This window comes from Antedon bifida, chromosome 11 (genome assembly GCF_963402885.1).
Source record: "Antedon bifida chromosome 11, ecAntBifi1.1, whole genome shotgun sequence".
NCBI classification, from domain to species: domain Eukaryota; kingdom Metazoa; phylum Echinodermata; class Crinoidea; order Comatulida; family Antedonidae; genus Antedon; species Antedon bifida.
In genome coordinates this window covers 6,640,350-6,784,528 of record NC_136236.1, presented here as the reverse complement: position 1 = coordinate 6,784,528, position 144,179 = coordinate 6,640,350, and the positions used below count along the sequence as shown (strand labels likewise).

Sequence of the window (144,179 nt, the reverse complement as noted above, 5' to 3'; positions counted from 1 at the left end):
ATCCAATTCCAGAAGTACTTTACCATTCCCTAAGGTACTCCTTTATTCAACTCAATATAAACTTTTCAGATATAAAGTATGAACGATATCATTTGTATTACTGAAATGGTATGTTTGAAAACAATATAATTGATTAGTATCCTGAAGTTACTATTTACGAAGAAGAACATAATTTGGTGTTAATTGATTTAATTTGAGACGAATATAGATATGTTTTGAAGATTGGAGTGTATCACAAAGACATTCATTGTTTAGTTTGCATGTGGTTATAGGCCTACGGGAAGCAGGAAAGACAGGCGGTTTTGTTATTCCTTCCTTAGCTCCATGTTTCTTCCATTTACCTTTTCAAACTTCCTGTTTAACAGGTGAATATACTACACAGGTGAGAAGCTACACTATCATATTCTTAATAGGCGCAGTGGGATACAGATTTAAATGATTTAAACAAAACTTTTCATAAATCAATTGGAATATATATATTTATATATATAAAACAAAATTATAAAAAATGGATGAAATACTGACAGATAATAATTATGCATAATAAAAAGAGGATCAAAACACAAATCACGTCAAATTTTTATTTTATAATAATTTTTTTAAATATTATTTTATTCAATCGAAACCAACAGCGATAATTACCGCCACTAACAGGTTTGATACAAACAAAGCCAGGACTGTTTAAAGCACCTTGATTGGTTCTAACATTTTAGCTTAACAGGATTGGTCAAACTAGTTGTTTTGTTTATATTGGTAAATGGTATACAGTACTAGTACGTTATCTCACAGTAAACAATTCAGACTATTAACACGTCTGAAATAAAATAGTATTAGTTTAATTTTATTGATAGGTGTATTATTGTCTAAAACACCAATTAGATAAATAATATCTTATATTATTTGTAAATTGTTTTGTGATGATAGACAATAATGGATACAAAATAGATACAAAATCAACTTATTTCTCCGTGGTCACAATTTACTTACTGTTAGAACATGTAGAAGTCAACGAAATCTGACTTAAACAATGAAATAAACATAAAAAAATACGGCGATTAGAAATACATTAGTACTGCGAAGCGAAAGTGCCTTTGGCATGCTAATCCACTAATTGAAATCTAGCTGTCAATATTAACGTAAAGAGTATCTACTTCTGAAGAAAAACTAGTTATTTGACTGCAGTGAAGTAACCTGCAGGGTGTTCAAACACATCGTTTTTAAGTTCATTGTCAGAGATAGAAAATCCAACCGTTCCATCAACTAAACATCATCTTCAAAACCTTCTTTTTTACAAATTGATCGAAATATGACTCTGTATCTAGAACATTACTCCCCCTAGCGCATACAGAAATTGAAACAGATTTTTGTTGTTGAACAGGAATGTGTAAAACTTGATATTGTCTGCCATATAATTTGATACGTTGTAATTATTACGGCATACAATGTTTCAATTATAAGTTTTCTTGTCTTGTAATGCAATATTACAGAAAGTTTGTATATCGTATGTAAACAACATATTCCAATGATGTAATGATTTCGTAGACCTTAGGTTTGTGTTTGTCAAATAATTTAGTATAACTAGAGGGTGAGTGTACCGAAGTTTTTGCATTGTGCTCGCCTATGCCAGAATTAACCATAATTTATATATAGATAATAACAGTTTTAATATATAGCCATCAGCATTCCATCAGCATCGTGGGTATACTTATCCTGAACCTCATCTTTCTTCGCATAATTTATTCATCACTGCATCAATTAATCACCTTTGTCGTCATCATAAGACATGTTAATCAATTATTATAGTATAACACCTAAATAAATTCCTGTCATTTGATTGGACGATTGTGGTTCTCCTGGCATGCAATAGTACGCACTATTATACGATCGTTTAATCAACACCATCATCAATGTGTGCGAACATTCGGTTCATGTAACTTGTGTATTTGGGCTCTCTTGAAAATACCTTTTTTCTCACTATAGGATATTATAGTTATTCACATGTTTGTATAAATAAGGCCGATATGAATAAAACAGTAAAATATCGGAACAAATTATTTTATTATCGTGTATGAACAGATCAAAGGATAAATTAATGAATAAAAGTGAACAAACACATTCTCACAGGAGATGTTATAAAAAAAAATAAAGACAACGCGTGGAACACAGATGAAAAAAGAACATAAGAATCCTAGTTGCATACATGTTGCATTACCTTCATAATCAATATCTCCTTCATCGTCATTAATATTACTGTGTGTTCAGACGCATGACTTAAAGGTAGCGTTATGTGCGCGGAGTACTCATTTTCCCCCTCAGATTAGCGTAAGGCACTTTTCAGGAGACTAACGAACGCTTGCTTCAGTGACTTTGACGCCAGCCAATGAGCAATTGCTGATGACGCTTAGTCGGACATGTAATTAGTTTGTCGACCGAACAAATTTGACTTTCAACGCCGTAGATTAGAATACACATTGCGTTAGATTAGAAACATTTAGGCCTAGCCCACGAGCCTTTAATATATATTGCATTGTCGCTTTATCTGTAAAATTAACTATTTATTCTGTAAAACTAACTCAATAATTCGAATTTATTAGTCTATCGTGTTTACCAATTAACATACACATAAGTTCATCGACGGATAGACTCAATGTCTAATGGAAAATAATGTTTTCATATTAAAGTAAATCAAGCCAAACTGATTTTAATTATTAAGTATTTTACATGTTTAAAAAGTGTGGGTTTAACCAATAACACTAATAATATTGTCCACACATTAATCGTACTGATGGTAAACGCGTTCTTTAATAGGGATAAATTAATATGTAAGGCGGTCAGTGTTTTGTGGTCAGTTATCACTCTTCAGTTATACCTCCAATAAGCCTATAACTCCGAAGTACCTCTGATCGTCACGTGGACTCTTGCCTTGTCTGTTTTGACGTTCACACAGTTCTTACGCGCCAAGCTGTTATTTATTCGGAAATAAAATACTTGAAATCAGAGTTCCATCGGAGGTATATCCGTACCGCGACTCTACAGCTCACTATGTCGGTCGGTCGGTTGGTCGATCGGTTTGTCGGTCCGTCGGTAAACAAATGTTTGCACACGACTGCAGCCATGTATATGACCTTGTTTACGTTTAAAAAACAAGCGATAGACCACAATTTACCTTCCATTACCCTATGTGTTCTACTTTTCGCGCGCCCACTTAATTATAATTATTTTACATCTACACCAATTAAAATATTTTCTCCTTCATAACGATACGATATGTATGTCTTAATGAGTGATTGTTTGCCCACACTCTATTATAATCCTTGCATGCATCGATCCATAAAATCTTAATCATTTATTCAAAATATAATGCGCGCGGATTTATAAACGACGCGGGGCGCGCAAAGTAATTATTAAAATAGGTTTATTGTACTATTGTAAACACATTAAAGTGGTGATTAAAATTAATTATGCGCTAAAACACAGTCGTCTGCACACATATTCTTTTTATTGCTGTTCACAAATAGATACATAGTCACTCTCATAACACTCAATAAACTGCACCCACAGCAGTTTCTTATGAATCTTTTTCCCGCATGGGTTCTTACTGTTCGTAAGCAATGTGGCTGGGCCTCTTTGTGTTAATAATAATAATAATAATATCCTGGATTTATATAGCGAATAATGTTGTGAAACCTCAAAGCGCTGAACATTATTACCCCAGTCATTTTTCCCGATCAAACACGTATGGAAACATACTCCCATAATGCAGCTAGTAATCAGCGCAAAGTTGTGTCTTGATCTAACCGGGTTCCCAATTATAGCCTACACCTGGGTGGAGAGAGGCAAACGTAAGTAAAGTATCTTGCCTAAAGTATCAGTTCAACACTGCGCCACACGCGATGAGACGCAAACATAAATGCGTTTTCAAAACGTGTATTGTTTGTTCGTTCAGAATATACCATCTCTCTGACCTAACCTCTTAATCTCTGATACAGCTACCACATGTGATAATGTATTATGGAATTTGCCTATGATACTGGGCAGATATTGTTATAATGTCGAGATACAACATTGAGAATCGTGTGCAGGGAAAGAAAAAAATCATATATGTTTTCAGAAACATTCAATTATTTTTCCTATTAACTATTCTTATAATTTCGAGATACACCATTGAGAATCGAGTGCAGAGAAAGAAAAAAAAACATTTATGTTATCCAGAAACATTCAATTATTTTTCCTACAAACATATTCTAATATAAAAATATCCTTTGGGAGAAATAGAGTGTGAGGGGGTAGTTCAAAAGGTATAATTACGTTTCCAATGATATTGCTTTAGGAGACATGGGGATCGAACCCGGGATTAACGATTCACAACCTCTGCCCCCATAATCCCAACGCTCATTTAAACACTTTGATCTTTCCGCTTCTGTTATAGATTGTAATGCAAAGGTGCATAACCTATTCGTAGTCACTTTAACATCTGTAAATAGATGATAAAATATTACTAAAAGTGTCATCAACGTAGGCCTAAGCATTAGAAAACAGTAGACTCGCCTATAGTTATCGGGGACGGACAAGTGTCCCCTTGGTAAGGATTTGATGTGGCGGGAACCCATAATTCGTTTTTGAATAGTTCTTAGGTGGTGTGTCCCCTGAATAAGTGTGTCCCCTGATTAAGTGTTTTCCCTGAATAGGCTTGTCCCCTGAATAGGCGTGTCCCCTGAATAGGCGTGTCCCCTGAATAGGCGTGTCCCCTGAATAGGCGTGTCCCAAATTAGAGTAATATTGTAGTATGCCTCTTGTTTAGTATTATTAAAGCAGAAATGATGTTGTTTTCTGGTTTTACGAGTTAAAAGGGGAAATAATTAATTATTGATATATTTCATATGTCAAAAATGTTACCGTATTTGGTTACCATTAAACACTGTGTATACCGTACGTATATATTAATTATAAGTAAACTAATTATAGTGTGATGACTGCATACTTGTTGTGTAGGCGCGCTTGTGTATTTTTAACATTGTTGATAAATATGATTTAAACAATTCATTGCCATGTCTCCAATGTTATGCACATGCTTTGTTTTTAAAAGCATTATATTAAAAATGTAGATGTTTGTTTTTATACTGGTACCATGCGTCTGTACTATTTTAAATATATATTTTAACAGATAATGAATAATTGAAAGTACTTTAAGTACAACAAAAGGTCAGGTAGATTAAAATAATTATAAGAAACGTTCGAAGATTTTCCTATAGTTACATCTTCCGCAAACACACTATTCCCAAGTTGCTATAATTAGTCGGTTTCATGTTTCCCGACAATCAACACATTTTTAAATGAATATGGGCCCCCGGGGGGTTGTATGAAAGCATAAATTATTAGCCGTGTTATCAAGATGTTCGTTAGATCAGACAATAGAACTAAAAATATGAAAATACAAAGGCAATCAGGAAGTCCATCAGGAACAACGAACAAAAGAATAACCTCAATGAGCTTAATATAGTCTGTGAAAATAATCATTAAAATATTCAGTGTGTAGGTATGTGCCTTTGAATTGTAAACAACACAGATAGGCATTCAAGGTTTTTGGATGGATGTTTAGTAATAATAATATAATAATAATAATAATAATTCTTACAGGGTTTGTTCCCATATGACGCAACGCAAGGACTTACGCGCAACGCTAGTGATTTGACCAATCACAAGCGATGGATTATACGAACTGTTTGCATTTGCGTTTACCTGCTTGCGTTGCGTTATAGTGTGAAGCTAGCCTACCCTTAAATTCTAGATCTCTGTCTACACTATTAAATTATTTTGACAAAAAAAAGTTTGGTAGTGATATAAAGTAATCGTATCCATTATGGGCACATCACATTTGTTTTTGTAACATAAAGTTTGATTGTGTAAACAGAACTTTAGAGAAGGTTAAGTGATAAGGAAGAATGAGTTGAGGATAGGTACGCTTGAGGTAGCGAGATAACAGAGTAAAACTGATTTTGATCAACAAAGATCCATTGGACCAATTGTAATTTACATATTAGAACCAACCTGATCACTTTTAATTCTGTGAATCTGTCAGTATAGGTCTAAATCTATAAATTCTTCCCTGGTCAGTCTAAAGCTCTGTCTACACTATCACACTTTATGTGACAAAATGTGATATGCCCATGTATGGACATGATGATGAAATATCATTACCATTGGGTATATCACTACCATATTTGGGCACATCACATTTTTTGATAGTGTAGACAGAGCTTAAGTATTACCATCAACTTCGTAAAAATTATAATTATAATTGACAATGTAAGCATATCTACTTATTTATCCACACCTTTTCTGTTTTACCCCATTATGCAGCCGTCAGTAAATACATCTTAACCGATTATCGCAAGTCATTGAGATACAAATCTAGGTGTATTAAGCAAACTTCATATGACAAACAAATGTAATATACCCATGGAAATTATGCTGTTATATCACTACCATATTTGGGCATATTACTGCCATATTTGGGAACATCACACTTTTTTTGTCAAACTAGTTTGAGTGTAGACAGACCATGGCAGTGATATCAACGTCTTGAAACTTACAGAAGGAAGACAACAAAACGTAAAACATAACAAATCAATAATAAATATCATGTGTTTTGAACGTCATCGAATTCCTAAATGTTCTATGCATGCACTGACAAAACAAAATGACATAAAGATGAGCAAATTTTAAGCTGTGGTTTTCTTCACAATCATTTGTACTTTCACAGTTAAACTAATATTTTTCCGGCTACACTGGGAATTAAATAGAAACGACTTGATATGATACCTAGGGATTTATTTAATCAGTCTATGTGTATTTTACTTAGGCAATGCCGACAGAGGTAATCAAACTGTGCATTTTATCTTGTCAAGACTTCGTAAAAACAGCTGCCGATATTTTATGCTTGATGTTTAATTAAGATTTTGAGCGCTATCTACACAGCATTATCTGTTGACATTTGTAATTTAGTTTCTTCAACTCCTCATTGACAATCGTTAGTAAAAGAAAACAAATATATAAAAGTGTATTGAAGCTGGTTCTACCAGTCTCCAGTAAAAGTACCCCGTTATGTATATGTGATGGCGCTAGTAACTCTCCGTTATGCATGATTAACTAATGTATTGACGTATATGTGATGGCGCTAGTTACTCTCCGTTATGCATGATTGATTAAAAATGACGTAATGCACGAACGGTATTGGTACATTGCGGGTACGGGATATAAACGGTGTAGATTACGCTATTTTAACAAGCCAGATGCGTTGTAAATAATGTACATACATTTCTTATTTGTTAAAATTTTCACTCAGCTTTTGTGTTATTTTACTGTCATCAGATTTTGTAAACTCTTTTAAAATGTTAAAATGTATTTTCATGTTATTAATAATCTTAGTTATTGACTGTAAAATTAATAGGTCTAATATTTAAAGCTGAATTATAAAATAAAAAAACCCGTTGCAGTCATTGATCTCCTGAACCTACCTTGGTGGTTAGTCCCTATGGGCCTACTATTGAATGGCTACAATAAGACTATGAGCCTTCATATTACATTTGAGAAATATTTACTTGGTGAAAACGTACTGCATTACCCATTAGTATTTAAAAAAATAATTTATACATTTTAAGCCTTTTGCCGAAACGACATTCTGTGTTCTTGGAAATTCGTCTACTCAAATTTGAATAGTATCACATTTATCAATTAGTATCTAACCAATCACCTGCACCCAATACAGAGTATTTATATTTTGTATAATAAATTGAAATATTGGCTATCTTATCCTTAGATAAATATTGTTGGCCTAAAGACAGTGTTTAATCAGTCAGTTGATTGGAACATCAAGTGACTCATCATCAGAGATATAAAGGCGTCAACATTCCGTTATTGTATTAATGATATTTATATATTATATGACAAACAACTTCATGAGGGTTTTCGGATTGCACACTAGGGTGTAGTATTGTGTATTTGTTTGAAATTTTATGGGGCGCCTTCAGTGTAAAAAGTGTTTTATTTTAAAGTGTTAGGACGTGTTTTGCGTTTTGAGTATTCTCTTTTTAGTCTTTCATAGTAATGGGATATAAAGGCATTAAGTGTAAAAATATATGTATAAGTGTTTAGACGTGTTTTGCGTTTTGAGTATTTTCTTTTTAGTCTCTCAAAGTAATGGGATTCTCCATCCCCAGTGCCTTTCTAAAATCTTAAAAATGTATGGTTTCAAATCTTCTAAAATGTGAGTATGAGCGCCATTCAACATATGCCTATGACATTGTTTGATGCATCTTTCGAAAACAATAATTGGTAACTTGATGTTTTTTTTTCAATAATAGATTTAGTGTTATTTATTATTAATGAGTTAACTTGACATTTTTACCCGACTAACGTTTATTATTAATATAATTGTAATTGATATCTGTTTTCGTTTGAGAGGATGTTTTTGTCGGCAAAGGTTTTTTAATTGAACCCGAAACCTGTCCATTTGAAACAACATTGATTTTCTCGCATCAGTAACTCTGCACTATAAAAATAGTGTTTAGATCTTAAACATCTATTTTTTACCCACTTTTTCCACACATTTAGCTTTTAAACACGTGTTACATGTTTGGCGTGTTTAAAACCTAACGTGTTTATATAGCTACATGTTGTTTTCCTCCACTCGTTTAGCAGTCAACATGTCACTATTATGTTCAGTCAACATGTTAAGGTACGTGTTTAGCGTTGCCTGCATATGATTTTACTGTGGCGAAAAAAACTAAACACGTTTAAAACCTAAACGTGTCTTTATATTTCTCCACATGTTTAACAATCAACACGTCACTGATGTGTTGAGTTGGTTACAGACTACATGATTAGAATGTATTTAGAACCTAATAAACATGTTCATATCTAAACATGTTTAAGGCTAAATGTGTGAAAAAGTGGGTACAAAATATATGTTTAAGATATAAACACTATGTTTACAGTGTGGTGGCGCTGTTTCAATTATTATTATTAAACATGTATAAACGTTTAAAAGAAAGAAGAAAGCATGACAATTATTTATGGACGAATAAAATAATGTTGTATCATGCGTTATTCACTGTTTTATCAGAGTCAACGTCTTCTTTGGTTACATGTACTGTTCATTAATATTGCAATTTCGTATGCCCGAATGTAGGCCATATTGAGTCCATTAGTCAATAATTCAAGTACTTTTTGATTTGGATATATATCTCTTAATCAATTCTTTAAATTGGTTCTGACAGAGAGAAAAAATATCGTCAATTGAGCCATTTGGATTTTGTAAAAACCCTACAAACCGAACGTGAGCCATAAAGATTTTCTAAGCCCCTTCAAAGAGTATTGAGTTTATCTTGGTATATCTCCTAACCATCTAAAACTCGATTTTAATAGCTTAGAATATCTTATAAAACCATTTAATTGGAACTTGTAGCTGATGTTAAACCATGTTTGTCTTGTAAAAACGACAGAACGAGCGTCCAACTGATCGCCTACAAATCTTTAAGTCCAAGATACAAATCTTCAAGATACTCGGAATTTTGTCACAGTCAATGGACGCCAACAATTATCTAAATATACACTAGATAACATATTAATAATAGGCCTATGTAATGGAAGGAGACATTTTTAGTTGCGTGCAAACGCTACTCTACAGCCTACTATGTCGGTAGGTTGGTCGCTCGCTCGGTCAGTTGGTCGGTAAACACTAATTCAAATTTGAGCAGGCGACTTCATGTATATGGCCTTGTTTTCTCTTGTGGAGAATCATCCATATTTTTCATTTCTATTATTTACATGAAGTATCATTGCGTATCACATTATATTTATCTTTTTTTCTGATATATTATTATATTATTTGTATAGTATATTATCATAACATAACGTAGGCCTACAATAATGTCTGCTTGGACGCCAACGATTATATAAAGATACACTATATAAAATATTATAATATGCCTATATGTAATGGAGACATTTTTTCTCTTGTGTGGAGAATCAGCCATATTTTTCATTTCTATTATTTACATGAGGTATCATTGCGTATTACATTATTTATATCTTTTTTCTGATATATTCATATTTCGTAGTATATTATCATAACATAGGGTAGGCCTACATTAATGTTTGGTAATACAGAGAATGGAATGTGTTTTTTTTTTGTAATGTCAATTTTAACCGTAGAAAACTGTATTATATTTTAACATTGGTGAAAGTGTAAACTCCTTACCAAAATATTTATAGTGACCAATTCGTCATGGCCTCCATTTCTGCTGATATTAGAACCATCCAAACAGGTATTGTCTATTTGATGTATGACATTTAGAAATGTTCCCTTTTCACAAGTATCCACCAATTTGAGAAAACTATATCTCTCTGATACAATGGGTATACCACAAATACATTTATATATATAAGTATATAATATTGGCTGAGAACCAGTGAAATTCCAGAGATAATAATGACTATTTTGGAATCAACGGATTTCAGATTTTTCTGAAATCCATTATGAACACAGAAGAAGGTATCGGTTTTAAGCCTTGTCACATTTGTGACAAAAAATGCGATGTGCCCATATATGGACATGCTGATGTCATATTACTACAATATTTGGGCATATCACTACCATTTTTGGGCACATCACACTTTTTTTGTCAACGTGTTTGATAGTGTAGACAGAGCTTTATGCAAGCTTGCGAAAGATATAGTGTACAGAAAAATTCCGATTGTGAAAAATGGTAGGCCTACTATTTTATTGGTGTTGGTGCATACCCCTGGAATTTTTTTGTTCGTAGTATATGTTTAAAAGTAATACAGTAAGTTGCATACAAAGACAATTGATGCTTTCTGTAGTTTTAAATAATTATTAAGGAATTTTTGTAACCCATCATGTATTTAAAGATCAACAAAGCACATGGCTGCGTACTGGGATTTTAAACGTAATTTAAAAGACTCTTTCCAGTCTATTTGTTTTTGTTACCTTTTAAGCGATGTTGTGATTGTATTTATGAATTTGGCGTAAGTTATTAAAGGATTAGTACACTTATTCCTATACATGAGCGTCTTTATTTGTTTTCAGGTAGATTGCTGTTCACACAAGGCTACTCTCCATAACAATTCATAGTTTTGTTGAAAGAGTACAATAGTATTATTCTATTATATTAGAGAATAAAGGCCATGATTCCGTTGTGTTAAAGTGAATTTTAAAATGTGTTATTGTTGTAGTTTGTTAACAATGCTCTGTTGACGGTGATTTACTGCTTGAGTAAAGAATAGTGCTTTATTCTATTCAGCTTCTCCAATTTCGCGTATAAGTTCTCTGTCGCCAACTGAAAACAATACGTTTCTATAAGTTTTTAAGAAATGGTAATCGCTGTTAATGGAATTTCCATATATAGACCTGTTAGTAATTATGAGTTGTTTTCTTATTCGATAATTTCGTTGAAATTTTTTTTTTACTTTTATTTCTTCGTTATGGAATTGATACTGTTTAATAGTTATGAGTTTTTGCTTATAAGATAATTTCGTTGAAATGCATAACAACTTTGTTTAATAGGTCTATAGAAAAACACTTTTGCTTTTATTCCCTTTGTTTATGTTATAGCAATCGCCGTTATGGAATTACCATAGACATTTTGTTTATTATAGGCCTATTGAAAAACACTTTTTCTTTTATTACCTTTGTTTTATGTTATGGCAACCACCATTAGGAAATACCATATATAGACATTTTGTTTATTATAGGCATATTGAAAAACACTTTTACTTTTATTACCTTTGTTCTGGTGCAGTCTCGGTTTCTCGCACATTATTAATTATGGTTTTAATTTTTCTTTCATTTTCATTCAGTCGCATTTTTTCAATGTTAGTTTATGGGTTATGCAATAGCCTTACGCAACTATATTTTAATGAAACGCTTACATATTTTTACCGAACATATGTTTTCCCCTCTATTTTCTTTGGTTTCAGAGTAGGCCTATACTAAAAATAGTAATACTTTTCGAGGATTTATTGATAATTATTCGTAATGCAATTCCCGACAATGTTTGTCAGTTATTTAGAGTTGACAAACCCATGGCGTAATTATAGTGTTTGATGAACTTCTTTTGAATGTTTAAATCATGAAACACAATATGATTAGGCCTTGATATGACATCATCATGTTCATAAGGTACGTCGCACTATTTGAGCATGGAAAATAGCTCATGATTCGAATAAAAATGAAAATTATACAACTTCCTTTGATTTTGCTTTGTCAAATTAAAATAGTTTTGTTCCAGAGTCGTCTTGTTATTGCAAGCATAGTATTACCATATTTGGTATATGTGTTATTTTAATACTATTATTTGACCTAAGGTTAATTAAGCATACTCATTATAAATCTTCTTTTCCAAGTCTAATGATGTTTTTTAATTAAAGGTGTTGAATAATGACAGAATTAACCAATATAATGTCACGTACCGTAGTGTGCATTAAAAGCGCTAATTGACTTTAATCTGAAATTGGTCTCAAGTAAATCTTTATAATAACAGTTATTAACAGACGGTTACACATGGTGACAAATATTTCCATAATGTGAGATTATAGGAATGTATTTGTCCTAAAACATTACTTCCATGCATGATTACAAAGAAAATTGAAATTATATTTTAAAATAGAAAAAAATACCATAAATGAAACAAATGATTTTGATTAATTTAAATCAATAAATCAACATGCGGTTTGTTATTAATTCACTATATCCGCTAATGACTACCTTGGGTACCGTAGTTCTGGAGTGTTTCAGCCAAACATGCAGAAGGAATCCATTTCTGATTTCTGACACACAAAACCAATCCTTTCAAAATTCATGACATTTTGAACTCAATAATATCCTGACGACACGAAGGCCTAAAAAATAATTAAAATATTACTAAATTCATTTTTAATTCATTTGCAATACATATGGCTTTTTACAATATAGCATAACGTGATAGGTCTCGCGCGCGTACTCGCAATGAACCCCGAGTACAAATGTTTCTCCGTGTTTATGCAATTTATACATTACGTCACCCTATTAATTAATCATGCATAACGGAGTGTAACTAGCGCCATCACATACCTATACACAATATATTATTTTTTTTTAATACGATATTAATTAAGCTGTGTATGTTCGTAATACAGTATTATTATCATACGTCTGATTTAAGTAGCTGTCAACTCCACGGAGAGCAGTGACCCTTCGTAGGCTAATAATTCTACGGAAAGATGCCACAAGCTCCAGGTAAACTCGCACTCATTTCTACACTGACACATCCTCTCAGCTTATTGATAATGTTCGCCAGCCTAAGGCTATAACGTATTAATAAAAATGTATCTCATTAAAAACTTTGATATCAAAAATCACATTTGAATTACTTTTGACATTGAACCCATTCGTGAAAGGTCGAGAGTTTCTTAAATTACCCTTATTGTTTATTGATTAGACACAGTGCGGATTGATACAAAAAAAACACTATGACTCGAATAACCAATTTGTGTTTCTAATGAGTTCTTTCGTTTTCTCCTGAGCCTCATTTTGAATTAATTTTCAAAAAGCAGGTCACAGGTCACTGAGTGTCATACATACCTTTCGTTTGAACATCAATGTACGGTGAATAATGATTTTTATGTTGCAATTCTGATGTCTTAAACATTCAATATTTTTGATAAAAACACAGCATACCATATAATTCATCATATTTGTATTGAATGAGTAAATACAGCGTATAGCAGATTTTTACCCGATTCATCTTACTCCACATATGGCAATTGTTTACTTAGTATCATAGGACAATTCCGTCATACAGCATCTTATGTGTAGCACATGTGATGCCTGTATCATGTTAGGTTAGGTTATGATCATGATTGCACATGTGATGCCTGTATCATAGGTTAGGTTATGATCATGATAAGCGATACATATGGAACACATGTGATGCTCCTATGATACCGCAATGTGACAATCTAGATACAGACGTATCGAAAATAATTATTATTTAACCCCAAAACCTGTTCACCCTTACAACTAAATTCAAACTGATAGGCCTATACAATAATATTATATTACTCGTACTTTCGTTCGCAACCTTCGAATACTACGATAAGCAAACGTACGTAACATAAACGTAGGCCTATTCGTTTTCGTAAAGCGTGGTTCCCACTAGAACGTAAAGCGTGGTTCCCACTAGCGACGCAACGCAAGGACGTAACGCAACGTAAGTGAATTGACCAATCACAAGCGATGGCTTATTCGCTTGTGATTGCTAACTGTCTATAACTTCGCTTGTCATTGGTTAAAACGCTTGCGTTGCGTTTACGTCCTTGCGTTACGGTCTAGTGGGAACCAAGCTTTACGCAGCGACGTATCGACGCAAAGTATTGCGTAATCACAAGTGGGAACCGACGACGCAATGGTGCTGCAAACATCGCATGGTTGATTTCGCGCAGGTGGAGGCAAACACAATTATTAGAAGGGCATTTGCTTACATTGCGTAGATTGCGTCGCTAGTGGGAACCAAGCTTTAGCCGGTAAATTCCGAGTTAGACCTACGATTTTCAATTATCACAAACATTTGGAAGTACTATACTATAATACACGGCAGGGTTACAAAGGTAGGCCTATACGTATTACGTACAGACAGACACGGGATATTTTTTTTCACACGACTGCTACGTCACGTATTGGTGGTCAACCTGTCGGTGTACTATACCGGTATACGTTATTTCCGGTTTACATTTTTTTTTGTAACGAAAATTCTTTTTAAATTACAGACCGTTCTCATTATGTAGCAGATCTAAAAAATAACTATCACACTAAAAATTGAATGGTAATTTATTTAAACTCGGCTGACCTTTTATTAATTATTTATTGTAAATTGGATACACATTTATGCCTATATAGTACGAATCGTGACGCAGATTATTCACAAATGGGTCAAAGGTGAAGCGATATATTTCCCGTTAATGACAAAAATGTAGGCCTATCTGTGAATATCGAAATGGCAATTTATTAAATGCGGCGAACGCGTGCATCACCTATCGCACCCTGCTATTTCCTGATTAGCAAAATCTCCTTCAGGCCTAAAAATTACTTGGCTCATTGCATCATATACTCTGACATAGATATGTAAACTAGCATACGAACTTTTTTTCCAATTTGAATGAAGAGCGCATGCTCAGTAACGTCTACTAAATCACTTTCGTAAGTCAAGTAGAAGTCTATGTAAATATAGATTTTTATTACTCACTTGTATATGTCTTGCTGGTGTTGCTATCATTTCAAGCCATTCGAACGAAATGAAGCAGAAATCACAGAAGATGTAAATGTACATGATCCTAATTGAACGAAATAAGACGTTAACTAAAGGGGCTATGTTAAATGCCACATTTGATTTTATCGGCAAATTATAATATTGAGAATGATGAAAACCGAATACTGCACTACTACACTTACAGTATTTCTATTATCCTACTACTTCTAAAGAGTATTTCTAGGCTTACTGCTGATAAGTCCGCTACTAATATTTAACTGGCTTGTACCTTGCGTTGCTACTTATTTTTGCTACTGCTTGGAACTAAAATTACAATATTTCGGCGCTGCTTATTCTGCTATAGTGTGTAGTGCTACTATTTAATGGTATGTAACACCAACATAGATTCCTGTCATTTTGTGGGTCACATGATACAAAAATAAGTGCCTTATTTTTCATCTAATATAGCGCGGTGTGTTCCTATTTTTGTCGGCTTAAGACCGGACAGCGAGACTCATTTTACAACAGCATAACAACAATGCTTTGCGCATGCTCACATGAGAGCTCGGTGAATTATGTGTATAATGTGTAACTATTTCTGCTGAAATGACACTATGTGTTTCTATTTCTGCTGGTGCTATTCTACTACTACTATTCCTGCTGGTAAATACCTCTGCTACTCATTGCTTTTGCAACTAGTAAATACAAATGTTACTACTAAAAAAACTAATGCTAATGTTGCTATTTTACAACTTCTGTTGCTATTTTGCAACTTCTTGCAAAGACGGATCTTTACCAAATTTAAACCACAGATAGATATGTAGTCATGGTCAACTAAAAATCCTAACAAGAATCCCATTTCTGGACCACTTTTTATTATTTTACTTAGGCTGTGCCGTACGTCAAAACGACACAGGATGAATCTTGACTACATTTTAACTAATTATAGATATGTAGTCACGGACGACTTCATTTAATTTTAGATGCGATCTGGACCAGGATCCCAATTCTGGACCAATTTTTATTATTTTACTTAGGCCGTACGTCAAAACTACAGGATGGATCTTTACCACATTTTAACTACAAACAGATATGTAGTCACGGACGACTTCATTTAATTTCGAATGCAATCCGGACCAGGATCCCAATTCTGAACCATTTTATATTATTTTACTAATTTTAGGCCGTACGTCAAAACTATCAAGATGGATTATCATTATACTTGATCCTCTTTGAGTGCCGTTGTTACGTATTACAGTACTTCTAATACTATATCTATTAGGCCTAAACAGATTGATTAATATTAAAATTTGTAATATTTTCCCTTAAAAATTAACTGAAACTCTCCAGAAGAAGAGTATCGGTATTTATATGAAGCAGCCACAGGCGACCATTAAGAAATACATTCACATTATTTTAGAAACAGTATGCACGTTAATAAAGTGGATTTACTGATTTATCTTCTAACAAAGATTTATTACAAACGAATTAAATGGCACTCCGTCAAATTTACCACAAGCTGCTAAACACGGAAATTAAGCTGTAATGAAATTGTGTTTTTCATACCATCGTTGCATATTAACTGGATTGAGCGCGTCGTGGTTTGCATAATGGGTGCCAATGTCACCTGTAATTATGGCCTTGTCCGTAAAATCATTGATAGAGGATATTGAAAGCTAGGGAGTAATGAAGATGAATGTATCAAATGGATCGTCTTTATGAAGTCGACGACGATGTACATTAATACTAATGATAAATTCAAACATCTGACTTACAATTATACTGTTGTGAATGCGCCCTCAACAAAAACATTTCCCGCGTTTTACGTGCGTAAGTTACTAAACATTCTTCAAACCCTATACCAAGCCCATGTGCTTCTAATACTTCTGTGTATCAAATTAGTTTGATGTGTGATATGCCCCAATATGGTAGTGATATGATGTCATCGTGTCCATGGGCACATCACATTTTTTTTGTCACATAAAGTTTGATCGTGTAGACAAAGCTTTATAAATCATAAGCCTAGTATATTTTTTCTCCACAAGACAGGCCGTCACGTTACGTTAGGAGATATATGACGCATTATTTTAGGAGCACTCCTGCAAATTCCAAGACACAAGACAGATAATTGTAGTAGATAATTTTAGTAGAAAATAGTAGTATTGTAATGGAAAATAATAAAATAGTAGAACGATTGTGTTTTCTCTACAAGTGACGTAGAATTCGAGTGAATACACTCGCCTAGTGTAAAACAGGCTTAATGCTTCACGACTTTTCTTTGATGAATTTAAACCATGTCTGTCATTGTTATAATGTTAATGTTGCGTGTTCTGTTACGTTTCTACTTTTCGAATCTCTTTCTGTGATTTATACATCGTATCTCTGCTTTCTTACAAACACTTTAACACATAAATTATAAAGATGTATCGATGCTATCAATTCGCTGGCTATTCGTACCGATTAATTTAAGCGAATGTGCAGGGATATTTTTTGGTGAGTCCCTCGGGCAGCCGCCTTTCAAACCATACTTTCTCTCAATTACAGCGCATCAATAGGCCTAGCTCTCTGGCTAGATAGACACGCGTTAATACAATGTTACTACACCTTTGTGTATTCACTCGTGTCTCTACTACTGTACCGTCAGTTTGATTTTACAATATTTTGCATTTATGTTTTTCATTACCGGTATTTTTGTGTGTGTATGTAATAGTATTTTGAATTGAATAGTGTAATTGTAATTGTGAATAAAGAAAAAAATATTCGGTTATATGCCCATTGTATATCCGTTGAAACATCCATTTTCAATGAACATTCCTTTTAAGGAGACACTCAGTCGTGAAACGAACAAGTGAAAATAATTATAATGCGTTAACACCACGTCCAACTCAACTGAACATTTCTTTGGTCCATTTGGTGTCCCATCAATAGAGGTTTTATACTGTATTTAATTACACATACATTAAGTCTACGGTAAAAACAGTTTTGTAATGCCATTATCGAACTACTGTATATAATTCGTTCCATAAGCTCTTTGACACAATTATGTATCAATATCTAATTATCTTCTATATATCACTGTGCAGTTTTTTCTTTGTGCCTTCCATGGAGCGCAAACGTCGCAATAATTGTAATTGATATAAAGTAAAATTGTCTCTGTCTCTATTTCCAGCACCAAAACCTCTCCCCCTCCCCTATGTAAATACATTGCACAAGCGACAGTTCGAATAATCCACCGCTTGTGATTGGTCCAATGACTTGCATTGCGCTTAGTAGGAATTTTTATTGTTTCTTCAACTCTGATTTTCTAAAGCTAATAATACTGTAGGCTATGTAAGTGAATTGAACCTTGGTTGTGTTTTGTTCATTATTAGGTGATCATTTAGAATAAAATGATCACCTATTGTTATTGTATAAAATCTTTATTATTATTTTTTTTTTTATTGGTTTTCCGCAACGAAGTTGCAGGAAAACCTCTTGTGATTGTACGAAATCATCATCATTGGTTTTCCGCAACGAAGTTGCAGGAAAACCTCTTGTGATTGTACGAAATCATCATCATCATCTTTTTTTAGTTATCCGCTTAGTAGCGGATAACTCCTTGTAACTGTCCTGTTTCATCATCTTTTTTTTTTTTTTTCTGTATTCTTCTTTCTTTCTGTCATTTTTGTGTCACGCGTAACTCAAAAACGTGTAAACATAACATTTTATAACTTTGTCAACATGTGGGCGTTCACGTGAAGTTGTGCACCCGCTATTGTGAATGACGTCAGAGTTGCGCAACGTGACTTACGCGCGTTTTTATGAATTTCGCGTATTTAACATAGATCGAAAACCATATAACATTTTAATTTGAAACTTAGAAAAAGTTTAAGTTATATCTTGCGCTAACTGACTGTGAGGAAAAAATGGCATGTTTTACACGAAGTTACGCGCGCACGCGCGTTTAAAATTTCAAAATGCGAAAAATCAATTTCTAATCAACTTTCTACGCGTTTTATGTCATTTTGAGCATGTCAAAAATTCCCACACGCGCGCATATTTTTATGCGCGCTGTGCGCACGTAGCGTTAAAAACAATTTTTTCCGCATGATTTATGTTTTTCCAGCCTTTTCAAGTAATTTTACCAACTTTTAAACAATTTCGACTTAAAATTAACGTCATACCAGCACGTCGAATTGGATAATTTACGTACGTTTTTGATGAAAAAGTTCAAAAATTCCTTAAAATTTGTCAAAATTATACCTTTTTTAAAACAGTCGTAGTTTCTAAACTAAACGGTAAAAGTTATTTTTATTACGTATTCTGGAAGATGATGAGTTGTAGATATCGTATCATGCATCAATATTGCTAACAGGACATTGTGACGTCATCGTATGGCCATGCGAATATAAAATATAGGATTTTTGTATCTTTTGTCATAGAGCATCACATTTAATAGAGCGCATCTTCGCTTATCCGTTTTTCATTTTAACCCAGATTTTGATATTTTTTAGGTCAATCAACTACCTTTCGCATGGGTTAAAAATATTTTAATTTTTTTGACGTCATCATGTCTAAAAATGTAAATAACGTGGGTCACTTATTTTCATCTTTACAGTAACTTTCAATCTGTTATAGCTCGTCAGAATAAAAAGCGGTAATCATGATTAAAACGTTTTCTGGAAGCTATTGTATTGTAAATACGAATTCATATCAAAATTTTTCCAATCCGACGTTGTGACGTCATCATATGGCCAGTTGAACAAAAAAAATTGTATTTTCATCTTTTGCGTCATAGTTCATCACATTTAAAAGAGCGCGCATCTATATTTTACGTATTCAAATTTCTTCTACATGTTAATATGTTGTTGCTGAGATAATATCCTTCCGAAATTGGTATTTTAGTGTTTCATTTTGATACCGTCGCCATGTTAAAAAATGGAATAAATGGCGGGTCCCGTAATTTCACCTATTCTACACTGTATGTAATATGTATACAGATTATACTGTTTATACTGTATAATACTATATGACACAAAATTGACAGAATTCAGCACTAACAACATATCATATTCTTCAGATCAGGTCATAATGCCATAATCTTTTTCTGGGTGCAAAATTCTAACGTATGACGTGCACGTGGCGTTTGTCGTGCGGATAACTAACTCGTCAAAGTGACGAGTTTCATGTCTAGTATTTATCTTCTTTCTTTCTGTATGATTTTTGTGTATCGCTTTTCTCTGAAACTTGGAAACATAACATTTTGTGAACTATGTTAACATTTTGACATTTATGTAACGTCGTCAAGCGAAGCTTTTCATGATGTTTACAATTGCGCAACGTGACGTACGCGCGATTTAACGATTTTCTCGTATTTAACATAGGTCAAAAACCAAATAACATTTTATATTGAAACTTTGCACAAATTTAATTTATATCATGCGCTACCTTTCTGTCGAACCAAAATTGCGTGTTTTACACAAAGTTACGCGCGCACGCGCATTTAAAATTTCAAAATGCGCTAAATTATTTTCTAATCAAGTTTCTACGCGTTTCATGTCGTTTTAAGCATGTAAAAAATTCCCACGCGTGCGCAAATTTTTACGTGTGCGGTACGCACGTAGCATTAAAAACATATTTTTTTCGCGTGATTTATGTTTTTCCAGCCTTTTCTAGTAATTTTACCAACTTTTAAACAATTTCGACTTAAAGTAACGTCATACGAGCACGTGGAATTGGACAATTTGCGCGAGTTTTTGTTGAAAATGTTAAAAAAATTGTCAAAATTATGCCTTTTTTTAAACAGTCGTAATTTCTAAACTGCACGGTCAACTTTTTGTGGATGACATTTTCTGGAAGTTAATGAGTTGTAGATATCGGATCATATATTAATATGGCTAACCGGACATTGTGACGTCATCGTATGGCCACGCTAATATAAAATTTAGGATTTTTGTATCTTTCGTCATAGCTCATCACATTTAATAGAGCGCATCTCCACTTATCCGTTTTCCATTTTCACCCAAATTTTGATATTGTCTAGGTCAATCAACTGTCTTTCGCATGAATTATAAATATTTTAATTTTTTTGACGTCATCATTCCTAAAAATTTAAATTACGTGTGGCATTAATTTCATCTTTACAGTAAATTTTAATCTGTTATAGCTCGTAAGAATAAAATTTGATAATCACGATTAAAACGTTTTCTGGAAGCTATTGGATTTTAGATACGAAATCATGTGAAAATTTTGCCAATCGGATGTTGTGACGTCATCATATGGCCAGTTAAATGAAAAAAGTCGTATTTTCATCTTTTGCGTCATAATTCATTGCATTTAAAAGAGCGCGCATCAATATTTCACGTATTCAAATTTCTTTTGCACGTTAATATGTTGTTGCTGAGATAATATCCTTCCGAAATTGCTATCTTTGTATTTCATTTTGATGCCGTCGCCATGTTAAAAATTGCAATAAATAGCGGGTCCCGTAATTTCACCTATTCTACACTGTATGTGATATGGATACAGATTATACTGTGTATACTATATATGAATCAAAATAATAGAATTCAGCAATAAAAACACATCATATTCTTCAGTTCAGGTCATAATGCCAACGTGGACACTTCCTTTTGTCCTCAACCTATCCCCTTAATGTTCGGTACGGTAAGGTACGTCGTTACACGTTCATGTTGCACCACTTGCGCGGCGGAAAACCAAACTCGTCAAAGTGACGAGTTACATGTCTAGTTGGTTTTCCGCAACGAAGTTGCAGGAAAACCTCTTGTGATTGTACGAAATCAACATCTTTTTTAGTTATCCGCATTTAGCGGATAACTCCTTGTAACTGTCCTGTTTCATCATCTTTTTTTTTTTTTTTTTTAGTTATCCGCTTAGTAGCGGATAACTCCTTGTGATTGTATTGGATCAATATTTTTCTGTATTATTGGTTATCCGCAACGAAGTTGCAGGATAACCTCTTGTGATTCTACGAAATCATCTTTTTATTTGGCTTCTTTCTTTCTGTATGATTTTTGTGGAACGCTTTTCTCTAAAACTTGCAAACATAACATTTTGTAACTTTCTCAACATATCGTCATGCACATGAAGATGTGCTGCGAAGCTTTTCATGACGTTTACAATTGCGCAACGTGACTTACGCGTGATTTAACGATTTCCTCGTATTCAACTTAGGTCGAAAACCAAATAACATTTCAAATTGAAACTTTCCAAAGGTTTAATTTATATCATGCGCTAACTTTCTGTTGAAAAAAAATTGCGTGTTTTACACAAAGTTACGCGTGCACGCGCATTTAAAATTTCAAAATGCGCAAAATTAATTTCTAATCAACTTTCTACGCATTTCATGTCGTTTTAAGCATGTAAAAAATTCCCACGCGTGCGCAAATTTTTACGTGTGCGGTGCGCACGTAGCATTGAAAACGTATTTTTTTCGCGTGATTTATGTTTTTCCAGCCTTTTCTAGTAATTTTACCAAATTTTAAACAATTTCGACTTAAAGATACGTCATACGAGCACGTCGAATTGGACAATTTGCGCGCGTTTTTTATGAAAAGGTTAACAAATTCGTTTAAAATATGCCTTTTTTTAAACAGTCGTAATTTCTAAACTAGACGGTCAACTTTTTGTGGATGGCATATTCTGGAAGTAGATGAGTTGTAGATATCGTATCAGGTATTAATATGGCTAACCGGACATTGTGACGTCATCGTATGGCCACGCGAATATAAAATTTAGGATTTTTGTATCTTTCGTCATAGCTTACCACATTGAATAGAGCGCATCTCCACTTATCCGTTTTCCATTTTCACCCCGATTTTGATATTGTCTAGGTCAATCAACTATCTTTCGCAGGAGTTAAAAATATTTTAATTTTTTTGACGTCATCATGCCTAAAAATTTAAATCACGTGTGGCATTAATTTCATCTTTACAGTAAATTTTAATCTGTTATAGCTCGTAAGAATAAAATGTGATAATCACGATTAAAACTTTTTCTGGAAGCTATTGGATTGTAGATACGAAACTATGTAAAAATGTTGCCAATCGGATGTTGTGACGTCATCATATGGCCAGTTAAATAAAAAAGGTCGTATTTTCATCTTTTGCGTCATAATTCATTACATTTAAAAGAGCGCGCATCAATATTTCACGTATTCAAATTTCTTCTACACGCTAATACGTTGTTGCTGAGATAATTTCCTTTCGGAAATGCTACCTTCGCGTTTCATTTTAAAACCGTCAACATGTTAAAAATTGCAATAAATATCGGGTCCCGTAATTTCACCTATTCTACACTGTATGTGATATGGATACAGATTATACTGTGTATACTATATATGAATTTAAATAATAAAATTCAGCAATAACAACATATCATATTCTTCAGTTCAGGTCATAATGCCAACGTGAACACTTCCTTTTGTCCTCAACCTATCCCCTTAATGTTAATGTTGCACCACTTGCGCGGCGGAAAACCAAACTCGTCAAAGTGACGAGTTACATGTCTAGTTCTTCTTTCTTTCCTTCCTTTTTGTGAGGAGCGTTTCTCTAAAATGAGTAAACATAACATTTCATAACTTTGTCAACACATGGGCATTTATGTGAAGTTGTGCACCTCCTATTTTGAATGACGTCAGAGTTGCGCAACGTGACTTACGCGCGATTTTATGATTTTTTATGATTGATCATAGCTTAAAAACCAAGAGTAATTTTTTTTTTACCCTTTATGAAAATTTAAGTCATATCAAGGGCAAACTTTTAGTTAACTAAAAATGGCGTGTTTTACAAGAAGTTACGCGCGCACGCGCATTTAAAATTTTAAAATGCGCAAAATTAATTTCTAATCAACTTTTTACGCCATTCATGACATTTTGCGCATGTCAAAATTTCCCGCGCGCGTCAACAATTTTACGCGTGCAGTGCGCACGCAGCATGAAAATCATGTTTTTTTCTATTAAATTGTGATTTTCCAGCCTTTCCTAGTCATTTTTAAAAAGATTGACATCATTTCAAATTAAAATGACGTCATACGTACACGTTGATTTAGACCATTTGCATGCGTTTTAGTTGCAAAAGTTACAAAATATTGTCAAAATTATGCCTATTTTGAATCTATTATAGCTCCTCAGGATCAACCGTTACCCCCGAGTTTTTTAACTTAATATGTAAGCAGATATGTTGTAGATATGAATTCATGCAGAATTTTTTCCTTACGGATGTTGTGACGTCATCGTATGGCCACACAAATGTAAAAAATAGGATTTTTGTCTCTTTCGTTATTGCTCATCACATTCAATGGAGCGCATCACGCTTATCCGTCTTCCATTTTCTCCGAGATTTTAATATTATCTAGGTCAATCAATTTTCTTTCGCATGAGTTAAAAATATTTTAATTTTTATAACGTCATCATGCCTAAAAATTTAAATTACGTGGGTCATTAATTTTATCTTTACAGTAAATTTTAATCTGTTATAGCTCGTAAGAATAAAATGTGATAATCACGATTTAAACGTTTTCTGGAAGCTATTGGATTGTAGATACGAATTCATGTGAACATTTTGTCAATCAGATGTTGTGACGTCATCATATGACAAGTTTAATTCAAAAGGTCAAATTTTCATATTTTGCGTAATAGTTCATCACATTTAAAAGGGTGCGCATCTATATTTTATGTATTCAAATTTCTTCTACACGTTAATATGTTGTTCCTGAGATAATTTCCTTCTGAAATTGCTATCCAAGTGTTTCATTTTGATACCGTCGCCATGTTAAAAATTGGAATAAATGGCGGGTCCCGTAATTTCACCTATTCTACACTGTATGTAATATTTATACAGATTATACTGTTTGCATGTATATGCTATATGACACAAAATTGACAGAATTCAGCACTAACAGCATATCATATTCTTCAGTTCTTGTCATAATGCCATAATCTTTATCTGTGTGCAATATTTCAACGTATGATGTGAACGTGGCGTTTGTCGTGGTGCGGATAACTAACTCGTCAAAGTGACGAGTTTCATGTCTAGTTTCATCTTCTTTCTTTCTGTATGATTTTTGTGTAACGCTTTTCTCTAAAACTTGCAAACATAACATTTTTTTAACTATGTTGACATTTTGACATTTATGTAACGTCGTCAAGCGAAGCTTTTCATGATGCTTACAATTGCGCAACGTGACGTACGCGCGATTTAACGATTTTCTCGTATTTAACATAGCTCGACAACCAAATTACATTTCAACTTGAAACTTTGCAAAAGTTTAATTTATATTATGCGCTAACTTTCTGTGGAAAAAAAATTGCGTGTTTTACACAAAGTTACGCGCGCACGCGCATTTAAAATTTCAAAATGCGCAAAATTAATTTATAATCAACTTTCTACGCGTTTCATGTCGTTTTAAGCATGTCAAAAATTCCCACGCGTGCGCACATTTTTACGTGTGCGGTGCGCACGTAGCATTGAAAACGTATTTTTTTCGCGTGATTTATGTTTTTCCAGCCTTTTCTAGTAATTTTACCAAATTTTAAACAATTTCGACTTAAAGATACGTCATACGAGCACGTCGAATTGGACAATATGCGCGCGTTTTTTATGAAAAGGTTAAAAAATTCGTTTAAAATATGCCTTTTTTTAAACAGTCGTAATTTCTAAACTAAACGGTCAACTTTTTGTGGATGGCATATTCTGGAAGTAGATGAGTTGTAGATATCGTATCAGGTATTAATATGGCTAACCGGACATTGTGACGTCATCGTATGGCCACGCGAATATAAAATTTAGGATTTTTGTATCTTTCGTCATAGCTTACCACATTGAATAGAGCGCATCTCCACTTATCCGTTTTCCATTTTCACCCCGATTTTTATATTGTCTAGGTCAATCAACTATCTTTCGCAGGAGTTAAAAATATTTTAATTTTTTTGACGTCATCATGCCTAAAAATTATAAATCACGTGTGGCATTAATTTCATCTTTACAGTAAATTTTAATCTGTTATAGGTCGTAAGAATAAAATGTGATAATCACGATTAAAACTTTTTCTGGAAGCTATTGGATTGTAGATACGAAACTATGTAAAAATGTTGCCAATCGGATGTTGTGACGTCATCATATGGCCAGTTAAATAAAAAAGGTCGTATTTTCATCTTTTGCGTCATAATTCATTACATTTAAAAGAGCGCGCATCAATATTTCACGTATTCAAATTTCTTCTACACGCTAATACGTTGTTGCTGAGATAATTTCCTTTCGGAAATGCTACCTTCGCGTTTCATTTTAAAACCGTCAACATGTTAAAAATTGCAATAAATATCGGGTCCCGTAATTTCACCTATTCTACACTGTATGTGATATGGATACAGATTATACTGTGTATACTATATATGAATTTAAATAATAAAATTCAGCAATAACAACATATCATATTCTTCAGTTCAGGTCATAATGCCAACGTGAACACTTCCTTTTGTCCTCAACCTATCCCCTTAATGTTAATGTTGCACCACTTGCGCGGCGGAAAACCAAACTCGTCAAAGTGACGAGTTACATGTCTAGTCATCTTTTTTTAGTTATCCGCATTCAGCGGATAACTCCTTGTAACTGTCCTGTTTCATCATCTTTTTTTTTTTTTTTCTGTATTCTTCTTTCTTTCTGTCATTTTTGTGCAGAGCGTATCTCTAAAACGTGTTAACATAACATTTCATAACTTTGTCAACATATGAGCGTTCACGTGAAGTTGTGCACCTGCTATTGTAAATGACGTCAGAGTTGCGTAACATGACTTACGCGCGTTTTTACGAATTTCGCGTATTTAACGTAGATCAAAAACCATATAACAATTTAAATTGAAACTTAACAAAAGTTTAAGTTATATCTTGCGCTAACTGACTGTGAAAAAAAAATGGCATGTTTCACACGAAGTTACGCGCGCACGCGGGTTTAAAATTTTATAATGCGAAAAATTAATTTCTAATCAACTTTCTACGCGTTTCATGTCATTTTGAGCATGTAAAAAATTCCCAGGTGCGCGCATTTTTTTACGCGCGTGGTGCGCACGTAGCGTTGAAAACAATTTTTTTCACGTGATTTATGTTTTTCCATCCTTTTCTAGTAATTTTACCAACTTTTGAACAATTTCGACTTAAAATTACGTCATACGGGCACTTCGAATTGGATAATTTACGTGCATTTTTGATGAAAAAGTTCAAAAAATCGTCAAAATTATGCCCTTTTTTAAACATTCATAGTTCCTAAACTAAACGGTGAAAGTTATTTTTATTACACATTCTGGAAGTTGATGAGTTGTAGATTTTGGATCATGCATTAATATGGCTAACCGGACATTGTGACGTCACCGTATTGCCACGCGAATATAAAATATAGGATTTTTGTATCTTTCATCATAGCGCATGACATTTAATAGAGCGCATCTCCAATTATCTGTTTTCCATTTTTACCCCGATTTTTATATTATCTAGGTCAATCAACTATCTTCCGCATGAGTTAAAAATATTTTCATTTTTATGACGTCATCATGCCTAAAAATTTTAATTACGTGGGTCATTAATTTTATCTTTACAGGAAATTTCAATCTGTTATAGCTCGTCAGAATAAAACGTGATAATCATGATCAAAACGTTTTCTGGAAGCTATTGGATTGTAGATACGAATTCATGTAAACATTTTGCCAATCGGACGTTGTGACGTCATCATATGGCCAGTTGAATAAAAAAAGACGTATTTTCATATTTTGCGTAATAGTTCATCACATTTAAAAGGGTGCGCATCTATATTTTACGTATTCAAATTTCTTCTACACGTTAATATGTTGTTCCTGAGATAATTTTCTTCTGAAATTGCTATCTAAGTGTTTCATTTTGATACCGTCGCCATGTTAAAAATTGGAATAAATGGCGGGTCCCGTAATTTCACCTATTCTACACTGTATGTAATATGTATACAGATTATACTGTTTGCATGTATATACTATATGACACAAAATTGACAGAATTCAGCACTAACAGCATATCATATTTTTCAGTTCTTGTCATAATGCCATAATCTTTATCTGTGTGCAATATTCCAACGTATTACGTGCACATGGCGTTTGTCGTGGTGCGGATAACTAACTCGTCAAAGTGACGAGTTTCATGTCTAGTTTCATCTTCTTTCTTTCTGTATGATTTTTGTGTAACGCTTTTCTCTAAAACTTGCAAACATAACATTTTTTTAACTATGTTGACATTTTGACATTTATGTAACGTCGTCAAGCGAAGCTTTTCATGATGCTTACAATTGCGCAACGTGACGTACGCGCGATTTAACGATTTTCTCGTATTTAACATAGCTCGACAACCAAATAACATTTCAACTTGAAACTTTGCAAAAGTTTAATTTATATTATGCGCTAACTTTCTGTGGGAAAAAAATTGCGTGTTTTACACAAAGTTACGCGCGCACGCGCATTTAAAATTTCAAAATGCGCAAAATTAATTTATAATCAACTTTCTACGCGTTTCATGTCGTTTTAAGCATGTCAAAAATTCCCACGCGTGCGCACATTTTTACGTGTGCGGTGCGCACGTAGCATTGAAAACATATTTTTTTCGCGTGATTTATGTTTTTCCAGCCTTTTCTAGTAATTTTACCAAATTTTAAACAATTTCGACTTAAAGATACGTCATACGAGCACGTCGAATTGGACAATTTGCGCGCGTTTTTTATGAAAAGGTTAAAAAATTCGTTTAAAATATGCCTTTTTTTAAACAGTCGTAATTTCTAAACTAGACGGTCAACTTTTTGTGGATGGCATATTCTGGAAGTAGATGAGTTGTAGATATCGTATCAGGTATTAATATGGCTAACCGGACATTGTGACGTCATCGTATGGCCACGCGAATATAAAATTTAGGATTTTTGTATCTTTCGTCATAGCTTACCACATTGAATAGAGCGCATCTCCACTTATCCGTTTTCCATTTTCACCCCGATTTTGATATTGTCTAGGTCAATCAACTATCTTTCGCAGGAGTTAAAAATATTTTAATTTTTTTGACGTCATCATGCATAAAAATTTAAATCACGTGTGGCAATAATTTCATCTTTACAGTAAATTTTAATCTGTTATAGCTCGTAAGAATAAAATGTGATAATCACGATTAAAACTTTTTCTGGAAGCTATTGGATTGTAGATACGAAACTATGTAAAAATGTTGCCAATCGGATGTTGTGACGTCATCATATGGCCAGTTAAATAAAAAAGGTCGTATTTTCATCTTTTGCGTCATAATTCATTACATTTAAAAGAGCGCGCATCAATATTTCACGTATTCAAATTTCTTCTACACGCTAATACGTTGTTGCTGAGATAATTTCCTTTCGGAAATGCTACCTTCGCGTTTCATTTTAAAACCGTCAACATGTTAAAAATTGCAATAAATATCGGGTCCCGTAATTTCACCTATTCTACACTGTATGTGATATGGATACAGATTATACTGTGTATACTATATATGAATTTAAATAATAAAATTCAGCAATAACAACATATCATATTCTTCAGTTCAGGTCATAATGCCAACGTGAACACTTCCTTTTGTCCTCAACCTATCCCCTTAATGTTAATGTTGCACCACTTGCGCGGCGGAAAACCAAACTCGTCAAAGTGACGAGTTACATGTCTAGTTATTAGTTATCCGCATTCAGCGGATAACTCCTTGGAACTGTCCTGTTTCATCTTTTTTTTTTCTGTATTCATCTTTCTTTCCGTCATTTTTGTGCAGAGCGTATCTCTTAAACGTGTACAGTTAACATTTCATAACTTTGTCAACATATGGGCATTCACGTGAAGTTGTGCACCTCTTATTGTGAATGACGTCAGAGTTGCGCAACGTGACTTACGCGCGTTTTTACGTTTTTCGCGTATTTAACATAGATCGAAAACCATATAACAATTTCAAATGAAACTTAGCAAAAGTTTAATTTATATCATGCGCTAACTTTCTGTGGACAAAAAATGACATGTTTCACACAAAGTTACGCGCGCACGGGCGTTTAAAATTTCAAAATGCGAAAAATCAATTACTAATCAACTTTCTACGCGTTTCATGTCATTTTAAGCATGTCAAAAATTCCCAGGCGCGCGCAATTTTTTTACGCATGCGTGCGCACGTATCGCAAAAAAACTTTTTTTTTCGCGTGATTTATGTTTTTCCAGCCTTTTCTAGTAATTTTACAAACTTTTAAACAATTTCGACTTAAATTCACGTCATACGGGCACGTAGAATTGGATAATTTTCGCGAGTTTTTGATGAAAAAGTTAAAAAATTTGTCAAAATTTGTCAAAATTATACCTTTTTTTAAACAGTCGTAATTTCTAAACTGGACGGTCAACTTTTTGTGGATGACATATTCTTGAAGTTGATGAGTTGTAGATATCGGATCATGTATTAATATGGTTAATCGGACATTGTGACATCATCGTATGGCCACGCGAATATAAAATTTAGGATTTTTGTATCTTTCGTCATAGCTCATCACATTTAATAGAGCGCATCTCTACTTATCCGTTTTCCATTTTCACCCCGATTTTGATAGTGTCTAGGTCAATCAACTATCTTTCGCATGAGTTAAAAATATTTTAATTTTTATTACGTCATTATGTCTAAAAACGTCAATAACGTGGGTCACTTATTTTCATCTTTACAGTAAATTTCAATCTGTTATAGCTCGTCAGAATAAAAAGTGATAATCATGATTAAAACGTTTCCTGGAAGCTATTGGATTGTAGATACAAATTCATGTGAACATTTTTCCAATCCGACGTTGTGACGTCATTACATGGCCATTTTAATAAAAAAAGTTGTATTTTCATATTTTGCGTCATAGTTCATCACATTTAAAAGAGCGCGCATCTATATTTTACGTATCCAAATTTCTTCTTCACGTTAACATGTTGTTGCTGAGATAATATCCTTCCGAAATTGCTATCTTAGTTTTTCATTTTGATACCGTCGCCATGTTAAAAATTTGAATAAATGGTGGGTCCCGTAATTTCACCTATTCTACACTGTATGTAATATATGTATAAAGATTTTACTGGTTATACTGACTGTAACGGAATGGTATAGCCCAAATCATTTATTTCCTACCTATTTCTATAATGTAGCAGGCCAAATAAGACTAGGTTCTGATTGGTTATTTTACTATTCGTGTGAAAACTACTCACTAATTTTTGGTAAACAACTTATCCAGGGACATAGTAGGTCTCTGGCACTCTTCGTTTTGATATAAGGTAATAAATGCCATGATCTTTTTCTGTGTGCAATATTCCAACGTATGACGTGCGCGTGGCGCTTGTCGTGCGGATAACTAACTCGTCAAAGTGACGAGTTACATGTCTAGTTTTTTTTCTTTTTATTGTTTCTGTACACTATTTTGTGTAACAATTATCTCAAAAAGTTTAATGTCAATGATTACAAAAATTTCAGAATATCTTTCAAATAATACAACTTAATCCTAATAAGCTTTCCAGCGTGATCACTCATCCGTGACGACATTTATACGCCATTTTGCGAAATCACATTATCAATCATATCTCCATAATTCATTATCACATATTAATGAAATTCACTACACGTAAACTTCAGATCAAGGGTAAAAATATTAGCAAATAAAAACGCACGCGCACGTAGGTTCATGCGCGTGATATCGCGCGTTAAAAATTTAAAACGCTCAAAATTAAGTTTTGATCAATTTAGAGCATGAATTAGGCCATTTGCGTGTTTCAAAAAATTACTGCGCAAAAATGCGTTTTTGCGCGCGCGATACTTAAAAAGCGTAAAAAATATGAATTTTTTTTACAAATCTCATTCTACTCACCATCCTTAGTACATTCACCAAATTTGAGTCAGTTCCGACTTAAAATAACGCTATACGAGCACGTTAAAAATGACAAAATGCGCACATTAATTTTACAAAAGTTCTGAAAATGGTGAAAAATAGGTCTTTTTTAAAATGAAAATAATTCTTCAGAATGCAAGATGACCCCCGATTTTTTTAACTTATTCTGGAAGCCATTGAGTTGTAGATATGAATTCATGTACACATTTTACGTACAAAATGTTTTGACGTCATCAAATGGCCACTTGAATTTAAAAATTAGGATTTGTTATCTTTTTGTGTAGATTATCACATTCAACAGAGCGCATCTTGGTTATGTGTGCTCGAATTTCGCACAACTTTCAGTATGTGCTTGCTTAATTAATTATCTTTATCATGAGTTGACACTATCTTCATTTTAATGACGTCATCACGCGCAAAAACTTGAATAACGTAGGCCGTGTAATTTCACCTTCGCAGTAAATTTGAATATCTTACAGCTCTTCAGAATTGAAGGTTACCTTGATGATTATAATTTATTATGAAAGCTGATGAAATGTAGATATTAATTCATATAAAAATTAAGCCTATCGGATGTTGTGACGTTAACATATGGCCAGTTGAAGTGAAAAAGTAGTTTTTTCATATTTTTCGTCAAAGTTATACACAATTCAAAGAGCGCGCACAGCGCTTCTACGTGCCAAATTTTTTTCCAAATCTTATATTTTTTTTCTCAATTAATTATCTTTCGAAATTGTCATCTTAAAGTTTAGTTTGATAACGTCATCATGCCAAAAAATTAGAACATGTGTCCCGTAATTTCACCTATGCTACACTGTATATAGATATACAGTATATACTGTACATATTGTATATGGCATATAGGCACAACTCAGCACTATAAGCATATAATAGGATGGCATACATCAACATTTTCCGATCGTATGTTAACGTACGTGCATGTTTAAAAAAAAATTAATTTCAGTAAAATGATAAAAATGATCACCTATAATTCGTCAAAGTGACGAATTAAATTCTAGTTTATCAATTGGATTTCAATAGGTTGAAGATCTTGTTTCCTTGTTGTCAATGTTCCTGTTTTTGTATTGTTTTGGACATATTTCCTCAAGCACTGATCATTTTAGGGTTTTTCCTCAAAATTGTCGATTCGATAGTGTGTAATGTTATAATGGTATCATAGGAAAATGATTGAATACAGCGTCACACGTTTTACTCTAACTATATCCAAACTTTAGAAATAATTCCATGAAACAGTCGTAACATATGACGAGCATGTGACACTATACCACGATACTGAACATATGGACAAATACTGTATATGTAAATAAATGAAGGAATGAACGAATTTCCCACAGGGTTAGCGCATGCTCAGAGAGATATTCCATAAACGTTGAATAGCAACATTTTAACGCCTTTAACACTTTCTCAAAACCAGTTGAAGAATGATAAAATTACCTTTTAAATTATAATATTCATAAATTTAACATCGATCCTTCTCTTTTTTATTTAATCTAATAGATATTTTATAATAAATGGAGCTTATGATGACGTAATTGACGGATTTAAAGAAAAATGATGAAGACAAACCGTCGACCTTGGCAGAATAAGAAAATCCATAAATGACATTTTAAGCGATGAATCATGCCTTGTAAAAGCGGAGTACAGGTAAATTATATAATTATTTTACAAGGTAATGGATATGATCCGCGCTATAGTGTTTCTAATAATAAAAAATGTGAAAATAATAGTAAGAGCTATCAAAATCCGTACGAATTAAGGTTAATGACACAAGAGGGCGCTTTAAATAATAAAACCGTTAAAAATGGCTGAAATTTGCATTCTTCAATAACTTTTAAAATTTATCGAATGCATAACGTGACATTAGAAACGTGCATCAGTCATCGAGTAAACGGCATTCTGAGCAAGCTCAGAAATATGACCATGCGCAAAACGTCTGATTGGTCTCAATACTCGCGTCGTCTAGAGATGAGGGCTGTACGTTTTAAAAGCCATTTTTGTGAACTTTTCATTTGATATGATTATTTTTCATGAAAATGATTGTGTTCGTACGGGATTGTGTAACCACGAAAGTCTGAATAATAATAATCACACAACGTATTTGAGTTCTAAAATATAATAAACATATAGCAAACTATATTTCTGGTGATAAATTGAGTTGACCAATCAAAAGCGACAGTTTGGGGTGATCCATCGCGTCGTGATTGGTCAACTCACTTGTGATGCGCTTACGTCATTGCGTTGCGCATCCAAGTGGGAACCGAGCAATGAATGAATATTCATCAGACTGTGTTCCGTCGTTAATAAAAAAAAAATAGTAAGTACAAGTAAGCCATGAGTTGGATCATTCTGTGATTGGCATCGATCCTAATCGAAAGCACTTCAGCAAAGTGTGCCTCTCCTTCGGATGGATTACTGTCCCATGGGCCTTATTGGCTGCAAAAGTAGGATGTCTTTAGACTCTCGCGTGATTATTGCGGCTTATCTATCTTATCTTGTTGGACGTTGAAATCTGCGTTTGAATTTTGACGGAAACTATTCATGTGTCGTGTAGGTTTTGCATGGTATACTCAGAAATGGGTAAATATTTACTGGTAAAGATTGGTTAAACTGGTCCTGTTAAAAAGTACATTTTAAAGCAAAAAAAACAAACATAAACAAGCAAAATAAATAGCTTTTGATTTGATTTATTTTAGCATCACAATCATCACAATAAACAAGTACAGATAAAATACAATAAATATATACAGAAAACAAAGATCAAAACATCAAATACATACTCAACAAAAGCGATGCCTAGGATAACTCATAAAAGTCCTAAAATGACTTGTTTCCAATGGTGTCCTTTTGAAAACTCTTGCGCAGCGCACTGATCAGTTTCTACAGCTCACTCGACCAATCGATGAATCTGATAGAAATGATGTTGTTTTGAATCTGTTGTAAGTTTCCATTGATGTTGTTAAAAGTTTGTTTAAGAAGAAAGTTCATCGCAGGTGTGGAGATCATTTAACGAGTAATGTTCAACGAAGTACAGATGATGTTGTTTCAGGCAGAAAAGCGGTAACGGTAAGCGGAAACCCGCGTAGATTGTGTCCCACGTAGAATATGTATCTATCCTCAGTGGAGACCGTTCGTCCACTCTAGATTGTATATTTTTTAGGCTCTACAGCTCACTATGTCGGTCGGTCGGTTTGTCGGTAAATACTAACTCAAATTTGAGAACGCGACTGCCTTGTTTTTACCGTTACCGCTCGTGTGTAAATTGGCATTTAGGCACATTTACGCACGCGAAGCTTCAGCAAACATAGTGCGAAAAAATGTTTACCATGCTTTTTAACATGCTGAAAAGTCAGAAACAGATAGAGCACAGGCTAATAATACTAACTCATTAATGGAATCATGTGGGTCTAGGGCCTCCTATTACCAAGGCATATATATTGCTTTTCTATTACTTACTCTTTTTACTTATAGTTGGCTTAAGTGGATTTTATTCTACAGCAAGTCCTTAAGTGTTTACAGACCAACCGACTGACCGACCAACCAACCGACCGACATAGTTAGCTGTAGAGTCGCGTTGTTGCACGCGACTAAAAAGTGTCGATTCGCTAGAAATCAGGTATGGAATAAACACTATGCATTGAGACCATATAGCGTGAATAAACATGATTGATTATAGAATGCCTCCAAACACCGACCCATGATCATTTTCGTCGATATCTTCAAACGTATTTTTAAATTGCCAATCGATTAAATTAAATTATGTTCCTGAAAGTTAATTAATGACGTTCGAAGCGGTTTGCAACTTATTTTAATTTCGTCATTAAGTTTACAGTCGTATGAAATATCCGGCAGATCCGATTTCCCGCTTAGATATAAATTTTTCTTTCGAATTAGATTTATTTTTACGGCCGACCTTCTTTTAATGGTCTATTCGTTTAAATGGACGATGAAAACTGCTTTTATAGTTTCCGTGCAACTTGCACATTATTACACATAGAGAGAAATACGTACGTGTTTAGATATTACTAATATACTATTATTTCCAATCTTTCCATGTTGCATCTCAGTTTTTTTTCCTCTTTTGTGAACGTTGCCTCTCAGAGTTCGGATTGATCAAACTTGCAAGCAAACACATCTTTTTAAGGTCAACGATTTTACTTAAGTATGTTTTGGACATAACCTAAACAAATATTTTTGTTCTTCAATCATAGATGAAAAAGTACATCCCGTAAGATAAAACAAAATCTGGTTTTATAAATAAAGCCTCATATTCTTTTCCACCAAACTATCTTGACTTACGCTAAAACATTGTTAAAGCCAGCCACAGCCTTACGACTCACTACAGTCCCGAAGAAGCTATAATAGATCATCATTTGCAGGAGTTTGACTCTTTGTTCTCCTCTGCTTTTCTTTGCTACAATTGTTTAGTTAACATATTTCACAGTTTCCTTTCTTATGGATCATCAAGTAAGACAATTCTCCAAATGCAAAATAGAGATAAATGAACCTTTTCAGTGACAAATAAATTGTATTATTTAAATATTGGGAACGTGGTGTAGGCTACCATGTTGATTGTAAATAATCGTGTATTTTTTTTCCATTTTTTAAAAGTGAACAATACGTTCATATTTATATCTACCTACGGCACACTTAAGTAATTAACACATAGGTCAAATAGGACGCCAACAGTGAAAACACCTAGTTTGCAGGTTGTCGACACTGTGTCCCTAATGTGTGCAGTATTATAAGCCAATTCTGTGATAGGTGATCGCATAATTTGTATCACATGTGACGCCTGTATTATAGGCCGTAGCCTAACATTATTATATAATACAGGCACCACGTTATCCATATGCGACACTGTATTACAGTATTGTTCTATCTGGTCCTACATGGAGATACAGTATAGAGAATCGGGTGGTAGACTGTGCCCCTGTTTCTTGTAGGAATGCTGAAGTATTATTACTGTCTGATTCGGTATGGTCACGTGTTTAGATTAGGTATAACGATTATGAATTACCCAATTACACGTTAAAATATTCATCTATCGTTGTTTTTGAATACTAAACACAAGGCAAATTAAGATGATGAACATTAAATAGATAGTAAATTGCTCAAAGACGTTTAGAGCGGAAACTGTCACGTGGCATAACGGCTAACCCAGGATATAGTCTGGCAGACGGGCGCCAAAACAACAGTTTTCTTACCGATTTATTTTACCATGGGCATTTTATATACTTCGAATAACTATGGTAAATGTTGTGAGGATAATGATTGTCTTTTAATGCGTATTGTTTTATTGAGAATGAGACATCATGGCGCAAAACATATTGTGAGCGCTGAGTGTACGTCATTGTCTATGTCATGATCATAATAATAATGATTATAATAAAATTCATGCGCATCATTTTTAACATCAGAACAAAATCCTGTTTTTTGTTCTATTTTGATTCATTTAGTCTTTTCTCCATCATTCATTTATTTTGGTAAAAAACAATTGCAATAACAAAATAGTCCTACCAAAAAAAAAATTAAAATCGATATAAATGGTATAAAACTTCAATTAGAATAATCTTAATATTTAGAAAAACATAGTATAAAAGATTTAACTTTCACATCTTCTGAAAAAGTAATTCATAATCATAATAATAATTGAAAAAGAAAGCACTTTTGTCATGAAAGTTTTCACCAAACAATTACATGTACTTAAGATTTATACTTTATTATTATAATTTTGAATATTGAACTTACAATTATTGTCGAACTTACATTTATTGTCGAACTTGTAGGAACGGAAATGAAAGGCTGCTAAAATTAGACGAACTTACAACCTTTTTAGGTAGATGTGTTCTTGATCTCTTTTTTTAATTAAAAACACTAGAGGTACAATAACAGCTATGACAGATATTCAAATACATTTTAGTACATAGTACAAGTACATGGTTATTAACAAAAATGATGTTTGTTTCCTTATAAAGCAAACTATGGGTTATCTTCCTTATCTATCCTTATGTTTCCATACACACATTTTCTACTACTTTTTCACTTAGGTAATTTACTTTTCCACTTCCACTTTTCTCAGATAATGAATAATTAAAACAATTGCCAAAATTTCCCCCATGCCTAGGCTAATGCACAACCATGTGGGGCCTAGGTTAAACTCTTCTGTACATTTTAGTAGATGGCACTGCAGGCTAGGCCCAGACTCCTGCTTAGGCTAATGCACTACCATGGGGGGCCTAGGTTAAACTCTTCTGTACATTGTAGTAGATGGCACTGCATGCTAGGCCCAGACCCCTGCTAAGACTAATGCACTACCATGTGCGCCTGGGTTAAACTCTTCTGTACATTGTAGTAGATGGCACTGCATGCTAGGCCCAGACCCCTGCCTAGACTAATGCACTACCATGGGGGCCTGAGGTAAACTCTTCTGTACATTTTAGTAGATGGCACTGCAGACTATGCCCGGAACCCCTTCCCAGACCAATGCACAACCATGGGGGGCCTGTGTAAAACTCTTTAGTAAAGTTTTAAAATACATCAACCTAGACAAAGATTTCCAGTTTTTTGTATCTAGTCATTTTCACCAAATGTCAAAGTCGTTTTTATTCAGCAACAAGCTAAATGTTTCTGTATTTTTCTTGTGTAGTTGAAAAAGAGACCATTAAAGAAAAAAGACGATAAATCACTTGATTTAACACAGCTAGTGACCCAACAGAGACGAGTTCGATCGAGGAAACCAACTCATTAAGGTAAGATACAGACATACTGTAATAATTATTCGTTTTCACTTAGAATTTCATACTGATATTTACACTTTTGCAGTATATGTTACCAGAAGTAAATGCTTGTAAAACGTATAGTTAGATTAATCGGCTGCCAAATACGTTTGACGTCATTGAATTTTCATTGGTTAGTCAAAAGCAATATTCACGTAAGCGCATAGGAAATGTAAACGTAGATTTCGCTGTTGATGAAGTTGTGTTTGCAATATTGACTGATGATTATTTGAATAAGTAAATAGCGTGGAATTTAAGACAACGTAATTTTTTTTTTCAAACATGTACCATCACATTGTGCCGACAAATTAAAATCTTAATTCTCTATTTTTTGCTCTAAAAATGTAAAAGTGTAATTTTATAACACCAATGACAACTTTTCGTTTCCACGATGCGCCACGCCACAGTGTAGCTATTGAGTCTAATGGTCATTCTACGCATGCTCTGTTTCTCATAACCAGAATGCCTGTTTGGCTCGACAGCTGCGTAGTCGCGTGGCGGTTCGTATAAAACAGAAAGGTCGCTAAGCACGTACTTATTGATACTTTATCATGAGCGTCCATCATTCGCTTGAGGAAACGTACCGTAACGTTATGTTTAATAATCAAAATCATGTGAAATAGCTTTCATAATGAAATTGACATTCATAGCAGATTAATAAATGGGGTGTATTTCTCATTTCAAATGCAAGCTATCTTTAACAAGACGTTTTTCATTCGTCACTCAGATTGTTAAATGTCTTTTCTTAAATAACTTAATTCCACGTATTATTATTTCTAGTGTAAGTAGAAATTTACGTTGTGTGATTCTTAAAGATTTATGTCGGTAATATTTCAAAATGATCTACAAGCTCGGATTAATTTCATAGCAAACTGTTGTTTTGCATCGTTTCTTTTCAAACAGTATGTGCGGTGTTGTACGAGTAACGATTGCAGATTTTTGGCGAGTTTAAACTCTTACTAGGCCTACAGTAAGCCTAGAACCGCTCCTTTGGGACACCCTATTAAAATTACCCTTTCCTGTGAAACGAACAAGGGAACTAATTATGTTTTAACACTATGGCCAATCCTTACTCAGATAACACCTCCATTAAATGTTCCAGAAGGTCTCCGCTCTGCATATAACAGATTGGAATTGCATTTTCCAATATCACAGTAATTAAATCAGTCTTTGCGTTTATTATTATACAAATAATAATAATATTAATAATAGTTATGAGTTGAATGTGGAGAATATATCATGATTTGAAATATTGACTGATTTAGAAATGTCAACGGATGAAATATACTTTCCATTCAATGAATACCAAACATTCATTATCGTAATATTTCTTTTTTAACACACCTACTGTTTCTGTTGAATTAATCCGCTGATTATATTTACTTCGAATTTGGATGTGGTGTAGAACTAGACGACGGACACTACCAGTCACAGCCTCGAATTGCAAAACAAAATCTATTTATTTATTACATAACCAGTGAGTTCAATAGTACGGTTTAATTTCACTTTTTTATTCATTAGAACTAATACTGAACAGCACGTGATTAACTAAAATAGCAAGAATTACACTCAGGCGTGTGTACGCTATTACGTTATTTCAATAGTCACTATTGAAACAAATGGTTGAAGATTTAGCGGGTTTAAAATCTTACTATACAACAGATTGGAATTGCATTTTCCAAGATCATTATAAATCAGTCCTAGAGTTTCATTATTGTTTCATACTTTTCATATAATCTTTGCTCTCGTGCATTTTTAAAATGTAATTTATAGATAATTATCTCGGTCGGGTGACTCTTTGATTGTGTCGTATTTATCCATCATTCTTTAGCTTGCTTATTGAACAAGACAAACAATTTCTCGACCAATTAGCCATTTGCTTTCAATCTAAGTCGGTCAAATTATTAGTAAAGCAAACTATTTTATTTTGGCTTTGAACAAGCTAAATTTATCAGCCGATATCTGTTTTCGCGCCGCGCCTTTAGGCAGCTAAATTCAAGAGAACGAAGGCTTTGGAACTGTATCACCCGTGAAAGCTTATTACTTATTACGGCTGAAAAAATGGGTATTAGGACTCGGACTGGGCATGCTCAAACCCTAAAGAACGTCTGAGAGAAGAGAGTCTATATGAGATGTATGCAGACAGGTAGTCTGGCTGTCAACGTAGGCATTTATCATTGAACATTGGTCAAATCCTTTATCGAATAGTTTTGGCGAATGGTGAGAATGGATATTTACAGGTCGGATGAAACAGTATCACTGCCTTTCTCACATTGGTGTGTATCAGGAAAGCTTCCTTGGTGTGTATAGATGAAGAATTGTTTAATTGAAATGTTGGGATATGTGGGTCACTACGACATTAATTAGTTATGTTTGCTTATAAAAGAAAGTTTTGGCCATAACACAATGCCTCCGTTAGAACATTAAATGGACATCATATTCAAAAACACTTCTTCATTAGCAATGTAATGCCAAAAGGCCAGTACGTTCACGACGACAAGGGGATTTTTCTGCATCATTTAAATATATCCCCAGAGTAAATAGAAAAAATACATTGTCTGATTCGGATATAATTAATGTGATACAGTTCGTAATGTTGTTGTTTTCTGCTCTAGGTAATACTGTTTACCTTTTAGGTTGTTTTCAACGGTACGACTAATTGCCAAAAATGTGATTTATTATGACATGAAATTGCAATAGAGCTGCTAATTGCCTTTTGAAATTGAATGTTAGTGAACTCTCCCTCCCCTTCTCTTTTATTTCCAGGTAAAACTTGGTATGTGTTCATTGATACTGGTCGCTACACGTGACCCATGCAGTGTAATTAAATATCTGATGTAAAGAAAACATTATAGGCTTTGTTTCTATTCAAAACTCTAAAGAACAGTATTTTTCCAATCGGTGTTGCACCCGATTCTGTGGCCGTCACGAGACTCTCTGCTGAAGACCGTTGCCACTCTACCAGATACATTATCTGACTGTATTAAGTACATTTAATACACGATATCTCTGTCATTGGGTTCCTATATCTAGAGACAACGTTATATTATGTATGTGTATTCATCAAATGCACCACGCAGGGAACCAGAATAGCTGGTTTATCATATTTTTAGTCGACTCGACTTTGTTTCAAAGACCTTCTTGAATGTTATGTTTTGCTTTACTAAAAATAAAATCGGTTTTTTATTTTGTTGTGGCTGCGAAATTATTACATTATTATTCACAATACAGTCCAACAGTGCAGGTGTGTTTGAATCGCGATACCACCCGACTGTCAATAGTCAGTTAAGGTCTATCTAGTGACAGCTGCAGAATCGGGGTGGTGATACGAATACATATGTTTTAACAGCTTTCATTTGATTAGAAACATGCCCTAATTATTCCTGATCTTACCAGTAGAAACATACAAAGAACATAATAAAATGATACAGAACAAAAATAGTGATAAAACTACTTTTATAAAATGTGACACGTGATAAAAAAAACTTTGCTTTTCGTATCACTTCTTTATTTTGAAAATCATAACATTCGTTTAGCAAGGCATGTTTAAAAATCTGCTTTCAATTTGATCACGTAATCACAAACATACATAAAACATTAAGATATTTTTTAAAATATGTGATGAATTCTATTTTAATAAAACATCATTAAAATGAAAAGAGCGTTAAATAATAAAACATAAATTAATTATAAATTGAAAGCTGAAAACTGTGTTGCATTTTAACTCATTATCCGTTGTACGTGACGCTCCAGTGGTGCACGGACAGCGTGATTAATCGCAACGTATAGTACTATCCAGAAAACCACCCCTATTCTTGTCCACAGAAAATATTCGGAAAAAACGTGTGTCAATTATTCCGCGAGAGGTCCATTGCGTAACTATTTAGCAGCTACTTCCTGTTAAAAGTCGGAACTCGCGGTACAGCGCGGTCGTCGAAATTTGTTTTAAAGGTTGTGTGAAAGGTTACCTAACTACCCGCGTTTTGTCCGAATTTGGTCCGCGGAAAAACTGCGTGGGTTTGGTAGATGTTTTTTATGGTACTGTACACAAGCAGCATATTTTTATTTTAGTGTTATATGATTTTAAAATAAGAGAAGAGATTTAAAATTATAGATTCAAGAAAGTCACTTAATGAAATAAAATTATGCTTTACAAGTTATCGTGGATTCCTTTTTTTATTTATTTAAATGCAATACTTGATGCAAATTTGTAAGAAGAAACTAAATTGTATACGATACCACTGTGACTATTAAGTTTCATTCTCGCCTCGTAAAATAACAGAAATCCAATATACATTGATTTCTTTCGAATTTAAAACAATTCGATGACTCACAATTTTAACAAGGAAATCAAAATGTGATAATTTAGCGTTTCATAGAATAGGGAAAATGAGGGGATATTGATATAGTAGAATCTAAATCTCTAGATTAAATCTTTTAAATAAAGAAGGCCATATACATGGCTGCAGTCGCGTGCTCAAATTTGAGTTAGTGACCGATCGATCGACCAACCGACCGACATAGTGAGTTGTAGAGTCGCGGTCTTATGTATTCAGAAAAAAAATCAGACTTGTGTATGAATAATAAGTTAGGCATATATCTTTTTTTTTTATTTTGCAATACGTAACAAAACTAGGGGCCTATACTATAAATTTCTCTACGTAAATCCTGTTTACTACTAAGCCTTATTCCCGGTATGAAGTAACACAATGACGTACGCACAACGCAAGTGATTTAACCAATCACGAGCAACATATCATCCGACTTGTCGCTTGTGATGGGATAGGGATAACAAGATACTTACACATAGACTCGTATCTAGATGACTGTCAGTATACAGTTAAGATCTACCTAGTGACAGCTGAAGAATCGGGTGTAAAACTGCGCCAACTCAAATATTAAAGATATTTTGATGCAAATCCTTAAACCATTAGTACAATGTAGGATGAGGTATCATTAACATCAAAGTTAGTTTTCTGTCAGTCTTAGAAAAGACGAGATTACGTTTGAAATCGAAGAGATCAAAATATATGCCTTAGTAATCTTTTAAAAAGGACTTGTTCAAATACGCATTAATATCAACTTTTATTTGATGACGGGGATACTTTGTAAAATGTAGGTCTATTATTGTCCGAGAACGTTGACAATAATTTGTTCACAAAGCGTAATAAAACATCAATGTAGAACGCTTGTCCTTTCGTGCTGTTTCTCAATTTATCGACTATTTTACTAATACGTCTTGCAAACGGGGTTTTCGAGTGTGTTGCAATCTGTAATTGTAATCTCAAATTACTAATAACTTTATCGCTGTACTAATGTTTAAACATTTAAAATTGCTACGCGTAATTAACATCAAATATTTTTTTTTGTAAAGAGAAAGCAAATCGGATTATTAGATTTGCACGAAGCTGTAACAATTTGCACGATATAGCTAGCAAGATAATTTCGATTTTACATACAATTGTTTAAAACTGAATTGGTTCATATAACGTTCTATTTGATAGTATTATGTTTGCTAGGCCTAGATCTTTTGGGTTTTATGTCTTATTTTCTGTTCGAATAACGAGGCAAAGTCACCCCTAAATGACATACATTGCACAACATTCTTTCAGGTTTGACACCTCACTACATTAGGCCTACGCTGTTTTGACACTTCATTATATGTGTTTCTTACTACTCTTCGCAGAGTATTTCAACATACATTTACAATATCGGTTGTTATCTTCTTCGACACTATGGACTTTTAGATTTGAGTGAACGTGACCGAAGTCCACGTCCACATGGGTCGTAGTCGACTGTTGCTCGTCGACAAATATATGAACGTTTAGATTAAATGGACGTTTACGTATATGTGTCAGTGAACGTATGACGTAATGACCTTGGGATAATCTGACCTTGTAATCTCTAGTAGCGCTCATCCGTGTCGCTGGTCTTCGAAATAGTATTGCATTGTAGACTGCACTGTTGTTGCTATCTACAATTGTCGTGTACTAAAATATAGATGTGCAATAGTCTTCGTCACTATCGCATTGTTGTAGACTAAAATGACTAATAATATATAGACATACTGTACTATAATGTCGCAGTATCGTCTTCAACACACTATCGCATATTTTTGAAATAAAATGTTAATGTTGCATTCCCATACAGTAAATATATTATCACTGTAGTCCACAATTTTATTGCGATCAATACTGTTGCACTGTACTACTGTATGTGAATGTGTCTTAAACACTATCGCACACACCATTTACAGTGTCGCTGTAGTAGACACTCGTCAGATTGTTATCAACTTATGTTACGGTTGCCTTATGCATGTTTACGCTAAACTTTGTGTTTACGAAGGTGCGATAGTACCCAACAACTAGAGTGACACTGTAGTGTACGAAATGCGATAGTACCAACGACTAGAGTGACTGTAGTCTACGAAATGCGATAGTACCAAAGACTAGAGTGACACTGTAGTCTACGAAATGCGATAGTACCCAACAACTAAAGTGACACTGTAGTCTACGAAATGCGATAGTACCAAAGACTAGAGTGACACTGTAGTGTACGAAATGCGATAGTACCAACGACTAGAGTGACTGTAGTCTACGAAATGCGATAGTACCAAAGACTAGAGTGACACTGTAGTCTACGAAATGCGATAGTACCCAACAACTAAAGTGACACTGTAGTCTACGAAATGCGATAGTACCAAAGACTAGAGTGACACTGTAGTCTACGAAATGCGATAGTACCCAAGACTAGAGTGACACTGTAGTCTACGAAATGCGATAGTACCAAAGACTAGAGTGACACTGTAGTCTACGAAATGCGATAGTACCAAAGACTATAGTGGCACTGTAGTCTACGAAATGCGATAGTACCCAACGACTAGAGTGACACTGCAGTCTACGAAATGCGACTATAGTGAAGATAGATACATATTTTTGGCGCGTGTATTCACTATAAAATTATTAGTGTGTTCTGCATGTTTTTGCTGAACGTTTATACTGTAGCCTACTTCATTCATTCATCCATTCGTTTTATTTCACAATGCATCACACTTGATAAGTTGGTACAGAATAATTCAAAGTATTAAATACAAGATGCAAAGCCTGGAAAAGACCAAATAATCTCAATAGAGTTTTAAGCCTTTCTACCCATATTTGTATCTGAAATAACTAATAGACATTCATGATTTATATAATTGTATAATATAATTTCCATGAATCTGCTAAATAAAAATAATGCGATTCTTCGGGTACTCGGTACTATTTATAAGGAGGACGATTGCGGTAGATCATTTCCAGTTCTTAACTTTGCATTAAATAAATAGTATTCATTAAATAATAATATGTGGAACTATGAATTATACTTCGGTAAGAGAGCTAATACTGATAACCATTCACTGTAGTTAAAAGCTTTTTAATAGAGAAGAAACACGGCAATTTCCAATTCTCTTCATTTTGGTTAAATATGAATATTTTGAATAGTTTGTGATCGTAGAAAAAAAGTGGTAATTCTGTGCGTAGGAAAGGGCAGTTATTAGAGAATTACTGTCGTAAGATTGGCTGACTGCGTGGGTCTACTTTAAAAAGATACAAATTCATAATAATTAAATACTGATTGAACTTTGAAAGTTATTAAATGGCATAGCAAATGTTGAATAGAATTCTAAAACCAAATTTAGCTCAATTTTACTAACACGGTTTTGAGGACTAAAAAACTTAGACCGTAGTCTGTGAATTACAACGGTAGGCCTGTGATAATTACTTTCTGAATCGTCTGACCCATTGACATTCCCGACGTCAACCCACTTTTGCGACTAATTGTGCGCCGAAATATTGTAACATTTCTTCGCTACGTCAACCCACATTTGCAACTACTTGTGCGCCAAAATATTGTAACATTTCTATTGTCTGCTTTGCTACGTCAACCCACATTTGCAACTAATTGTGCGCCAAAACATTGTAACATTTCTATTGTCTGATTCGCTATGTCAACCCACATTTGCAACTAATTGTGCGCCAAAATAGTGTAGCATTTCTATCGTCTGCTTCGCTACGTCAACCCACATTTGCAACTAACTGTGCGCCAAAATATTGTAACATTTCTATTGTCTGCTTCGCTACGTCAGCCCACATTTGCAACTAATTGTGCGCCAAAATATTGTAACATTTCTATTTTTCTGACATCTGTGCAGACTACGTGCTGCACTAACTGAAAAATCTCTAGAGAAAACAATGTTGAGTTAATGAAACTGGTGTACAGCGTTGCTGTTGAGTGTCTAATTGTGTAATGCCACTGTGTAAATGCACTTATCGTGCATCGTACCACAGTGACAAGGACATGTTCGTTATTAAATTGATGTACATGGCCATTACCCTTAATGTTCTATGTAGAAAATATGGAACAAACAAGGCTAAAGCTCGTAAATACAACCTTGTTGAATACATTATAACTATAACGTAGTTATAAATAGCCACGTAATTCAAACTCCTCGTGTGTAATGTATAAACATAAATCTCCGAGAATATCAATAACATTATTTTATTGATATTAAACTTGCCGGTAGGCAAAACAATGAATCGGATAAAAACTATTAGTCTTAGGATTAATATGGTAAACTGTCTAATTTGAAAAAATAAAATGTTTTATTTTAAGGACACAATTTTTATTCACCACTATTCCTGGGTTAATCAAATCACCAACATGTGATTATACAAGATACCTTCGGCGTATATCATCAAATTTGTTTTTGATTAAATGATGAATTAAGAATATATATAGAGAGATGTATCGTGACCTCGCAACCTGTATGCAATGTCTTTTAAAAAAAATGTTTTCTTGGTTGTTTTATGAACATAACATGATAATATACTCATGAAGGAATATCCAATTTCTATACATTTTGATTCACTGTTAAATAAAGTAACTTATAGAAAACAAAATATGATAGGAATGATGCAGCAACGCCCCGCTCTAGCCGTCCACCACCTACCCCCCTCCGTCCCCTACACACACACCCACCATCCCCAATATGACTCGAAATCATCTCCCGATGTATACATTTATAATTTCTATTACTCTAGATAGAACATAATAGAAAATATACTGATAATGTTCTGCAGTAAGTTGTTTATAATTCATGCTGTGTAATAAGTGAAATAATAAACATTTCCCGCCTTTTTCACTCATAACTCATTTTTACAGTATCTATTTACAATATCTTTACGTTTTTATAGCGCCCTCTATGGTTTGATGTATTATAATAGCGGCCTCTATACTTTTATAAAACCCAAAGTTAGGAAGTCTGCACTGTTGCAATGTTTTTAAAGTTGTAAAATGTGTGCTAATCACGATGTTTGGGGTTCTGCATAAACAATAACCTATGTAATAACTACTACAGTGTCTCCACGAAGTAGGCCTACCGGTCTAACCAAATTATAATTGTAGGTCTATTGCAAACCAAAAATAGCCTTGTGGTCGTAGTGTTTATTTAGTTTGGTAAAAAGTAATTTGTCAGAAAATTGTGCTTTTTACCACTACACAAAGCATAGGAGGAAAAATGCGGTAAAGATGTGTCATCAAGATAAAAAAAGAAAAGGGGGAAACGCAGACTACAATTAACAATACAATGAGCATATTTTTATTTGTGTAGATTCCTTATATACAACAATAGCAACAGGTGTTTACAAGGTGAGTAAACTTGGCTGAGGGATTAATACAACCACTATTATACCATGATTAAACATCATGAGTCATCGGCCCAGCCTTACAACAAAGCTATATATTATTGTACAGAGTTTAATTAACATTTTAATTATGTAAATGATTATTCAATCGTCTGCTTCTTAAGTAGACCAAGCAGGCAACAATGTATATTGTTATGAACTGATTTATACATGACGACGACGTCACCGCCGATGTTTAAACTAATCCCTAGTAAAAAATAAAGTTGAATTATAATAATTGTGTACATTTCAAACATAACTTCATCTCTGTAGATATATTTTCCATTATGGCGTGTAAAATGTAAAATTGTAACTTTGAACTTGTAAAATCCACATCTCACTATGATGTTGTAGGTGGTAGTGCTGGAGCTACAGTTCGTTCGTTAGTTTTATTTCACATGCATCACGCTTGATAAGTTGTTACAGATTAATTCAAAGTATTAAATAAAAGATTCAAAGTCTAGAAAGACCAGTAGTTTACTATAATTTTGATTTTGGTCCTCCTTTTCTACAATTTTGTCTTTATTGTAGATTTTATTTTCTAACTTTCTGAACAAACATTATGTACCCGGCTTGGCACTGGGACGTCCCAGAATCCAACTATAGGAAGTTGCATCTCCTATTTATATCTAACTAATTTTATCAAACTCTAAGATTCCACTATTTGAAGAAGTTGCCTGTCTGAAATATTACTAGGCTGTCATCTATCCATCTGCAGGATCACGTGACTACAAAGATAGTTTTTGGATCTGTTGAGTTTACAAACCCTAAACAGACTACAGTTGGTTGTCAAGGTGACAGACCTAACTTCTGCTTTAATCAAAAACAAGTTTTCTGCCGATGTTTGTAAATTAGTCTGCAGTAGCAAACTTTGGAAAGATTTTCTTGCTAAACTCGAACTTTACTCGAGTGTTCAAACTAAAGTGTGCTAGTTTGTGTATGTAGACTAGGCTAAATATCTGCACACACTACAGAAACCTGAACATGTGGCGCTATAATGTCAGACTAAAGATGAATGGTGTCTAGTCGTACCGTAAAATTAAGGAAGTACCAGTGAAAATACATAAGCCGATTGATTACTCGTCAGTATTTTTTTTTTGCTGGCATTTCCCTTAAATACTTTCTATGCTTTCGAAATCGAATGTATTTCAAGATTTCATTGTACACACAGGCCTAGATATTATTGAAGCAGATGTGTTATTTGTTATCAAAATAAATAAATGTCCTACAACTACAAGACTGTCCACCTGAAGACAGATCACCGCTGAGCAGAAAGTCAATTTCCCGTGCCATAACAATCAAACATAAAACACAAACAACTGTTTAAGTATTGCGTCTATATATCTTAAACATGCATTTAAATTGCGTATAACCCGTTGATCAAATCCTATTACATAACTGCTTTCTTTATATGATTAATGGCGACGATGTGGAAAATGATTTTCATAAAATGAAGTAGGCCTATGACTTTTGAAGATTAAAACCAAATTTGCTGAACGTAATTGAGAAGCTTAATTCTAGAGAATCTCAGATATTTAATTTCATTTTTTCAACGCTTTTGCGGACATGCTCACTGATGCGTTTAACTGTTGAAAAATGAACACATTTACGTATTATTAGGTGATGCATCATAAATGCTTTAGAAACGTGTGTAATGCCCCATACAGTGCTTTCTGTAATTCTAATTTCAAGTTGACAAAGAAAGCAGTGGATATTTTTATGAAACATAATCTAGATCACATAAGCCTTCAGTAACAATCTATCGCTCATCCTCTTTTCTTCCTTTGGCATCTCCATCATTCATCCTCTTTCTGATTTCAGTTATCTTATCGAAATGTTTGCTATTGAGGATTTGTAAGCTGAAGATTGACATGACGCAGTAGTAAGAGATATCATACTAGCATGTGAGAGGCAAGATACTTTACTCTCATTGCGTCGTATTTGACATGGCTTAAAGTCGTTTACCCTCTGTACATACGGTAAAATGCATTTAAAGAGCTTGAAATTGGAGATATTTTCTCGGTGCCCTAATCGTGGTAGGTGATGGCGCAAGTTACATTCCGTTATACATGAGTAATTAAAGAATGACGTAATGCATAAACGGGAATATTTAGAAAGAATTGTTATAGACCTCTGTATACAACGTCATGTTATTGTAACAAGCCAGATAAGTTGCAAATAATATAAAGTATGAATAATTTTCCGTTTTATTTTGTCTAGGGCCTAGGCCTATGTGTAGGCCTAACCTTACTAATCCTGCCATTATAATATTAACTATTAGCACTTTTTGCGTTCCATACTTTAATGGAGCCGAGTTGACCGATTTGTTTTTGGCCGAGTTGACGTGAGGCCGAGTTGGTTTGAGGCCGAGATGACATGAGGCCGACTTGATTGAGGCCAACTTGACTTGGGGTCGACTTGACTTTGGGCCGACTTGACGTGAGGCCGACTTGACTTTGAGCGAGACGGTTTAGGGCCTAGATGACCTGCACCCCTTATTGTCGTTGTGTACATGTCGTCAGAAGATTGTTTACGATGGTTGTCCGTATCTGTGTGTGTGATCAAAACAAAACTAATGCAGATTAGATTATATATATATTATGTCATATTGTATAAACACCAGACTTGCATGCACATGGCATAAGGTAAATGTAGCGTACCATCAGACAAATTTAGAACTATACATATTTCGGCATAATTTAAAAAATAACTTTAAAAAAACCCACAGGGTAAAAGCAACAAAATCGTTGATACAATGCGATGAATCATTTATTGTGTATGACTATGTGCTGTATCACGTAGTATTATCTCTTTTTAAATTCTCTTCAAATTATGAAATTATAAGTGTGCTCATTTTCAGTCACGTTGAATTGGTCTCATGGGACATTGGCGCGAATTGTAGATGGGTGCTCTAATACACATTACGTCTGCTTTGTTTGTGGATACATTTTAAATGCAATGGAATTATGTTGCTGCTCTGTGTTAAAAAGTAGGCCTAATAAGAAGATTACATACGCATATTTAGAAGCTTTCGATTGGCAACGGCAGACGACTGAACTACGTCATGTTAATTCATTGTGCGAGCGACGCTCCCACCTCGACGCGACACAAGTTTGCTGGTTTAGGTACAGGTCTGGTGACGACCGACGACACATCGTTTGACTAATATTCAAGTGAGAGCCTTGAGGGCCGAGTGTGGAGAAGGGTTCCATGTGAACAGTCGTTGCACATGGGTCAGTCAATTTTAAGCTATAGGGTAATTCCGTTCCGAGCGGTGGCGTAGGCCTCTCGTGGGTCGCGCCCCTTATGCGAAAGGGAATCAGGTCAATGTGTCGACCCCTAAAATCTGCCAAAATCTCTGATACTGATTGTATCGGTAACATATTTATTTACTATTATGGATACCGCCCCTCTGAACAACAACAAAAAAACTATTGATTATTGTAATCACGTTACATTTTAATGATGATATTTTTATTTTGAAATATCGCAATTAAAACAAATGTCTTTAGAATGTACATCAGCGTCATCATTATTCGATGTATTTTTGTATTGTGATATACTGTGTTTTGATTGGACAATAGTAGCAGACGACGAGTCTACATGTTACCTACGTAACAATGAAAGTGTTCTCATTATCAACGTGTACGTGTAGCCATGTCTCAATATGTTTTCTTTGTAGGCCTATTATATCTTTCTATTTTTAAATAAATTTTAATAACATTTTTTAACGTTGTAATATTTGAATGATTTACATTTTTGACCCGTTCTGGTGAATACCAAAATAAAATAAAAAGTTGTGATATACTGTCTCAGCATGGTTGCTTTGTATTTTATCTTTCTATTTTTAAATAAATTTTAATAACATTTTTAACGTTGTATTTGAATGATTCACTTTTTTTACCCGTTCTGGTGAATAACCACAATAAAAATGAGATATTTAGGAATGTTCTTTATTGTATAAATACAATCTTGGGTATGCTGTTGGGCTACTGTAAACACGCAGGATTTGTGCCTGGATTAAAACTCCATGTCGTGTCACTCTGAACTTTATGTATGAATTATCAACAAAAAAAAGCCAATGTATTTTTTTTTTATAAATATTCATTGGAAGAGAGTACAAAATTGATTACAAGCAAAGTATTTATCCACTACATAGTATTTTCATCGTTCATCTCATGAAATTATTTGTACCATTGCACTGATAAACATTCATTATTTTTATATTATATGCCCGTCAACTACAATACCAAATTGTTCTCAATCATACTGTAAGCGACATAACTTGAACGCGTCGACTACAATGCTAACCACATAGTTCTAATCAACCTACACGTGACATCATTTAAGTTATTTATTATATATATAATTTATTTATCATCAGAATACCTTTAAATCCAATTGTCAAATTCTCTATTTTCTTTCAAGCTATGCTTTGTGTCGTATCGTAGATTCATCACATTCGCTTGTCGCTTCAAGGCATGCAGAACCTAGGCTACTGGAGATCTCAATTAACTTGAAGATCAACTTGTCATTTGTTTAAGCGAGGATAATAACAACTATTTGAATAATATCATTCTAATTGGATATTTCAACGAAACCGTGTTTATTTCTGTTAAAGTAAAATATAAATATTTAATTTTATGTGATTTTTAAACATCAATTCACTATTCACACATCATAAATTGTGTTAATCTTATGGTAACATTTTGGAATACTACTGACTGTTCCTTTCTTTCTTCCTTTCTTTCTTTCTTTCTTTCCTTTCTTTCTTTCCATTCCATTCACAAAATTATAAAAATACATAAATAATCTTACTACAAAACAAATTCTCACAAATCAAAAAATCAATAAATATATGAATCTACCTTAAAGGCTGTCTATCAGGCCGGCAACAATTTAATAAATTAGCAATCAACAACGGATGTATTTCGTTCGATAAAACATGTTTGATTAATCAATCATTCGAACAAGGCTGTCAATCAATTCATCTGAAGATACAATCAAAGATATCAATCAATTAATCGATCAATATCTACTTATAGCTTCTGTCTTCGTGAACAATTTGATCACATCCAATTGCACTCGTAATCCGCTTTATTCAGCCCCTAGTTTTAACTAAAATCCTCAAACTATTCATTGAAATTGTTTTATATTAACAAAAAGAAGCACGTTTACATTGCCAGATCTGATGAAATATGAATTGGGTTCCATAACGATTACATTAAAAAAAATCTATAAAGCAAATTTTTATTTCATACTTTGACGCTCGTTGTGGCTATATAGAAATCAATTCAAATTGATTTTATAGAAATTAATACAAATTAAAACTATTAATTGTATTTAACTGTCAAACGTTGACACTTTCCTTTGCTGTGTGATCAATCCAGTTCGATTTCAATATCGATCCTTTGCCGATTAATTAGTCGGGGCTGCCGAAGGGAATGAGCATTGATTCAAATAAGAGAAGATTGTATAAGCAACTGTTATCTACTCAGAATGAACTATTTTGAAATACTTCACATACTAATATACTCCATAATCCAACTAACATGTTTAGAGAATAGGAATACGAAACAATTTGATTTTAGGGTTCAAGAAAAAATCACCTACAGTAGTATTTTCGGTCGCGATTTTTTTTCTTAAATACATTATCTGAACAACTAACAAGATAGCTGATATTTCCTAAATTTAAATGAACCTAACCCCATATACTAAATAATCTCTCTCTCTAGTGAGATATCCAATCCATGGTCGAAAGGTTTCGAAATGAGGGCTGAATTTGTATTTCTAATTGATACCGTACTACAAGTATTATCATAAGCAAAAATCGTGATTCGTTGTAATGGGAGGGATAGAGGCGCATGTTTAATACAGAATAAATGAATGAACGCTAATTATCAATAATAATCTAGACAGAAATTCCTAATTTGCAATACACAAAGAGTAAGTTAGATTTCAAAACGTACGTTATTATAAGATAAGATAATAATATTTTTTTCATGACAATAAACATAGGTTTCCTGATGCTTAGAAAAACTAATGTATAGTACATTTAACATACAACAGAAACCACAGAAATAGCATACATATAATTATTATAAACAAAACAAAAACAAAAAACTAACTTACATAACAAAGACCTATCATTGAAAGTACGGTAAAGTTTGTCACGTTTTATTAAAATGTTGAATATGCTTTCTAGCGTCAACATTTCAACAAAAAACAACGTGGTGGTGTACTTTAAAAACTTCGATTTGTAATACTGAAGGCTGCAGGTCGAGATAACCATATTGATCAGAATATACTATTTTAAAAACCAAATAGCATTTTTGTCGATATGATAGATAATAAATCATACTCTATTAATCTTTGTGAGGCAGGAGTTTGTTAATGAATTACCTTGCCTCCCCCTCCCCCTCCCCCTCCTACTCGAGACAACTCTGACGTAGATCATTCCGAACATGATTGAAGTAAGTCGCCATAATTTAAGCCAGTTTATTTCTTCTTTAGTCATTACTAATATACGTAAGTCTATAAGTGGTTATTTACTCTCAAACATTTCACGTTACCAATACAGAGTTGCATTATCAGTAGATAACTATCCGCCTCCTTTTCTCTATAAATGTCGTATCTAAATGAGTCGTATATTTATTCTGGATCTGCAGCCTGGTTTCTGTCGTAAATGTTCGTCTTATTCAAAAGTGATCCGTCTTGATTATTACTGTACTCCAGCAAAAGATTTAATTTGTCAATCATAATTGCGGTGGCTGTTTGTCATTTTACGTCACAAATTAATATTTACATCGATAATCAAGTCTAATGGGTTAACCCGAGGCTAGAATTATGTTCGCATTGTTTTCCAGTGTCGCGAAAAACATTAGCCTAGGTACTTTATCATAACAATGTACATTAGGGATGTAAATGAGTGCGTGTTCACACGGGTCAGTCACCTTAAATGATTGAAGATCAACCATACAAAAAATGAAGATCGTCCATTATAAAAATATATATACATTCATTCACAAAACTTACACTAGCCTAGTTTTACGAACGAGTCATACAAAACAAACATTTTTCCATTTAGATTGTTGTTTATGAGACTTGCATTAAATGATGAAGATGGAATTAGTTGACAATGTTCCTAATATTTACACTGTCATTAGCTTTTACTGCATTAGGTCAACATAGAGCCTCAAATCTAACGTCAATAATTTAAAAGGTTTTACAGAGTAGTGTGTGATTTATACTAAACTCTTATTTTGGTCTCTTTGGGTTTTTCTAAATGTCTCTTAAATCTCTACTGTTTTGGAATTTCTGCTTATGATCCAAAAAATCCGACCAAGAAATATGAAATCAAGAAATGATCAAAAGGTTTTACAGAGTGCAGTACGCTAATAGAAATTTATACTAAAATCTTCTTCTGGTCACGTCTCTTTTATTTTCTCAATTTCTATCAAATCTTTACGTTACTGTTTTGGCATTTCTGCTGATGTTCCAAAAATCCGACCAAAAAATAAGAAAGGTTTTGAAAGAATGTGTACGCTGACAGACATTTATACTAAACTCTTCGTTTGGTCTTTTGGGGTTTTTTTTCAAATCATCTCTACTGTTTTGGTATTTCTGCTGCTGATGTTCCAAAAAATCCGACTAAGAAATAAGAAAGGTTTTAGAAAGCTAATAGATATTTATACTAAACTCTTCGTTTGGTCTCTTTGCTTTTTGTTTTCAATGTCTGTCAAATCTCTACTGTTTTGGTATTTCTGCTTCCGATTCATAAAAAAATCCGACTAAGAAATAAGAAAGGTTTTAGAAAGCTAATAGATATTTATACTAAACTCTTCGTTTGGTCTCTTTGCTTTTTGTTTTCAATGTCTGTCAAATCTCTACTGTTTTGGTATTTCTGCTTCCGATTCCTAAAAAAATCCGACTAAGAAATAAGAAAGGTTTTAGAAAGCTAATAGATATTTATACTAAACTCTTCGTTTGGTCTCTTTGCTTTTTGTTTTCAATGTCTGTCAAATCTCTACTGTTTTGGTATTTCTGCTTCCGATTCCTAAAAAAATCCGACTAAGAAATAAGAAAGATTGTAGAAAGCTAATAGATATTTATACTAAACTCTTCGTTTGGTCTCTTTGCTTTTTGTTTTCAATGTCTGTCAAATCTATACTGTTTTGGCATTTCTGCTAATGATCCAAAAATCCGAGCAAGAAATTTAAAAGAAGGAATGTTGTAATTTTTATAAAATGGATCACGCCATGCTACATAGACGTACAGGGGGAAGAGAGTAATGTTGTCAACCTACTGTTATCACTATATGTGTACTGTATATTTATATTAAATTTATAGTGTCTCAACTGAACGAAACTGTTTTCTAACAGCATAATCGTTGTATTAAGTGTTATCTGATCTTAGGTCATCAAGCACACATTATTCTGGTGTCAGGGCAAACTTTGAGATTTAAAGAATCTGAAAAGAAGTGGTATGTCTATTACTCGGCACCAAGCTACAACTCGTCATGTTAACTTTCTATTTCTTTCAACATGAAGGTACTGCAGCTGTAAAGCACTCAAGGTTCAAATAAGGAAAGACACCAAATTCATTTCAAAACTCATGGTGCCTTTGATATTGGAGAAAACTAGAATACCCACCAATCTTTACTTAGCATGTTGTAGGTTGTTTTATACTGCTTTTAGTTCATTTTATCCCATCTCTAAGCACTTTAACAAGCTGCGCTGTGGCTGTATGAAGATCGGCTTGTTTTAGTAGTTTCTAACTTGTATACTATTTTGCTAAAATAAATGCTAAATTCGTTTTCAGACAAATACCGAAATGATGATTGTGTATTTAGATGTGTGGAAATAAAAGAAATATCTGTACTTATATTGGAGAAAAATCTTTAAGTTTCCTATATTTTAGGACGTACATGTACAGTTACGCTTTGTCAGTAAGAAAACAAATTGCAAAAGGCTTCCTACTTTCTAGGAGTTTATGTTGTTAAGTTATCAGATAGATATTGTTTTGACAACTTTGAATTTACTTTATAACATGGTTACAGCCATTTCCCCCTAACTGTTGTACTTAAAATGTTAATTCACGAGTGGCCTTCACATGGCCTTCGTGCCCCACGCGTGGCCCGTGGCTTGGCGAGGTGTTTGCGTAGTACTACATCAACTTTTACACAAACATTATAATGGTTAAATTACACACATAAATGTAATATGCAGAGTAAATGTGCAAGTAACAATGCTCAATCATCTCATGAATATTCATTAGACAATCAATCTTCGTTCAAACTCAGAGTTGTCTGTTTTTGATGGTTGATTTCATGATAAAAACAAATCCTTATTGTTGAATGTTTCAACTTTCTTGTTAAAATGCAGAAATTAAACTGTCACGGTATAAAGAAAATAGACATTTGTTTTTATTCAACATTTTTATATCCATCAATGCCATCCTTCCAGCATAAACATCGTAGCTTTCTGTCATTTTGTCTTCATAATTTAAAGTTAACTTAGAAAATGTTGATACCTTAGAATTGAGTAAAGTCTCGAACTACGATTGCTTTGATAACTTGTGTTATTCCGGTGTGAATGCAATTAGGCACCACACTCTCTCTCGAGCTTAACCAATTAAAAAACGCGGCAGTGATGGTGAGTGACCGTGAAGACTTATGCCCAGTCGTAGGTGCGAAACTACAGTAGCGCAGTGTATTCCTTTATACTAAACTTTTCCTTTGGTCTTTTGCTTTATTTTGTTTTCATTGTTTCGTGAATCTACCGTTGAAGCATTTATGTTAATAAGCCAATAATCTGAACAAAAAATGTAATAAAAAACGATGCTAACATTCTAAGAGACGTAAGTGTGGTTCCCACTAGCTAAGCAATTTACATTGCGTTTTGTCCATGTGGGAATCAATCTTACGTACGAACAAACTTACTATTCCTAAATGCGCATGCGCAAAGTTCATTATCCTCAATTAAATTACTGACTTTGACGGATTCTTTCATATTAATGTATAAGAGATGTATAAGTAAATTAGCTTACTGCTATTTTATTTATTCATTTAAAATGATGTTCTATTTTAGTCGCGTGGACGCGACTCTATAGTTCACTATGTCGGTCGGTCTGTCGGTCTGTCTGTCGGTCCGGTATCACTATGCGTTTTAGCTCGCGACTTATGGCTGTTGGCCTTGGCAAAATAAAATGATTCTACTACAGTAAATGCAATTCTTTGGCAAGCCTTTCTTAGGAAAACCATACACATTGTTTATTTCGGTGGTTTTCTGATAAACCTACACATTGAAACGATAACGAAAATAGTGGTAGTGCTTGCAGTATTTTTTTAATTTTTTTTTATTTTCAATCTTTCATTTCAATAATACATTACAAAAACTACAATTACAATTGCATGCAGTAATTACTGCATTCAATGCAGTATATCTAGAATAATTGTAATTCATTACTTACTTGTTTTAACCGAAGAAAACATGGAATAATACCGAATAGAGAGATGTTCTATTAGGTGTTTTACGTGTGTTTCAGTCACGTACTTGACAAATAAAATACGATAATAATAGATAAAATATTTCACTTGTTATTCAAATGTTGCATGTGGCAATTGATGACTCTAAAGAAACAGTAAGCAAATCCACTGGGATAAGAGCCGGAAATTATTGCTGCGAATTTTAATTATTAAGCAACTGTGTGATACAGAAAATTATTTGATTTTTAAATATAATTTTAATATTGTGTTTTCTGTGCTGTGATTTAATTACCGTATATCTTATGTATTTTTAAGTGGATTTTCACCGTAGCATTTGGGACAACTATGAGAAAACCTGGTATTAAAGTATGTCTATACATTGACAGTTGAAAATTTAGTTGTATAGTTTTATATCTATGCATAAAACAACACGTCCATCTCTTTAACAAAAGAAAAGCATTTCACATTTATAAATTGCCTCTGCATTGACTTAAGTTTAAGTTTCACTTTTATTAAAATATGCGCGTTTTTCACACGCATGCTATTCATGTGCCGGCAATTTTTTTTATTTGACTTTTACGGCTATATAATAATATAACTTGAATGACAGCCGCTTCAATTGCCGTCAGCAATTTTGCGTTAGTATCATAAATATAAAAGGATCTTCTGTTTCTACTGTAGTATTATGGTTGTTTTTTAATCGCAAGAATTGGCAGCGATGTCTGCTCATGATTTATGGAGCTATTGCAATTTGAATCTTAAAGTGGCGCTGTGTGAAAACTGGTTAGAACCAGCTGAGCAGCTGCGCGTATGATTCACGGTGAACGCGCATGAATACATTAACTACGCGCGATAAAGACATAGCCAATAACAGAGGCATAACGAAGCATTGTGTGTGACGAAATTTTATATAATGATCTCGTTTATTGATGATGTTAGTACATCTATGAGAGACAAACTTTAAATGCGGTGTTATTTTATGTATTAACATTTTACTGATGTAACAAGTTTTGTGTATCGACTGGTCACATGACACGCAATCGCTAGTTGAAAACATCAGAAGCTGTTATATGATCATTTTAATAACACTTAACATTGTGAGGAAATGTAATGAAACAAACATATCGTGACGAGTGTCTTACGCCTACGAAAAATACATGTATTAATGAATAAATTATGAAATGATAAAAGACAAGAGAAAATATGACAAATTAAATGTGGGCGAGAATGATAAAATTGTGAATAGACACAATTACATAACACGAGGTTGATACAGGGTGCACAGGTGTCGGACCGGTAGTTGTGTCGATGTTGGACCGTTAGTGTATACGATCGACGATGGAAGCCGGTAGTGGTGACGATTGAGGATAGCGGACCGGTAGTGGTGGCATACCAGTAGTGGTGACGATGGCATACCTGTAGTGGTGACGATTGACGATGTTGGACCGGTAGTGGTGACGATTGACGATGACGGACCGGTAGTGGTGACGATTGACAATGGCGGACCGGTAGTGGTGACGATTGACGATGGCAGACCGATAGTGGTGAGAGTGGTGGCGATAGAAGATGGTGGACCGGTAGTAGTGACGATCAAAGATGGTGGACCAATAGTGGTATGACGATCGACGATGGTGGGCCGGTGGTGGTGGTGGTGACGATCGACGATGGTTGGCCGGTGGTGGTGGTGGTGAGGATCGACGATGGTGAACCGGTAGTGGTGACCGATAGTTGTGACCACGATGGGGCACCGGAAGTGATGACGATCAACGATGGAGACCGTTGAGAGTGACGATCAACGATGTTGGACCGGTAGTGGTGACGATCGGCGATGTTGGACCGGTAGTGATGACGATCGACGATGGCAAACCGGTAGTGGTGACGATCGAAGATGGTGGACCGGTAGTAGTTACGATCAACGATGGTGGACCAATAGTGGTATGACGATCGACGATGGTGGACTGGTAGTTGTGACGACGATGGTGGACCGGTAGTTGTGATGAATATGGTGGACCGGTAGTTGTGATGACTATGGTGGACCGGTATTTGTGATAATCGATGATGGTTAACCGGGAGTGGTGACGATGAACGACGGTAGATTGATGGTAGTGGTGGTAACGACAACGGTGGACATGTAATGATGACGACGATGGAGCGATTGTGACGGCGACGATGATTGACAAATATTGGTGACAACGATGATGTACGAGCCTAATCCGTTCGGTACAATTGATAGATAGACAAAAAACTATCCGCTTTCATGGGTTAAAATTAAATTAAAAATTAATCCAGAGTAAACTTTGTTATCATAAATACAATTATTCATACAATGAAAGGATGAAAATGAATAATAATTGTAGTTATTTAAAGAAAGTATGGTCTAAACTGACTTTCCCTTATACGAAAAATCGTAGGCTAAGGGTACAATAATTTAGTACCACCTCCCACACCCAAGGCTACGCATTGTAAGTGCGATGTATACATAATGTGGATAGTCATAGATTCTTTCGTTTATCTTTTCAAGTATGAGCAATTTTAACTGTCCAGGCATATTGATTAGAAACTGTAATGAAAAGTTATTGCAGATACTTATTTAGTTTACTGTATGTTACAGTATTTTAAAGTATAGCCTAGACTGATTATTTTTGTACGTAAGCCGACGTATGATATGCAGTGTTGTTTGTTTCACATAGATAATGGCGACTCTTTTTTCCATTTCACCTCCTACTTGGTCTGTTCAACTACTGTCCGTTGATGGTGATAACAATGGCATCATCTTACAACGGTGATTGGTTATCAATCATGGAGCGTAAGTAAAAACGTGCAGAGTGATCAATTTAGATTCGTGCATTACTATTCGCTTGGACATTAAATGGACGTAAATTATGATGATTTCTGTGACGTGGAATAGAAAGCGACTTAACAGTTTATTGATGACATGATATCGATAATAGAAAACGAAATATATAATCACGAACGCGGTGATGTTGGATTAAGATTGTCTGTTGTTAAAAACTGTTAATTGCAATATAGATTACTTAGCCTTTTATCGAGGAAAGTGATGCTAACGAATTAGAAATGATGAGATGACAATAAGCCACGAACAGCATACACCTAGTCAGCCTGGTCGAACGTTATAATCTGTTAGGGCCAAGGTCACGACAAGTTCAAATGAATATCGTAGACCTAGTCAGCCTGGTCAAACGTTATAATCTGTTAGGGCCAACGTGACGACAAGTTCAAATGAATATCGTAGACCTAGCCAGCCTGGTCGAACGTTATAATCTGTTAGAGCCAACGTCACGACAAGCTCAAATGAATATCGTAGACCAAGCCAGCCTGGTCAAACGTTATAATCTGTTAGGGCCAACGTCACAACGAGTTCAAATGAAAATCCAAAATAACATTTATTTACTTTCGTATTTATATTTACTGACTATATTTATATTTATTTTTATTTAAACCCATCGGTTATAACATATCTTAACAAATTTCGAATGGTAGGTAAAATGTTACTGTTAATTTCGTGTGGGAATGTTAATTTCTGTACATTAATATCGGTGATCGCTTCTCATACGAAAGTCACGAAATTAAAAATCCGGTTATTTTGAGATTTCAATGAATTGAAAATTTAAAACCTTTAGGGCATAAATTTCTTGGCAGCAGTGCATTTTAGTACGATAAGAGCGCATTTTCAATGTACATATGACGTAGACAGGACACACGCTAATTGACCAATATTCAAGATTCAAGAAATGTTATTGGTTAAATTTTTCTTATGCACGTTGTAATTCTGAACTCCATCAAATTTCTTCATACTTGCGTTATCCGTTAGTACAGTACGTTATAATCACGTTTAAATTAGTTAGTAAAGGGCATACCGATAACAACTCTCGACAAAATATTTAGGTTGCGCTTGTTATTTAAACTGGGTACCTATTCAAGAGCTACGGTACTTTCAATCTGTGTAAATATGTCAGCTTTGGCAGCGTTTTGTGATGTTATACGTTATTACGTTGTAGTCACGTTTAAAATACGTTTAGCAAAGGGCCTACTGGTAACAACTCTCGACAACATATTTAGGTTGTGCTTGTTATTCTAAATGGGGCGTTTTGTGACGTTATCCATTTTTACCTTGTTTATATAAAGTTTGCGGTACACCACGTATATTAGTTCTGAAAAGAACTGTTAAGGAGAATGTCATTCTCATTCCTGAGGACGATCAAAACATATTGATCGAAACGTCGAGAAACTCAACATTTCTTTTCAGAACTAATATACGTGGTGTACCGCACACTTTATATCAACATTTGATTTCGCCATGCAAACCTTTAAACAATACATTTTTACCTTGTAATCACGTTTAAAATACGTTTAGCAAATGGCTAAATTTTCAAGAGCTAGTTTGGATATGTGTAAATATGTCAGTTTTAGATGAAACTGGTATGCAGACAGCATTAATTTTAGGCCGCAGTCTGATATTTGATTTTTTTAAATTTGAATACTTACGTTATTTACACCTGCTTGTTAATTAAAACAATTGCAACGAAGAAATAACTTTACGTTTCGCGTGGCGAAATCAAGACAACGGATTATTGTTACGGTAGCATTGGTACTTCAGTTTCTTTGTAGGTGTTGTTACGGTAGCATTGGTATTTAGTTTGTTTTGTGTTGTTTGATAATTAATTTCACCTCATTAATTCTATAATGGTTATAATACAATGTATTTGTGACACGCGCCAGCTGCAGAAGTGCTGATTATTTTAACACAACGATAACGATAATAAAATTAAAAATATTGTACAATATTTAGCTAATGTTACTCCATGACTTAGCCAAGGTTGTGGAGAATACATGGAGTGCCCGGTAATATTCAAAAAATCAGAGAAGAATATAATTTCACTCTTCCTTGGGTAAATAAAGTGTCCAACTCTGATTTTGTTTGCAATCTGATGTAAACGTACAAATGCTTACCTGTTATGTTTTATATATTAGTCAAGTAAAATATTATTATCAATAAAAAATTAAATATATACATAATAATTGACAAACGGTGATAAGGTAGTTCATAAAACTAATCAAAGCATAACACAACAACACCAACAATAAACTATTCAAACTGTTATATCAAGAATTGTAGGGTTTTTGAAAAATGTTTGAAGATGCGTAAAATATAAATGAATAAATTAAATATTACTCTATAAATAAAATGTTTTTAATGTTATATATTATAATACTTATGTGTTAAATATTAAAAATTCTATTGTCTGTATGGTATTTCATTTTCTGTTATTTTCAGCGTTGAAAACTGTGAAAATTCCGATGGGATTATGAAGGCATCCGTAAATGGCGGAACGAAAAGGTTCAATCTTCAAGGCAGCATCGCATACATTAGTCGTGAATCCTCTAAAGCCCGTAGTTAGACTTTTATCGTTGATGTTGACACGTCGAAGTGGATTTCAAAGTCAAGTGTTGTCTCCATGAAACCTAACATACTTAGCCATTGCCCAGGTGAGAATTTACTATTCTGAACGCTTGTAATTTACAGAAAGCGTTATCAATTACGCATTTAATTCTAATTGCGTTTCCTAAACAAAAAGAGGTAATATAAAGAAGAACAAGGCCAATACATGGCTGCAGTCGCGTGCTCAAATTTGAGTTAGTGTTTACCGACCGACCGACCGACCGACCGTCCGACATAGTGAGCCGTAGAATCGCGTTTGCACACGACTAAAAATAAGAATCACATTTGTATGAATATTTTTTGAAGACTATTTTTTTTGGCGAATGACAACTGTCAGTAATGTTACAGTAAAAGCACACAACATATATAATAATTTACAGAAGAAAAATAAGACGTACTTTTATGAATACTTTTTGAAAGGTAGCTCTTAGTAATGGTACAGTAAAAGCACACAACATATACAATAATATACATAAGTACATGCCAATTGTGTTTTATTCATGTCTCCAAGACACTAGGCCTACATAGCAATACAGTACAAGTTCATGCTTAGAGCAATCATTAATTTTCTCAACTTGTCCAGTCAGTAGGCCTGCGATGGCATTTTAACGAATAAAGGCATTTTGAATGACGCTCTCACAGCCAATCAAAATGCTTACGCGTCCATGTTGACGCAAAAGCGACGCCATTTTCCAATTAATTCTGTTACTTATCTATATTTTAGATGTTACTTATATCATTGTCTCCTATCGTATCTGACTTAATTAGCGGTAATAACGTAACGTGTACGTGATAGCACGCATGAGTTGATGTTGTGTTGGGCTTAGGAAATGTCGTCCCTGGTTCGACCTAAACTCCGTGTACTAGTGTCATACTAAAGGGCCTAGATCTAAACACGAGTAAAACATATCCTATTGTTCAGTCAATAATAACTTTCATCATTCTTTTTACAACAAAATGTATACTTTATAGACTGTAGTTAGGCTACGGCCTCGTGAAATCAGTTACGGTAACTTTCTTTAGTTAACCGACGCACGATATAACTCCGATAGGCCTATCTTAAATATAAGTTCGATAGGTTCTTCCGATTTAACTCCGATAGGTTTAAGAATATAACAATAGAGAAGTGCTTCCCATCCGAGGTACTGTATATTAGATTTAACCGGTATATTTTCTGCGTTTGAACGCGGAACAAGCCGCATTTTAACTCCGATAAACCGCAATTTAACTCCGATAGAGAAAAGATTATGTAAACATATCGCAGGGTTACGTAGACGTAGTACGTCAGTGGTCAGGTGAATTGTTTAATAGTGCCCGGTTCCCACTTGAACGCAAAACAATGACGTAAGCGCGCCGAAAAGTAATTTGACTAATCACGACGCGATGTATCTTCCGAACTGTCGCTTGTGATTGGTCAACTCACTTGCGTCGTGGCTTCCAAATGGAAATGAAGCTTAAAAGCCATTACTACATCGTGCTTTTACGAGATAAACATTAATTCGAAGATCAAATATCTTGTACATTATTATATAACACTTCAACATATCAAATACATGCGCCACGCTTGCCCCGTGAAATAATAGACAAATGATCAAGAAAATAAGCCGACATTTTGACTTCTGATAATTACATCAACGATAAAAACGATCGGCTAAAGTTCCCTATCTGAAGCGTTCGTGCTATATCATCAGAATATATTACAGATCAGTGACCGACAAGGGGATTTTGTATTTCCCCCGTATAAAGTAGTAAGCGATTATATTCAACATTTACTCCTGATAAATTTACAATTAAAGCCAAAAGTCCCGGAGTTGAATTTCAACGCGGGAAGATAAAAAGCACGATAGAAATGGGGTTGTAAATCAGTTAGGCCTGCGCATGCGTACACATTTAATGACGATCGTTTATATTATTTCTGTTATTGAAATGCCAAACGGCAATTGAATATCATTTCGGTAAATTGTTTGAAGAAAAAGAAATAATCAATAATAAATCAAATAAATATTCTGAAATTTGTCATCGGTTATAAGTTCAAATATTATTGAATTGAACGTGTTTAATAAATGTGTGTATGTGTTTATGACGTCACGCATCGTGATTTTTGCTTTATCAGCTAAAACCAAGCATCTATCCTCTTTTGCGAAGTGATTGCTCATGACGTGTTGGGAGATCGGTTGAGACAGGCTTTATCAGACAGTGTCACCGTGCGTAAGACAAGTCCTAGAACACTGCTAGCTTTGCTCTAACTAACATCATTTACACAGCCTTTTATTATTTAGGCGATTCGTACTCAAATTATTTATTTTAACAAGGCCATAGTATACATGGCTGCAGTCGCGTGCTCAAGTTAGTGTTTACCGACCGACGAACCGACCGACATAGTGAGCTGTAGAGTCGCGTTGCACGCGACTAACAACTGAGACACTAATAATACTATATTTTTAAACATGAATATTCATGACCTACGCCACTGGTGTCCATTAGTTTGTCCTTTCCTTAGAATTAATCGATACGAAAATATGTTAACGTAGGCCTATATATCAGCGTTCATCTCATGGGCCTAGACAGTGTTTATTAGTTCAAAAATGTACTTTACTGACAACATTAAGCGTAACAACGTGACGTATTCTTGATGGAATTTACGCTGCGTTGCTACACGTAAACAATCAGTCAAAATATTCAAGAAAACGTGACGTCACGTATAGTCTGATTTTAACCAACTCCAAACAAATGCTCCACAAATGAACGTATCGTACGCCATTGAAAGTAACTTATAATAGCTAATCTTTAATTGGAGATAGGCCTTCGAATTTCTGTTTATGAAATCGTAAAGTAACATTAGTTAATGCAATCTATTGACATTTTCTACAGCGACGCTGAAAAGCGGTGTTTGCGATTGAAATCCAATTTACCGAATGTTTGTCCTCCAATATTAATTACGGAGAGCTTTCACAAAAGAAAATTGTAATTTATTTACTACATGTTGCCTTATTATAATTAGTAGATTTCATTTATATCTGTCTACGTTGATGCCGCGTAATATGTGTAATATCTAAGTCAAAGAAATTTTACATCGAGAGTTGTCGAAAATACAATAAAGCAAAGCTAAAATCTATTGGCCGAAGCCGTCGCGCGTCCCACCACTGATGAAGCAACTGCTGTCACTAAACTTTTAGAAATTACGTACTCAAGTTTATGTATTTTTCAAAAGAGTATTTTTACACAATAAAATAACAATATCCACATTTACTGTAGTAGATTAGTAGACGTCTTTCCAGATTTCAACAATGGCTGCAGAAATCATTATTTTAAATCAATTTTTACGATACCATTGCTGTTTCGATTAGGCCTAATGAAAGAGTTAACAAATTAGAAGATAAACAGTAAACAAAACGTACAATGTACAGAAAATTAAAGTAGACAGAAAACCTATAATAAGGAACTGTGCTTTTGTGCCTATTTCAATATGTAAACACTGATATCTTTTTCTCAAAGTATAATTTCTTCTGGGTTTTTTTAAGTGACAAAACTGAGTAGAATGTCTGATTTGTCATACTTTGGATGTTGGATTGCTTAAGGCAGCGTAGATTATGATTGCCTATTATTAGTCGTGACGGAATTTCATTTGTGTCCTATAGGCTATTAAAATTGATAGCATGTCTATTTTTTAAATATTTGTAGACATATATACCTCTTGTTAAGAATTGTTTTACTGAACTTTCTTTGGTGAATTTGTTTGTATTCGTCCCACTTTTATTCGTCGTAAGCTCGTTGTCAACTTTATGTGACAACAAAATCGTGATGTGCCCATATATGGACATGATGATGTCATATCACTACCATGTTTGGGCATATCACTACCATATTTGGGCACATCACAATTGTTTGATAGTATAGAGAGACCTTTAAGCATGAATTGTTTTACTGAACTTTCTTTGGTGAAAGTTTTTTTTTATTCGTCCCACTTTTATTCGTAAGTTCGTTGGTCAATGTTGTTACTGTAGTTACTTACTTGTGGTTGTGGTATAATTATGAACAAATGTGATAGCCATCTTCTCCATTCTCATATCATTATTTCTCTGTTACCGCATGTACTGTCGGTGGCTATGAAGAGATCTGATTGCTTTTGAAGAGATTGATCTCCTCTTTTACTGTTTTCACAGTGTTACCTGTTTTATTCATTAGCAGTATTATTTAATATTCATGAAATTATTTAACCAGGATGTATATAGGCCTACATCAATCTTGTTTGTTCCAGTAGTTCATAAATGTATTTATTTTTTCCATTTAAAAATGTCTCTTTCTTTTTTTCGTTTGGAAATTGTTACATTTATAACAAGCCTAGAAACGTGCACACAAACACGGTACTACTATGCATTATAATATTACAACTAATCTATAGGCAGGGCTTTGTAAAACTAACAAACATCCGCAAAAACAATCCACAGCGCATGCGTAATAATAGCTAGATATCATCGTGTCTTCCTAACGATGCTTTAATTGCATGGAATTGTGTTTGGTTAGCTTATTACGTTCTAATAATAAATCGTTAAAAAAAAATCTTAGTAAACGGCTGCTGTTGCTATATCTTTGTGTACAGTCAATGAACTTCACACACTCGTCTTAGACCTTTAAATTCGTATTACCTTCTGCAACTATGTTTGACCCAGCTTTGAAATAAAGGTTAAAATTCCGTACAATACTTTGTTCATAATGACATTTTGATATAACGTTCGTTAAATAAAACCGTATTCTCTCACGATTTCACGCAATTTGTATAACAGAAATGCATAGCTTTATTCTTTAACATTGTCCGTTACAATATTTTTCTTAGTTCGACATCCATAACATATTTTAGTCATGAAAATGAATGTGATTGGTCACAACTTTTAAAGTATACGCGTACGCGTATTGATGTTTCTACATCATTACGCGTACGCGCATTAACAATATTCTAAGCAGCAGGTGCAGCCGTATTGAGTGAACACTTTTTGTTGATGACAATACAATCCGACATGTGCCAGCCAATTGCAGACGATAAGATCGCGAAACAGTATTTTTTTAATTTAAATAATTAGTAATTACATAAATACAAAAATTGTGAAACTCATGAGTACATTACGTTTCCAAATGGGTCAATTGGTTTGACCGTTGGGACGATAATCAAAACCCAACCGAAGTTACTCTACAATTAATGACGCATTAAAATATGTGAGCGCGTAATAATTTGATTTGCAAGTCAGTAAATTTAATTACAGGTGGTCTATTCAAGCATGCTATTGTTTGTATACGCAAGTGTGTATCGTACGTTGTCAACAGGTACTGTGTATGGAAAGGGTGGGCGTGTAATAAATTGCATAAGTGCATTAGAAAATCTGTTATTATGAGAATAGCATAATATTTGTCAGAGTTATGGAGTCAGAAGAAACCGATAGAGGGAAGTATTACAGTTACGTTTGTATTGAATTAAAGTAAAGCAACTGGAGACGCAACGCAAGAACGTAGACGCAACGCAAGCGAGTTGACCAATGACAAGCGACAGTTTGAATATTTCATCACTTGTGATTGGTGCGTTTCTAGTGAGAACCAAGCTTAAGTAGTTTAACCACATGTTTCGTCGCGTGCAACGCGACTCTATAGCTCACTATGTCGGTTGGTTGGTTGGTTGGTTGGTCGGTCGGTAAACACTAACTCAAATTTGCCCACGCGACTGGGACAGCCATAATATATGGCCTTGTTATGTTGCGCAGCGTACGTTATTTTGCGTTGCGTCATACTAATTTAGGCACTTAATACGTGCTTCTACGTTGTCGTGTCCTAGTGTGACTTCATCGCCTCGATTAGCCCGTCAACGTCATCCATGGCGTTGTGATTCTTGCGTTTTGAGCCAACGTCGTTGCGTTGCGTTCAATTGGGAACCGAATTTGAAGCGCCATGACTTGTCCGTTGACGATTTACCTTCATGGTAGCAATGATAATAATCATAATAATAAGCCCTATGTTGAAGTCACAGATGGTGTTTTATTGAAATAACAAGGGCGTATTTTTCACTGAACAATGAATAATACAATGCATATGCAATTTTAATAGTACTTACATTAAACTCAATGAATATGTCATGATATGAAGGTTAGTTTGAAATTTAACTGCAAAACAATATGACTAAACTACTAATTTATAAAAGAAAACCATAGCGACGAATCACGATTTTGTTAAAGTTAGGCCTACATGGTAACTTATTGTAGGCCTGTGAGGAACTTTCCAAAACCTGGAGGCGTACCAACCATTAGCCGACACACCAAAGTCAGTTTTTGCACATGATTCAGACTTGTGATGACCCCAGGAAAAACACCAACGTTTTAGTATGTGAATTGTTACAGTATTGGTTGAGAAAGTTGGTTAAAATGCTGGTGTCATACCAATGATTATAGTGGTACGGCGGCAGTTTCAAATGGGGGAAACATTTCACGCCTACCTCAATCCGTTTTGGACTAGGGAATTGGATATCGAAGTCTGGAAATTATACCTTTATTTTTAAACCACTTCAGGGGCTATCGCTATCGTTAGTGAGTAGGTCGTTACCAACTTACACGGGTAAATACCTAGCCTGAACCCATACACAAGTTTAGTACGCCTCCGACCCTAATATTCTTACATTATTCTAAAGCACAATATCTTCAACCTGTGTCCTTAACTTCGCGCTACTATCATGGTAGGTAGTGTATTTTTATATTCCATCATCATGTGTTATTATCGCCAAGGTTAAAGTAGCAGATGATTTTAACAAGAGATCTCAAAATATCGGCCAATTATATCGATTTTGTTTATATAGCTCTGAGCACTCACTCAACTGTGACTCATCATCTGATTGACATGGAAATTGTTAGAGATAAACTATATAGAATAGAGATTATTGTTTTCTACAGTAATCTCAGTTTAGCAGACAGCATTAGTCACGAACGAACTGCCTGTAAGTGTAACAATATGGAGTGGCGTCACCGCCGGGGAAATACCATCAGTAAAAAAAAACATGTAGGCCTAGCCTATAAACGTGAGTCAGAGAAATGAAGAATACCGCCTGCAGGATTTAAAATTCAACGGAAATCACGAGTTCGCTTGCTTTGAATTTTAAAACATGTTCCATCATAGAGAGATCAAAGACTTTTCGTGCTTCACACTTAAGCTTGTTCCCACTAGCGACGCAACGTAACGCAATCTACGCAACGTAACAAAATGCCCTTCTAATAATTGTATTTCCCCCCGCCTGCGTGAAATCAAATCTTCGATGTTTGCTGCACAGCACTGTTGCGTCGTCGGTTCCCACTTGTGATTACGCAATACATCACTTTGCGTCGATACGTCGCTGCGTTGCGTTCTAGTGGGAACCACGCATAAGGACGGAACGTATGGCCATATGCACTACGCAAGTCATTTGGCCAATCACAAGCGATGGATTATAATTATCGCTGTCGTTTTTCATTGGTCAATTCGCTTGCGTCGCGCTCACGTTATTGCGTTGCGTCCTTGTAAGAGGTTTAATAACGCAATGGCCTACGTGTATAATGTAATTATACACGTACACCGCGATTTTTAGCAAAATTGTTAACAAGAATGATTCGGTTAACCCATCGCACACCTGTCAAAGTATATATGCGGCAGATCTAAAACAAATTAACCATTTGTATAACTTGATATTTACAAAATACTCATAATTGTTATGTTTTGTTAGCCTGGTAATAGGTCATAGTTGTTAAAATAAACAACTAAAATAATCGTGTATTAAAATGTTAACAACAAAAATCTGAATATTGCAGCTGTCAAACCTGACCAACTGTCGCCTATGTTATATAAAGATATGAGTACGCTTGCTTGCTTCATTCACTCTTGCTGATATAAACATTCATTACAAATTAAAATGTTCTAACATTCTTCTGCTATAAAACAGACATTACACAACGGTCAAACTAGTGCGACTGACAATAAACATGATATTATATCTTCTCGAAATGGTATCCATAATACTGGAATGTAACATAGCTTACTAATGAATATATCGGCTCGAAAAGTATGTCAACAGATGCAATGATTAAAAGTCGTATTATTCGGACTATGTCATTTCTGCGTGTTGTGAAACAAAGATTTCCCATCTGAGCCATCAACAGTATCGTCTGCAAAATTGTATGTGCGTACTCGAAGAACTACAGACGAGGTGTTATGCAGTCAGTGACGTATTATTATTATAATTTCTATGATAGTAAAATATTTGATGTAGTTATTGAGTATTATATTCTCCTTTTAATCGAAATGGTTGTAAATAGGGAACCAGATAGGGACATGGTACACTAGCAAATTACATTGCCCATCATATGAATAAATACATAGATAAAATAATGTCTATTTCGTTAATCACTCCTCCTGTTTAATACTAGTTCAAACACTTTAGAATAACATATTTATACAATAATTCATTCACTTTTAATTAATCGTATTAATCGTCATAAAGGTTATCTTTTTATTAGTATTGTGATGGCACTAGTTACAATCCGTTATGCTTGATTAATTAATAGAATGACGTCATACATAAACGACATGCAATGCGGATGAAGAATATCATTGCGAGTAGGCTACCGTGTGTAGGTAATGCTTGTAACAAGGGGTTGTGAATAAAGTACGATTGAATTTAGCTGAATTGTCGGCAGGTGATAATTGACGGACAATCATACTATCATCAGTTGCAATCCTTCTAGTTTTATTATTGTATTTTTCTATGGCTGAAAAGTCCAATCTTAGATCGATCATACTGGCAGTTGTGACATATGCACTCATTAGTATCTGTATGTCTGATACGGAGTTCCTTGGTAATTCTCCTCTCATGAAGTTCCTTCCGTTGTATCTCTAAATTATTGACTCAATCTCAAATTGTAGATTTCAATTGTATAGTTCAGTTGTAAAATAGACATTCTGTGCTGGTTCTGGTTACTCCCCGCTTACTTTTTGGTTCGTTGGTTGTTCAAGGAATCAATAGTTCAAGGAATCAATAGTTCCAGCGTCTCTGTTGCAACCAGTCAATAGTATACATCACTTGCTCTAGAATCTTGAACATAATATTTAACGTAATTTGACGCGTTTCGTATGAGTTATGACGGGTTTCGTATGAGTTATGACGCGAGTGATGAATGTAAATTGAAAACCTACTATATCAAGGAATAATACAATACACATTCTATCAACGTCGCTAAATGATTTATCTCACTGTGATCAATATCAGTTATAGAAGATAGTTATATTGTAATGTATTTTTTTAAATATTTTATAAAACAAAATCAAATGTACTTTCTAATTTCTGTTTTGTAAACATTTATAGAAAAAAAATATCAGAAAATTATGTTGAGCACCAATATAAAAGTCATGTGAACAAAGCAAATAGGATTTATTTAAATCAGGTATATTGCTTAAAAACCTGAAACTCATGATGTGTTTTTTTTTTCTAGAAAAGCAATCAAAAACCATGAACCCAACCTCAATTGTGTTGAAGTAATTGGAAACATTATAGCTGATATTATTATTGAAGGTAAATTCATTTGTAAACATGATGAATCGAGTATAGTTTTGCATCAGTTATGCTTAGATATTTTAGTAGAAAGGAAGTAATGGTGGAGTTGTGGCTTGGTGGTTATGATGCTTGGCTACCACTCCAAGGGTCCTGGGTTGAAGTCCTGTCACATGTCAGGACAAAATTACAACTCCACTCCCAAAGACTTGTAATAAGACTTTGTTAATGTAGAGCATCTTGTGTATATGTTTGTCTTGTGAACCTCTAATGATCAGCAATTGCTGGATGGACCACCTTCATTAAATATGGTTAAACAAATATATTTAATTATATTTTTAACAGTCGTTTTAAGTCGGATTAAGAGTGGTAGTTATAGTCGTAGTGGTAGAGAGAGGTGTTAGTGTTAGTGGGAGTAACAGTAATAGCCGTAATGGTAGGGTGGTGGTGGTGGTGATACTGGTTTTGCTGATACTGGTATTGGTGGTAGTATTGGTCGCTTTGTGGTGGTGGTAGCGGTGTTCGAAGTGGTAGCCAGTTTGGTGGGTTGTGGTGTGGATGCTGCTGGTGGTAACGATTTTAATTATTGTTCTTTTTTCAGAAATAATGATTTATTATCAATTATTTTTGTTAAAAAAATCACTAGTAAACATTTTGTGTAAATATAGTCTGGCCTACTGTACAGAAAAAAAAATATAATCATAAACTAAACTATAGTAATGAACACATTCCTGGGACGGGGCATTAAAAGGTCGTATTGAGTCGAGCAGCATGGACCTATAGATTAGTCGAGTTTACAAAATCCCAAAACTGTCAACCATATTAATTAGCTTTCGCGATGATACAGTTTCGTAATGATTCCATTCTCTTGAATATAACTGCCTAGAGGAATAACTATCATAGTCTGCTGTCCCATTGGTAAAATTATACCACGACGTCAATACGTGCTTTAAACACGTACGCTCTGTGACATTTTAATCAGTGTTATTAGCATTTTACGAACTTAAAACACAATCATCGCTTGAGTAATCGCCATAATATCTATATTAACTACATGAGGCCATAATTTATTTTGGTACCCAACATTTTGATTTTAAACGTGACATATAATGATTTGTACTCTGTACTGTATTTTCCTTTAGTTATTAATGTACCATGTACTTACGGGCGTCAGCATTTACCTTCCTTGTATCTATTGACACGTTCAGACTTAGCTATTTACCCGGGTAAGTTGGCAATTTACTCACCAAAGTTAGCTATAATTAATTAGTCCATGACGTCAGCATTACCTTCCTTGTATCTATTGACACGTTCAGACTTAGCTATTTACCCGGGTAAGTTGGCAATCTACTCACCAAAGTTAGCTATAATTAATTGGTCCAGGACGTCAGCATTACCTTCCTTGTATCTATTGACACGTTCAGGCTTAGCTATTTACCCGGAAAGGTTGGCAATCTACTCACCAAAGTTAGCTATAATTGGTCCATGACGTCAGCATTACCTTCCTTGTATCTATTGACACGTTCAGGCTTAGCTATTTACCCGGGTAAGTTGGCAATCTACTCGCCAAAGTTAGCTATAATTGGTCCATGACGTCAGCATTACCTTCCTTGTATCTATTGACACGTTCAGGCTTAGCTATTTACTCGGTTAAGTTGGCAATCTACTCACCAAAGTTAGCTATAATTGGTCCATGACGTCAGCATTACCTTCTTTGTATCTATTGACACGTTCAGGCTTTAGCTATTTACCCGGAAAAATTGACAATCTACTCACCAAAGTTAGCTATAATTGGTCCATGACGTCTACTTACCCGGGTAAATAATAATAATTAAACCTATCGTGACTGTATAGTGGACATTTCACATTAACGCGTGCGTATTTTGAAATGCGCACAATGTTGATCATCACTAATGTTTTTATTGACATTGATTTTCGCTTAAAATGTAAATATCACTGTCTAGTCCAATTCTATTGAGTCTAACCAAATCTCGCCAGTTCGTCTCGTCATTTTTTCATATCTTACACCTGTTGTCTTTGATGTATGGCCGATTCTTGGAACTCTACTTACAGTTTGTTTAGTATCATAGACAATTCCTTGTAACAGGGTCACATGGCTGTATCGCAGAAACAGTGATACTAGATGACGCTGTATATTAGCAAATGATGGGTGATTCTCGGTATTAAATTTGCCCAGTAATTGTAGGCACATTCCTTGATATAGCATCACATGGGCAACAAGTATGTATCATATGACCTAATCTAACACTAAACATAACCGTCCTTGATACAGACATCACATGTAGAACACGTATGTTGCTGTATTACGGAATTTGACTATTCATACTGAAGAAATATTAAGATACTGTATGTGGAGATACAGTACTGAAAATCGGGTGCGAATAATAGAATGCATGTTACCACATGGGACCCTGTATCACGGACCTTTCTTGTGATATTATGCCATCTTTCTAGAAATATGTTTATTGCTTTTCTGTACATTTACACCTATATTATATTGTTTTTCTTATGGATATCATTCAATGTGTATTGCGTAGGCCTATTCTCTTGTTGAACAATATACAATGTAGGTCGCCATTCTAAGCTGCATTTGATTACGTTTTAATTAAACCCTGGTCGATGACAATTACCCATCAATCATTGCGATGTTATCCTGAATAACATAAACTGAGAATGTTCTGTATGCTTTAAAGCCTCTAGGGACTTAGACCTATTGTTCCTATGACAACGACCTCAGTTGACCTTTACGTTCGTTTTTAATGATTTTTTAATCTATATATTTTATCATGTTTTTGAGAAATGGCTGGCTTAATTGGTTTCTATTGTTGAAATATCAATCTATAACGTACGGAACTTTCTTTAAATTGAATTTTTATATTTACATAATTAATATTACAAATTTAATGTTTATTTTTAGAATATTATGTTAGGCCCATTTCACTGTTTTTATACAAGTTGTGTTACGAATTGATTGACTTTAGCTTTCTCTGAATTCCTTCATCAGTTTTTCAATTCAATTTATTTTCCACATACTACATCTACTACAACAGTCATGGAGGATGCATATTTTAAGACCTGTGCAGAGCATAGATCTTTAAGCTAATAAGCAACCTTAGAAAATAATAAAGATGTATTGTTCCCCTGAAAAAATAATTTCTAAAATTGTTGTTGTTGAATATGCCATTTTAATGTCACATAATAGTTATCCACTTTGACCAAAAATTAGATCGGAAAAAAAAATATTTTTACCTGTAAAAACTGTAATTTAAAGCCAAAAAAAAGTATATTAATTGACTGCCAGACAATGGGTTTTTGGTTGAATTTATTTTATCATTTTATAAGTAAAAACATTTTTTGTTTTCGTTTTTTTTTCTACGGAAGTGATTAACTTTATTAAAATGACAAAATAACCTAGTTAAAGTCTGATTTAGTTAATCTTCATTTTTTATTTTTTTGGGACACAATACATAAGCGAGATTTAATCCATTTATAAAGATGCACCTAATTGTGTGAAACCTCTGTACAACATTACTCCGGTAATGTTTGAATCAAACACGTATGGAAACATAATAATAATAGATTATGCTCAATATTGGGTCATTCATTTTCCCTGTCTTATCAAACTTTTTGTTTTAATTTTTAAATGTTATTTTAAAATATATTACGTTAAAAAGAGGTTGAAACCATGATTGAGGTGGTGGGGCGAGTGGTTGGATGCAAAGAACAAAAAAAAACTCCTTTCTTGTTTTCCTCCTTTTTTTTTAATAGATAATTATGATGAAATAGTTCTAATATTGGGCCCACGCATTTTCCTTGCCTTATTATTAAAGTTATTAATGTAGGCCTATATATTAGAAATTCTGATAATACGCGACACAATTTTGAAATAGGCCTACCTAATTATCATTGCTGTATCTCCACGTACTTCAATATTTTCCCAGTATCATATGAATATTTGGTAATACAGCATCTAATTTGTATCACAAATGTGGTACACTAGGCGATACATGTGAAACACATGTGATGCTGTATTTCCGAATGATACTAAAGAAATCTATAGATTACAGTAGGACTACAGAGAATCGTGTGTTTTAAAATATGTATTGATTTATATTAGTTTGTTTTCACTCATAAACAAAATTATAATACTGCTTCTATCAAACTTTATGTGACAAAAAAATGTGATCACTACCATATTTGTGCATATCACTACCATATTTGGGCACGTCACACTAGTTTTATAGTGTAGACAGAGCTTAACTTGTTGTCATTCTTTGCCAAAATACACGCGATATTTCATATTTTTACGAGAGAGTGACTAAAAACAGATTAACATTAACGATGGATATAAGCTGTTTGAACATGCACTAGTTATTATATTAACGTCCAAACCAGCATCAGCATTACCAAAATTAAATTATATGATACTGTAGTATTAATATTGAAATTTGATTTAAACCGTTTACAAACGCGTTTCCTAAACTCTATACGTCTATACAAATTCATATAAATATAAAATAGAAACGCGTTTCTTAAACTTTACACGTCCGGCCATACAAATTCATATAAACATAAATTACAAACGCGTTTCCTAAACTCTACACGTCTATACAAATTCATATAAACATAAAATACAAACGCGTTTCCTAAACTCTACACCTCTATATAAATTCATATAAACATAAAATACAAACGTGTTTCCTAAACTCTACACGTCTATACAAATTCATATAAACATAAAATACAAACGCGTTTCCTAAACTCTACACGTCTATACAAATTCATATAAACATAAAATACAAACGCGTTTCCTAAACTCTACACGTCTATGCAAAATTCATATAAACATAAAATACAAACGCGTTTCCTGAACTCTACACGTCTATACAAATTCATATAAACATAAAATACAAACGCGTTTCCTAAACTCTACACGTCTATGACAATGACAATGACAATGACAATGATTCTTTATTTCTTTATCGACCCTTTTTCAGGGTATGAAAGAACATTCTTTCAAATCTTGACAGAAACAAACTAAACACTTCCAGACATAAATATTTGGTCTTAATAAATAATTGATATATCGAAAAACAACATCTAACTAAAACAAATACAAAATTTTATGAATAAATTTAGCTAAGTTTGATAGTTTTTTTTTTGATCTGGTATTGAGTAATTGGTGCATTTTGGTTCTATTTGGGCGGGTGATATAATACTTTTGAATGTAAATTTGGCGCATGGGAACAAGTAAGGGGCAAATAAATAAATAGTGGTATTCGTCTCCAATCTCTTTTAGGTTACATAAAGTACATTTGGTTTCGTGTTCATTACTGTATCTTTTAGAGATTGGAAGTCGATGATTCCCACACCTGAACCTGCAGAGATCAATCCTTTCATTATCTTTTAGTAAAATTAATGACTGTTCGAATACTAAAACATCCTTAAAATATCTATAATTATCACACATTGAATTAGAAAAAACATCATGACGCCATTCCTGTTTTGAGATGTCACTCAATCGGAGATTAATACTCTTTGCTAACTTACCATTTTTTATTAAAATTATCGAAGTCATTCCACATTTGGGACATACCACAATTGTTGAGTACATTTTGAATTTTGCTAGTCCATTGTGAGAGATAAATATCCTGATCATGTAATTTTTTTAGCAACCTGAACATAATATTTGACAATTTGCTTTGTTTGCTACTTATGATGCGTACCCAAAACTGTAACATTCTTTTATCAATTACTAATTTAATATTTGCTCTACCGACTTCACCATAAACCATGCAATTTGCAGTGGATTTATTAAGTTTGAGAATATGCTTTAAAAATTTTCTGTAAAAGACCTCGATCTGATCAAGCTTTTGGAATCCCCAAACTTCGCAACCATATACCAAAATTGGCAAAACGAGCTGGTCAAAAAGTTCACACACAATGTCTAACGGAAGATTTAATTGTTTAGCTTTTGTTAACATACTGTACATTGCTCTTTTGGCTTGTGTTACTTGCTTGTCAATAGCTTTATTAAATTTGCCATTAAAATTAAAGGTTGTTCCTAAATAAATGTAATCATCTACAATCTCAATTTGTTCATCACCAAACATAAACATGGGTTTATTTCTAACTTTCCCTCTAGAAAAAATAATAATTTTTGTTTTTGTCGTGTTAACTGTGAGGTTCCACATACCACAGTAGTTATGAATAGCTTTTAATGCTTTCTGAAGTTCTATGGGACTTTCTGCCATAACAATTGTATCATCCGCATACAATAAAACATATAATTTGAGGAAAACTTCTACATCCTCATCACTTAAAACCTTGTTGAATTCTTTGGATAGGTAATCTAGACCTTTATAGTAACGACTAACAAAAAATTCGAAATCATTAAGGTAAATCGCAAACAAAAGTGGTGACAAGTTTTCCCCTTGTCGTACTCCAATATTACATGGGAAACAATCGGAAATTAAACCATTCAATTTGACACAAGACTTGGCCGTTGCATACATATTATAAATAACAGTAATAACTTTACCGTTTATGCCACATGAAATTAATTTGCTCCACAAAAACGATCTGTCAACTAAGTCAAACGCTTTCTTATAGTCGATGAATGCGCAAAATAACCTTTTGTGTTTGTTTAAATATAATTCAATTATGGAGTGTAAAACTAGTATATTATCATTAGTTGAGTACCCATCCCTAAATCCTGCTTGTTCTTCGCCCATAATACCTGCACCTTCGATGTAAGAAGAGAGTCGATTGTTAATAGTTGCCGTAAACAATTTCCCCATACAGCTAAGTAGGGTGATCCCTCGATAGTTATCAGGATCATTGGGGGAACCCTTCTTTTTGTAGATGGGTACAATAATTCCGATGCACCAGTCTTGTGGCACTACACCCGAATCAAGAATCAAGTTAAATAATCGAGTAATTAATTCAATTAATTCCACAGGGCTGTTTCTTAAGTATTCGTTGATTATGTTATCAATACCAGCTCCTTTATTGTTACGCAGTTTGCTAATTGATAGTTTAATTTCTTCTGCAGTAAATGGCATATTAATGTGTTCATTTATTGAATGGTCTATTTTCCTTGGGTCAAAATCACTATCCTCGTTATCTTTACTTTCACTTAATTTTTTAAAGTGTTCTCTAAATATACCTAAACTTATATCTGCATTTTTTACATCTTTATTTTTGTTCAGAATAGCCCAATAATGTTTAGGATTTTGTGTTTTTAGATTTCTTAATTTCTTGTTTAATTCTTTATAATATTTTTTTTGTTCGCCCTTAATGAATTTTTTATATACTTTTGCTTTATTTTTTAATAGTTCTGTTGCCTCTGTTGAATTAATTTTTTAAAGTTTATTTTTTGCCTTTACATATTCTATAAACATTCTATACAAATTCATATAAACATAAAATACAAACGCGTTTCCTAAACTCTACACGTCTATACAAAATTCATAATATAAACATAAATACAAACGCGTTTCCTGAACTCTACACGTCTAAACAAATTCATATAAACATAAATACAAACGCGTTTCTTAAACTATAACAGCAACCCTTGTATGCAATTGACAATATCTTTGCCCACGTGTTGGACAATTAAAGTACTATATCAATTAAAGAGTTACTCTCATGTTACACCGTTATATATGTACACAAAATGCAACAATGAAACATACATAACGTTGCAGTATATTTTCTCAAAATATGAGATTTCGAGTTTTAAGAGATGATTTTGTTTTTATTATAATGTTTTGACAATAAATTACATATTTTAGTATTGCTTGTAGTATTGCTTGTATACAGTATTGCTTGCATACAGTATTGCTTGCATACAGTATTGCTTGCATACAGTATTGCTTGTATACAGTATTGCTTGTATACAGTATTGCTTGTATACAGTATTGCTTGCATACAGTATTGCTTGCATACAGTATTGCTTGCATACAGTATTGCTTGTATACAGTATTGCTTGTATACAGTATTGCTTGTATACAGTATTGCTTGTATACAGTATTGCTTTGGCATTTTTACCAGGAATGACAGCAGAACAAAATTGCGTCACACACCATATCTATAGCAGGCTATAATTCTGCTCAACAGAAAAAGTAGAGCTTTTATATATATTAATTTGATGAAACATGCATTGTAATTTCACTTGCACGTATGAAAACATTTATAACTGTCCGTTCGTTACAGTCAGGAAATTGGATTACAGTGAGGACATTACAAAAATGTATCAGTGGTAGAGAAATAGTGTTCGAAATGAGAAGACTGATCGATTTTAACTGTAATCAATTATTTCTTTAGGCCACAGTTTCCTGCACTCAGCAATTTGAAGTAGCCTGCTTGATGCCATTTGTCCCGCGGCAGACTATACGTGGTAGTGTATGGTAAACAACATTGATGGCCTGTTTTGGTAATTCAAACAATTTTGAAAAGTATATACTGTACTACTAAACATAATACAAAATTGTAATTCTTTCTGTTTCACCATCTTAAAACCCTGTTCTACTTTATTAAGGTGTGTTTGGATTTAATTTATATATCATGGTTATTGCAAATCTAGGTAATATGTTAGACCACACCCACATCAAATTGTTTAACACGCTAAGTGTATCATTTTATTTGATTATTGATTACTTTTGTATCACGTGCCGTTGACTATTTAGTTCCATTGCACAGTCAAGTTCTATACAATGGTTATATTGCACCGGTTGTAACTTTTTGCACACAGGGAATAGTGCATTTTGTACATTTCTGAAAATATTGCGCGACGCGATAGAGTTACAGTACCAATATTACGCGACCGAAAACTACTTTGTAGAATGCGCTGTTTATAAATTGTTCATGTCCCGCAGACAAAATTCGAGTGCCACTTTTGTTCTGGCCTGAAGATGAAAGCTGTGGATATATTGAGTATAAGTTTACTTTATAACCGTCGGTAAGTATTGTCGTATTAGGTATTTTGAATCCAAAGGCAAAATACTGAAAAAATGACAATGCTGTGGGTACCAGGGCTGGATCTCAATGGAGATACAAAAAAAGAGCAAAAAGCTAAATCAAAACGATAAAGTAAAACAGCTAGAAAAGTTATTAGGTATTTTGTTTATAAAACAAATAATGATTATTATATAAAATATTCTCCAAATTCAGCTCATAAACATTCATTTCTTTGTATAACTATTTGCCTGTAATATTTGAGGTTCTCTGTCGTTACATCTGTCTTAATGAACATTTCATTATTGTACATACCACTAGCGATAGCGTCTTAATTAGTATTTGACAGCGATCAATTTCATAAGGGAAATGTAAAAATACAAACATCAATCTTCTCTGTCAAAACATTCTCAGGCATATTGAATAGCTTAATGGAACCTATAACATCGATTAACGGGTTACAGAAGCTAGATTGAATCCCACGGGTGATCAACTTGTACATTTGTGAAAAAGAAATTAATCCGAGCGTTTAATCAGGAACACTCGTTAGGCTGTGATTAAGCGCGGCAAAATCTTATCAATTGATATTCCATTACGACGGCTTTCACGTTGTAAGAACAACTCGAGCGACTAAGTAGGAACAATAAGTACACGCATGATTAGACTAATTTTAAAGTGTGCCACGTTACCATGCGCAAGCCGTTGTTCTTCCTCGTAGATTATTGTTTATTGGGAAGATGATCAGTTGACCGGCAGTTTGGCTCTCGGAAACAATTACAAATAATTACCAAGAACAAAGAAAGTTATGTTAGTGTCTCCTAATGATTGCATATGATTTGATGGAGTTATCTAATTGGTAACTATCAAATCACATTCCAACGCTACCAATCATCTTTACATTTTTTTATTCTTAATTAATTTAATATTCTATATTATATTCTACATTATCTCATTTGATGGATTCTCAATAAGACAATACGATAAACAATAATATTTATATTACAAACTATCTTTACAATAAAGAGGTGCAGGTAGAGTATGCAAGTATAAGTCAATATTTTCAATGTTTTATTTAAGATTCACTTGGAAAAAGTAAAAACTGTTCAAGTAACTTTAATATTTCTCTACTATTTCGTCGATATGAAACCAATAATATCCAAAATCCATATTTTAAATAATACACCAAGTATACATCACTGATATTTCCCAGATATTTAACTTATACTGGACTCCATACTTAACATGTATTTTACAATATTCTTCAAAGATGTTTTACTCTTTCAAGTATACTTTTTTCTATATAGACCTATCATTAAGACACGTTCAGTCATCGTGTCAAAATACTTTGTAACTTTTCAGGTCCAATGTTTATTTTTACTTTCAATGGCATTATTCCTATATTTAACTCAACAATTCCAAAATACTGAACTCCAAACATTACCTATTAACTTAACTGTTTCCAAGAAACTTAAACTATGTGTAATACATTTAACTAAATAAGTTTACGATGTTTTAAACTCAATGTATACTATTCTTCAAGATCTTCCAAAAACTCCATATTGTCAGGATAAACTTCCATAATTCTAGACATTTCAGGACATTGTAGGTCCTTACTTCCAAAGCAAATTAATTCTATCGTGGAGGAGACTGATTTTACTATATACTTGTAAGATATCATTCTAAATATGTTTAAGATGTTTTAAACTCAATGTATACTATTCTTCAAGATTTTCCAAAAACTCCATATTGTCAGGATAAACTTCCATAATTCTAGACATTTCAGGACATTGTAGGTCCTTACTTCCAAAGCAAATTAATTCTTGGAGGAGACTGATTTTACTATATACTTGTAAGATATCATTCTATTCTTTCAATTTCTCTCCATTTTTGGTGGGACTACAGTACATTTTCTGATTAGTCTTCCTTGATTACATTACAAAGATATCCAACACTTTCTCTATTTGGGACACTGTGTAACTCTATCCTTACGATCCATGGAGAAAACTAATCTAACAATGTTGAAGCAGAGATCACTTCCTTAGTTCAACTACTAATAATTTCCAACCTTTATAATTAGCATGCTTAACCTCAATTCATTAATGAAATGATGTCATTTGTAAGCTAAAGATGATACGGTGTTGAGATTCAATTCTTACAGAGATGTAAAAGTTGGTACTTGAGCTTAACCGGAAATTACTCGACAAAAATGTGAACATCAGCCTTCCCTGCAGCATCAGATCGATTACGGTCTTAACCCCCCCCCCCCCCCTTCCCCAACTACTCCGTATCTACTAACGATCCAAAAGAAATGTGTTATCGTTTTACGACTGAAGAAAGTCTGATGCTTATAAATGGTTACAAAATAAGAATAAACATTTTTGGATTATTACCCTTTTTCTTATTAGTGCGTTCACAATGACTGTCGTTATACATAGACTTACTGGTATTAAAATAGTATATATTATTTTTATTTTGTTTGAAGGTTTGCCTGGCGAAATCAAATGATGTTGATATAAAGTTGGTTTCTGAAAGAACTGTTGAGTTTCTCGAGGAAGTGTTATACGTGGTTCTGTGTACCGCAAACTATCAACATGTTTAGTAGTATGTTAGTATGATCCCATATGATGATTATTTATAAATCATTGAATGTGTTTATTACTGCGTAGCAGCTACAGTTTTCACATTCTTCACGGCGATGTGACCTATTGTCACGCTTCATTGCTTGTCAGATCCGAAAGTTCATTGTTTGACTACAAAACATTGGCCTACGACGACCTAGGCCAGTTTAAGGCTTTCTCTCTCTGCGGTAGCACTATACAGCTGCGCACAGCACAAACTTGCACTTTGCAATTTCTAATTTAAAAAAACAATTTACACAATAAAAGTGAAAACAACAATGAAAATGAAAAATAAATTCAACAAATTTATCATCGAACACAGATTCCTCATCAAATAAATCACCACTAGGCCTAATTGTAAGAACAGTTCTAAAAAGTAATAAACCTTCCTATTTTAGCTGTCCTAGTTTTAAAAATTCATATTAATAAATATTTTAATAAAAAAAAAGGTATTTACAAAAGCAATCGATATATACTGAACTAATTTTGGAAAAAGCAATGCAAATGTTTAGTCACCCAACCTAGAAATGAACAAACAAGTAATTTTGCTTGCTCGAGGTAATTTGTCATCAAATATAACAGGGTTTTTATACTATAACAAAGCAGCAGTTTATTTGAATATCACAAGAATTAGATTTGGATAACAAAAATCGGAGCTGCACTTGACTTGATGAAATTATTTCTGAAGCATAGTTCCGCTTCTAGATAAATTTCAATTAAGTATTCAGCTTCATATTGGAAAATTTTTATCAGATCACCGAAGTTAAGCAACGTTGGGCCTGGTTAAAGCTTGGATGGGAGATCGACCATCTGGGAATATCGGGTACTCTATATGGAGCTGGGGTCCCGTTAGGTATTTGAAATCAGCACTGCTGACTCTTATGGCAGCTTCTGCATCTAGTATCTGCCTCAGACGTATTGGCTTAATGCCTTTCCTCTGGTCAAGCGGGGCACTGGATTAGAGAAGCCCTTGATCAATGTTAGGACCAATCAAGGTGCTTTAAACAGTCCTGGCTTTGTTTGTATCAAACCTGTTAGTGGCGGTAATTATCGCTGTTGATTTCGATTGAATAAAAAAAAAATAGTTGACCAATTTTTTTTTTTTTCTTATGTAGGTTCGTCTCACTTTATTCTTCTTTATCTGTTAAAATATTGAATTACATACAATACATTACGTAATAATATTCATAAGCCATACAGTACATAAATTATTAAATCCATGTTACAACTGACATTTATTTTTCAACCATTTTTGAAGAATCATTTCCTTACTATTGTGATTAAAAAAAGATTGTTTAACTTAATAGTTTGTAAAAATATATTTCCTCCTCGTTTGTTTAATGGGAACGTGTCCCCTTAATTGTGTTTGTTTGTGTCCCTTGAATAGAGCTGATTGTACTTTATGGGAAATAAAAAAATGTTGTAATGTTTAATGTTGATTAATAGACTTTCACCAAATATGTGGTTGTCTTGTCTTTTTTATGTTAGTCCACCGCTGATACTGATATTCTTTTATTGTCCATAGTAATATAAAATGGAAATACATTTGAAACTGGCATGAAATATAAAAAAAAGATATACTATACAAATTCAGAAGATTAAAACCAAATACACAAAGATACATTAAAAGCTAGGTTATGTATAATACATACAGATTAAAAGCTTTTATCATAAAATTATTAAAACTATTAAAAATACAATATTAAAAAGGAAGAATTGCACAATGATACGTTAACTCTACAGTTTCCTATCTACCAGTAGACGTTTCGATTTTTTTAAATATTATGAAACGCCATATGTGTCAAAATATTTATCTTTTTACTACTTTCGGTCTAGAACCTTGATTAAAAGCATAGACCATCAAAGACATTTGCATTACCAATTAATCAAACCATTTTCAAACGCATTATTATAAATCACTTGGGTTATCATGTTTATTTGGATTAATTTTAGTCGTAAAACTTATAATTATCCTTTATGAATAAATCTTCTGAGCCTTTAATTGTTTATTAATTGATAAATGTGAATTTACAAAATATTTCTTACGTATCTTCACAACAGAACACCTGTTGATAGCATTCGGACGTTTTTATTAGACACTTTTACGGCCATTTTGACAAATGTTCGCAACGGTACATGTACACAATTCAGCTGTCAATAGGTAGAGTCTAACTGACTGTTGCAAGTCACCTAGAAACGAGGCATAACAGGTATATGCGTATAAAATCACTTTTAGTACATGTTACATGAGTTGGTTAATAGTAGTATGGTATGGTTTAGGCCTACTTCTAATTATTGAAACTTGGGAAACGCAAACAAACGCATAAAAACACAATTAAACGCAATAACATAATCCTATAAAATTAACTAATAACAATTCATGAGCTCACTTATTTTATTTATGCCAACGGTATCGTTAATCGTTATGTGAAATTAACGATGGCTTATAATATTTTAGCCCTATATTTCTGAATTTGCCACTTAGAAAACGCAAACAAACGCAATAAAACACAATTAAACGCAATAACTGCATAATCATACAAAAGAACTAATGAACTATATAACAATTCATGAGCTAACTTATTTATTCATCTATATTAATTAGTACCGCCCTTATAATGCCAGAATAAATTAAGCATGATGAATAATAATTATAATGTACTGTATTTTCGTTTCAGGTGACGATACAATTGAAGCTGAAATAAAATGCTAGTGGCGACTTGTGACTCACTACAAAGGTGATAACAGTAAAATGGCTTTCCATAATGAGTCATAGTTAAATTTAGCTGGTAATTTGAAATAAATCATAACTAAGAATTTAATTATTAGTTATAGATGTAATCTAATATTGGTTGTACAGGAATTTGTTGTATTTCACGCGAACTTTTTAAAAGTGGTTTAGTTTGTCCAAAAATATAAACTTTATAAAAGGGATGGCTCTTTAGGAAGGTTTTTAAAATGGATTTTTCACTATAATGAAACCGCCGATTCAAACGTGTTTGTATGTGATGTAACTATCTATTTGAAGCGTTATTGCTTCATCAGTCTGTCGTTTAAAAATAATCATATGTAACGTTGAGAATCTACCGAACAGCAAAAAACAACAACAATGAAAAACTGCCGAAAATACTTATATCATTGAGAATCTACCGAAAATATTACTAATGGTCTAGTATAGTATGTAGCTCTCCAAAAATGTTACTTCCGATTATTGAGAACTGTAACCGAAAATACAGCATAGAAAAAACTACCACACATTCTAACATGAAATAATACTGCCGAAAATACAAACTGACAGCAATGAAAACTACCGAAAATACTGACAACATTAAAAAACTGCCACAAATTCTAACCGACAACGAAATGAAAAACTACCGAAAATACAAACTGACAGCAATGATAAACAGCCGAAAATACTGACAACATTAAAAAACTGCCACAAATTTTAACAGACAACGAAATGAAAAACTACCGAAAATACAAACTGACAGCAATGAAAACTACCGAAAAAACTGACAACGTTAAAAAACTACCACAAATTTCAACAGACAACGAAATGAAAAACTACCGAAAATACAAACTGACAGCAATGAAAAACAGCCGAAATATAAACAGACAGCGAAATGAAAAACTACCTAAAATACACACTGACAGCAATGAAAACTGACAGCATTAAAAAAACTGCCGAAAATACTAACTGCAACAATAATGAAAGTTCTGACGCAATACAAAATACCGAAAATTACTAAGGCCTAACTGAAACTAAACCAGCGTCATTTTTAATATTGAAAGTAATGTGTATTTTCCCTAAAAACAACCTATTTTTTGTGTAAATAAACTTGCAATTGTTAACATTATCTTCGGTTTCATCATTGTTATTTTATTATTCACGATTAGCAGTGAACCATTATCGTCTGCGCAATTGAAGACGACTAAACTGTGTAAACGCATTATAGAAACGCATTGACCGTTCACCGCTCTAGAGATACCGTTACTGATCTATGTAATATAATCTCTAATTACACAACAAACTTTTGAATTGCGGTCAGTATTGGCTGGAGATAAAAAACCAGCGAGAAATCAGGTTAATGAATGCTGTAATTATCTGAGCGCGTGTGTTAATTGGCGCGATAATACGCACTTTGTCCATTTGTGTTAGGATTTGGAAACTAAGTAAGCCAACACTGAATACGATCTCTGGCTGAATGATAGATAGATAGATATATAAAATGTTTTACAATTCAATCTTTCTTCGTGTAGTACTTGTGTATACCCTTCGCTCTGTGTTGTTTGAAAATATAACACGTGACGCATCCGTTATCTTGTGTAAATCATTATAATTTATTATTTTTGTATAAATAAATATTTTTTAATTACACCAGTAAGCTTGTTCTTCTTCCAAATGTAAATACCTTGTCAAATGGACATTGTGTCTTAAAACATACTGCGCATGCGCATATATGTTTCAGAGCGTGCGCAGTGTTAGAGTGTAGCATTGTGAACGTATAAGTTGTGTACAACAACACTTTCGTTTAAAATGCTACGTTTGGTGTTATTCGAGATGCTGTTTCATAAATGTTAAACCGCCTGTTTTAATTTATGGCTTTACGATGCATTATACTATTAACAACAACCTTCAATTTACAATCCGGATAAGGAAATATGGATTAGAACTGTAACAGAACCGTAAATCATATCATCGTTACATAATATGCATGTTTTGTTGCTCAGTTAGTACAAATTAAACTAATTAGCAGCACCCCAAAGAGCCATTGATGGCATCATTTACAGACCTAAACACATGGGCTGTCGGAAATGTCACGGCGTCGGGAGGATGCGCAACTGTGGGAACTTAATCTTCATGTTATGAAACTTACTCCCCCTGAACCCAGGCGCAGGGTCGTGGAACAAGACCCCGTCAGAAACACAAACGTTTGCCGCGCGCAGATACATCTACAAGCTTGGGGAACACACTGCTCTCCCGCCCTTTAAATTTCAGATAAAACACTGATTTAACATTGGGTTAATTTAAACATTTTATTTACTATTACTCTCCCTATTTCAAAATTCTTGTAGGCCAACTTTATATGGAAAAGACACCGATCAATTTTTTGAAAACATCTGCGTCTTGTAATGGTGTCAAAATATTCTGTAGGCACGAAGACGCGTTATATTTGCTCGTCGAAGCGAAATAGTAACGCTTGTACAACTGCTATCACGTCCGATACGACGCTTCCGAAGATTAACACTATCGACTGATCTGCCTGCCTAGACTTCCGCTGGTAGGTTAATATATTGTATGAGGACAAGGCCGCTGGGAAATGAAGACACACCCTAACAAAACAACAAATTGCATTATTATTCATACCATATTTTTATTACCGATTACTCAAGGTTTTATGAAATAAATTCTGCAATAAAAATCAAAATATGACGTGAAAGGTCACGTGAAAGGTCACGTTAAAGTCACCGCATTGTGGAATTATTAAACCAAAGCATATAATTTAGCTATTAATAGTTTTTACAAAAATGATTCGCAATTTAAAAACTGGACTTACCAATTTAATAATATAGCTTTATATTTGTAGGCCTACCCAACAAATCCATGCAATTGTATAAATTATAATAATGTGGTGCATTGGGACCGTGACTGTTTCTATTATATATAATACCATAAATTCGAACCCGGTAGCTTTTATTTCAGTATATTTAGTATATTGACATGATTTTGTGTTTATTGAAAAAAAAAGTTAACGCCGCTTTAAGCTAAATCAGTTGAACCGTAGGATGGCGCTCTTTACAATTCAACAACATTGATAGCTCTTTATTTCTTTTACCATTTTGTATTTATTTAAACAAATATTTGAATAGTATTTATCTTTCAAATTAAAACGTATAATTAAAACATAACTGAAGTATTATTTACCAGTTATTAGGAAATTAAATATACTGTATTCAGGTTTACGTTAATGGCAAGACTTGGCAATGGTATTTTTAGGAAAAACACTGATTTTTTATTACTCATTTATGTAACATATTTTAGGCAAACAATTATCTACAGACAGTATTTGACTATAGATGTTTCAGTATAGGCCTATAACGTATAATTACACAAAAAGTTAGGCCTACTGAATGTACTACTTCTCCTCTCACGTGCAACAACACGCGCGACAAACTATAATTCTGTCGTGTCACAGGCAGACATGAAAGTGAAACGGTTTGGTAAAGCGTGGTTCCCACTAGAGACGCAACGCAAGGACATACGCGCAACGCAAGCGAGTTGACCAATGACAAGCCACTGTTCGAATAATCCATCGTTTGTGATTTGTCAAATCACTACGTTGCGTTACGTCCTTGTGTTGCGTCGCTAGTGGGAACCAAGCTTTAGGCTTTGAATTTAACTGGAGAAAAATACACGCAGTACTGTCGTATTATATGATTGTGTGTAAAAGCTAACTGCAGCCTCGCCATGGACTCCTCTATCATGTATATGCATTAGGCCTAACAATCCATTCGACACGATAAGAATTAAACAATAATTCTGTTTAGATAGAGATGATAAAAACTACATTTCGACACGATTATACCACTAACAACCTTATAGGTTCAATGACAGGTAATTTACTGTACCATCTGCCTTCGTATTTTCTTTTGTGATAAAACGAAGGAAAAATCAATGAACGTCCTACGTATCTTTTGCGAATTATGAATTATGGAGAGATATGAGATTACAGTAAATTGCTATTAAAAAGTTCATTGTGCAAAATTCAATTTGGGTTTCACATATCAATTTATTATAAGCTCATTAGTGGAAGTGATGTGCTCTTGTCGTGTACGCGCTGAATCGACGCACATCATGTACTTCACCATTAACATATTCTTGATGATGACAGAATATAATATGTATCTGTAAAGGTTGGTTCCCACTAGAGAAATAACATGACGTAAGTCAACGCAAGTGGTTTGACCAATCACAAGCGATGGATTATTCGAACTGTCGGTTGTCATTGGTCAACTCGCTTACCTTGCGTCTACGGGCTTGCGTGTAAGCTTGTTTCCCATTTGGATGCAACGTAACGACGTAACGTAAGTATTTTGACCACCAATAACGAGTCGTATGATTGGTCAACTCACTGTATCTGCGATGCGCCTACATGCGTTGCGTTCAAGCAATGGGATGGGGTGGGGGACGAAGCTGAATGCCAATTTACATAGACGAGCGGTAACGGTAATAACGCTATAGACAGTGGCGCTGCGGCTTGGATAAACCAAGTGGCCCCTGAGCAGTGCCCAGGGGAAAAAAGAGGCATATTAACATATGTGTATAAAAAGGCTAAAAACGCATGAAGCCTCCAGCGCTGAAGGGCCGCTTGGGGTTCCTATACCAGGGGCCTCAGGCCTCTGCGTTACACCACTGACTATAGAATATATGTTATTCCTTATCAACAACCCACTGCGGTTTCCGGCTCAAGATCGATACAGCTTATCGTGGGGACAAGCTACTCGGTTTTCCGCTTACCGTTACCGCTCGTCTCTGTGTAAATTGGCCCTAATAAAGAACAGAATTCCTTTTTTACCGTATTCTTATTCGAATTTTTGGAAACCTCTTCAATACATTAATAGCGTCTTTAAAGAAGTATTTTATTTGAAATACCATCTAATCCTTGGCTTGAGTTTTATAAGGAATGTATTCTTTAAAACGTTTTTGGCAATTGATACCTCGCGGAGATAGATATGCTTTATCGCATAATTGCACACCGGTTTAATTAGCAGCGAAAACAAAACGTGATCAATCAAAAGGTGCGTTTTTATTGCTTCATTGATTTTACATCAACGCATGGCTGATTTAACCAATATTATCTTACCAATTTTATCGGTGAAAAAGATAATAAAACAGATATTTTATCTTGTTCTTATCTTGTTTCTTTGTATGTATATACTAGCAGTACTGAAATATAAAATTTCATCGTTTTTACATTAGTTACAATGTAACTGAAACAAGTATTTTGTAGTCATTTTGAACACATTTTAATTTCCCCTAAGGGTCTATTCATGTTGAGTACAGCCAACAAAGGCACTAATTCTGAGATGGGCCAGTACACCGGGGTGGTATACCCTCCTCCCCCACCCAGTGGCGTAACGCGGAGGCCTGAGGCCCCTGGTTTAGGAACCCTCCAACACTGGATGCCTCGGGTAGTTTTGCAGTTTCGACATATTGAATGCCTGCTTTCCTCTGAGCACTGCCCATGAGCTCCAGGGCCCCCGGGTTTAGGCAGTGAGCGTGTGTAGGCTGGACCTTCAATCCTATGTGTTATGATTAATGTTTTATTTTTACCGGTGTACAGAAAAAAATATATATTCGGTGGCCTAAATGATTATTATAAGAAAGAAAACTAAGGAAGACATCAAACAACTTAAACAACTAGCCAATGAAAGATCCGGAAAATTGTAAGAAATTGGAAAAGAGATATAGGGAGCTGCAGCCCAAGCGGAAATGTCGGCAGACTTTTCAGCGGAGAGGCAGTAATCAATCAATCAATCATTTAATCATTATAAGACAGAAACCCGCGAAACCTTTACTTTACCTGAATAAATAATGTAGGAGTCAACGAACTCATTTTATTTGATTCTTTATAGATTCGAATTTACTACAATAATGCATTTAAAATGGGGAAAACAACGAACCCGGTCATATCAGTAAACCGTTGATTTGTTCAAACTATTAATTCATATGAATGTTAACCCATGGTTTACACTCCTATGTCAAATGATATTGGCCTTGTGTTAATGACATCTATTACAAACAAAACATTAAAGATGTATTGTCCCCCTGAAAATTAAAAAAAAAATGTTTTTTGTTGAATATGCCATTTTAATGTCACATAATAATTATCCACTTTGACCAAAAATTGGATCGAAAAAAAAAAGTATTTACCTGCTGAAAAACTGTAATTTAAAGCAAAAAATGGTCAAATTGGCTGCCAGCCAATGGTTTTTGGTGAAATTTAACCATTTATTTTGTCATTTTATAAGTGAAAACATTATTTTTTATAATTTTTTTTTCTACGGAAGTGACTTTATTAAAACTACAAAATAACATGTTTAAAGCTCAGGTACAGGCATGGATTTTAAATATAATATTTGGTTAATAGTACATAAATCAAATATTTGTAATAGAAATCAAGACGAAAAAACATGAATTTCCATTAATATGGTCAAATACAAAATTTGGCAAAATTCTGCCATAAAAACCAGGAAGACATTTTTTTCAGTAGTTAGGTAGTTAACCTAATGTAATAACATGTCTGGTGACTCCCTAGAAAGTGAAAAAAGATGGTGGATATACGGTGGATAATTTTTGCTATAGCATGAAAATAAAAATCTGAAGTTGAATAAAAATACCAGAAATGTAATATTCAAGTTATATTACCTATATTTATTCATCTGATAACATTTTTTACCACACCGTTTATTTTTTAAAGCTTTTTAAAATGCCTCTCTATTTACAAAATGTGTGTACAAAAGAATAGAGATTTTACTGTGTAATTTGAACTATCCCCCCACTGATAAGAAAGTGCTTATTTTCAACAAGCTTGTGTAACACAAATAAAATCCTAAAAATTATGAAACATAGGGGAAACTATAGATCGATAATTATTGGAATGTATGATCAATAGAAATTTTTTGCCCGCACCTGGCCTTTAAAGTCTGATTTAATTAATTTTCATTTTTTATGTTTTTGGGGGACAATACATCTTTAACCCATTAAAATGGCAATGAACCAGGTGGCTTATTGTGCTACGACGAAATAATCAAGCAGGTTTTTTAGAATTGATTTCAATTACCAATTACGGTATACATAACCGACGTCTCACATTATATTTAGCATTATTATTTGAATCTTTTAGCTATTAAGATAATTATTGCAATGAAAGCAGTTATGGGTTTTGTTCTGGATTTGCTTTTAGATTCATGGATTAATATAAATGCTTAACAAATCAACAAATGTATTATTATTGATTGATGTTTGGTATAATCTATTTCAGGCCTATGTGTGATTTTTTTGAAAAGAAAATCTGTAAGATTTTGCGATTATAGTTAATTTTTGTATTACTTTGATAAAAGTTGGCGTATTACGGAAAAATATGTTTCAAAATATTTGATAAAAATATAACAATCATTAAGGCAATTTATGAATAGCTTTTCTACTGAATATAAACAGGGAGATTGTACATCTCCCTGATATAAACGAATAATAGTACTGTATTTTATTTTCGATTTTATTAAAAACTGGGTTGCTGCCCTCTATAACTGTAATCCAAAACCAATAGCGCGACCTCTGTCGTCAAACTTTAGTCTAACAAAATGGCTGCGCCCATGGGTCTTGTCAGGCCTCGTCTGTCAGGCATTCTGAGCCTTATATCTTCCAATGTAAAATGTATTGGTTCATGTTACAACATAAGGTAACAATATTAAGATTTATTAGTTTTTGGCGCTATTGTAAGATTTTGTTTTAGTAGGCTAGGCCTAGATGTATGAAATGTCACGCATGTCAATTGTTGCCATTTTGGTGATGATGATGGATGGCGATACCTGACGCGCATGTAGGCTAGGCCTAGATAAAGTGGCTATATGCCTAGCCCTAGATAAAATGGGCTATATGCCTAGCTTTGGCATAAGAGTAATACTAATCTATATACGTCCTCCAGGCTGCCGCCTAGTACACCTTGTAGGGCCCGATAACATTCAGTAAACGTTTTTTTCTGATATATTTAATTAAAATGTTATTGAATAAATTAGATGAGTTGTTGTCTATCTTTGTTTGGTTAGTAAGTTAGTTAGTACATTATACAACACTAAATAATACTAGGCCTAAATAGTATTCTACATTTTAACATTTCAAACATTTTTAAACATTTATATTTTGTATTTTTGCAGCAAAACATCAAATAGAAAATTCAGCAGGCTGCATCCCACTGATGATGAACTTTACGTTAAAACTACAGTTAGTCTTTTATCGAAAGAGGTCACCGACGTCCCACAAGTGACAGCCTACAGTCAGAAGGGATTCACCATTAGTGAGGACTCAATTACTGGGCCAGTTGCAATATTACCGAAGAGTCTCATCTCATGGAATGTAAGGGTAACTTAATTCGATGTTCCGCAATATACGGGACACAAATTGGAAAAAAAAAATGTTATTATTAATAAAACATTAGATTGACAAGCAAGCATTTTACCACCTTGCAATTCCACTTTCATGTACGTCATTTAATTTACCCTCTCATGCTATATGGTTTTGCTAACTTGCACTGTTTTTATTTACAGATACGAAATTGGGAGGAGATTTCAAAAGAAAGTTTAACTTTATTTTATTTGATAGAACCTAAAATTGGTAAGAAAATAAGGTAGAGGAATAAAAAAATGTCATTCCTATTTAGCACTCAGTTCACAAAGCCTCTAAGCGCTTCACTAACGTAACGCAGACGCTTTATTAAACACGTAATGTTGCAGCTCGTAATCAGTGGAGCTGTGTTTTGACTTCGCCAGGTACCCATTTATACACCTGGATTGAGAGAGGTAAATGTAAGTAATGTCTTTACTAAGGACACAAGCAATGTGACGAACATTGGATTCGAATTCACGATCCAAGTCCAACGTCCAACACACTGGGCCACATGACTGGAACAGTGATAATTAGTACCAGTAAAAGATCTTGGTTATAAACGATAAGACTACTGTATTGTCTTTATCATTATTAACATTGTACTGTAATTTTATTTATTTATATATTTTTAGAAATTCTTGTACTTGGAGTCGGATCAACGAACCGAAGACTTGACCCTGAAATTCACTCCTTTATGAGTTCAAAGGGCATAGCGCTGGAAGTCCAAGATACGGTAAGTGACATACATTTATAATTCACTCCTTTATGAGTTCAAAGGTCATAGCGCTAAAAGTGCCAGATAATGTAAGTGACATACATTTGGGGGTACTTCTAATTCATTTCTTTATGAGTTCAAAGGTCATAGTGCTAGAAGTGCAAGATACGGTAAGTGACATACATTGGGGGGAATTTCTAATTCACTCCTTTATGAGTTCAAAGGTCATAGCGCTAAAAGTGCCAGATAATGTAAGTGACATACATTTGGGGGAACTTCTAATTCACTCCTTTATGAGTTTAAAGGTCATAGCGCTATAAGTGCAAGATACTGTGACATACATTCAGGGGGACCTTCTAATTCACTCATTTATGAGTTCAAAGGTCATAGTGCTAGAAGTGCAAGATACGGTAAATGACATACATTGGGGGGGGGGGGAGGAACTTCTAATTCACTCCTTTATGAGTTCAAAGGTCATAGCGCTAAAAGTGCCAGATAATGTAAGTGACATACATTTCGGGGAACTTCTAATTCACTCCTTTATGAGTTCAAAGGTCATAGCGCTATAAGTGCAAGATACTGTAAAGTGACATACATTTGGGGGAACTTCTAATTCACTCCTTTATGAGTTCAAAGGTGATAGCGCTATAAGTGCAAGATACTGTAAGTGACATACATTTGGGGAAACGTTTAATCCAATCATTATGTTGACATTAAATATTAAATCAAATTTTCAAACAGGTAGGAGGGGGGTGGCTGAGATTGGACAGAATAATCTCTTCCAAAAGATACGTTTGTTTCTTTAAGAGTACACACAAAGCCTATACTATAAATTTTCTTTTTTTGTTTCAGAGGCATGCATGTGCCACATTCAACTACTTGGTAAATGAAAGCCGTATCGTGGCAGCTGGCCTGATACCGCTTGACCCTGTGTTACCCCCATCATTAGCAAAACTAAAAGGAATAGGAAAGGAACAACAATACATAGAATGACCGAGATTCTCAGTTTAAAAAAATCGGTAACTAGAACTCAATTTTATCAAATTGATTCAATTTTTTAAAAAAAGCACAATAATATCTTTTATACTCGACATGAAGATGGATTTAGTGAGTTTTTTCAATGTCGAGTTTGCGAAATTTTGAAATTTGGCGTAACCCCTTTATGGTGCAAACCTGATCAAAATAGGTTTCTTCTGTTTTTCTAGGTTGTTGCAGACTATTGAAGTCGACAGGGGTTGTCATTTATGTTGTTTCTTACTGGCCCAAATTCAATATTACTGGCCAGTAGTGTTGTATGCGCAAAATTAAGTCTCATATATGAAACTTTATGTAAAAAAATATACTGGCCAAAACAGGCCAGTTTTATAGGCCTGCTGTGGGGTTTACAGCATACCTGAAATTGAATGGCAAGTCATACTGTACTAGGCTGTTGACAAATACCTATGTTTTGCAAAGGGCTTGCTTATCAAACAAAGAAAGTATGAGTACAGTATTACGCCATATGTGCAAAATGTTTGGCTGAATCTCATTAAATTAAAACCTGGACTATGTTTTTTCAGCAGCATATTAAATCTGTAGGCAGAAGCAAATTGGAAGCCTACCATTTAAATTGCATGGTAGGCATGCTTTTGAAACTATGTTTGCATATATTTGTTGATGACAGTAAAGTATGTAAGTGTGCAGAAACAATAAATAAAGCATACATACTTTTAAAAATAAAATGCATTTATTAAAATTTGTGTCCTTCAGACAACACTGATTTATCATTTCACCCTGAAAGCGACTAAAATAAAATCGACTATATAATATTCTCTTACTTTTTTTATACAGTTCGCTTAATTTTATGCAACAAAAATACCTTCTTTGGTGTATTAATATTTTTTAATTGGGAGACTAATAAGTGATTTTTCATTCAAATTTTATAATCACAAGTAAAATAAAAATTACTTTCTTGTCCTCAACTCAAAGATAATTAAAAGTGTGCTTGCAAAATGAATGATTCTTTCATTTTTTTTTTAATATGGCCATTTTTTAAACAAATAAAAATGAAAACACTCAGAAACTGAGTGAAGTACCACAGAGGTTGCATGTTAATATTTAGGCCCATTTTTTTATTATTGTGTAGTTGTGTGATTGTCTTGAAATTCAGTAGGCAGCCGCATGTTCTAAAATAATATACCTATTCACACCAAAATATTTAGGATGATAATTTGAAAATTGTGGACACTATTGTCTGATGAGGGAAGGGATTTTTTTTATTTGACCTAATAAAAAAAATATATACAAAGTATAATAATAATGTAATATACAACAAAATATGTTGTTTGATGTTTGTTCGTAAAAGCTGTGATAAAAAGAAAAGTTTTCAAATTAATAGTTAAACTGCCATATCACAGATTGGATTCGCTTATTTATTTTCCTCACATAATGTAAAGAAATTCAGTACAGGCCTATATTTTTAAAATTAAAAGTATTGCTTTTTAAAACACTAATAGCTTTGGTTAAACCGTGGAAGTAAATTGCAACCTCCGGGGATAGACTATGCTTTCCTTAGGGCATTCAATAATGCTCCCCCCCCCCCCCCCCCCCCCATTTCAGCAATTCCAATAAAATATATAGAGAGGTTAAATTCATTACATTCAAGATTTAGGCCCAATCAATATAATATCAATAATAATAATCAATCAAAAACAATCAATAACATAACAATTAATCAATAATAATAAAAATCAATAATAATCAATTAAAAATAATCAATAATAATAAAAATCAATAATAATCAATTAAAAATAATCAATAATAACAATCAATCAATTATAATTAATAACAATCAATCATAATTAATAACAATCAATCTATTATAATTAATAACAATCAATAACATAACAATCAATAATAATCAATAACATAACAATCAATAATAATCAATAACATAACAATCAATTATTAATCAATTGTCGTATTCGATTGGGAACTTTCGTTGTCAACGTAAAGATTCGTTGAGTACTTTTTGTATTCGAATTGTAAATTTGTGCTCAACAGAAAGTCATTCGAATAGAAAACGTTGACAACGAAAGCTTTTTCGTTAAGAACAATCTCAACGCTCAAAATACTCCGTTAAAGAAGTACTCAACGGAAAAACTGTACTCAACGGTGAAAGTCTAAATCGAATACGACAAATGTAATGTAAAAAAATTGTAGTGGTAACAGTACAAAAAAAATCACCAACTAGATTCACCACCACCTTGGCACACCATTCTTAAAATCTTTGTGCCCAAGGAGATTTTTGTTTTCCCTTAAAAATCATCAGTCTACTCGAAATCCTAAAATCATATTCATTTTATTATTGTATTCTAACTATTCACTTTTACCACTACAATATATAATTGTTTTTCTCCATAGTTCATATTAATGAACTACAAAACCAAACAAAGCCTATAGAACCCTTATTCAAGGGACACCTCCAGGACACAAAAAAAGTGTCCCCTTAATATAGGTGTAGAATAGATACATTAAATGATAGAAATGCTTACTAAATATAATTTAAATTACAACCTTTATTTATGTCAAAGTAAGATTGCACATGCGCTAAAACATAAAACAAACTTTTTAATTAAAAAATAAATATTTCGCTAACATTATTACAAATTACTGTGGACATACGAAAGTATTTGTTTATAGGGTAAAAATTAAAATGTTTAATATACAAATAATATATACATTTTATGATGAAAATAAATGAAAGGGTTTTAGTACGCCACATGCAGCATAACTTGAATGAAAAAAAGTGTAATTCTTAAAATTGAACATAACAATTTTAAATAAAAGTTTTGATTCATTACATAGTACAACAGAAATGTTAATACCACTTTTCATATATTTCATATTTTCGTTGTTAATAAAATGGCAAATCGGGTGTTTCTAAAAAATGTATTTCAAATCAAATCCAAGTATAATATGTTATTCTTTCAAAACCTTCTATCATGGGCCATTATTATTATTATTATCATAATTTACTTCTAATACTAATTATTCTATATTATATGATTTTTTTTCCTCCTGTAAGTCGGTACGGTCGGTATTGACAGAATAGCAAGGATAAAAACATGGTATATTTTTTCGTTTTAGGAGTTATATGACAATTTAAAGCTAATAGCGCACACCTCATCTAAATCACTATAAATTAATTACAGTTTGAAGATATTTTTTGGGGTTTTTCTTTTCATAATATTGAAAAATGTTGAAATTGTATAGAAAACTGGACAGATGTAGATATTACAGATATTTCATTTCCAGGGCCGGATCCATACATTTTTAAATGGCAAGCACTAACATAATCTTTCAAAGATAGATATCAAAAAGTAGTCCATAATTCCATTTGACCTGTCCAAATTGAGGTAGAGTACGACCCAAGTGCTACAACCCCCTACCCCCCCCCCCCCCCCCCCTTAGCACGTCATATAGGGAAAAAAAACTAACAACTCTTGGGAGACCAACAGCATTTATGGCAATCATTTACTGCACAAACATTACCACAAAATCATATCTTCTTTAAACGCTTCACTGTTGCACAGACCACATTACGCGACATAAAGCTAAAACACATTATCTGTGAAAGTAGACTGGAAAAACAAGGGGAGACCTATCAAATTGTGGTTATTGCATTAACTTCAGCCTCATTGTGTTATAAAAGTGCCATTTTTTCACCAATTAGAGGAGGATGGATAAACTATTTTATAATTTATGCTTATAAACCAAGTCTCACTCAAGGTTTAGAGAGTGGAGTTGAAAGAGTTGTGAGTTACAACCCTGGCATTAGGTCAGAATTGAACCTCTGGATTGGAAGGCAAGCATGTTAACCACCAAGCCCAAGTCTATTCGCCATGGAGTTGAAAGAGTCGGGATTGAACCTTGGGATTGGAAGGCAATCATGTGAACAAAGTGTTAGACGCACAGTTGATCGTGACAAGCCTTATCCTATGCTATAGCTTCATCATACTTCCAACTAAAAATTGTAAAATCAGGTTATGCAATATCATGTAGTTGGTCTGTGAGGTGCACTGTATGCTCTGGTACACGCAAAACTATTTGTTTATTTCTTAAATGATGTCCAGCTATTTTATGTTTGTACAATTACGAAGGAACATTTTCAGGCATAAAATTGTTTTTGGTCAAGTATTTTGGACATTCGATCCGTGGTCAAACACTCCTGTGTAGAAGATGCTCAATGACCACTTTCTCGTCGCTGCTCGACACTCTGTCATGGTCTTCTCGATCCGTTAGCAGACTGTCTGATTCGGAGTCGCTGTTTCCCTTGTGGTACTTGACAATGTCGTACGATGGAAGACCTCGGCTTTTCTTGGACATTTTTTTGTGCTTCATTAGGATGTTATCAACAACCCAAAACATAATACCCTTTAGAAATAAAATAAATATTAATTTAATACAACTACAGTAATAATATTGCATTTAATATAGCACTCAATAATTCACTCAGTCAAAAATTCTTGAAACACGATAGTTTTGTTCTCAGTAAACGATTTCAGAGTTTCGGACCACCGACACTGAATGGTCTGTTACGGAGAGAACATGCATCAAATCAACATTTCAGTCATGTTTCTGAGATATTGTATTGTTTGTGTTTATAACCATGTTGTAATATAAAAGTAGATAAATATAAAATTAACGAATACTTACATTGACTATAAAAGGAATAATTAGAATATGTAGGACTATCCTTACTTCTCCACTAAATATATATTTATGACTTACTAATATACTTTGCATCTGAAAGAAATAATGTTCAAACACATTATAATAAGTCTATAATTTTACTACTGTATTTCTTTTTGTAGCTCACCAGGGGGCCAGACAATTGATTTATCCAGTAAATGTTTAAGTGTTCTAGGCCTGTTAATGGAAGAAATAATATAGGCATTTGAAATATGGGACTATATCTTTATTAGTTTGAACATGCTTTCATAAAACCTCCCCATATTTCATTTTCCAAGTTGGGGGGAAGTGGCGCCTGGTTTACCACCCATAAGTGGCCTTCCGATGCTGGGTAGTTGCATTGGGGCTGCTTAAATAAGGTATTGTATATTTATAGTAATTTAAAGTTATGAAAAATAAAAAAAAAAACATAATCTGTAATAAAAATTGTCACCTTATTCCCAATTTCGAGAAGAATCAGCAAGATAATTACAGCCTTTGAAATTAGCAATATCAGCAAATATAGGGCACATTGACCAATCCACGCCTCTAATTTAGGGGGATCTCCATATTCTCCTGATAATAGTGATATATAACCTCTCCACTTGACTATACATTGCGATATTTTGACGAGAATGTATATAAGAATTAGTCCAAGACTGGAGTCTAAAAGGAAGTTAACTAAATATCTGAAAAATAATAGATAACAAATTATTAATTAATGTGCACTGAATTTAGAATGTTTGCCACTTGGAAGTAAATAAGTGCTATAGTGAAATAAGTGCTATAGTCAAATAAGTGCTGCAGTTTAATAAGTGATGCAGTCATACAGTTTGTCAAATAAGTAGTAGTTCTAGTAAAATAAGCACAACAATCGAATAAGTGCTTCGTTTGAATATCAGATTTGAATAAGTACCACAGTCGCATAACTACCATAGTCAAATACTGCAAGCAACGCAGTCGAATAAGTAGCGGAGTCGAAATAAGTACTACAGTCGAATAAGTATGTACCATGTCAAATAAAGTACAGTCATTTGAATAAGTACCACAGTTGAAATAAGTACTACAGTCAAATAAGTGAAACTGCAGTATTGAATAAGTACTGCAGTCCACTTTATAATACCGCTGTCAAATAAGTACCACAGTTCAAAGTTTATACTTATAGTAAAATAAGTATGCTTGTAGAATAAGTACTCATGGAACCATAAGTTAGATCAATGGTTTAATTAGTCAGTCAATGGTTTAATTAGTCAGTCAATGGTTTACTTAGTCAGTCAATGGTTTACTTAGTCAGTCAATGGTTTACTTAGTCAGTCTCCTTTAAATTAGGTCTGTTTGTTATCAAACTTCTTTTTTTGGATTTTATATTATGGTGTATTTTAATGTTCTTCTTTTTGGAATTTGTCAGTCCACTGCAAGACACATCCCTCCTCTAATGCTCTCAATTTGCTTCTATCTTTTGCTATTCTCAACCAGTTGTTTTAAGATATTTATAAAAGAAACATTTTGTTTTTCTAATGTACTTGTTGGCCTTAGTAATTACAGTTTTCTCAGTATTCAGTTTAAGATTTATAACTGCTTCTGGTCTTAAAAAAAATCTCTTATGGTAAATAAATCAATTATAAATTATAATTCCAGGAATGTATGAAGTATTTGTCAGGCTCAAAGGTCAAATGCTCACTTGAATGTTTTTTGAATCTGCAGCATATTAGATTGCTACAGAATTTTTTTTTTTTTTTGGTGGACACTTTTTAAAATACATTCATCTAAAAGTTTGGAGGATGCATAGGCCTATTATCAATTATCAAAAATTATTTGTCACAATTATTAAAGATTTTTGTTTGTTTATTGAGGCAGCCGCACATTGACAACATTGAGACTCATGTGCCAAATGAATAAACAAGCACAAATGTGCGATACTCTGGAGTACAGCAAAAGAAGCTGTAATGACGCCATAAGACCGGATGTAACGTCACATACACATCAATAATAGTGGGGCAGTAGCCTTTAACTATGGAGTGTGCTCCTTAAAATAGAAGCAGAAGATAACCTCGCTACTAAATACGTCTGGATACGGTACCATCTTCGAGATGTCATATGGCTGCATCCGGTTTGAAATTAAAAAATCCGGCTGTATAGCTTTGAGTCCCTGTAGTATATTCACGCCAAATTCCAGCTCAATACTACAACGAATAAGGGAGGAGTAGTACTTTATAAATCACACTTTCTACTCAATAGTGTCCAAATGGAGGAGAAGATGAGTGAGTCCTAGACTTGGGTAGCCCGAGTAAAAATATTAAATATAATACAGTATAATTTTATAAAAGCATGCGAAACATCCTCTAAAAGGTATGAATAAAAACATGAAAGTTACAGTATATACGCACAATGTACACGGATCTACGCCCATGTTGAAGAACTTATAATCGGCAAGAAATATGTTAGCAAAATGGACCATTCCAGCACCAAATGCTTGCTTCGAAGTGTCAAAAAACCTGAAAATAAAACAAAAAAAAAAACATTACATTACTCTACTTTTTTTTGCATGCGGACATACCTTTCCATTTTTCAACATTTGCGAAATAAATTTGTCGAGTTGAGTGGCCGAGCAGTTAAGGCAGGGACGGCGCAAACAATACAATCGGCACAGGTTCAAGGCACTCCTCGATTGTTCGGGTGGTTACCCCGGTGTACCGGTCCATTCATCCCCTATCGTATGGGTGCCGTTTGGTGGCAGCACTTGACAAGTTATTCCCCCATTTATATTTACTGTAAATTCTAATTATTAAACTAAATTATGGGAAAAAAAACTGATGACTGTTTTGAACTTCCATTATTTTAACCAATCAGATTTAAGTAGATATTAACATAGATTAATATTTGAATATTCAACCACCTGTATTTCAAATTATTCAGTATAATTACCATATTTTCCATGGTCGCCTTTCAGCTGCTGGTTCACGTAGTCGTTTTACTATAAAACAACAACAAAATGAATTTAATGTACAAAATTAGTTCATTTGTTTTCACAAACAATTCTTACATAAGTTTTAAATTTAAACATTACATCATTATGTAGTCGTCCTCATACTTTCTAAATTCTGGTTCATAAATTCATTATATTGATAGTATTTTATACATAATTAATACAGTATATTGTATTGTACAGTATGTTTGTATTGAAATGTATTTTATACAGTTATTAATATTATGTTTTGTAATTTAAATTTTCGTACGGCCCAAGGGAAAACAACCCTGTATTTGATCTTGGCCTCCCTGGATTTAAATAAACTTGGGGGTGACACAAAATGTCTGGCCCTATTTACCCTTTACATGTGTCTCTATTTTTTCTTAGTCCTTAGTGTTTATATTAAGATTTAGTTTACACATTGCCTGCAGAACTTGGACCCAAAATAAAACATTTGTGATTGGTTGCGTAATGATGACATCCATATTATCCACAGAAACATATGTTCGATCATTTAGATCATCTGACGTGTTGTCAAATTGCGACCATGATTTATTTATCCAGATATTGGGGGTGGGGGAGGGATGGGAAAACCCTTTTCAAGCTAATCAGATGTGATGATAAATAGACCAAACTACCCTTGCTCATGACAATTTTTTCCCCTTTTGTGGAAAAAAACAACCTCCCTGTAAAATTACTGGCTTGCATTTCAGTGACAATACAGTTTTTCTTTTAAATTAAAGAAAATGTGGTCTAGGTAGAAGTATGTGTAAATTTTAGTTATAAAACAAACAAATAAAGCATTTTTTAACTTGAAACAATTCACTATTTTAATATTCAGTAAAAACAGTATAAATTAAAGGTTAAATCCAGATGTTGTATTGACTTTGATCATCGTTATATAATTTGCATTATAATAAAATTCTATAGAATTATTCATTTTCAAAGCATTCATTCTTACAGCGGATATGCTTAATACGTCTCCCTGTGTTATCAGTTAAGAGCAGGGGATTTCCCTCGTTGAACCACTGGCTGTCCAGGGAATATGCACAAATAACAAGATAAAATGAGCTCAATAATGTGTCTGAAAAATGTGTTTTTTACCCTATTGTTTTTGTTATATTATATCACACATTATAAAGATAATTGTCAATATCTTTTTTTAATGAATTTCATTGTCATTGTTGGATTACATTACAAATACTCTGAGAAAATAAATCATAAATGACTACAGTATACAATAATACACAATCAATTCCAATACCAGACACACTTGCTTGAATAATTGGAAACTATCTAAAAACACAAATTGTATGCCTTCTGTGAAATTCTGAAAAAAATGTATTAGGACTCCGAAATATTTTCGCCAAATTGGGTTTATCAAGCATCGTCTGAAACAGCCGCCGACATCTTCTATGGGACCAACGCCTTGAGGGGACGGGTTTAAGTAATTTCTTTGGGCAGCAGCTCAACTCAACCGAAATTATGTATGGTAAAACTGATGATGACTGATCTGATTCTATTAATTTAAAAGCATAGATAGCAGCATGCAAATACCAGAAGTTGATTTTGTTATCTGACACGATAAAATTATGTGATGACGACAAGATTGATAATGATATTGTAAAGTGACTAGGCCTAGGGTAGGTTCAAGCTACTGTTGTACATCATACATAGCCTACCGGTACCTATTGTAGGCTAAGTCTTTTTTTTTTACCTCCATGATTAGATCATCTAGAGTAGTAGGAGGAGGCTACTGTTGTAAATGTACTGTATTGTAGGTAAAATGTATACTTACACATCAATGTACAGAAAGCTACAAAAGCCAAAACAAACTGGACAAACCAACTGAAACGGCCCGTCAAAGCACATCCTTCTTCCATATCATCACCGCCATCCATGTCTAAGTTTGGGTTAGAAACTAGTCTAGTCGAGTAGCCAACGCTTGTGATAGAGTGTTCAACGCTAATCATGTTAGGCCTAGAGAGGAAGGCTATTCCAGTACCGGTAATCAGGAACCGCTACCGGCGTCGAGTATCGACTATCGTCACCTAAACTTGGGCCTAAAGGCTAGCTAAACAGCAGCAGAAGAAATGATGATCTTCCGAACTTAACGAGATTACACAAAGTGTATTTCATAAATATTATACCACATGTTTCATACCAGAACTATAGTCACATAAAATCGTATTCCCATTCATTCGTACTTCCTCATTAATATTATAAAGGTATTCTAGGCCTAGCAATCATCGTCCGTAGTACTCTTTTTGTGTTTTCATGCGTGTCCATTCCATTCCGTCATTTCCTAAATATTTCGTACACAAAAAAATATGATGTAGCGCCCTCTATAGTTTTTAGATTTATCAAGAATCTTTATTCAAAGAGCCATAATTATTATTTTTTCATCCATTTTCTTTATGCCTATAATAAGTATAATAAATCTGTCATAATATTCTTTTATAAATTAATAATAATTTCATAACATTTAATATTGTATTGCAGGACACAGGAATAGTAAAGACTCGCATTTACTACTACATTAAACAAGTTGAGAAAGAGAAGAAAAAAAATCGATATTAATTAATGAATAATGAATATAGGGTAATCCCAATCAAACACAACAGTCACTCAACACTTTCAACAGACATTTTTTATTCAACCTGAAGTTTTTTTATGATTTAAAGAATCATACAAACATTCTACCAAAATCAAACAACTGGAAAGAATTGTGTCTGACAAATTCAATTTTGTTTAAAAAAACACAAAAATGTAAGATTCTCACGATAAATACTAATCCCACCTGTTATGCTGTCTAAAGATTTTAACAACAGGTCAAATGTATGTGTACTTTTTCGTATATCTAGCCATGGAGGTATAACATTAGAATTTTATACCTCCATGATCTAGCTATATATTTAATTTTAATCTTATTTTTTATAATACTGTATAATAAGTATATAATTTTAAATTGAGTGACACGCACCGGTATTATAAAGATAAGTAAGTGAGTACCGTTGATTTAATTTCGTGGATATACGACGTAAGGCTAATAAATGTTACGCTATAACAATCATACTAGAAATTGCAAAGTGCAACTAAGTAAATCTAGTTTTGATGACAGGGCCCTCATAAAGACACAAACCTAATGCCGACCTCAGTGGACAGTCGTCGCCTAAACAAATTGATTTCATTCGCGGAGAGCAAAAGCCATAAACTTGGCATGGTCGTCTTAGGCCAATGTTTTGTAGACAAACAATGAACTTTCGGCCACGATCCATGAAGCGTGATAGGGAAGCTCAAATTTCTGTCCAGACTATGAATAGCTGCTACGCAGCAATGAAGTTTGTAGAGAAAAATCTAATCTGTCATGGTAATGGTAAGTATAATAAATTATTTTCACACTTTTTGCGTTTGAAATTATAAGTATGGGCTACCTAAAAAAACATTACGAAAGATAGCCACAAGTCTGTCTAAGATATGATTTGTTTTGCGAAAAGTTTGGAAAAAAGCACGTTTGTGAACTCCCTCCTTGATAATGAGAAACATATTCAATAAATAAAATAAATCGTTCCAAAATCAATCAAAATCAATCAATCAATCTTTCCATTTTCAAAGCGCCATGCCAGCGATCATTGCTCAACAAGAAAAAAAGTGAGTTTTTAGAAGTGACTTTTTAGAACTGTGCAAAGAGGTCGAGTTTCTAGTAAAGGCAGATTTTGGCAGAGCCTAGGTCCTACAGTACTGACAGACAGATCTCTCTCCAGCAATGTTTTCTTCTTGGAAGGATTATGGTCCCACCCTTATTAATAGTCTGTACCCATATATCTTTTTGTCATCCCTCATTCCAGTTATGTTATCTTAAACAGTTATTCATCACGTGACTAATTATGGTTTGCTTACGTAAAAAAAACGGTACACGATTGTAATAGAGGAGTGCATTTTAATCTTCAATCATTTTAAACAGAGTGGCGTTTGGGGTTAAGTAATTTACATACATGTGGTCGATTGCTGGACACCGGTTATGGTGCAGAACGTCGGACACGAACTGGAAGTGGATGGCGTGAAAAGTCGAATAATGTTATAGGCTACCAGTACAGTTGCCTATAAATTAATATCTCTTATACCAATTGGCAAACTGCGTGCAAAGCTTGCTTGCTTTATAAATTTGTTTGTTTACATGGTAACTTCCATAAGGTTCGTCCTGAAATTGTTTGTTTGTTTTTTTGTTTTTCGTTTTTTTTTTTTGCGCAACAGACCATTAGGCCTAGTAACATGTCTTGATTGATTTTTAGTTGACGTATAAACAAAACTTATTCAAAACCTTTATGGGCCGAGAGGTTAATAAGGCTTGGTTCCCAGAATGCAGCGCAATAACGTATAGTCAGGTAGGCCTAAGTGATTTGACCAATTCACACAAATAATGGATTATTCGCACTGTCGCTTTGTGATTGGTCAATTCTCATGCGTCCTTGCGTTTCTTTTCAATAATTTCTTGTTTCGCTCAGTTTAAATGTTTAGTAGGTGGGCCTACTAGTAGGCCTACTTGACTAAATGGTCCGCATTAAACATGATAATCAACAGTCCAGAAAATTGTCATTTTCTAGTTCAGCAGCGTAACGAAAATAAAGTAAGCAACTACCGTTCCAGCCAACAAGCAGTGAAACTTAACTTGTAATCAGGGAGGTATAACATTGTATACCTCCCTGCTATAATATAAACTTTTTTATGCCACCAGTTTGATGAAGTGCATATACATTCAGAATGTCAACGGGGTCCCTCTGCGCTATCCCGACTGGACCCTATGACAAATGTAGGATGTGGCGATGATCAAAATTTAATTGTAGGCCTACGTTTGTAAAATAAATTATTGCTTCTGTTTAATGAGAATGAGCCTCGCGACGTCCGGGAGCTACTGTGTGTCCAGGTTATTTGTTTATCAACTTACCGTATTTGTTTTAGTTATCAAATCAAAGCTAAGACAAACATATGAGAAAACAATAGGTAGGCCTACAATACGGGACCAGAAGAAATTTGAATGTTTGTCAGCGAAGCAATCAGAATGAAATTTACTATCGGGGAGAAATCACAATTTTAATAGCTTCCTGAATGTATCAACTAAAGTCGACCACCTTATAAAACACCATTCAACAATGGAATTCTATAGAATTTATTTATAAAAGAATGCAGTTAATAGAGTTGTATTCATCATGCCTATTTCAACATAATTAATAAGCAAAATAAAAGAAAATTGTTAGTCGTATTATATACAGTTAAGACCATTCGAAATACGTAGTTTTATTTTTTACTTATCAGTCTATGACGTATGTGGCCATGACGGCCGCTAATGAGAAAGACATTATCTTTAAAAATGTTTTAATGTAGTTTTTTTTTTAATTCACGATTTATCGATGAAAGGTCATCATATTAATATTATAATTGGAACATTATTTTGGCGTAAAACATCGGTCTTTTAGGAATGTCAGCACTGATAAGAAGTACATTATGTTGACCTACTTCTCAGACGCCTCATGTGTACTTTTTGACATTTTACGTCACAATGGAAGACATGTAGGCCTATACTGCAGTGACCACATAAATGTAAACAAATGCAGTGCTTTTTGTTTCGTTTTCATTATGTATTTTGCCTCACTCACTTTTATCATCATAACTGACCAGATTCGAAATAAAATAATATTAATAACGTTTTATTTTGTCATCTTTTTTAGTTAGGCTATTGACTAGTCGATAATCTATGTTATACCTCAATGAGTCAATAATGTTGGAGGCCTAGCCTGTATATTATGTACAATACGTGTGTATTATGTACATGCAGTTCATTACCATGTAAATCATATATCAGGCAAACGATCGAAAACAACGCCACAACTGAGCGATATTAACATACAACAACCGCACGGATAACTACAGTACTGTATAATTATATCACTCATCTTTTTTCTCTAAATCCCAGTTCTGTTCCGGTTGTCTAGTTAATTTAGAATAGTCTCAGCGAATCAGAAGTCGATACGAGGCAGAATTTCTACTTGGGTTAATTATCTCATCCCGCCTACTTATATGTAAATAAGCAGGTTTCATTATATCATGGGTAAACTTATATTAATTAAACATACATTTAACTAAATGGCTACGGTGAGCATTAAATTTCAGTGTGTTTATTTTATGTTCAGTATTATATAGTAATTCATAATATTTTTTGTAAATTTATTAAGAATATGAAGATCACAGAAGAACACATTTTAGTTTTTATAAATTAGTCATCCCTAACAACAAATGTAGTCGTCCAGGCATGCGTACTGCTTTATTAAGGTGCCATTTTGAGGAAAACATTTTGCTCGTCGAATCGTGTGCGAAGATTTACACAAAATTATAACGTTTAAAAGTAAGATTTTCCTCATTTCCTTTTTTGCAGAAGTAATTAAGTTGGTCAAGTGTGTACTGGTGATATTTTTCTAGGGATGTATGATTTTATTTTGTCGTTTTTCAAAGTTTTTCCCTCACATTAGTTTGTATCTGACGACTGGCGGAAGAATATGTAATCTTCGAAGGGTTGTTATTTGGCGTTAACGTGAACTTAGTAAACTTGAATAATTTAAGCATAATTCGTGTTTAGACTACTAATCGTTTGATTATTTCATCTACCTTGACTTTCATTTATCAGTCAAAGTAGTACTTTTATTTTATAATATCAGTGTATATTATACAATACACAGTGTACATATAATACATAGATGGTTAGCGATGTTACTTTTTAGCGTAAGGATGTTTTGGGCGTAATGCGGCCATATAGCTAGCGTGCAGAGCTACCTGGGAATTTTGATAGGCTATTATTGTATTATATATGGGAGAGGTGGTTGTTGTTGAATGATTTATCAAGTGTTCTTTTCCAACCAAAATAAAGTCATCTATAACTATAGGCCATTTTCCAGATAGTGTCTAAAAATAGTAGTAGTATATTTGTGTTTACCTTGTCTGATTCTGTATGTTATAATTTTGTGCAATCCACTAAGAAAAGATCAAATAATTACAATGAGTTAGGCTATGTTTCATGGAAATGGGCGGCGGCCTATTTATTCTATAACTTGACTTTGGAACAATCCCATTTTTCTTAAATGAAGAGTAGGCTGATTTTGTTCATTCACAAGTGCTTTATGATGCAGCACTAAGTAAAAATATGTTGAATTTAATGAGTTCAATTACTGTAATAATCTGTAGCGCCTCCTACTTTTAATTCATTAAAAAAAAATAATTCGAAATATAACTTAATAATAGTATCGTGTATTTAGAATAAATAAAATTGTTTGTGCTACCGATATATATTATTATGAATTAATATTTCTAACTGATCCAATGGTTGCGAAATTTGACACAATGAGTTACACAATTAAATGTTATAGTAAACACCAGGCCTACAGTAGGCCTATAGTATTATTACAAATTCAGAACCCGACCTGATATATAATAACCTGCGCTGTACTGTACTATAGACAATTATTTCAAAGTTATAAATTAAAATTGATCTATTATACATTAATTGACCATACATTGGAAATTACTATAAAAGAAACAGATTTTTAATTATAATATAAACAGCTATAAATAATTTAATTTTAAATCAAGAAAAATATTTTAAAATTAAATTAACCACTGATTTTCAAATTGTGTTTATTATTAAAGATGTATTGTCCCCCAAAAACATAAAAAATGAAGATTAATTAAAAAAAAGACTTTAAAAAAAACCCATTAACTTCCATTAAATTTGACTATTGTTTGCTTTAAATAACAGTTTTTTCAAGTAAATAATTTTCTTTTGATCCAATTTTGGTCAAAGTGAATGGCATTCAACAAAAACATTGAAAACAATTTTTGCAGGGGGGACGTTTGTTCATTCTTTAACCTGTTTCAATGACATTTATTTTAACCCTTTTTGGGTAAATCATACCACTGTTTATCACACTCGCAGTGACTTTAAAACAAATTATATTCATAGGCCTACGTTTTACAGTAAGAAATCTATTTAAGTTAATTTAAATTTTTTTTTTTTCATCTTAGAAAGACAATCAGATGGATTGTTGAAGTTGATGGTCAGAGATGTTAGTGAATCTTAAAGAAGCTTTTAGAAGATAACAATAGTGAAGATGCAGAACCAAGGGAAAATACAAAACCAAGGGAAGATGCAGAACCAAGGGAAGATGCAGAACCAAGGGAAGATGCAGAACCAAGGGAAGATGCAGAACCAAGGGAAGATTTCCACACTGAAAACTGAGCCAACAAACATTGTGACATTGAAGAGCACTGGCCAATCTGCAGTAGTGCGAGATGGAAAGCAAGTTATGATCACAACTCCACAAGGAATATCTCAAGGGCAACTGGTCAACCAGCCTCAACAGCTCCAGTTCCAGAGTCAACAGGTTATACGTCCAAAGCAACCAGTGATTATTGTTGGCCCGAAACCCCGACTCATTCAACCTAATATTTCCATAACGTCTAAACAGCAGTCATTGCAACCCAGAATAACAACACAAACTGCAGCTACAAGAGCTCAAATAATTACATCTTCACCAAGATTTGTTCAACGGTTTCAGGTTCCACAGACTATGGCCATTCGGAATACGTCCATAGCAGCTATTCCAGTGACACAGTCGATGCAGATCGGTCCTGAAGGGTTAACCCGATTACCAACTTCAACAGTGAGATTAGCCAACCCACAGAAGCCTCTGATGCAGCACATCCACACTGTCAAAAGAAATGTAAAACCTCTGCAAGCTGGTGTTAAACAAACCTCAGGAAAACTCAATGTTCCTGTTGTGCAGCCTGCAGCTCAGAGTGCTCCACAGATTATTGTGAAGCCATCTCAACAGACCACACTCAGCCATCAAAATGTAGCTATTCAGCCTGCTCAGTTATCATCAAACCAGCCTTTCAAAACCATAGTGGGAAACCCAGCAATAGTTCCTCCCATTAAAAAAAACAATAACAAATCATCAAAAGTAGTCCAACATGTTACAGTAGCCCCACAACAGTCTGGGATAAATATTTTGAAGCCACAACTATCCAAAGTCAGTGTTCCACAAAGTACGTTCACACACGCTTCTAGCAATCAGCAAATGACTTTGGCCACACAGGTTTTACAGCCTGTAGGCACTCCAACATTCATTACTACTGGTACTCCAATACCAGCAGGATCAAGATTTGTAATATCTCAACAACCAGGTACCGGAACACCCCTCAACATCATACAGACAGGGGTTACCTCTCCACATGTGATATCTACATCAAAGCAAGGAGTGCCTGTAACTTCAACATCTCAGAAGCAAGTCAGCATTGTAAACACACAGGTGTCGAACAGTAGACCTATTGTAGCAAAACAAGGAACAACGCCACAAATATTGACACAGAATATAAGACTTACTACAGGGAATATAATTTCCCAAGGTGCTTCTGATATCAGACCACAAACAGCAACAATCTTGCAACAACCATGTAGCATTCAGCAACTGACTACCATCCAAGGGGTTACAGCAGCAACGTCAGCAGCTGGCAATAAGAACCAACAACCTGTTCCAGCGCAAATCACTCTCCCTCCTGAACTTGCACAGACACTGCAAGCAAAGATAGTTGAGCAACTGCAATTGCAGCAGGCTTTAAGGGTTAGCAGTGGCCAGCCAATCCAGCAGCTGACAACTGTATCACCAGGCATCCACAAAAACCCACCAATTATTCTTACACCTCAAATGCAAAATGCATTGATAGCGAAAGGACAGCCCCCACTTCAAGTCACACAAACACCAACAAATATGACCCAGAAATTTCTTATCCAGCAAGCAGTACCGACATCGATGGCTAGTACTAGCAAAATTGTCAACACCTCTTCTGTGCAACCGCAAATAATATCACAGCCACAAGTGTTCTCACATCCCAATGTGATTTCCCAACCTCAAGTAATCTCACAGTCTCAAGTTATCTCTAATCCACAAATATTTTCTCAGGCCCAACTCATAACACAGCCACAAGTCATCTCACAGCAACAGTTGAACTCACAGTCCCAAGTAATCTCACAGCCTCAAGTCATCTCACAGCCTCAAGTCATCTCGCAGCAACAATTAAACTCGAAGTCCCAAGTAATCTCACAGCCTCAAGTAATCTCACAGCAACAGTTTAACTCACAGTCCCAAGTCATCTCACAGCCTCAAGTCATCTCACAGTCTCAAGTCATCTCGCAGCCTCAAGTTATCTCGCAGCAACAGTTAAACTCGAAGTCCCAAGTACTCTCGCAGCCTCAAGTCATCTCACAGCCTCAAGTCATCTCACAGTCTCAAGTCATCTCGCAGCAACAGTTAAACTCAAAGTCCCAAATACTCTCGCAGCCACAAGTCATCTCACAGCCTCAAGTCATCTCACATCCTCAAGTCATCTCGCAGCCTCAAGTCATCTCGCAGCAACAGTTAAACTCACAGTCCCAAGTAATCTCACAGCCTCAAGTAATTTCTCAATCCCAGTTGATTTCGCAGCCTCAAGTCATCTCTCAGCCTCATGTTCTGACAAAGCAACAGATACTCTCACAGCCCCAAGTCATCTCGCAGCAGCAAGTGCTAACCCAACCTACCAACACTCTACAAACTACACAACAGCCGGCTAGCATCTCAATTCAACCAGTAACAACTACTCTGGCCAACATCCAGCAGAAGCCCTCATCATCAAGTCAGATGACCACAACTATTGTACGGCCACAGCTGATACAAACCAGTGGCAACCAAGCAACAATTGGTTTAATCCGAATGAGTATTGCGCAGCCTATACTTCCAAATATGACTGTGACGAGTACCAACTCATCGGTGGTAGGTGTGCGTGCGGCCTTGCAGAATGTGGTGCAAGCCAGAGTTGCCAACTGTGCTGAAACGGTCCAAGCCGTTAGTCGTGCGCCCATCATATCACCGATGCTCTCGCCGCAAATCATTCAGTCGCAGCAGATAAGCCAGCAAGTGGCTAAAATTGTCAGACCAGGAAGTTCATATCAGGTTAGTGATAACATACTATTAAAACCTGCCAGTTTTTCTATTTGTTTAAGAATTTTCTTTCGCTGTGTCATTTTTTACAACTATATCATTATCACTAGTGCTATACTTTTATTAGAATAAACTAACTTAACAAAAGTGTAAACAATATATTTAAAAATTTTTGTTTTTATTACTCGATTAGTTGCCTGCATCCACTAAGATCTCAAGTTTGTTTACTCCGATGCCTGAAGACTTTCAGATGGAAGACGAGGCAAAGAAAGATCCCGTGTCCACAATAGACTATGCCATCACGTAAGCTTTCTGAAAATAATTTATTATAACCCCATGGTTTGTTGTATCATGCGTTGTCTTTTGAGGCATGGCACGATCACTCGCCTATCACACTCGAAGAGTGAGATTTACAGTACATTTAAATTTGGTAAAGTACAAATCACAAACAGCAAACCTAAATCACACCTGAATGTGTTTGAAGACCACCTGCGATTTTCAACAGAGTGCACTTTGATTGTTTTCCTGTCCACATAGTTTTTAACCCATCTTGTCCAAGTTTACTGTGATCAGCACCATGTGACTAGACAATTTAACCTTTCCACACTGCTCTATTTTATTTTTTTATTTATTTATATTATTTATTCAACTTCTCATTAACTCTGTTAGTGAAGGATCTGGACCAACAGGTGGTAAACATATATAAAACGTCCCAATTGCACCGTGGCTGTGTGTGACAGTGGCTGTGTTTGTGTGAGAGTGGCTGTGTTTGTGTGGACTAGTACACCGGGGTAACCCCCTACTCGTCTCGAAAGATGTACTAGGTTCTTTAAAGTGAGCTCTGTGTACACTGGACCTACGGTTTATAGTCCTTATCTGAGAAGACTCGTTCCACCACCAGAACCATGGAGCAAGTGAGCCTCGAACCCTTGCCGATGTTATGGCTACGTAATTACAGTTCCACTGTCTTAACCGCTCGGCCACGACTCACTCGTGGCTGAATATAATCATATAGTAGTTTGCTGGCATATTCAAGTGCAACTGCCCAGTGTATAACTACCCTATTCAACTGACCACTGTACACATTCGGCCAATTACAGCGTTCTAATTTCGCCCTCAATATTTGCAAAGTTCATAATACTGATAATGTTTAGTTTCACTAACCCTGTAGGATGCAAGGCAAACGCAAATGTAAATTGACCAATCACAAGTGATGGATTATCCAAACTGTCAAAAATTGCTTGCGTTGCACTTCTTGTGTGTATTTTTACCTAATTTTATCTCTTTGAAATTGTTATAATTATTATATATTCACTTCCATGATTGTATTTTTAGATTTTAATTTTTTTTTAGACATAATATGTTGTGTGCACAAGTGAATATAAAAAGGAAGCGAAAACTTGTAGAATCTGCTGAGAAGGTCAGTGAACCTCCTGCAAAGGTAGAGAAACCTAATGAACCGGAACCAGTCATTCAAGAACAGGTCAAAGGTAACTAGTATCAATATACTGTCAACTATTGTAGATACAAAAACTGGAAACTCTCTTTTAATCAAATACATAGTCATATCCTGGATTTATTAAGCTTCTAATGTTTTACATATTATTACCCCGATCATTTTTTGAAGCCATACTCCCATAATCAGCACAAAGTTGTGTCATGACCTTACCAGGTACCCATTTGTACACCTGTGTGGAGAAAGGCAAATGTAAGTAAAGTTTCTTGCCAAAGGATACAAGAAATGCGATGAGTGCTGGATTCAAATTCACGATCATTAGTTTAAAGTCCAACATACTGCGCTACACTCTCTTACAAATATATTTTTTATCATGACATTGTAAAATGATAATTTTCATAAAGATTTATAAAATAATCTTCATAAATAATTTTTAAGTTGAAGCTGAACCAACACAGACCACAGAACAACCTGTGCAGACGACACCACTACTACCTCCACCGGCACCACCACCGCCGCCACCACAATCAGAATTTTCATGGGATGACTATTTAGAAGCAACCGGCTCACAACCTGTACCTCAGAAGTATTTCAGACATGTAGGTTTCAAAATGTTGTATTTGATTGTATTCGTGCCATCTGATTGGTTAATTACGCATCACATGGCATTCATTATTTTGCACTAATAAACACCATTATTAATCATTTGTGTTTAAAAATATTCTGCCACACAAGTTTTTGAGTGGCCGTATTTTTAAATCAACCTGTGGTGAGAGCTCTCTATACATGTGTCCAATATTGGCCAGCTATTCAAGATAGATTAATTGAATGGGAGTCTGGGACGTCCCATCGAAGGCTATTGAGTTCACCGTAGGAGTCTCCTGGGTCTAGCATGTGTGATGTATGTGTTATTGTTTGTTTTGTAAAATCCGGAATAAATTGAATTGATTTTTAGAACAGTAGGTATGTTATAAAACATTACTAAATGTTTTGAACAAATGGGAATAATATTTCATGAAATATTTTCACTATTCAACTCATGTAATAAACTCCCCTGCACCTTTCTATTCTACCCCATTGCAACATGATAAATAGAAACAAAAGAGGAATCATGGCCTGAATTTCAAGAACTCACTGAGCATTGTTTCTTTCACAGGTTGAGGATTCACTCCAGAATGGCCTGACTGCTGGCATGATGGTAGAAGTACCCAACCAAGTGCACCCATTTGTCTCTCAGAAGACTTACTGGGTTGCCAAGATTATTGCGACCTGTGGCCAGCTTCTGCTGCTGCGTTATGAAGGCTACATGGATGATCGATCTGGTGACTTCTGGTGTAACATCGCATCTGGTGAAGTACATCCGATTGGCTGGTGTGCACGCATGGGAAAGAAACTACAGCCACCATTTTGTAAGTAGGAAATTGACATCGCTATCATCAAACTCAAGAGGAGAGCCATTTTGAAATAAACTAATTATATTTTGGTGAAGAGATAACATAGCATTATAAAGTATCCTGACATTAATAATTGTAAATTTATTGTTACAGCAATTATAGAAAAACAGTCAAACTGGAGTGAATTTCTTGTGAAGGCATTGACTGGATCAAAGAGCATTCCTAACTACCTACCAGACATGGTGAGTACATCAAAGAGAACATCATTTCTTTTATTCATCTACTACCTGCTTCTATCATTTAGACAGTCACAGAGCATTTTACACATAAAGCTTGGTTCCCGCTAGGACACAACCCAAGCAAGTTGACCAATGGCAAATGACAGTTTAAAAAATCTATCACTTGTGATTGGTCAAATCACTTGTGTTGTGCTTACGTCGTTCGGAACCAATCTTAATTGCTTAAACTGGTGACTATGAAATGTGTTTTTTTTCTTTCACTTATGCTATGTTTTTTTCTCTGGACTGCCACACTGACAGTCAAAGATTATCCCAACTTGCCCTAGAGTCGTGGTAAGTATTTTTATCCTACTTTTCTTTACCTTTTAACCTAAGTTCTTTGTTTTCCATTTTCCTTCTGTCATTTATATGTTTTTTCTGTTGCTCTCCTCACTTTTGTTCTGCATCCCATTCTGATAGCAACCTTTTCTAGTCTTCTTCAAAAGTCGAAAAGTTATTCTATCCATGCTCGTATGTTTCTGATCATGCAGAGAATGACATTTCCGCTCAATAGTTGCGAGGCGCGATGTGAAAATTTGCTTTTAAGAAATATCTACCAACTAGATGCAATGAATAGTACTGTAGTGTGTTTTTTGTCCAAAGTTTGCATGACTAAAATATTATTATTTGTTTTAAATAGATGATGTTTAATTAAAGAGATGTTTAATGGCTTGTCCTAGTCACAAGATGTTCACAGTTTATATAAATGTGGTTTTGTTTATTACAGTAGAAATCCTTAAGGGGACACCTTTTAGTCCAAAAAAGTGTCCCCTTAATAGGGGTGTCCCCTAACTAGGGTGTTCTAAAGGAGGAGTTTCACTGTAGTGGTCCTACATTAGAAAAAGGTGTCCCTTGATAGGAGTGTCTGCTGAATAGGGTTGGCCAAAGTGTTTAATCATAATTATATTGTCCCTCGTTCTTTTTACGGAAAACTTTCCCCTGAATTAGAATGTCCCCTGAATTAGAATGTCCCCTGAATTAGAATGTCCCCTGAATTAGAATGTCCCCTGAATTAGAATGTCCCCTGAATTAGAATGTCCCCTGAATTAGAATGTCCCCTGAATTAGAATGTCCCCTGAATTAGAATCTCCCCTGAATTAGAATCTCCCCTGAATTAGAATCTCCCCTGAATTAGAATGTCCCCTGAATTAGAATGTCCCCTGAATTAGAATGTGCTACTGTAGTAGTTGTCATAAAATAGAAAAAGTGTCCCTTGATAGGAGTGTCCTCTGAATAGTTGGCCAAAGTGTTAAAACATATATTGTCCCTCGTTCGTTTCATGGAAGAGTCTTCCCTTAATAGGAGTGTCTCCTGAATCTAGTAGGTGTCTACATTCTAAATATCATAATTGTCAATATTGTCTTCTCCACTAGATCACTAGTTGCCTGTTGATTGATCGTATCCAGCCTGGTATGTTCCTTGAAGTACTAAATGAACATGATCCAACAAAAGCCTGGCCTGCTATGATCAGAGAGAACCGTGGAGGCTACCTAAAGCTGGCGTATGTCGGCACCTCAAAGGAGTCTAAAGAGTACTTCTACCTCTGGTACACGCACTGGAGACTGCATCCTTTGGGCTGGGCATTGTCAAAGAAGTTATCACTGAAGCCTCCTGAAGGTACAATTGATTTGTAATGACTGATACTTATTATTAGATTCTTTCTATTAAGCTCTGTCTACACTATCGAATTAGTTTGACAAAAAAGGTGTGGTGTGCCCAAATTTGGTAGTGGTATTCCCAAATATGGTAGTGATAAGACATAATCATGTCCAAATATGGGTACATCACATTTTTTTGTCGCATAACGCTTGATAATGTAGACAAGGCTTTACACAAATGACATTTTGAAACAAATTTAGTTTAGTTAGTACTTTGCATAGCAGAAATATTTTTACAACCGTCATAAATACAGCAAAATACATTCTTTGAGTAAGACCTCTATTTGACGGTCATCCCTATTAAGGAGAAACTATGTCCTGAATCGCACGAATGGCATTGTTTAAACCTGACCAAGGTGACGCTCTACTGCATTTTATTGTACTAACACATGCTTCAATTTTGTTGAGTCCTAAATTTGTCCCTTTAATAGAGGTTCTTACCTATCCTCCTCTGGCCCATAAGGCTGCAGTGAAGGTGACAACTTTACTAAGTTAACACTTTGTGAGGCTAAAGTGTCATAGTATGGAGCTCTAACTGCATTTATCAGTTTATTGAACTAACACAGGCTTCAAATGTGTTGGGTCCTTAAGGTGTCCCCTTAATAGAGGTTCTATTGAACAAAATTGATTTGGTGGAATTTTTTTTAAAGCATTGGTGTCTGAAAACAGCCAGAAGACGATATCACAATGGAATGGTTACCAGCAAGAAGCGTTCAAATCATCAGCTGAGAAGCCATTACCTGTTGATTTTTTTAAGGTCTGTTTAATTTGGCATGTTCCATCATCAGTAACTGTAACATGATCAAGGCAGTGGGGCTTGATGGTTCGAACAAACACTCATTTTTGCTGCCCTTTTCAAACTATTTAAATAAGGACTGTGTATCACTTTCACCTTTTCTAGCATAACTTAGGAGTTTATACACAATTCAATGAAACATGGAAACACTGATCAATTGGTTTTCAACTATACCACACACACACCAATTTTGCTTGTATTTTATGTAATTTAATCTCATTTTTGTATTTTTATGTGAATTTTTTACTTTTTTAACAACCAAAAATAAGTTCAAGCCATGTATTTAACTGTGTTTGACGATAAATAAACAAAATATCAATACAGTGTATTGTTTTTAAATTATTAATATTATTTCAGGACCAAAAAGATATTAAAGAACACTATTTCCTCATTGGTATGAAGATGGAAGCTGTCAACCCAAAGCGCCAATGGGAGATTGGCCCGGCAACCGTGTCAAAGGTCTTCAATAAGTATTTTTTCTTGGTACGCATGGATGATCACAAAGGCGGCAATCTTCCGGTACAGTTTATTTGCTATCAGGATTGTCCTGGGATTTTCCCAGTCAACTGGTGTAGAAGAAATGGAATCAACATCGCTAAACCGCCAGGTAGGTTGAAGATTATATTTCAACCATCCCATTGCACTCAATGTTAGACATACTGTACTACTCTTTCTGTGCCCTCTCCTGCTTCCATAAGCCCGACACACTAGAGCTTTCGGCTGAGCCAACTGGCACGAGTAACACTTGGCTCACAGTGTGCGCCGGGAATTCGTGAGGAATCGGCCACGCTGAGGAAAATATCTATCATGTTTAATATTTTTTGGCACGCGTGCCTTTTTCCTCAAGTGTGCACCGAACGTAAGCAGATAACTCACTAAACAATTCCACTGCGCATGACATGTTCTGATTTATTAAAATATATCAGCGCGTGCCGTATAGCGTAGTAAGTAATTATCCAATCAGAAAATCGCGTACTGAAGGTGTGCGTCCGATGGAATGCGATCACAGTTTGCGGCAAATTTTTTAGTGAGCCAAGTGTTACTCGTGCCATTTGGCTCAGCCGAAAGCTCTAGTGTCCGCCAGGCTATAAGCGCACGATATCTCTCAAGGCATGAGTCAGCAGGTTTAAGCATCTGTTGTTATACTAGACGAACACCAATACTCCATCCAGGTGTATTAATGGGTCAAAGCACCAACTGCGCCAATTACTGGCTGCAATATTATGGAAGTATGTTTCCGTATGTGTTTGATCAAAATAACCGGGTTATTAATGTGAAAGCATCATTCATCAATATACGGCCATACTGCGTTGAAATACCGGTTCTCGTCAGGTCCTCGAAGTTAAGCAACGTTGGGGCCGGTTGCTTTCTGGATGGGAGACCGTCTAGAAATAGCGGCGGGTGCTGTATATACCAGAGAGTGATGGTGTAATGGTAATATCGGACTAGCATGTGATAGGCATGGGTTCGAGGTTATTTTCTGGTGGTTGTAGACTATAAATTTTTGTTATACTTTAATCTCTATGTGACTTTGCATAGGTTACGATGTCCAAGTGTATCGTTGGCAAGATTACCTAAAGTACTGCAAGTCTCTAAGTGCTCCAGAAAGATTCTTTCGAACTGTAAGTTTTAGAAATTCATTTTGATAATTATACGCTATCATCTCCCGTTTTATATGGTTTCAGAATGTCTTCATAAAATGTACATTTTTTCTTCTACCGTGACTATCTATAAAAAAGAGGAGCATCCTTTTTTGGTGAACAAGTTTCTTGTAGGATTTACTCTTATATTTCTATGTAGTAATAGGTTATCAGTGCAGTCGAAAACCCTCCTTTGAGACACCCCTGTAAAGGGAACACTGTTGAGTGTCAAAAGCGTCCCTTAGTAGGGGTTCTACTGGATATTGATTTGTTAATAGAAATGGAAATTATGAAATAGCTGTTGACAAAATGACTAAAACCTCTAAATCATCCCGCAGCACACAGAACACGATCACAAAATACAACGAGGGATGAAGCTGGAAGCTGCAAATCCGTTGATGAGGAATGGCAAGATGTACGTAGCGACCATAACGAAGATCATCGATCGATATGCATGGGTGCACTTTGATGGTTTTCGTTATCCTAACGTGATCGTTGATATCGAGTCCGATACGCTGTTTCCTGTAGGCTGGTGCGAGGCTAACAACAACCCTCTGCGCGTGTCCTCTAAACTTCTACCGAGTAAGTTAATTTTTTATTTACAGTAGAATCTTTTGGTACAACTCCATTAAGAGGACTCACCATGACCCCATTTTTCAGGGAAGTTCCTATTTAAGGGACACCTTGCTTAATCACTCCCTGAGCTTTTCTTCTGGCTCTATCTCCTGTGTCTATTTATAGAGGGCACTACAATATGTTTTTTTCATGGTAAAAAAAAAAATTTATTAATACTATTGTAGATATTGCTAAAAAATGAATTAAGACTTTGATAAATATATATATTGGATAAATTTTAAAGATTATTGTACAGTATATTTATTTTTTTTTACATATCGTAAATTTTTTTTTGTATTTTTGTTCTGTAATGTAACATGTGTAATGTTACATTTTTTTTTTTTAGTCAAAAAGCCGAAGGTGTCTGTAGTATGGAATGACAAAACGTAAGTTTTTAACTTCAAAACAACCTCATGAGTTTATATGCTAATTAATTTTATTAAATATTTATTTAGAGTTAACTTTTTTATTATAACATAACGACAGTCATTACTACCAACACAGATGAATCAATAGTAATTAATTAGTCATTTACTTTTGTAGAAAGAGGTCTTTGCACGGAACACCCATGAGCCCAGGTCGTGACCTCTATCAACGTTTGCAAAGTCACAAAGGAGATGAAGGAGAAAGTGGTATGTAATCATGATACTAGGTCAGGTCATAGAATAAGAATGCCCATGAATCCAGGTCGTGACCTCTGTCAATGATTACAAAAAGGAAGAATAACAATTTGATATAAATACGGATTCTATTTTTTCATTAAGTGTATGGTGAAACTTCAATTTGTATATGACTTGCAATGAAGATTATTGATTATTGATTGATTGATATGGTATTTTTATTTCAGCATCGGGTAAAGGATCAATCCTGATTCCAAAGGTTTTCTTCAACCACAAATGCTTTTCGGGGCCTTACTTGAATAAAGGCCGAATAGCAGAATTACCGAAGGCTATAGGACCTGGAATGGTGACGCTAGTACTTAAAGAGATTATGTCGCTTCTGATCAATGCAGCGTACAAGCCACCACGTGTACTACGCGAGCTGCAGGTGGAGAACGACGAAACGGCCGGTATGAATGGACATCTACAAGTTATGAAAGCAAAGTAAGTTTGTCAATTTCCCAGGAATGTTTTGCCAAAAAGATTCTTAGTACTGTAGCTTCAGTTTTGTCACATGTAACCCTGTATCATGGAACTTGCCTATAATACTAAACAAATAATGCCTTATTTGTAGAAACCTGGTGCTCTAGATTCAGTACTGTACCTACTTTAAGATATTATGGTCTACTAAACACATTTTTTCTTTAATTAATGTAAAATCATTTAGTAGTTATTAGAGATATATTGTCCCCCTAACAAATTTTTTTTTTTTAATATGCCATTTTAATGTCACATAATTGTAAATTCATGTTGACCAAAAACTGGGTCGGGAAAAAACAAATTATTTTTGTTGATTTTTTTTCTACAGAATTGCATAACTTTAATATTAAAACTGCAAAATGGCCTATTCTGATTTTATTAATCTTTATTTTTCATGTTTATGGCGACAATACATCTTTAATAATTCCAAATTCTTTCCTATATTTCTTTAAGGTATAAAGGCAAAAGTTATCGTGCATTGGTAGAAATATGCAAAGTAGCCGACAACGTCGAGCAGTATTTGCGTGAGATGTGTATAAAGTTGGAATGCTGCCCGAATCTTGTATCGTTCAAGTGTGTACAAGAGACATGCTCAGAAGACTGTTGGCAACTCACAAAGACAAAATACAGTAAGTTGAGTGCTGTATCTATAATATATCTCCAGTATCATAGGAAAATGCCTAATACAGTGTCACATATGTATGATATGTGATACATATGTGGCACTATATTATAGAACTTGTCTATGATTATACGGTTCAGTAAGTTCAGTGCATTTTGATAGACAAAATATGTAGTGGTATTGTATCTTGGTGGTTAGCTTTCATGCCTAGTGTATTGTGTATGGTTCAATTCTGTGTCTAGTCATTTTTTAAATAGCCATGATCTTTCGTTCACAAGGTACATTTTAAGATATCACCAACGTTCCATTTTCACTATTTTCTACACAACTATGCAGCTGTTGAGTGTAATAGTCATTCTGCACATACTCATATTTTGTGTGCACAGAATGAATTCTCAACTCAACAGCTGTCTAGTTGCATGGTGCATCGCGAAGATGAAAGACTGCTAATATTGTAAAATGTATTTCGTGCCCAGCTACACGGTTAAACCGAAAATGGCCCTCTCTCAAAAAGAGAATACAGTTGTTTAAAACAGAAATTTAATTGAATCACCCATATTGTATAATGGAACTGTCTGTGAACCACTCTAATTAATAACTTCATTAATGGAAGAATCATTTCTATTTTCAGCATATTATTATGGCAAAAAGAAAAAAGCAGTGAAGCTTGGGAGACCACCAGGACGACAAAGCAACTTAGAATTTGGACCAAAGAAACCTGGAAAACGACGGAAAAAAAGAAAGCCATTCGTTCACAGGAAGAAGCATTACTCGCCTAACGGTAGTGATGAAACTAAAGACGGCAACGAAAATATGGAAACCGAGAATTCAAACGAAACAGATAATGTACACCATGGAAAGCTAGAGTCTGGTGCTGTGCTACCAAGACTTGAGTTTAAGGCTGGTAAGACGCCACTCATGACACGTGCGAGGGCGCTTGTGATGTCGGCTAAACGAACTAAGGTTGGTGGTTGACAAACAATAATGGTCACACTGTATAATACATATTGTAAAGCCCTGTCAACACTATCAAACTAGTTTGACAAAAAAAGTGTGATGTGCCTAAATATGGTAGTTATATGACATCATCATGTCCATATATGGGCACATCACATTTTTTTGTCACATAAAGTTTGATAGTGTAGCCAGAGCTTAAAGAAGATTATTATTAGACAAACTTTCTTTAATAGCTTAAATTCCATCAAAGCTCATAGACTTTAAAACATCATTTTCCACCAAGCCGCCAGTTGCAGCTCCTAAACTGTGGAACAATCTTCCTGATCCTATTAAAAATGCATACTCTATCATAGTTTTCAAAACACTCTTAACAACCCATCTTTCTTTGTAATTACTTTCTGTTTTTCTCTTAGCGCTTTGGAACAATCTTTTAGATTGTATAAGCGCTTTATAAATCGAACAACATTACATCCAAGAAAGTTTAATTTATATACGACACAGGGTGGGCTTCAAATGTAGTATAAAACCTTTCTAGTACAATTCTTTTTTGATACCTCATGTGTATAGATGCAGTAAAAAATGTGTATAAGCAACAAAAACACAAACAATATATAATGTAGATGTTATACTTTATCTTTCAGCATGTACCAACAAAGATGATTTTACCACCACGTGAGCGAGGCACCAAGATGAAGACCTTTGCTGCTATACTAAACGCAGGACGTGGGAAAAGCAAAGAGAAGAAACACAAGAAAGACAAGGTAACGAATACCGATTTCAATTATTTCATGTATATTCGGACAAACAACTAGTTTTATGGTCAATAAAATCTGTCCATTCAATTTCCATTGTTTTTAAGATTCAAGATTCTGTATAGATCCATAACAGAACATTTGATTTTTCCGTTACATATCCAGTACATTAAGCTCTGTCTACACTATCAAACTTTATTTGATAAAAAAAATGTGATGTACCCATATATGGACATATCACTACCATATTTGGGCATATCACTACCACATTTGGGCACATCACACTCTTTTGTGTGTGATAGTGTAGACGGAGCTTTCAAACAACAAAAGACAAAAATAACGTGATTAAAAAACAAGCATATTGAATAATATGAAGGAAACCCAGAGAGGTCATGTATCAATAAGAAAATTAATAGCTTTCTTTTTTATATTCAGCTCTAGCTAATGAGCAAGCCCTACATACTTTATACTCAGCTGGGGGAACTAAGCCTCTTCAAGAGGTACCCACTTCTGTTTTGGGCCATTGGCCCATGGTTTCCTCTTGGGCTATTTGCCAATTTTTTATTAAATAAATAAATCGTTAAGTTGAAAATGTTTCTAAAATCTAGGCATCAATATTTTTAGTATCAATATCAAATAATGGTTATTCTTCTAATTGTATCTTATCAACAGGAGAAGCATAGGACAAAACGAGATGATGTTCTGGAGTTGGATTCGAACCCACTCCACTGGGATGTGGACCGTGTCACAGAATTCATCAAAGGGACAGATTGCGCACCACTTTCAAGACTGTTCAAAGAACAAGTAAAGCATAACTAATTGTTATATTCCATGTTTATTTATGTTTTATGAACATTACTAACGTAATTCTTCTAATAGTAACCCCCCTTCTAATTGTAACCCATGATGTTTAATAGTGCGTACTATTGCACGCCATGTGACCCACAATCGTCCAATCAAATGACAGGAATTTATTTAGGTGTTATATAATACGCACTATTAATTCTTCTAATATTAGAGTCACAAAAACTATTGATCGTATTTTGAAAACAAGGGGATAATGCATGTTGATCTCGGGAGTGGGGAGGATTGAGTGTTTTTGAGTTTATGAAACAAATTTATTTATTCGTACTGTTTTATTATTTTGCTATGATTTGCTGACCGGAAAAATTGGGGTGGGTTACTATTTTCAGGTGCCTAAGTTAAGATTAGTAATAGTAACCCACTACTCTAATAGTAACCCCCCCTTCTAATAGTAACCCGCCCTAAAAAACAATCAAAGAATAATAACCCGGGGCTGCAATTAGAAGATTTACGGTATAGATAATGCCTGTGTATATGTTAATACAATAACATACATTTAAATTTTTAAATGTATAATTTCATATTTGATCGAAAATCATATTTTCTTTTACATGTTCTTATTCATTATTCTTGTTCATGTACCTTATTCCCTCTTTTTTTTTTTTTAAGCAACTTAAATATTATTTAAGGTGACTGATACAGCCCCTATTTTATTTCATTTGTCTGGTTTCGTTTATATTCTTTTTATTTGATTTGCCCGTGTGAGATGATTAAAGAATTTTGAATTTGATTTTGAATATTTCTTATTTGTGTTTTTTCAGGAAATTGATGGTCAGGCTCTACTATTGCTGACATTACCCACAGTGCAAGAGTGTATGGAATTGAAACTAGGCCCAGCTATCAAACTCTGTCACCACATAGAAAGAGTGAAAATTGCCTTTTATGAGAACTTTGCATGAAGCCTTGAGTGTATTGGAAAGAAAGATTATAGTTTCACACAATCTATTCAGATATTGCAAAAATATGTGACGTTAAAATCCTGAAGTAAGAAAGGAGATACAACTAGTTGTTACACCACCAAAATACAGTGTAATATATAGTATGGAGACAATGTTAGGCCTAGGCTGGTTACGATTGCCCAATATAACAGCTATTTTATTATACAATGTCCAATGGTAATGTGTAAAATAGCATGGTTGCAATGTTTAGGCCTAGATAATCATTGTATAGAGACTGGATATATAATATGTTACTGTTAAATCATGCATTGTAACAATGACATTGTCAATGTTGCAGGCTAGTGTAGTAGTCTGTCTATCTACCTGAAGCCATGGGAAACTCATACGGTTATCACAATTTTAGTGTGGGATATCGATAAACGAAAAAGCAGCCTAGATTTTCCTAGGCCTAATTTACACATACGAGCGGTAACGGTAAGTGGTTGTCCCACGTAGAATCTATATTTATCCTAAGCGGAAACCGCTCGTTCCACTCCACGTTGTGTGTTAATGGTCATAATGAATAACAGATTCTATATTTTTTATTACCGTTACCGCTCATCTGTGTAAATTGGCCTTTAACATAAGTCATGTTTTATGAAATATATAAATAGATGAGAATGAAAATATCGCTTTTCTCACATCAATTTTTGTAGTTATTTCTTGAAAAATACAAAGATGAAATATGAAATGCAGGTCCGAATATCAAAGGCGGCAGACAAAAAGCATATCATTTTTATTTCTAATTGCCTTATAACCAATATTAAGACATAACCATGCACATTATGGCAGCCATGAGTTTTAACGTCTTTTCTTTAACAAAAAATATTTTGTTTGGTGCTAATAGATTCCAAAATAAACCAGAAGTTCAAATTATTAATTTGCAGACCAGTGACTATTACTGTATTTTAGTGTAGAAAAATGTGATTGTGAAAAGAGGCTGGAATTGACCAAAAAAGAGGTGGGAGGGAGAAAGATGGAGTAAGGGTAAGGATACAAAAAATAATGGTGCTTTCGTTGTTATTGTTTTTACTATTTGCTATATGTACTGTTCAACTCTTTTGATACAGTATAAATTTCAAAATATCATTTTATAGACATGCTAATAAATGCTAATTATTTCATACAGTATATAAACATGTTTTTATTACTATTATAACAATGGCATTTATAATACCATCTCATCTCATCTATGTTATTCGTTCGTTTAAAAATTATGCAAGCATTGAACGAACTTTAACCTTTTGAAAGTAGAGATGTTATTTTGTGCTAAATGCAACGCAAACGTTGATACGTACGAATGTTAAATATATGTTAATTTTTTTATTTTCGTTTTAAGAGACACAAAAAAAATGATTATTGTTGCTAAAAAAATAAACTATTTTGAAATAGCAGTTGTTAAGAATCTTTATATTTATAAGGTGATGATCGAGATGATGAAACATACCGATATGTTGTTTTTTTCCACAATTCTGCAATATAAATTATGTAACTTGTTTTTATGCGTGGAAAATTTTAAATCATATGAGCGTATATTTTCAAAGTTATTACTGTACTGTTATTATTTAAGTACCGTAATATCCGAATAAACACTCGGGGTTCTTTTAGAGGAATATTTATTTGAGGAAGGCTTAATATGGTATCATATATAATCAAATAAATTCTCCCCAAAGTGTGGTTCGCACTAGGACACAAAGTGCTGTATTGCGTAATCACAAGTGGGAACCAACGACACAACAGTGTTGCAAACATCGCAGGTTTGATTTCACGCAGGCAGGAGCAAACAATTATTGGAAGGCATTGTCTTACGTTGCGGCGTTTGCGTTACGTTACGTTGCTAGTGGGAACTACGCTTTAATATTAAAAATTAACACAATATCAAGATGTGATAAAATACAGTAAAATTGTACTTGGAAGCCAATGAATTCTACTACAAATAGAAATGTGTAATATAATATTGTGTATAATGCGTGGCGGGGCGTTTATTTGAGGAAAAAATAAAGGCCCCCAGGCATATTATTTAAAGGGGAGTTTATTCCAAACAATGTTTTATTGGGGGGGGGGGGTAGGGGGAGTTTATATTCTAATAAATACGGTAGTTGTTTTAATTTATATTTTATAGCTTTCCTGTATTGTATTTATGTTACAGTTTAATAGTTTGTGTCAAGTAAAAAAAAACGCCAACCAGTTTCTCACAAAACAAGGCAGACTTCCGTGAATGGTAAATATTTAATTTATTTTCTTTCTTTTTTTCATCTGTTTTTATCTTTACATAGTTTTATTTCTTTTTATCTTCATCTGTTCGCCGTTCTTTCCATTGATCAATTACAAATGATATTAATTTTTTTTCTGATAAGAAAATTGTGATGAAAGTGATTAGTAGACACACAGCTCCTATGACGACGTGGAGAAAACGATAAAAAAGACCTTGATTACAGCAAAACGTAATCTGCAGAAAAAAGAATGGAACAAATTGTTGAATATTTTAAGATAATTTAACTACTACTACTAGTTGACTGTTCGTTGCCATGAAGGTGACATATGGTTTGGAATTGTCAAGCTAGCTGCATCAAGAAAACATGTTTCGTGGATTTTGAAAAATTGTAACATATTATATAATAGCCTAGACACTTTGGGGGTGCCTAGCTTATTATATATTAGATTATTGGCTCCATGGTTTAGATAGAGTATAATTAAATGGTTCGGCAGTAGAATAACATAACATAGAACCATCGACCTATAAATTAGATTTATAGGTACTGTAGGTCCATGAAAGAACAACTAAATAATAGTAATAGTGGTTTTGCATGAGGCTAAATATAACACAAAATTAACAATAGTTATTCTTTATTCAAGATTTGTATTCTTTTTTTAAAAAATTGAGCTCAATAGCCTAATTTTTACTATTATTTTGACATAATTTATTTAAGTTTGCTTCATAAATAGAGTATTTATTGTATCTGTTTTCCGTTTCATACCTTTAAGTGGCAACTTTCGTTGCTGTTGGTTTTGATGAAATAAAATTAAATTAAAAAATAAAATAAAACATGGCCAATATTAACACTGTACTTGGTCCCAAGGGGTTAATATGGTTCTACTGTTTTTAAATTTTCGTCTAAAAACAAAATTTAACTTACCTCTGAAAATATAGTAATTAGGCCAGACACGGTAAAAACTACAAGCACAGGAGGTGTAGGTACAAGTCCTGCTAGGGGACTGTATCTGCTTCCTTTGTAAAAATTACTGATGAAATATATACTGTTGGAAAAAAAAAATCAAAAAATATAAATGTTAAACTTATTTTTTTTAGCTTCAATTTGTCTTTGCAGACTTTTAATGATTAATTTATACAATATCCATATTTAGTTTTCAAGAAATTGTAGTCACATTTTTTTATAGTGCATTAGTGGTGGATTCATGAATTTAAAATGGGTGGGGGCAGGGAAGGGGAGGGGGTTGTCGAGAAAGGAGCTTATAAATATTGCAACATGGAGTGCTGCACTAAATCTATTTCATATCGTTTGCATTGGAAATTTTAGGTGGGTGGCCCACACTATATTTAGTCTGTTGCATAGAGCACCAATAAAATTAAAGCTAGCCTGTTTCATTCGAACTGCTGGATGTTAATCCAATTGGACAATATGACGGATGACATGCAAATCAAGCAGAAAACCAATATGTTTTATTTTCTATCGCAGTTTTAATATCTTACCTGTGAGTTATTCTAGCTAGCATGTTGAGGCAATTCGCTAGGATAAAGCCAACGCTGCCTACACTCTTCGTAAGAAAATAAGATGATGTTAAAAACACCACTGAGAAGCCTAACATCTTATGATTGTACCTATAAAAAATATTAGTAAACAAATTATTTAAATAAAATATTACTACATGATGCACAAAATATATAAGTAGTTAGTCTTTCACCCACATTGTAAAAACAATATATATATATATCATTATGCACATTGACCAATTTACAGGTGGTACTACCTCATTTGAATAGCATGCATTGACTGAAGTCAGTCAGCATGTTTAAACCATACCTCCATGTTTAAACACTGCATGCACATCATGAAACAAACTGAATTTTCCAGGAATTGGAATACCAATTTTGTTGTAAGTTAAGATTTTTAATTGTTCTCTTTCTCTTCATTTTGTACAGCTGCATTAGTTCATTAATTAAAGTACAGTATTAGAAACAAAATACATGATTTTCTAGCCCTTGTTTATACTATGGATGTTAGCATTTGCTAGGCCTAGTGGCTGTGGTCAGGCATGCATAATGAGCATTTGTCAGGGCTGGGACAATTCTCCAGGGCTTGGACATTTAGCCAGGGCTTGGACAATTTTCCAGGGCTGGGACATTTTGCCAAGGATTGGCAATTTTTTCAGCCAGGGCTGGGACAATTTGCCAGGGTTGGACATTTTGCCAGGGCTTGGACATTTTGCCAAGGCTTGGACATTTTGCCAATGCTTGGACATTTTGCCAAGGCTTGGACATTTTGCCAAGGCTTGGACATTTTGCAGGGGCTTGGAGTTGTTCATATACAGTACATTACGTATTGTAGGTCTTGTTGTATTATCATGATACAGCTTTTTTTCTTAAATTGTCCATGTTTTTAGAGTTCTATTGTAACCAATTATTGCCCCAAACATAAATTGATATTTGCCAGGTTTCTAAGTTTATGTTATTGTACTAGGCATGTGTATGCATGGAGGAAATATAGATATTTCCTCCTTGGTGTATGATTGTTATGATTGTTTTGCCATTTGTTTCAAAAGGCATCTCATTGTGCTATACATTAGCTTAGTTTTTGTTACTCTAGGCCTTATGCTTGTTATCATAGCTATAGTTCCATGTCTTGAAGTTGCACTCACTGTGTTCTTGTTCATGTTATTCATTTATTGTTGTTTTAAAGCTCTGTCTACACTATCAAACTAGTGTTGACAACAAAAGTGTGATGTGCCCAAATACTGTATGGTATTGGTATGACATCATAATGTCCATATATGGGCACATCACATTTTGTTGTCACAATATTAGTAGTAACAGATACATGTGGCTTGATGATTTGCTAGGCCCGTTCTAAAAATTACACCAACCTGTCCACTTCCTCTTGGCTCATAGCAGCAAAAACAAAACATTCTGTCGTCCCATTAACAGCAATCATCAGTACATACATACAGTAAAAACGTAGTAAAGTCGGGCCTGAAACAATAAACATTTTATAAATTATAATCCATGACGCGGCAAAAATGAATTACAGTATTTGTTTACCGGCATATTGCTAGACAATGTTTGGAATTTTTCTGCTTTTAAATCGTAAAGGTACCGCAAGTCGCATTGTGAGGAAGCTGATATGAGCAATGCATGAAAATGCATAAGCAGTAGGGCTATGATACAGTACGCTTTCTTTGGCTGTGAACTTTGCCGAAATGTCACAAACAAGGCTTTACATTGAGTCAACTCTCCCAATCTGGTCACTTTGGTGCTGGCCTAATATTTCTGATATTAGAATTTGTTTTTAATGTTAAAAATGAATTTGGGACCTTTAAGACGAAAAGAAGAGTTTCTAGTTTTCAGAAAGTCTTGTATTGAGGAAGACTGTATTGGTTCTCATTCGTTTCATGTTGAAGTGTCCCCTTTAATAGGGGTGTCCCCCCTCAATAGGAGTGTCCCTTGAATAGAGTATCCCAAAGGATTTGTTTACCTGTTCCTGAGCTTAGTAAGATTCCACCATACATATCTAAGAGGAGATATGAATAAGCATATCCAAACACTAAAATCGTCGCGCCAACCAGGACGACAAACTTCAGCAATGCCTCCAATGCTTTAGATGCTAGATCAATTGATTCCTGCAAAGATTGCATAGTTTAATGTACAGTATAGGCCTGTTATTGTGTACAGTTTTTTTTTATCTTAAGCTCTGTCTACACTATCAAACTTTATGTGACAAAAAAATGTGATGTGCTCATATATGGACATGATGATGTGATATCACTACCATATTTGGGTATATTACTACCATATTTGGGCATATCACTACAATATTTGGGCATATCGGTTTACACTCTGGATTCCATACACTGATAGAGGACTGGAAATTATTAAATAAGCACTGAAATACTTTAATTTATGAGTTGTTCAGACATTCTACAATTTCAAAATACATATGACAAAATATCCGTCTAAATGAACTGTTGAATATATTTTTATATTCTATGTGACTTTGTATTATCTGTGACTTTAAATACTTTTAGGTTAACCATGATGATGCTTAAGAATTGTATTTGCCTTAAGCTCTGTCTACACTATCAAACTTTATGTGACAAAACAAGTGTGATGTGCCCACAAATATGGTAGTGATATGACATCATCATGTCCATATATGAGCACCTCAAAGTTTTTAGTCACATAAAGTTTGATAGTGCAGACAGAGGCTTATTATATAAACGCTTTTAAAGACAGACCTTTGGTTGTCTTTTTGCTATCTTTCCTCTTTCAACCGTCTGTGCAAAGAACAGGTAGCCACTTTCTTCTATCGGTAAGAAGATAAACCTGGCTGCCAACGAACCCAAATTGTTGATAATGTCATAGATTCCCTGATCGCCAAAGTTCAGCACATCGAAAATTGTCATCATGTACCTTTCTCCTAAATTAAAATACATTGTTTTTTTATTATTAACCCTAGACGTGGCCTGTATCCCATACAGGGTAATTTACTGTCCCAGGACACAAGGCCTGTATACGTACGGGTTGACTTTTTGGTCATTGAATTGCACTTTTTGAGCATTTGACCTACAGGTCACAAAAAAAATTCAATTTTTCGGAAGGGCCAAAACATTTCACATAACAATTAAACCAACAATTGCAGAAAGTTACAGTCATAAAAATGTATTTTTTATTTTTCCTAAACCTATTAAAAATACCTTATTTAGCCTCAGTCACTTGGGGTAAACCTTGCGTCTTCAAAGGGTTAAACAGAAAAAAACGGCTTCTAACAATTTTACATAAGCATAGGTCAAGATCAGGTACATTTTTTTTGCCATACTGTGTGTACCCCGAGGTGGTGGGGGTTGGGTGGTAGCCTCAGTGTCCCCTCCTTGTCACTACAACACATACCTTCTGTAAGTATCTGTTTGAGAAAACCTTGCTTAAAAAAACTCCACACTAATACAACTGTTGAGATATCTGCCCAGTACTAAAAACATAATAAAAGAAAGCTATTAAAATATAATCAATACTGTATAAAGACTACAATATTAATAGTCTATTTCGTGCCTAGCTTATCTGGATAAACCGACAATAGCCCATTCTCACTACTACTACAAACATTACATTTCATTCAACATAAGCATTACAGGACTTAACACATATAGAAACTATATACATACACTGTAGTGTAATATTATACACATAGACTTCTCTAGCTATTTGTTCTTATGTTGTTAGTGTTGGAGCACCAACGTTTTGATTTTTGTTCAAAGTATAGGTATGAAACACTGTATGTTCCACAACACCCAGTAACAACCAATAAAATACTATTTTGTGATCTTACCGCGCCAGGAATAATGCGTGGAAAAATATCTCGTACACTTTTAAGTGGGAAATTGTCATCTTTATTCTTGATAATGTAATATGTGAAAAACGCATAGTACAAACTGACGTAGATGAAAGTAAAACAAAGCTGAAAATAAATGAATATTATTTTAATAACTTGCATGTTTTGATAAACACTTACTTCCGTACTGAAGTATTTAGAAATAGGTATGTTTACAGTAATTAATTTGACTTTTTCTGTTTCAGATAAGATTTTGTTTCGGTTTTAAAACCCTTTTATTTTTCACCGTACTGTTATACTATTTTATTATGACCATGGTAATATTGTTTGTTGGTTTGTCATAGACTTGAAACACATCTCTTATTGTTACTAATTGTACGTTATTGGTATTATTTGACGTAGGAGTTTTCATTTTTGTTTGCAGCTCAATTCCAGCTCAATTATACTGTAGGTATGACATACCAATTGTGCCAAAATATTTTTCTTTTAAACAATTATTTGCCTGAATTGCCATCTACAACCTAGACTACATTAGTTGATTGATTGTATTCTTGAACTTACCTGTGCTATACAGAATATAACAATGCCTAGATCAGGACATTTTTGAACCAGTATCACAGTCATGATACATCTCCCAGCTATTGCGAAACCCTCAATAATCACCTGTTAAAAATCATTGTAATTTATCATTAGTGTACTGATTTGAATTATAACCCTGGGATTAATGAAGCATAAAGGCCAATTTACACAGATGATCGGTAATTGTAAGTGGAAACCTGCGTGGCTTGTCTCATTACACAGCGCGCGGAATTCGCGAGCGGAGTGGTGAAAAGTAGGTGCTTGTAAGCCTCGAGGCTGATGCATGTTACAGTCACTGCGGGCCTGGATGTGACCGACTATCAGTAGGCCTAGCACACACAAGTTTTAGAGGGACTATATTTTCTTTTTACTATCCTTATACAAACAATCAGTCATGTCGTAGTTGTTTGTATTTCTGAATAATAAGAAGTTCCAAAATTAGGCTAGGCCTACAAAGGCACTCGTATTTATTGTTGTCTTTGACTCGGTGGACTTCAATAATGTCGTTGGTTGGCCAGAATCCATAATTACTGCGCTGTATTTTCACAAAATCGAATCGGTTTCTATCCTGAGCAAATTTCAGCTCAACCGCGCATCTTCTCCACGTTCTGTGTAAATGGTCATAAGAAATAACATACTGTAGATTCAATTTTTGTGTTTTCCGCTTACCTTTACCGCTTACAGTTACCGCTTGTCTGTGTAAATTGGCCTTGAGAGTGGCCAAAGAAGGAATATGGATCTCAAGAAATCATAGAAATTGTTGGCTTGAGATGGACAGGCATGTAAAGATGAACCAGTAAAGAGAACTTGGCATCTAGAAGTTTGAGGTAAAAGAGGACCGGCAAAAGTGACGTGGAAACATAATGGTAAAGAAAGAAAGCCTTGGTTTCGAGGAACATGATGCGCAAGAGAGAGATATGGCATTATGGAACAGGTGGCAGAAAATAACCCTTGCTAGAGGAAGAAAATTGACATCAATTAAAAAAAAAGAGATGATGGAAGTAAATTTGAGACTCCTGTTGACATTTTGGGACTCCACTTCAAATTAAAAATATGTTTAAATTCTCTGCTCCATTACAATATGTTGTCACAACAAATTGACTGTACCTTTAATCTAACAAATAGTAATGCTTGTCCAAGTACCCAAAGAGGTTCCACTAACAGCTCAAGGAGTGCGGACAGTCCAAAGATCAGAACACCGATATCATAGTTTGGTAGAACTGCATCATCTGGGCGCTCAAGCAGAAACATCCAGACGAAACTGAGAATTGTTGCAAAGAAAAATCCAACAGGAATTCTAAGAAAAAATTGGAAATAACATAGACATTGATTACCAGGAAACCTAATGCAGTGGAGCTGTAACTTGGTGGTTAACATGCTTGCCTTCCAATCTGAAGATCCTGGGTTCAATCCTGACTTAGTGCCGGATTCAACTCATCTACTCTTCAAATTAGACTTTTTATATGATTTGCTTTGAAGAGACATAACGGACACAATTCGTATTTGGGGACAGTCGGGTTAAGACACTCCTATTCAGGGACTTCCTATTAAGGGGACACTCGTATTAAGGGACACTTTCTCATGTAAAAAGGAACAATGAGGAAGATGATGGGAGGCAATATTATTTAACACTACACCTAACTGATATTCAGGGGACATATTTAATAAGGGAAACCTTGTTGAGTCCTGAAAGTGTCACCTTAATAGGTTTTCTACTGTACAATAACAACGGTAGAGTAGAACTCCCTATTGGGACCACCTATTAAGGGAACACTTTCCCTGTGAAATGAACAATATAAGTGGCCAACCCCTATTTAAATGACAACCCTATAAAACACTTCTTGGGGTCCTAAAGATATAACCAAGGAAATCTAACAACAGTATGCTGAGCTCTGGAGAGCAAAGGGTTTATCTGTGGTTGCGACACAATCCCTAAATAAATACTAATAAAAAAAAAAAATGACCCTTAGCAGACACCTCGTGCCATGGAGAATATGTACATGCAGTAGTACAGTACTGTTGGTATGTGTCGCAGCCAGACATCAGATCAAAGGACTGTTACGAGTTCCTATCTTGGAAAGGCGAGCTCAGTGTCCTGCTGTTAGATTGCCTTGGTATAACCATCAAAAGGATTATATTGCATAATATCATAATAATATATTCATTCTTACATGCACCAGATAAGGTTTATAGTTTGTGCCCATTGGTTTTTGGTGGGACTGCTAAGACAGGCTCTGCGAAATGCTTCCCTTGCTATAAATAGTATCGTTGAATACAGTAGTGTTAATCTACAAAAATATAATTTTTAAAAAGAGCATAATTATTATAATTAAATACTATACCATATAACATTGCAAAAAAAAAGTTTGAACTGCTAATACAGGCTTCCTTTGCTATAAAGAGTATCGTTGAATAGAGTAGTGTTAATCTACAAAAATATAATTTTAATAAAAAAGAGCATAATTATTATAATTAAATATTCCCATTATTGACTTTTGGTCTGGACGTAGCCTCTCTCTAGCCAGTTCAGATGAGTTTTTACAAGAAATGCTTACCAATCATTTTTTCCTGAACATGGGTTTTCCCGGGTATAGTCCCACTCCTAAAGTCGGTCCAATTTTGCTCGATATACGGTGATATTGTGTAGATTTGATTGATTTATGTTATGTATTTTTTCCAGTATTATTGTGCGACTATAGTAACAAAGGGCCTGGAAAAAAAGGATTGGCAATATACTCATATTCATTAGCGATTTATCATAAATCCTGTGTGTGATATTAGTCTAAACTAGCGGCTGGGATTATACACAAACATGGGATTATATTTGGACATGCTCAACTACAATCCTACCACCTTCTAATTCAAACTAAAATTCAGACAAAAGACTTAATTTAAATTTCATTATTAGATCAATCCAAGTATTATCCCACCCTTAATTTTTTCCCAAATTGTACCCAAGTTAAACATTAAAGCAATCCAAGTATAATCCCATCCCTAATTCACCCCACCCCTAAATTTCCCACCCCCCCCCCCAAAAAAAATTTTACCCAAGTCAAACATTAAAGCAATCTAAGTCAATTTAAATTTCAAACCTGCAGTAGGCCTAGTATTTTATAGAAAACCGCTCTGATTTTTTTTGGGAGATTTGTTTATAATAATGTTTGGACCTACTTTACCTGACATTGACCACACCCACCATCTCTTTAGATATGTATCGTAGAATGAAAGCATTTAGTAGAAATGTAACCATTCGAAACATAACCTAAAAAATGATCGGAATTGCCATTAATAATTTTACAATTGTTTTCATATATGGCGTATAATATAATAATTGTCTTTTTTTAAATCAACATGGGCTTTATAATAAAAATAATTAATGTAGGCGAGGCCTATAAGGTTTATCGCAAATAGCGTGCGCGGCGCATGATGAGAAGGGTTTGTACGTACGCGTCGTGACGTTTTTGCTCCCAAACCCTTCCCATTATGCATTGTGAAATGACTTTCCTCATGAATTCAAGCTATTTGCGATAACCCTTATTATAATATAATTATAATAATCAATCAATACCTCTTAGTTAACTAGCCTTATAATATAGGTCTAGGCCTAAAAATATACTGTGTACACATGTTACTGTGTAATAAATTTTAAAAAGATACTTACTTGTAGGATCATGTTGTATGAAGCAGAGCGAGCAGCACTTGCTAATACCTTGCCTGATGACGGCATGTTTAGTTTTTAAAATGTTTTAGCAAAAAAATATATATATTCCTAAGCCAAGCTAGGCCCTAGTTAATAGCAGCAGTGCCACGCATGCAGTGCAGACAGGGGCTTGCTGGCTGATGATGTTGAGAGAAAGAAAATCGGGCCAGTAATTCGATCGCTACTCACACCACGTTGTCCTTCTAAACAAATAAAATGTAGAATAAGCATAAAAAAATTATCTATCCTATAGCTAAATTTAACTTTACATTTAGGCCTAGGCCTAGATCCCCATTGTTTTGGGAAATCCAAATCAAAAACACAGCGACGGTTACGATATAAACAACAACCGCCTCCTCTCGACGACTCAGGTGGTATCTTGTTTATATCACGTGACGATACAACGAATATCACGTGGTAATTGTTCACTGTGTACTATGGAAATATTATTTGACTACCCCTGCGAAAAGAATTAAACCCTAGGGATTTACAAAAATAAAATCGTTTAATCTCGTATATTAAAGGTATAATAGGAAACCTTGATAATTGTAAGAGGGTCAATTTCGGAAGACAATAGCACTTCCCTCGATTAATTATACATGTGGTGTATGGCACTGTAATTAAAAAAGAGATAGGCCTAATTACGATAGAAAAGTTACAGCTACAAATGGCCAGATAAAAGCTCCCAGATGCACACCGCAACAAGCACTATATGGCGATTTATCAAAAACACCTGAAATTACTAATAAAATACCTCAAACGTATAATAAATAGGGGCCATGAATGTATGGCCGGAATATTTCACTCCACTGCATGTTTTTAGGCCTAAATTTTAAAATTTATAAAAATAGATTTTAAAATACAGCTTTTTGTAAGGAAACCTTAGATAGGCTAAATGCCAAGATTTAAATATGTTTGAACACGTTTTTGATACAGACAATTTTACATTTAATTAATTCTCCGTTAAAACCAAGATGATCATGCAGATGCAATTTAGATTGGTTAAATAAAACCAAAAATCACCCCTTGAAGATTACTCCAAGCTAAAAGAAAGTCCTAGCCTTCAATGTTATCTCCTTGATAAAACCAATTTCACAGGTGCAAGCTTAAAATTTAAATTAGGCCTAAGATCGAATACTTTACCCCTTGATGGACGAACCTGTAAATGGTCTAAATAAATATCTGGCCACTGCACTATATGCCAGAGTGGTGAAATAGAAAATATAGGCCTACAACATTGTTTTAATGTAAGAGAGATTGAATTAGTAAAGCTAAATAATGACCTTGAAATTTTGAGTCTGCTACAGGGGAATATTTTATAAATGCTAATGTTAATGAAAAAACAATTTTAGTTTTAGGGTGGGACATTAACATGGGTCTTAGTAAAGCTGTCTTGGCAGCATTTGACAAATATTGTAGGCCTAAACATTTTCTTAAAGTTGCCTGGGAAAAAAGATCTGAGTTTAAAAAGAGCTAATTGGCATTGTTGCTTAATAATCAAGTTAAGAAAAGTCACTAGGCCTACATTGGTTTTGTATTACTATTGTATGTATTGTGTATGTATGTATCGCTAAGTGTACATACATATATATAGTTCTTCGTTTTTTTTAAAATTTTTTTGGTTATATAATGTTGATTTGTGGGGCCTATGTAGTTTAAGTTGACTGCACCCAATGAGTGTGTTGCCACTGATACAAAAGTGTACGGTCAATAAAGTTATTGTACATTCAAGAAAATGATGAAACCGGGTTTTTATGATAGAGAGTGTAATATTCACGACATCCATAAACTAAATGTTATAGGCTTCATGGATAATGT

The 144,179-nt window shown here is 34.3% G+C and overlaps 4 protein-coding genes and 1 long non-coding RNA gene across 8 annotated transcripts; 3 read left to right on the top strand and 2 right to left on the bottom strand.

Moving 5' to 3' along the window:
• Positions 1-33,735: 33,735 nt before the first annotated feature.
• LOC144856495 (uncharacterized) lies at positions 33,736-89,081 on the top strand. The gene is made up of 6 exons (XR_013614927.1): positions 33,736-33,877; positions 38,880-38,982; positions 64,514-64,725; positions 74,170-74,249; positions 82,578-82,686; positions 88,504-89,081. It is a non-coding gene; the product is annotated as an uncharacterized LOC144856495 (long non-coding RNA).
• A 7,069-nt stretch (positions 89,082-96,150) lies between these two features.
• LOC144855441 (NADH dehydrogenase [ubiquinone] 1 alpha subcomplex assembly factor 3-like) lies at positions 96,151-99,546 on the top strand. Of its 2 annotated transcripts, XM_078713302.1 has the most exons (6): positions 96,151-96,288; positions 96,764-96,962; positions 97,154-97,220; positions 97,625-97,725; positions 98,560-98,726; positions 98,913-99,546. In XM_078713302.1, exons 1-5 carry the CDS (start codon positions 96,191-96,193, stop codon positions 98,698-98,700), a joined length of 606 nt encoding a protein of 201 aa, XP_078569428.1. In that variant the 5' UTR covers positions 96,151-96,190; the 3' UTR covers positions 98,701-98,726; positions 98,913-99,546. The 2 variants fall into 2 exon arrangements, with proteins under 2 accessions (XP_078569428.1, XP_078569427.1); XM_078713301.1 differs by lacking the exon at positions 98,913-99,546 and having other exon boundaries at positions 98,560-98,808.
• A 1,198-nt stretch (positions 99,547-100,744) lies between these two features.
• On the bottom strand, positions 100,745-108,636 carry LOC144855440 (store-operated calcium entry regulator STIMATE-like). The gene is made up of 6 exons (XM_078713300.1): positions 108,186-108,636; positions 106,345-106,393; positions 105,807-105,914; positions 103,874-104,108; positions 103,405-103,494; positions 100,745-103,122 (listed from the first exon to the last, which is right to left on the bottom strand). Exons 1-6 carry the CDS (start codon positions 108,358-108,360, stop codon positions 102,907-102,909), a joined length of 873 nt encoding a protein of 290 aa, XP_078569426.1. The 5' UTR covers positions 108,361-108,636; the 3' UTR covers positions 100,745-102,906.
• A 4,090-nt stretch (positions 108,637-112,726) lies between these two features.
• On the top strand, positions 112,727-131,914 carry LOC144856404 (uncharacterized). Of its 2 annotated transcripts, XM_078714406.1 has the most exons (21): positions 112,727-112,787; positions 114,458-117,423; positions 117,605-117,714; positions 118,765-118,901; positions 119,306-119,466; positions 120,024-120,276; positions 120,415-120,503; positions 120,801-120,833; positions 121,913-122,156; positions 122,848-122,954; positions 123,351-123,600; positions 124,533-124,615; positions 124,972-125,215; positions 125,595-125,634; positions 125,792-125,880; positions 126,096-126,351; positions 126,841-127,016; positions 127,641-127,972; positions 128,608-128,727; positions 129,391-129,522; positions 130,344-131,914. In XM_078714406.1, exons 2-21 carry the CDS (start codon positions 114,544-114,546, stop codon positions 130,479-130,481), a joined length of 5,874 nt encoding a protein of 1,957 aa, XP_078570532.1. In that variant the 5' UTR covers positions 112,727-112,787; positions 114,458-114,543; the 3' UTR covers positions 130,482-131,914. The 2 variants fall into 2 exon arrangements, with proteins under 2 accessions (XP_078570532.1, XP_078570533.1); XM_078714407.1 differs by lacking the exon at positions 120,801-120,833.
• Positions 131,915-132,735: 821 nt separating this feature from the next.
• On the bottom strand, positions 132,736-142,717 carry LOC144855164 (man(5)GlcNAc(2)-PP-dolichol translocation protein RFT1-like). Of its 2 annotated transcripts, XM_078712978.1 has the most exons (13): positions 142,323-142,717; positions 141,838-141,923; positions 140,833-140,949; positions 139,769-139,958; positions 138,644-138,745; positions 138,080-138,208; positions 137,644-137,722; positions 136,992-137,173; positions 136,232-136,376; positions 135,624-135,729; positions 134,233-134,361; positions 133,658-133,778; positions 132,736-132,969 (listed from the first exon to the last, which is right to left on the bottom strand). In XM_078712978.1, exons 1-13 carry the CDS (start codon positions 142,386-142,388, stop codon positions 132,799-132,801), a joined length of 1,623 nt encoding a protein of 540 aa, XP_078569104.1. In that variant the 5' UTR covers positions 142,389-142,717; the 3' UTR covers positions 132,736-132,798. The 2 variants fall into 2 exon arrangements, with proteins under 2 accessions (XP_078569104.1, XP_078569105.1); XM_078712979.1 differs by lacking the exon at positions 141,838-141,923 and having other exon boundaries at positions 142,323-142,365.
• Positions 142,718-144,179: the final 1,462 nt, after the last annotated feature.

Bases quoted from the DNA above. Each gene is read 5' to 3' on its own strand.
- LOC144855441 (XM_078713302.1), top strand. From the start codon at position 96,191: ATGGCTGCGCCCATGGGTCTTGTCAGGCCTCGTCTGTCAGGCATTCTG. The intron at 96,289-96,763 runs GTAACAATATTA...GTATTTTTGCAG, and splicing joins GGTTCATGTTACAACATAAG to CAAAACATCAAATAGAAAAT. The intron at 97,726-98,559 runs GTAAGTGACATA...TTTTTGTTTCAG, and splicing joins CGCTGGAAGTCCAAGATACG to AGGCATGCATGTGCCACATT.
- LOC144855440 (XM_078713300.1), bottom strand. From the start codon at position 108,360: ATGATTAGCGTTGAACACTCTATCACAAGCGTTGGCTACTCGACTAGA. The intron at 106,394-108,185 runs GTAAGTATACAT...GTTGTTTTATAG, and splicing joins AGCTTTCTGTACATTGATGT to TAAAACGACTACGTGAACCA. The intron at 103,123-103,404 runs GTAAGTATTCGT...TTATTTCTAAAG, and splicing joins TTATTCCTTTTATAGTCAAT to GGTATTATGTTTTGGGTTGT.
- LOC144856404 (XM_078714406.1), top strand. From the start codon at position 114,544: ATGCAGAACCAAGGGAAAATACAAAACCAAGGGAAGATGCAGAACCAA. The intron at 117,715-118,764 runs GTAAGCTTTCTG...ATTTTTTTTTAG, and splicing joins ACAATAGACTATGCCATCAC to ACATAATATGTTGTGTGCAC. The intron at 125,216-125,594 runs GTAAGTTAATTT...TTTTTTTTTTAG, and splicing joins GTCCTCTAAACTTCTACCGA to TCAAAAAGCCGAAGGTGTCT.
- LOC144855164 (XM_078712978.1), bottom strand. From the start codon at position 142,388: ATGCCGTCATCAGGCAAGGTATTAGCAAGTGCTGCTCGCTCTGCTTCA. The intron at 141,924-142,322 runs GTAAGTATCTTT...ATCATTTTTTAG, and splicing joins CATACAACATGATCCTACAA to GTTATGTTTCGAATGGTTAC. The intron at 134,362-135,623 runs GTTGGTGTAATT...TATTTTTTATAG, and splicing joins AGCCAAGAGGAAGTGGACAG to GTACAATCATAAGATGTTAG.